This window comes from Diadema setosum, chromosome 6, assembly GCF_964275005.1.
Source record: "Diadema setosum chromosome 6, eeDiaSeto1, whole genome shotgun sequence".
Lineage (NCBI taxonomy): Eukaryota > Metazoa > Echinodermata > Echinoidea > Diadematoida > Diadematidae > Diadema > Diadema setosum.
In genome coordinates this window covers 13676875-13821053 of record NC_092690.1, presented here as the reverse complement: position 1 = coordinate 13821053, position 144179 = coordinate 13676875, and the positions used below count along the sequence as shown (strand labels likewise).

General features: G+C 38.6%; 2 protein-coding genes across 4 annotated transcripts; one reads left to right on the top strand and one right to left on the bottom strand.

Moving 5' to 3' along the window:
- Positions 1 to 49989: 49989 nt before the first annotated feature.
- LOC140229969 (uncharacterized) lies at positions 49990 to 69246 on the bottom strand. The gene is made up of 16 exons (XM_072310168.1): positions 69066 to 69246; positions 66724 to 66819; positions 65426 to 65613; positions 64345 to 64504; positions 63800 to 63890; positions 62851 to 62936; positions 61107 to 61271; positions 60223 to 60304; positions 57024 to 57181; positions 55918 to 56080; positions 54865 to 54945; positions 53667 to 53812; positions 52590 to 52707; positions 51440 to 51578; positions 50671 to 50803; positions 49990 to 50126 (listed from the first exon to the last, which is right to left on the bottom strand). Exons 1-16 carry the CDS (start codon positions 69185 to 69187, stop codon positions 50009 to 50011), a joined length of 2046 nt encoding a protein of 681 aa, XP_072166269.1. The 5' UTR covers positions 69188 to 69246; the 3' UTR covers positions 49990 to 50008.
- A 3975-nt stretch (positions 69247 to 73221) lies between these two features.
- Positions 73222 to 133567, top strand: LOC140229433 (uncharacterized). Of its 3 annotated transcripts, XM_072309683.1 has the most exons (9): positions 73222 to 73679; positions 79878 to 79948; positions 81029 to 81219; positions 83499 to 83691; positions 84566 to 84949; positions 85729 to 85875; positions 86546 to 87019; positions 90024 to 91896; positions 133432 to 133567. In XM_072309683.1, exons 1-8 carry the CDS (start codon positions 73526 to 73528, stop codon positions 91851 to 91853), a joined length of 3444 nt encoding a protein of 1147 aa, XP_072165784.1. In that variant the 5' UTR covers positions 73222 to 73525; the 3' UTR covers positions 91854 to 91896; positions 133432 to 133567. The 3 variants fall into 3 exon arrangements, with proteins under 3 accessions (XP_072165784.1, XP_072165785.1, XP_072165783.1); XM_072309684.1 differs by lacking the exon at positions 133432 to 133567 and having other exon boundaries at positions 81029 to 81186; positions 90024 to 92285; XM_072309682.1 differs by lacking the exon at positions 133432 to 133567 and having other exon boundaries at positions 90024 to 92285.
- The last annotated feature ends 10612 nt before the right edge of the window (positions 133568 to 144179 follow it).

Here is a 144179-nt window from a genome sequence, read left to right as displayed (position 1 = left end):
TGTCGAATCAATTATTGTCTACTGACATCATTACAAAGGAAACTGATTGGTTTATCACTTCACTATAACTTGCGAAATGCATGTGCATTGTGTGTAAATGTAACGAGGAATAGAAGCAGGCGTAAATATTCAACAATGTACATATTGAATGAAGCGCCTTTCAACAACAATTAACAACAACAACAACAACAGCTCAAACGACAACAGGAAACTTTAAGGTCACGTGGTCACTTCGATAACTTACTTGAGTTACTATAATGACTGTAACGACGACTGTAGACAAAGCAGGGGGTTCCACGATTAACTCCTGCGACAATAATTGTTCCTCATGAAATATCTGCTCGCTAAGCCAAACATAAATTCAACCAACAAAATATGACCCTAACCCTAATCCTTATCCTAATCCTCCCATCAAACTAAACCTAAAACCCTATCACAACCCTTACCCTAACCCTAAGTCCTTCGAGAAAATAAGACTTGAGCAATATTATGTCGCAGGTGTTGGTTCACCAAAGTAAGAATGTGGGTGACTGCCACCTCCCTGGTGATAGGACGCTCTTTTAAACGAATTGCTGACACATTCCAATAGTTTCAAGTTTCTATTGTTTTGGGGGTTTTCTAAGTCGAGTTTGCACTCATTATTTTCCTGATATATTAGTCTATTTTACGACAGCCTTTTTGGGAATAACTTTTCTCTTTTGATGACTATCATCACCCGAACTTGAGCTTATGACGTACCTTTGTCTATAAGCCAGTTCACAGTTACAATCTGAGCATGTGCAGATAAAGGTCATTGCAGACCTTCTCTTGAGTGGAGTGTCACTGAGATATTTTTAAAAAAAATGGATAGTCTTCATGAAGACATATATGTTATAAATATTCATGTATGAACCAGGTGCATAGTGGAATGTACAGGTGAATGTGTATTCTTTTCAACCAAATCAACAGTAGACATTCATGCAGCACTTGCATGTAAATTAAGTCGGCTGTGCTCAACTGCTCTTCTTAAAGATAATTCCATGTTTTGTAAAGTCTGTGGTTCATTAGGTCATTGCAGACTGGTGCTAACCGTGAACTGGCTTATTATATACACATTACATGCTCATAAATTACTTCATTTATGAGACCAAGAACGCTATAGGGAGACAGTTGTGTTTACTTATTACGTTTGCAACTACACTATTATCATATCTCATTTAATCGCATGCTTTACTGCTGACATTGATTATCTGTACATCGTCTTCCCATATAAAGCTGGATCCAGAGTTCTTAAAGGGGATGGGTAGTAACTGATCAGTGGGAATCAGTAGGAATGCTGGAGGATGATTGTTCCAATCCTTGTGGGATTCATTTAAGAGTACATTATCTATTGTTGTGTGAAAATTATTTGCTTCAGAATGGTCTCATATTCAAGTAATGGGCAGTTGAATGTTTCCAGGTTAGCGTGCCTGGTCAGTGACGGGGCATTAATTTGCACGTTACTTGAGTATGAGACTGTTCTGAAGCTAATAATTTTCACACAACAGTAGATATATAAGGTACTCCTAAATGAATCCCACAAGGATTGGAACAATCATCCCTCAGCATTCCCACTGATTCCCACTGATCGGTTACTAGCCATCCCCTTTAAACCTCAACATGAATCAACAAACAATAAAGGTTTATCATCTCATACCAGGCTTTCTCAGAGTCAGGCTAACCTCCACATCATAAATGTATCTCCCGTGATTATATAAAACGACATTCGGTGTTATGGCTTAAGATTATGTTGGGGTTTTTTTTTCAGACTTTGTTAAACGATAAAGTAGATATTTTCACTTTTTATTGGCTACAAGTAGATTTTTTTGTTTCGTTTTATATGGCCAAAAGGTGCAATCACCTATCAAGAGGAAATGACGCTGAAAAAGGAAAGAAAAAATGTTAACATTTCATCAAAATGTCAGCGACTTTTTCTTTTTCACAGAAACCAAACTCTTGCTCTTCTGCTTTTGAATGTCACCATCTACATAATGAGGAAATTCCAGGAAATCGGGAAAGACTGCTATGCATTATTCTTCTCTGTACACGCTAGTTAGCTTTTTAGTAGGTTCAGTACGTTGTCAATGATAACGATGATAGGTAATTGGGTCTTGATACAACACTTGAAGAGTTTGTTCGCAAAAACCGATAAGTCCATTTTTGAAGATTTTGAAGTACGGTCTCTGTCATAAAGTACAAAATAATACTTTTTAAACGATATATTGGTCACTACATATAAAGGTAGGCCTACATTTTTGAAGTTATGATCAAAAAAAGCAAAAATGTTCTTATTATTCTCTTAATATTTCTTGACCTTAACTCTAATCACAAATATCTCCATTTGGCAAATATGGACTTATCGGTTTTTGCGAACAAACTCTTCACTTTCTTTTTAATCATCTGTTTTCGTTATCTACTTTATCTTAATGTTGATTGGGTGTTTGAATGCATGTAGCTAATAGGTGTAGACCTGCAAGGTAGGCTGTTTAGTATTGTTGTTGCATTTTTAATGCGGAATCAAGTGTCGATTGTTATAACACGGACAAATACCGACGGTCAGGGAAAGATAATGTGAAGCGGTTTTGTGGTGTTCCGCGTGTGTTGTATAGACTGGTTGTATACAGCTTCATGTCCAAAATGAGTCGAAGCGTGCCAAATAATGCCAGGGGGAGCCAGGGCGACCCGGCCCAGACCGTGGTGCAACTAGGGCGGCAAGAGCTGGCGCGGTTCGGGGAGCGTTCGATCGGTCCTTTTCTGATGAGTGCTATACAACAGGGGCCGCGGAAGCGGGGGGGGGGGGGGGGGGCTGGGGGCTGCAGCCCCCCACACTTTTGGTTCGTCCCCTCCCCCCCCCCCCCCCCCAAAAAAAAAAAAAAAAAAAAAAAAACGAAAAAAAAAAAACGAAAAAAAAAAATCGAAAAAAAAATCACAACACTCATGAATTTCAATTCCCAAGGATTCCGCCCTTAGATTCTTCCCGTCTAAGCGGGTGGGGTCTTGACCTTGCCACCCCCCGTCCCCCCGGTCCCGCAGCCCCCCACACTGAAAAATGTTCCGCGGCCCCTGTACAAGGGTATACCTCAGCGGTCCACTTCACTAATTCGTGCAAAGCTTTATGGGCATTCATTAGAAAAAAAAAAAAGATGGGATGTAAGAACATACTATATGTTGTATTGCATTTGCTTTTTTAAATCGCTTTTCATTTTAATTCTTCTAAGACGAGATTATTTGTTGTCAATAATAACGTACTTGAAGAATAAATCACACGTCCCTTGTAAATACTGGACGCGAGTGGACAGTACTTTAACCTATAGGTCCTATACCGCTGAGGAATAGAGTTTTGTTAGCCTATACAAGTAGTTTATTCAACATTTGGTGTCAAATTGTTATTATCATTATAGCTTTTTTTTTAATAAAGAGTCAAATAAAGTACTGCTCTACTCGTAGACAAGATAAATTATTTGATGCATAATTCTATACGAGCTAAAAGTGACTGATACAGCGTTTGTTTTTGTTTTTCATTTGTAGGTATATTTCAGTGACAGGATTATAATACAAAAAAATCAAAGGATAGAGGAAAAAAAAATGTCACGTGTCAACATCTCCTTTCCCAACCCACTCATTATCTAAAACAGAATCAGGCACTACGTGAGAAATAAGACTGAATAACAAGAAAGACAAGATTAATCCTGTGTACTAATATAGTGGGCAATTAAAGGTAAAGGCCGAATCGGATGGAGGGTCAGTTGAAGCAAGAAAGACTAGACACACTGCAAAAAGTCCGGTGTTAAATATGAAACACCGAGCTGGTGTTAAATATCCGGTGCTCATCATGGTGTTAGATTAACAACTCCGGGTGTCATTTCAAAATATAAAATTGCTTTTTGAATAGTTTCTTAATTACCGTTCTTCATGTTGATTTTGAACTTCAACAAGACGATCCTATAATGATCCGATAAAATACTTGGTTAAAAAAAAAAGGTGTCAACACATTTACACCACAGTAACACCAGTTGGTGTGGTCTTTTATTGAATCTGGACAGGTGTTATACCATTGACATTAACACCAGTAATATCAAATCAACACCATGCGGTGTCATTGTTGAATTAACACCAGCGCAGTGTCAAAAATATCACCAGCTACAGTGTCAAATTAACACCACGAAGTGCCAGGTAAACACTTTTCAACACCATCACAACACACTTTCTACACCTGTGGATGTGGTCCTCTATTGACACTTGATCGGTGTTGGATTTAACACCCATGGTGTTAAATCTAACACCGATGTTTTTGCAGTTCTCCATCAACATGTTGACCAACGGCCTTGTCTTTGTTCTCTGAACATGCACACACACACAAACATCCACATCACAAACACACAAACACTGCGCCCTCTGACAATGGTAACAGGGAACATAAAGGAAAAGTCTTAGAAAAACAACAAGAAGCACCGTTGCCAACACGAAAGACCATGTCCACAAGTTTAATCCTTTCTTTTTTGGGGTTAATTCTACCCATTATCTCTAATAGGGCTACCTCATTAACAAAAATGTGTCTATTTCCGTACAAAATTCCTTGTTTTCCGCGCTCTATATAGAATCTCTCGATGTTTAAGTCTGAAAATCAGATTGTCATGATACACATCAAACTATTCTCCCCTAGTTTTTCATCAATTTTCGACGTCAAGACCGTTTACGTGTATGCTAATTACAGTGCTTGTGAAACACAAGAATGGGCGTGGTCGAGAATGGCTGAGTTAGATAGCCACCATGTCCTCGACAATCATGGTAACCATTACATTGAATCAATAATGTTACGCTATATTTACATCATTCCGTGGATACATGTCTATGATCTGGAGGTATTGATTATCATCATGTACAGCCCTGTTCCGTCCCGTCAAACATAGAAAGAGATGGAGAGAGAGAGAGAGAGAGAGAGGGAGAGAGAGAGAGAGAGAGAGAGAGGGAAGGGGGGGGGGGAGGGAGGGGGAGAAATGGAGGGAGAGAAAGGGGGTATAAGGGAAGAAGTATTATGTCATGCTCTATATACCTCTGTTTACGTCTTCCGGGTATGTGATGAAATGTTTGCATCTATTCAGTAATTTTATCTGGCGTAAATCTCGTCTTTTTCGTTTCATGAACATTAAAACTACGAAGACGACAACAGCAACAAAAGGCATATATAAAAGCCACATAACAAGCACAAGTCGGGCTAAACTGGACTTACTATACCGTACTGAATTGAACAGATGAAAATGAATTTAGTATAAGTGGAAATAAAGGTGATTGGAATTTAAGGCGTGTTTTCTTTTCATAGCGCTGCTAATTTGTTCTCATTGTAATTAATTCATGATTGATGTGCGTATCATTCAACACGTTCATGATAAGCAAAATAGGGCGGGGCTGGATCGGACCCACTCCGGATCCGTGCCTTCATGTAATCGCAGCACAGTGCTTAGTCTCCGTTCAATGCCTCGAACTGTGATGTGCACCAATGACATGGGAGTGATACAGGGTGCTGTATGCAAGGCAGGTGTAGCCGCATCCTTTTCACTGCTGGTTAAACTTAAAGGACAACTTCACCTTCATTAACATAAGGATTGAGAGAATGCAGCAATATTAGTAGAACACATCAGTGAAAGTTTAAGGAAAATTGGACAATCCGTTCAAAAGTTATGAATTTTAAAAATTTTTGTGTTGGAACCGCTGGATGAGGAGACTACTAAGATTCGTGATGTCATATGAGTACAACTGTATAAAGAAAATGTAAAGAAAATTCAACATATTATCGCTTTTTTCGCATAATAAAAGAGCACTTGACTTGCCTCTTTCTGAAGACAATGAGAATAATATTACCCATAACATATCTCAGTAACGAGTCAAGGAAATGTGCACTTTTTTCAAAAGATGAAATTTTGTGAAATTCTCTTTATTATTTTCCTTATATTGTTGTACGCATGTGACATCATACACTGCAGTAATCTTCTCATCCAGCCGTGACTGCACAAAAACTTCAAAAATTCATAATTTTTGAACGGACTGTCCGATTTTCCTCAAACTTTCAATTATGTTTTCTACTAATATTGCTATATTCTCTCAATCCTTATGTTAATGAAGGTGAACTTGTCCTTTAATTCTACCACTTCTTGATCTGTGGGGCCCTATACCAGGACCCCATTTCATAAAAAGATGTTAGGATAGCAATTCTTGCTGGAATGAAAACTTCCCATGCCAACAGCCAATAAAGAAAGAAGCTTTTAGATTCTTTTCATTATCATGACATTTGCCACCCCAGCAAAGAGTTGCTATCATATCAACTTTTAAAGAAATGGGGCCCTGGAGGTTATACTTTTGAGGAAAGAGAACGTTTCGCCTGGACAAAGAATGTATGTTTAATGGCAGATGGCGGTATAGCAAAGTGACGATTAATTTCACCGTTTGCTCTTCCAACTTTCGATTATCAAAAAAAAAAAAAAAAATGAAAGAAAAGAAAAGAAAAAAAAAACCCAAAACACCAAACCGAATACCCACCAAAACATGCGTGGCTGTTGATAGATCCAGTTAAATCAATTAAATCAAAGTGTTACTGTTTCGAAATCGAATGGGATTGCGATTACTCTTTCTCCTACAACTCATCACGAAACGCTTAGTCGTTGTTCTGTCGCGACCACAATCTACCTGACTCGACTGGCAGAAACGAAATGTGCTATTCTCTCTGGGCTCAATCCCTCTCAGTTCGACCACTAATACACCCAACACATAATAATACAACCCTACACAAAATGTTTATTTCATCTGGCAGTGAACGTCGTTTCACGCACGTCAGAGAAGCCAGTAATGCCTGAGAGCTTATACGGTAAGCTGAAGTTTCTCGAACTTTCCAAAGCATGGTACAAAAAAAGGCCTCAAATCTCTTTCTTTTCTCTTCCTTTGGTTCATGTCAGCGGCTGATTACCTCAAGAAAAAGAGAAAGGTTTTGTAAGCAAATTATTGGTGTCATATCGTGGCTTGATTGTTGATCTATTATTTGCTTCGCGAGCCGTCGATTCGTATCAATTGTGCTGAGCAGACATTTTTTTGGTACTATGTTTCAAACCCTCCCTTCACAAAGAAATACGCCAACTAGGACGCAATTATGACAGCAGAAAAATCTATAGAAGAGAAGCAGTATTACGACAGCTTTTGATGAGGAGAATGCATGTCTTGAAATCATATTCGGCTACTATACATTTTGTACTAAAGGTCCTGTTTACCATTGAGAACAGTGATTTAAAAAAAATCAAGATATGTGTAGGCCTGTTGTCCCACAAAACATCCTATCATATGAAATTGTCGCGACAAAACCTAAAATATAAGGAAATAATCATCTGCATTTTCTCAATAAACCGTAACTGTAGACGGTTTAGTCTGGAAACATTTTTATTATAACTATTGTTCATATTTGTGTATCTATTTCACAACGATTATACGGATTCAGATTTTTACAGTGGTTGTTTCTATCCCTAACTCACATATCAGAACTATTTTAAAGTACTAATGTTGGGTTTTTGCTAATTGTCTCATCCGCAAATGGTAAATTATGCCTTTAATAAACCGAATTTTCTCGAACTTTCCAAAGCATGGCAAAAAAGTCCTCCGAACTTGTGCTTTTCTTTCTCTTTCATCCAGGTTAACGGCTGATTACCTCAAGAAAAATAAATGTTTTGTAAGATAACTACTGCTTTCATATCGCGGCTTGATTGTTGAGCTATCATTTGCTTCGTGAGCCGTTGATTCGTATCAATTGTATCAATTTAAACCATCTAGGTTTCAATCCCTCGCTTCAAAAAGGACAGGTGACTGTACAGAACTAGAACGCACTTATGGCAGTAGAAAAAAAATTGTATAAAAGAGAAACAGTATTATATGACTGCTTTTTTATGATATCTTGTAGTCATATTCGGCTACTATTCATTTTGCACTATGATATATTATAATGTCTAACTGATGTATGGATTCTATCTGCCATTCCTGGTTCGACTTTGCCCTTTACCACCGACCTTCCCCTTTGTTTTGAAGCCGTGTTCAGAATTCCTATAATAAATAATTATACCCTTCATGATTAGACCTCGTCAAGATCCCAGTGTCGTCCAAAGTTGCCTCATTAAAGTCGCACAGCCAATTAGGAAAAGATCAGAAAAACAATTTGCTGATTGACGGAGGATGATATAGATCACTGAGGGCATATCATTATGATCATTTTTTTTTTTATCTGTTCAAGTTGATCTTTGAGTGTATTTTCCCCGAAAGAAGACTATTTATCATACAGCTTTGAGGGGTTTCGATGTGTTTTCGAAGTTGTTTTTACCGAGTCGGTGGACACATCAGAGATGACTATATAATATATTAATGACAGTACATTAGCAAGGAACAAACCTACTTCTATAGCCGCGTGTACACTCACCATGCATGCTCACACAAAGAAATCGTCACAAATCCGCATATGAAAGAAGCAGTTAAAGAAAATCTTCCTTTGGTCATTAAAGAAATGGTGTAGTTTTTGGTTGAGATGGAGGATTCAGATACCTTTTTGCGAGATAATCCGAAACCACTTAAAAATATCAAAGAGCATACAATTTTAGCAGGAATTTAAAGTTTATTCGACGAAAATCGGTTTTTGAAAGGCTGAGATATCCAAAAACGAAGTAAAACAATAGGGTAATACGGGTACCAAATATTGTTAGGACCACTTTGTTTTTGGATATTTCAGCCATTTCTAAATCAATTTTCATCAAATAAACTCTGAATTCCTCTTGGAATTGGATGCTCTTTTATATTTCATATGAGGTTTCTCATTACCTCACAAAGAATGTTGGAAACCTGAAGCCCCATCTCAACCAAAACTATATTAGGAGTTTCAAATCAGAATGGCAAAGCTATACACAAACAGAACAGCAAAAGTTTCGTGAGACTTAAACGAAAATAGCAAAGATTATTCACTTTTATGTAATCTTGATAAGATATGATATCGATCAAAGTCATTTCTACAAATTATGTCAGTAGTGATATCATAGGCTCAAAAGTCTCCCATTGGCTTTTCATTCATTCATTCATTCATTCATTCATTCATTCATTCATTCATTCATTTTCCCCATTTCCAACAGGAACCTTGTTCGGACAACCGTTAAAAAAGGAATTAATTGTTAAAGTTTCGGTGTCGCCATCGCTGGATGAGAAGACTACTACAGTTTCTGACGTCACTGCAGGACAGAGATACAAACATCGAGAATTATGCATCCTCTATTTCATTTTCAGTGAAAATGTGCATTCCCTCGGCTTGCAACTGACATATTTCTAAGGGTATGATATTATTCCCTTGCTTTCTTAAAGGGTATACCAAGTGCTCTTTCATAAAGGAGTTCACGGTTGCGATTTGCGCATGTGCAAAAGAAAGGTCAAATAAGAATGTTTGTGTATTTGCTTTTGACTTTCAAATGAAAAGAATCCTCAGGCAAATGAGGATTTGGAATGTTAAGTTGTGTGTTTCACCTTGTTAGAACGCACAGGTGAAAGTGATTCACAATAATGTTTAACAAAAGCTCACACGCATTTCATTGACATTGATTACAAAGGTGGCATGCTTCAACAAAAAATGCTCTGTCACAGGTCCTTTCCATGTTATTTGAAAGTCTGTGGTGTAGGGGTCAAATGAGACATGCGAGACATGCGCTAGCCATTAACTCCCTTATTATGCTATATAGAATGTAAAAACATTTTGAATTTTATTTACATTATGTCGTTGTCCATGCATGACGTCACAAAATGTTGTAGTCTCATTCGGTGATGGCGGCACCTAAACTTTAAAAATACACAACTTTTAACGGAATTATATCATCTTTTCCTCACACCAATTCACTGGCGTGTTCTACTAATATTGCTGTTTACATCAACGGCGTAAATCCGTACTGAGGAGTGGGGGGGGGGGGGGGGGATGGTCACCATCACCACGATCACAAGCCCATAACCGGACCGGCGCAGCCTTGGGGGGGGGGGGAAGCTTTGTGCCCCCTCCCCCCCCCCCCACACACACACACTTTACAGGGATCGGATGTCCCACTCTTTTGCAGAAATATAAAGTGGGAGGAGAATGGCAGCAAAAATATGAAGACTTTTTGTTCTTGTTGTTGCTTTTTTTTTGCTTGTCAGATGACTTCCGGCGGAAAATCAGTTTGTTTTTGAAATATCTGTGAGAGGGAGCGGAGCGACCGAACGGGGGGAGGGTGTGTATGGGGGGGGGGGTGTATCCCTCTCCCACACGAGGAAAATTTTGCATTTTAAGACCTGAAATTCAGCGATCTGGTGCACAGGTTTGGTGAAATTTTTGTGTGTTTTTTTTCTTAAAAAAACCCAATAGAAAATGAAATATTCACAATATATTATTGAATGACTAAATCGTGGTATTTCAGCTCTTGCTCCGCCTGTGCGACATCACTGCGAAGGCCTACTAAATAGTGGGGCCTATCACCGGCGTAGACAGGATTTGATCTTAGGGGGAGCGGTTATGAGATCGTGAGGGAGCGAAGCAAGCAAGGGGGGAGGGTATGGTAGGGGGGTTTCCCCCTCCCGCGGTGAAATCTTTTTACATTGAAAATTTTGACATTTTACTGTCCAAAAACTGCCGTTTGTAGCTATATTCTTCGCTTTGAAAACTAAGGGGGGGGGGGGCACACCGGCGCAACTGCTGTCAATCACTGGCAGCAAATCAGGAGAATGGCATAGCGATTAAATGCGAGCGAGCGGAGCGAGCGAGCTTGAAAATTTTGACATGATACTTTTACAGTCTAAAAACTGCCGTTTGTAGATCTACTTCTTCGCTTTGGGAATTAAGGGGTGCCGCACCGGGCGCCGCACCGGGCGCAACTGCTGTCAATCATTGGCAGCAACATCAGGAGAATGGTGTAGCGATTAAATGCGAGCGAGTTTGAAAATTTTGGCATTTTACAGTCCAAAAACTGCCGTTTGTGGCTGTATTTTTTTGCTTTGGAAATTAAGGGGGGCGCACCGGGTGCAACTGCTGGCAATTACTGGCAGCAACATCAAGAGAATGGCATAACAATTGAATGCGAGCGAGTGAAGCAAGCGAGCTTGAAAATCTTGGCATTTTACAGTCCCAAAACTGTCGTTTGTAGCTATATTCTTCGCCTGGGAAATTAAGGGGGGGGGGCGCACCGGGCACAACTGCTGGCAATTACTGGCAGCATGCAACATCAGGAGAATGGCATAACGATTGAATGCGAGCAAGCGAAGCGAGCGAGTTTGAAAATTTTGACATTTTACAGTCCCCAAAGTGCCGTTTGTGGCTGTATTTTTCGCTTTGGAAATTAAGGGGGGGGGGGCACACCGGGCCAACTGCCGGCAATTACTGGCAGCAACATCAGGGGAATGGCATAACGATTAAATGCGAGCGAGCGAAGCGAGTGAGCTTGAAAATTTTGACTTTTTACAGTCCCAAAACTGTCGTTTGTAGCTATATTTTTCGCTTTGGAAATTAAGGGGGGGGGGGGCGCACCGGGCACAAGTGCTGGCAATTACTGGCAGCATGCAACATCAGGAGAATGGCATAACGATTGAATGCGAGCAAGCGAAGCGAGCGAGTTTGAAAATTTTGACATTTTACAGTCCCCAAAGTGCCGTTTGTGGCTGTATTTTTCGCTTTGAAAATTAAGGGGGGGGGGGGCACACCGGGCCAACTGCCGGCAATTACTGGCAGCAACATCAGGGGAATGGCATAACGATTAAATGCGAGCGAGCGAAGCGAGCGAGCTTGAAAATTTTGACTTTTTTCAGTCCCAAAACTGTCGTTTGTAGCTATATTTTTCGCTTTGGAAATTAAGGGGGGGGGGGGGGGCGCACCGGGCACAAGTGCTGGCAATTACTGGCAGTATGCAACATCAGGAGAATGGCATAACGATTGAATGCGAGCAAGCGAAGCGAGCGAGTTTGAAAATTTTGACATTTTACAGTCCCCAAAGTGCCGTTTGTGGCTGTATTTTTTCGCTTTGGAAATTAAGGGGGGGGGGGGCACGCCGGGCCAACTGCCGGCAATTATTGGCAGCAACATCAGGAGAATGGCATAACGATTAAATGCGAGCGAGCGAAGCGAGTGAGCTTGAAAAGCTTGAAAATTTTGATATTTTACAGTCCCAAAAACTGTCCTTTGTGGCTGTATTATTTCGCTTTGGAAATCAAGGGGGGCGCACCAAGTGAAAACTGCTGGCAGTTACTGGCAGCAACATCAGGAGAATGGCATAATGATTAAATGCGAGTGAGCTTGAAAATTTTGACATTTTACAGTCCCCAAAACTGTCGTTTGTGGCTGTATTTTTTCGCTTTGGAAATTAAGGAGGCGCACCGGGCGAAAACTACTGGCAATTACTAGCAGCAACATCAGGAGAATGGCATGATTAAATGCGAGCGAGCGAAGCGAGCGAGCTTCAAAATTTTGACATTTTACAGTCCAAAAACTGCCGTTTGTAGCTATATTTTTTCGCTTGGGAAATTAAGGGGGGCGCATCGGGCGAAAACTGCTGGCAATTACTGGCTGCAACATCAGGAGAATGGTATAATGATTAAATGCGAGCGAGCAAAGCGAGCGAGCTTCAAAATTTTGACATTTTACAGTCCAAAAACTGTCGTTTGTAGCTATATATTTCGCTTTGGAAATTAAGGGGGCGCACCGGGCGCAACTGCTGTCAGTCACTGGCAGCAACATCAGGAGAATGCCATAGCGATTAAATGCGAGCGAGCGGAGCGAGCGAGCTTTAAAATTTTGACATTTTACACTCCAAAAACTGCCGTTTGTGGCTATATTTTTCGCTTTTGTTTGTCCCACTTTTATGGGGGAACCATTCCCCCTTCCTCCCCATCGACGCCTCTGCATATATGAGGGTGCTTTTGTTAAGTAAAAGATCTGCTGCACACTCTTTGATAAATTAGGGAAATATACGTCAATCTCAAAAGTGTACAAAGTCTATCGAAAGGGATCCTGTATAGCGGAGCTTTTGCATGTTTAAGATTGCAATACAACTATCTGGTGCATAGTTCTGGCGATATTTGGACAATTTTCCATTAAGAAGGTTCGAGATTTGTCCTCATCTCGGGAATTGCTTGGGGGATAAATGATTTGTCTGCCTAAACACTTCCGTAGGGGCGGGCAGATGCCCCTTTGCCCCCCCCCCCCCCTCCCCCCCCCCCCCTCCCCGAGATAGATTCGACGCCCCTGATCTTCCCTGGGTATGCCCATAGATGTATCCTGACTGAGTCACCAGTCACTGTCGTTTCTCATGAATGATTCAGGAAATGGAGGGGGTTCAATTATGGCGATATAGCTTTTTTTTATTGTTTGTTTGTTTGTTTGTTTTCGTACATATTTTGCAGATGGTCCCAAATTACTCGCGTCATAGCATGTTTACATGTAGGCCTATACTATGTGACGTTGTCAACGTCTGAGCCATACCTTACATTGTACAGTATCGTCGGCCTCATGCCAAAAGGGCACTAATAGTGTACAAAGTCTATGGTGTTAAGGTCCTTTTGGCATAAGGCCGACGGTTATGTCGATATTACTTTCTTCGCGAGCGAGCGAAGCGAGCGAGCGCTTGAGAAAAGTATGTATACATTTTCCTACAAGATAGAATACTGTTCAGCTCTGTTACCTGTCTGAAGGCCGGTGTACAAACGTCACGCAATATGTCAAAATTGATACAATCACATTTCTGCTTCCTCCATTTTTTTTTTCAAAATTCAGGGGGGGATGATTGTACAGGCCATCCCCCCTCCTCCATTTCAGGGGGGGGGGGATATATCCCCCCATCCCCCCGGGATTTACGCCCATGGTTTACATCCTCTCCATCAAAATGGATCTTGCTCATGAAGTTGTAGATCCATATTCTGTCAAATTATTAAAAGTTCAACAATGTTGACTTAGCAAAGGGGTTTGGTCATAGTTGCTGTTCTATCGACACAAAAAACAACAACAAAAAACGAAAAAGAAAAAGAAAACCCGCTTCATGACACTTTAATGTACAATTTATCGATTCATATGATCGTTCATATTATTCATAAACATTCATTTATCGTCTCATTCAATGTGCATGTGTGAGTTGTGACCTATGTTTCGCAACAAGCATCATTATTCATAATTCTTTTCTGATCTTCATGCATTTGACAACTGTTAATTTCTTTGTTTCCCTTACGATTCGTGCACAGAAAGACAGAAACCCATTCACTGTAGACTACAGATAAAATTAATAAACGTCACGTGATCAGAACTCAAAAGTTCCGCCATAACTTTCAGTCAACAACAACGTTTTGCTTCTTATTTGTTGGGAGCCCGTTGTGCTTCTCGCAGAACGTTTTACCCTTGAACCTGATGCTTAAGAAGAAGAAGAAGAAGAAAAAAAAAAAAAACATCCCACGGGTTGCTACGAACCCACGCAGACACAAAGGCACATACCTGTACACAAACGCGCGCTCACGCAAAACAGCGCCCGTCTCTTCCTGCAGTTTTGCATATTGGAGTTCGCGTAGAACTTGTGGACGACTATGGTTACAACCCTTTTACGTGTAATTAATGATGTATGTAGGTTGACACGCGACGCTCGCGTGTGTGCGCTCGTCCGATAACCTTTGAAGTGAGGTCATGAATGGTGTCGTTAACATCCTACTTCCGATCCGTTGTTTCGCTTTAATATGTTGTGATTTTTTTTCTTTTTTTTTTGTGTCAGTAAATCCTTGCAAAAGTAACAGGTTTGATCTCAACCTGTTGAAACAGATGTATTCGAATCCAATTAGCGTGGGACACCCTCTCTTCGTAGATACTAATTTTTCGACCTTCAAGTTCGTGTTTTTGGTTTTGGTTTTTTTGTTTTGTTTTGTTTTTTGGGGAAAACGTAAATAATTATCTTCCAGAATTTGCCTCCTCCAACGAGCTCGTTACTTTGACCGTCTAAAACTTTGCTGAAGCGAGAAGGTCTTGAAAAAAAAATCTATATCATACCCAAGATAACAGTAAAACTCTACCGCACTTTCAAATCGAGTTCAACTTAAACAGAAGAGTTAAAGAAGAAATATGAATCGGTAAAAGTTGGGCTGGACAAAACAATGAAAATTAGATGAAAATCGGATGAAAAAAGGAGGTTATAAAATCGTGAACTCTTGCTCATTGTCACGAGAAAGTTTTTAAACAGTCGATATGAATATGCAAATAGTGAATTTATGATGACCCTGTTGTCATCGATTGCTATATAATTTGTACATAGCATTTGAAATTTCCATTTTTTTTTTGTTCAAACGCAATTATATGCCCCAGTCTCAGTGATGACGCTATCACTTCATCTAACTTGCATGTACAACTTAAAACACACACACACACACACACACACACACAAAACACACACACAAGAAATAAAATATGCTCAAGATTTGTATTGTGTGTGTTCGATTGTAATGGGACGTCCATTTCTATATGTTGCGTTTTATACTCTGTTTCTTTGGAATCGACTCTGTTTCTTTGTAATCGACTAAAATGTGAAATGATGTTATACCCTAGTAAGATTCAAGGAAGTACGAAATAGGCTCCAATGATGTAAGGATGCATTTTTGAGTAAGGCGCTGCCATCTTTTATGTTTGTTTGTTTGTTTGCTTGTTTGCTTCGTTTTGCTAGGAAGCCGTGTAAGTGCTTGTTATTCACTGACGGTTTCACTGTAGAGTGCAGCTGAATTAATCGTTATATACGATACATTAAGCCAAAGCTTATATAGCTAGGGTCTTCAAAGGTTTTTACCCAAGCTAATCGCCTCCTACATACGTCAATCACATAGGCAAATATATTGCAACGTCTGGCTGATTAAGGTAACTCCTTGCTATAATAAGGCAGAATTTAAATGGATGGACAAAAAAAAAAAAACACGCAAGCAAACAAGCACAAGCACATAACAAAAGAACGAACGAAGAAAAGAACATTAGCAAACAAACACATCGTAAGAAAGTTTTGTGGTCTAAATTCACGGAATCGGTATCCGACGACGTTCAGGGTAGCCTAAAAGATATCAAGTTCCTAAAGATAATTAACAACACGACCAAAAAAAAAAAAAGAGAGAGAATAGTTGCGTATATGTAGATGTTGTTTGTAGATCATTGGTGTCCTAAATTCATGGAATCGGTATCCGACGACTTTCAGGGTAGCCTAAAAGATATCAAGTTCCTAAAATAAGCAACAACACGACAATACAAGAGAGAATAGTTACGTATAAATTATGTAGATGTTGTTTGTAGATCATTGGTGTCCCTACATGCTTGATATGCTCAGAAACCAGCCAACATCATTATTGTTTATCTCTAGCTCTAAAGCTGATTACACTGCAAAATCATCGGTGTTAGATTTAACACCATGGGTGTTAAATCTAACACCGATCAAGTGTCAATAGAGGACCACACCCACAGGTGAAGAAAGTATGTGGTGATGGTGTTGAAAAGTGTTCACCTGGCACTTCGTGTTAATTTGACACTGTATATAGCTGGTGATATTATTGACACAGCGCTGGCGTTAATTCAACAATGACACCGCATGGTGTTGATTTTTTTTTTTTTTTTATTTATGTACGCATGGTGTTGATTTGATATTGCTGGTGTTAATGTCAGTGGTATAGCACCCATCCAACTTCAATAGGAGACCACATCAACTGGTGTTACTGTGGTGTAAATGTGTTCATACTTCTTTTTTTTTCAAAAATCAAGTACTTTATCGGAAAATTCTTGATCGTCTTTTTGAACTTCAAAATCAGCAATAAGAACATTAAAGAAACTATTCATTATACGATTTGTTAATCTAACACCATAAATGAGCACCGGAATTTTAACACCAGCTCGGTGTTTCATATTAAACACCAGACTTTTTGCAGTATACAATGCATTTTGTATTTGAGAACTATTCGGAAAAGTTGAGCCCAAAGAGATTTTCTCAAGCTTGCTTGGACGACGTAGGCATGGCAAAGCTTCTTGAAGGAAGTAGGCATTAACTTCCATTATCTTGATAAATTGGCCTATTCATAATTCTTTCTTACATATACACTTCAGGCTGTATGTGGAACATACCCTCCCTGCATACCATACCAGCCCTCGAGTCTCTATACTGCAAAAAGTCCGGTGTTAAATATAAAACACCGAGCTGGTGTTAGATTTCCGACGTCACTTCAAAATATGAAATTGTTGTTTTTTTGTTTGTTTGTTTTTTTCTGAATAGTTACTTAGTTACTGTTCTGTTTTGTTGATTTTAAATTTCAACAAAACGATCAAGAACTTTCCGATATAAAGTACTTGATTTTTGAAAATAAGGTGTGAACACATTTACACCACAGTAACACCAGTCGGTGTGGTCTCCTATTGACACTGGTGTTATACCATTGACATTAACACCAGTAATGCCAAATCAACATCATGCGGTGTCATTGTTCAATTAACACCAGCGCGATGATAAGAGTATCACCTGCTTCAGTATTAACATCACGAAGTGCCAGGTGAACACTTTTCAACACTATCACAACATACTTTCTTCACCTGTGGGTGTGGTCCTCTATTGACACTTGATCGGTGTTAGATTTAACACCCATGGTGTTAGATCGAACACCGATGTTTTTGCAGCGTATATACCTATATACCGTCTCTACAACAATTCCTCTGGACTGTATATACACTATACTTTAAACTGACCACTTCTTCTTCTTTCTTTATGTTTTTTAATGCACATCTACATCAACTTCAGACTGCATGGATACATTATCACCGTATACTAGTATTGTATTGGCACTTCATTGTTCCGCGGAGGAAGATTGTAAATAAAAAGCGTTACGAACTGGATGAACCGGCCATGCACCGTGTATAAGAAGCTGGGTTATTTGTGCATAATTAATGATGGTCTCGTTTATAGGCCAATTTAGCCACGTAACAATACACTCACTTCAACTTCACACCATGTAGCTCCATGTTCACATGCACATAGTGAAGTGTTGCAGCAATTCAGCCGTCTGGCTGCAAATGCGATTCTTCTGAGAGTAGAATACTATTATTAGGATTTTAGATAAAATAATTCAAACAGATTAACATCTGATGGACGAAGTGGTAAGCAAACGTAACTTAAAACAGAGAAAGTTACGGAATTTGTTAAGTTGCAAAATGTTTTGACGGAATAGGGATATTGGTTGCGGGCAGACGATGCGAACTAGCCCAGGCGATGACGTCATCAACTCACAAATATCCCATTTGTTAGAAATAATCATGCATGTCTAAAGATAACTTACCCATTTCAACCTTTTCTCCCTAACCCCCCCCCCCCCCATGATACTCCGTTATCGCAAGTCAAAAAAAGAGTGCGCTGAGAACAGAAAAAAAAAAACAACAACTAGTGAAGATTTGTGTGCGAATCAATGGGAAATTTGGCTCAGGTGGTAGTGCGTCTGCCTCCAGATCCAAAGGACCCGGGTTCGATTCCCGAGTCTCTGAAATGTGTTATTATACCATGCCCTCTAGTAAGGGCAAAACACTCTGTCCCTCGGATAGGACATTAAAAAAGGGGATGTCCCGTGATGTGAGAGAGGCATATGCAACTCATGCGAGTAAAAGATCCCGCTTCATTCATTCATCCATCCAATAGACAACAAAGCAGGGTGCATAACCCGGTGAAGTGGTCCCGCCTCACATCAAAGTGCACCCCATGGACGACCAGCTATTGTGCAGCTGAATATATGGACTATTCAGCCATCTTCTCAGATGGATAAATGGAACAAACAAACAAACAAACAAATAAACAAACAAACAAACAAACAAACAAGGAAGGAACGTCAGGCTGAATGTCCCAGGGCAAATTACTTTACTGGTAAGCATTCATTGCTGGCAAAAAAAAAAAAAAAAAAAAATGTGATGAAAAGCATCTATTCGATTGGTTTTCCAGTCATTTTGCTCTATGCCTGCTGGGTAATATACGCTGTGAATCCAATTAACGCAAGAGCTCTATGTTCGACGAATATCATTAGTATCATAAACGACCAGTTCCGAAAAGAACCTTTTTTTTTTTTCTTTTAAATCAGCGTTATTAACCGTGCACTATCTAACTTCTGCTTGGTATATCAATACTCGTCAAACGAATTGACATGTTAAATTCTTTCCCTTTATCGAGAAGCTCGTTTCATTTTCATGTTTTAAATACGTTTGCCCATTAATCAGAACTTCAAGTTATTCTTACAGAAAGGCATTTCTGCAACCGGTATTGCAGCGGCAGCTAAGATTCCGGAACGTCTTTTTGTTCTTTTTGGAACGTCTTTTCCGGAACGTAGAATTTCATTTTACTACACATTACATTATCTCGATTATTTCATCGATATCGTCATATTGTTCATTCCATTTACACATGAAGACCTATCTAATTCAAGGGGTCCCTACACCATTTCGCTTGCTATTCTAAGATATACATGTTATTAATATAAGATATTATTTTCGGACCACTTCGCACAAACAGCTATAACGCGCAAATTTTGCGAGGAATTTTGCACAAAACGTTACATAAACTACCACCTGGGATCCATGCAGAGGGGGGTAGGTGGGGTCAGTTTGATCACGGGATGTCGTTAGTTACCCCCCTTGAGCCTGGTTGGCTGGTTCCAGGTTACTGCCGTTCCCCTCATAATAAGCATGATAAGTAGGACTAATTGAGTCGCGTGGCATGCATCAAACCGTCCCCACCAATCGCACCCCACCCCACCCCACCCCACCCCATGCCCATCGCTCCACTTGTAGTGCATTGCGTACACCTACCGGAAGTGACACCATTAACTGCCCTATCGATTGAAGGCATCAGCGGTCTTTCCTCGCCCTGTTTACAAAATTCTCTGCTATATAACACTCTACAGGGCACGTGTGACGCACGCGTGCTCATTATGAATTCAAACTCCTACAAAAACGAAAGGCAATCAACCATGTAAACCAAAATGGGAAGTTCGATTTTGTATACATTATAGTGTTAATGTCTGTTTTTATTTCTTCGATTTATCTCTTACATTTAGTCCACGTGACGCAAAAATTAACCTCGCTCAAAGTATCCGTACCTGTAACAGGTGAGACGGCATTCACAAAATAATCAAAGATGATACCTAAATCAACAACCACAATCATTAGTACGTCTCAAATCGACATGAACTTATATTTCACCCTTAAGTGCTTTGAATTCCAATTGATACAGTCCCCGGTATAGAAGGGGTTAAGTGTGTAAGGGAATGCTGCTATTCTTTCATTTTCAACATGGAGTGAAAATCAGTCAAGAATAATACAACGAGAACATCAACAAAACAGCATCTATACAAAGCGCGCTGATGATTGTTCATAAACGTAAACCTTTCGGAGCGCACGTAAGTGCCTTATATAGTCCACTCCAGAAAGGAGAAAGCAACCCTATTAACGGAGAACTGTGGATGATTTTCAGACATTTATTGAACAACTATATAGTGCAATTGTTTTTAATGTTGTTTTTTTAAAGCTTGACAGATTTACAAGTCCAGTGATTCAGTCTATCAATAGATATCTTGCAGGTCTCCATTAGTTCATTGTATTTAATTTCATTTCAACCTGTCGAAGGAGAATGAAACCCAGATATGGATGTGAATGGAGAATGCAGCAATATTAGTAGAACACATCAGCGAAGTTTGAGGAAAATCGGACGATGCGTTCAAAAGTTATGAACTTTTAACTTTTCCATGCAGCCATGACTGCATGGACGAGGAGACTTTACAACACTTTGTGACGTCACATAGGGCTAACGATGTAAAGAAAATATGACGAATATTCAACATATTTTCACCTTTCTAGCATAATGAACAAGCAATTTATTGACTTACCTCTTCGGAAGCAGGGGGAATCGTATTACCAGTCGAGGGAAGTCGAGGGAATGTGTTCTTTTCATAAGAAAAAAATTGCGAAGACAACGGAGAAGTTGAGGAACTCCACTAGCTGGTTGACCCAGAGCAGGTGGAGCAAGCATTTGTAATCATGCATTTGTAGTATATATAAGTCGAAATGCGAAAATCAATTTCCTTGAAAATACTCATTTACTCATACGCAATTGCAATCGCAGGGTGGTAAGTTATCTTAATTAGTGCGCTAATCGAATTGCTTCCTATATATTACGATATTGAGATGTGCCTGACGGCCTAGCATAATATTATTATACTGCACGGGCCAGAGCGTCGCTGGCGCAGCCCCGAATATAGAATATAAAATAGTGCTATTTATGTCACAGAAGAATCCATAATTTCAATAGTGGCTCGAAACAGTGCATAATAATTTTTCTTCCTTTTTATAACTCCTACAAATCTTCAAAAAAAAAATACATTAATTGTTGCGATAAAAGCGTTTACATATTGCAGCACAGACAATCAGTGTAACGCAAGGGGCGATAGACGTAATTTGCACAGTGGTCTGGGAGGCCGAATCCGATTGCACTTCATTTACGCTATATAGATGAAAAACAATTGACCAATATTGTGTGGTATAGTGCACTATAACTTGAATGACGACACGGTATACGGTATAGTACATTTTTCTCCATCAACATCAAAGCAATGTTATGTTTGGTCACAAAACGCCATTTCGACCAATTACTGGACAAGATTCCATCAATAAGGGATTACAGACACAGTGTCGTATTATTATATTTTCTTTTAACCATGTGCCCATGACTAAGGATTTTACGTTTTCATAAGTATTTGCAGGCATGTGCGAGGCGGACAGTGCGTATACACTGCATATCGTTTGTCGTGGACGCGAGATTTGGAATAAGGTGCGGTCAACACAGGGTCATTCTCTCGTTCAGATATGTGTAGCTTGGTGATGGGATTTTACGCTTTTCCCGTGTTCCTTTCTTATGTATAACTTGGTGATGGACGTTTTCGCTGTTCCCGTGTTCGTTGTATCTTATGCACTCCCAGGACAAAGCGTTCAAGTTCCTTGTCACCTCAGGGTCGATCCCTTTCGCAACACTGAGATGGAATTCACGTCTTCTTGGCGTAACCATGGCAACGGAGAAATAGCTCATGATTATTACTCCGAGATGTCATTCGAAGTATATTGAGTTTGCGGGTATTCTACCACGTATATAGCACATTGCCAAACCTAGATAGAACATTTTGAAGAAATTGGCGAAAATGACTGTGAATCTTAGCTAGGAGTCATTGTTCGGGAGATGCACACAATGAATGTAGACACTTGAAACACTTGCAGCAATGATGCAGACCACAAACGCTTGAAGGGCACATCATCCTGCGGAAATAGATGAAGACGGAAAACGTGCCAAAGCACTGACTTAAAAACTACTTCTCTTTGATATAAGTTGAGTGATGTGTCCTTTCAGTGAATGGATTCTCTGCGGACAAAGGCAATGCCTTTTGTTTCTACCCAGCCTTTATACAAGTCTTGACATCGGTCTACTTTCGACATTACTATTATAGTCCAACGTCTTTTTCGTAGTATGAAATAAGATACATCTGAAAATCGCAAATTCTCTTTGTCTTTTACTTCCTGTGGACCGATTAAAATTGCCAGAAAACGCTAACCCTTTTAATATTTCATATAAATAATTTACACATGCAAATGTTGGCTTGTATAGTGATATTTACATAATTGCTTCAAAAAATGTTGGCATGTGGTGATATTCAAATAATTGCTTCCAATTAATGTTGACATGTATATAGGGATATTTACATAATTGCTTCCTTGCAGACATTCCACTGCTCATCTCTCTCTTTACATCTCTCTCTTTCTATCTCTTCAGCTCTCACTATCACTACTCTAATGAAGTCAACGTCTTTGAGCAGTTATTTGCTCTATTAGCAATACCACAGTCATTAATGTCGATATCTGAATTTTGATTGTGTTTTCAAAATGGAATTGATTCGTATGTTTTCTCCTTAAATCCTCTTTTGCTCATTTCTCTTGCATCTTTCTCTTTATCTATTTACAGAGTGCACGCAGGTTTACTACATAATTTATTACTATTATTATGTGGTGATGTATAAACGCTATAGAAATGAGGTTTATTATCATTATCATTTATTTTGTTTTTATGCTTTGTGACAAGCATTCATATTGTAAAGGTGAACAAGTCATTTTAGGACATTTTAACCCAACCAGAAACCATCTCTCAATGACCATGGATTCGTTTGAGTTTGTTGTTTGTTTAGTATGACAGTGGCTTCGATGAGAGGGAGAGAGTGAGATAAAGAGAGAGAGAGAGAGAGAGAGAGAGAGAGAGAGAGGGGAGAAAGGGGATGGAGGGCATTGGGTTGATTGGTCAAGCTCTCGACTCTTAAATGGTAGGTCCTGGGTTCGAACCCTGCGCGATGCAAACATCTCTGGATAAGATAATGAAACCAGCTCTTGAACATCGTGACTGAGGGTTTTTATGAACTGGGCATGCACCCATGACAATGTTGGTGGGATACCGATGATGATAAAGACCCGTTGGATGGAGAGCAGTGAACGCTGCGGCTGACGAGAGGTATCCGGGTGGCTGAGACTAGGAGCCCGTTTCGTAACGATTGGTCGTAAGATTGATTTTACGATTAATGCGATTCACAGAGGTTACGCTCGATCTGCTCTTAAAAATGTGTTTTAAATCAAGCATAAATATCTTTATATAGACTTACGATAAGTATTGATCTTACGCTCGATTCACTGAATAACGCTCAATAAATCGAGCGTAAGATCAATCGTAACTCATTATGAAACAGGCCCCAGACCATGTATCATTATGATATTTTAACCATTTTTATCGGTGCGGGCTGTATGGTCATAATCAAAGCGAAGAGAATGTTTTTATCAGTTGATACTAGACAATGTGTCTTCTTGTTTTAATTGTCATCAGTGAATACTCAAAGATATCCAAAGATCAAAATCTACTTTTGCAGACTAAAGGAAGAGGACTCGAGCTGGTTTTCATTTCCGTGCTGTGGCGTTATTACGCGGTCCTGCAGTCCAGCAATCTTAACACTTCTTTATCCCAGCAAAGTGCGGAGCGATCTTCAAGTTCATCACCAGTGCGTGTGATGTTAATATACATTTGAGGACGGTGGGATCCCGTTGTCGTTTTAGTTTGATAGTCGAGATATTTGATGCATGTTCCTTGTTTTTCTTCTTCTTCTTCTTCTTCTTTGGTAATTCTTTATGGCGCGACGCTTTTTTTTTCTCTCTCTCATCTTGCGCAGACGGGCACACATTGCGATGTTATCGTGACACCGTGATTGAGTTCTTCAGTCATCAACACCTCACTTTCCCCCCAAAGTCTGTGGGGCAGGAAAGCCGAGGCGAGAAACCGATACAAATACCGACCCGGCAAGAGTGACAGACATCTCAAAAAAGGCAACTCATTTTGTTGTTGTTGTCGTCGTCGTTTTATTTTTCTGTTATGTCAATCCGATCACACCTTCCGGGTAGATTCTTCAGTTTCTTCTTTTTTTCCTGCCTCATCCGAAAGGTCACCATGGCAACCGGGAGATGACAATCAAATCCACCTCGCCCTTGACTCCTGGAAAGTAGAGCGGCAGTTTTCTTACACGGGCAGGGATAATGCCGATGGAAACAACGGTCTTTTAAGCCGTCTACCTCCGCGAATTATATTTCCTGTGTAGAAGGCATTACAAACCACCTGCAAGGGAGTAGCTCTATTTCGGAAAATAGACCTTCTTTACTAAATTGTCTGGTTAACTTTGAAAAAAAAAATAGTATGGAAATGCTACTAAAATGTTATAGGCCTACACCTTGCGGACGTAAACGTCGATATCCTTATAAGAGAAATGGATACTACTGAAGGAATATTAATTTGAAAATAGGGAGCGATGTTTTGAATGATATATTGGATAATGTACAGAATTTAGAAAAAGAAACCCACAATTTTGAATGATGAAGATTTCTGTGCAAGTCAATCGGCGGACTTAAACCACCATGAGTATGTATACTGTGAAGAAAAGATAACACCAAAGACCGGAAATTCGATATTGTCATCAGTGAATGGCAAATGCCGACTTGATAATGATGGGCCCATTTATAGATCTCCATCGACTATAATATATTATTTTGTTTATTTTTGAGGGAAAAATTGCAGTCACAAAGTGCTGGCTCGGAAATGAGAGATACCAGTCACATAGATACAATTTTATTTATTTGATGACGAACATCCATGCAGATAAAACAATACCTAAATACATGTTATTTAATGACTTATCTGTTTCGTTAAAGGTCACCGCTTAATAAAAGCATTGGTAGCTTTACTTAGATATTTGTTTTCTTTCAGTCGTCTTTTCCAAGGACCATTGTCGCGCGTTTATGAATGCTACTTTTTCGATAAGGCAATACACATCATTAGCGAGGTACAGGTATAGTGATTGTAACTTACTACTTGTACCAGGGGGGTGGGAATCCACCTCCCTGCTTGTACTTTAATAATAGTTATGATCTTAATGGACCGTGAGGCTTCAGAAGTGCATCCAATCCACTTAAAACGTGGCATTTTAAGACACACTCTCTAACAACATGATAATGGTAACGTAAGTGCGCTGTTCTGGGAAATTCCCGAGTAATCCCAAACGATAATGGCGACATTGACAATATTGAATCTCGACTCACAGCACTAAAGAGTTGTGTTGGTACATCCTGACCTCATGTTCAGTGTCCTCATTCCGCCCCCCCCCCCCACATCAAGAGTATTAAAACGTTGAAAAATTTGTCTAGATTTTGTAAGATAATTATGTTGAAGTTTGTCTAGAATCATTTTTAGTAGTGCCCAAACTGTGAGGTGTGCAAGTTGGCACAGTGTGCTCTATTTGTTGTTAAATCTTGCCGATATTATATTACATGTATTTATGTGTTGTGACTGCCAAAGATTTAATTTTTTCTTTTATTGTGTGTTTTATACTCATTGTATTTCTTCCATGCCCCGGGAGGGGCCGTTTTAAGAAATAAAATTCATTGTCATTGTCATTGTCATTGTCATTGTCATTGTCATTGTCATTGTCATTGTCATTGTCATTGTCATTGTCATCAATACGTCACAATCACCATACATCTCGGAAGCTGGCAAACCTTCTTTCTTTCGCAGACAACACAAAACATTGTGTGGCATAAACTGTACTTTTCCAAATGCCAAATAGGACTACATAGACATACATTCATATTAATTATTGCCTGATACATACTTCTCCAATTTTCAAAAGATGGGGCTACATACACCACATTCATATTAGTTATTTCTGATGATAAACAACTTCTGAAAGAGAAACCTCATTAATTCATAACTATTAATCTCTAATTCAGCATCTATAACATTCGGTGTTCTTGGAACATGACGTACATAAAGACCCTGCTTTAATCAAGGATGTTAAAAAGTTGCCTCCTTGCTTTTATACACCCTCGGCACACAAACTGTTTTGATGACATTTTTGCACTAAATGCATGCTTGTGTGCGGAGATTGTTATGTTAGATTTGAAATGATGCATGTAAAAGTAAGTTCGAGTTTGAAATTGAATTTGATTTATTCCACGCGCAAGCAACGTTGCAAATGCTTGTAAACGTGCGAGTGTATTCTGCGATGCCCCCTTTTTTCTAACATATTTTGCTGTCTTTTTATGTCTTTCTTTAGCCTGTTAGCTGGTCATCCACTGCGAAAAAGGGTCAAGAACAGAATGTGTCAGGTTTTCCTTCCGGGCAAACTTTACCGCTCAACGCTTGTCTGCAATGCAGGTAAACCCATCAAGCTTCCTCTACCTGTGAGCGCGAAAGGAACGTGTTAACCCTCTGCGCACCACATAAATTGTCTATAATATGTATTCGCGCGAAATTTCTGCATACTGGACTTATTGGCACCGAAAGGATTTAGCAACAAATCACATGAACGCTCTCCGACAAGAGATTCTAATCTAGAAGACAATGGCTTTCACTAACGACCGTCGGATGACCTGGCATTGTCTTACACGATCAACCTCAGACAAGTTTCTGCTTAAAGAGGAAGCACTTAAAATCACTATACGAGAGCACTCGTTGTATATCGCCTTTAGCTTGTTTAGTCAACACTGCAGCCGACTGAACGCTTCGGTCGTTGGTTATACCTTGGCAGGTGTGTATCATGGGCGCCGTCACGGCAAACGAAACACTATGCAAACAATACCTCTAATTGTTGACTTTTACTATTTCTTAAGGGAAATCTTGCGATATCGACGAATCTCTTGGCCTCGGCCTCTCTCTGTCTGATTGGAGAAGGTCAAATCTCCGTGAAACTTTATCAGCCTTTCGCTGAGACATCATCATGTTGATTGAGGTGTGATATTAAGGAAGGTTCTTACGAGGGTAGGCAAATTAAACGTCGAGGATAAACAACGTGGAAAGCAAAATTTCTTTCTGTCTGCCAATGCGCTATGTGGCATCTGTATAGCTTGTGACCATTGGATTTGGATTAATATTTGATTAGGTTGATAATAAGTGGGGGTGGAGTGGTAAATAGGGTAAGTATGCATGGCTGTTGTGTCTATCAGCATCACTCGTTCATCCAGGCATGCTAACAATAAAGATTCTTGAGGGGTTTGTTGGAAAACCGAGGCCACAAAATTTGCTAAGATAGAAATAACACAACTTCAAACGCAGCACTATCACAAACGTTAAATTCCTTTCACTCTGTATATTCTTCTTCTCATCTTTTTTTCCAGTCTCTCATATATTCTACATTTGCTTCTTCCTTGTATTCCTCTTCTTCCGTTTGTTCTCTTCCTTTCTGTCATTCCTCTCTTCTTTCTTGTTCTCTTTAGTGATTGTTGCTGATGATTTAATCAGTTGACATTTTTTCTTTGTTATGAATTCGTGGCATAACATGAAGGTAGGGTGACCAATTGTTAATTGGGCTGTGCGTCGTTACTTTAAACTTGACATTTACGAACAAACACGACACCTATTGAATATTCATCTTACTTTTATGCGTGAAGGCGATGTTGTTATAACATTACCAGATGGGAGTGCAAGCTTTACGAAGAATTGAAACGTAGATGGCGCCCTTTTCGTCAGCTCATCAACTTGAGCCGACAAGAGTTTAGGTTTGGCTACTCGTATGGCTGAACGTCCACAGCCTTGTCAAGCGTATTTTTGTTTAAGATTCAGTTTGTTTTATTTTTCCACCTGTACTAATTAAAAGAATATAATACATGCAGATTTCCAATAATTTAACTACGATGTGACAAAATAAGTGATAATTCAACTTACACATAACATGTGTAAGTTAAGTTATCATACATACATATAGGGCCTAAGAATATTATTATATGAAAGAAATTACGAGATAAACATTTACATAATAATATTGACATACAAGGGGAGGAGGGCGTTATCATTAAACAATGTGCTTGACTGGGATGCCAGAGAAGTGGTATTTGAACAGATGTACATACACATAGGCCTTGATTGTATTGCAAGATTTTTAGTTAATGCCAGACGAATACGTTAATGCTGAGGCAGTCGAAAAATTTTGAACATAATATCATATCCGAAAGCGAAGATTTTATGAAAATGGCACATAGAAGGAAGATGCGATTTTAAAAGGGCCCATTCGAAGGCTGAAGCATTTTGAGCGATGATTTAATATTCTAGAAGTGGCATCCCATGTAAGTTTTCAAAAGAATGATCGAGTAAGCCTATTTGTGTTATCTTGTTATTTATGTTTGGTTTTTGAATAAATTGACATTCATTCATTCATTCATTCATTCATTCAAATTGACATTCATTCATTTACGTGCCTTCTCATCAGTAACATAGTCAAGATCTAAATCATGCCGTGTTTTGAGGTTTGGTGATTTCCTAACAGTAGAGATCTCAACTCTGCAAAGTTTTGATTTTCTTTATCAATTTGATTTCACCACTCAATTGTTTATTCAACACTCAATGTTCATTCAGTTTCCTTGTCTTTTTTTCTTGTTTTAGTTTCGTTGGACTCTCACGTCTCTTCTTACTGTAAATTGGATGCAGCGGCCATTCAAGGGACATATTACACTTGTAAAAGATGGCCGTTATAGACGGCATGGGCTCAAAATATACCATAACACACTATTTATAGCAGACAATCACGCGCCTGTCTGTTTCCCATTCACAAAAGTCATGAAACCACTAATGGCTGTCTTAGTCACAAATTAAATAACTGTCATGAGTATCACTTTTGCCTTCAGTTTATAGTTTATTCTCGGTTGCCAATCTAGCTGACCCTCAAAAAGCTGTTATTGAAAGGAAAACCTCTGGCAGGAAAACACTATGAACAACGACAAGGATGATGTTTGTATTTCCGGAGGTCCGTTAATCCGAAACGAAAAAAGGTGCGAACTCAAAAAGCTTTGAGATAAGTAACCCTTTGTCATATTCGGATTAACGAACCTTCGGAGTAACGAACCTTATTTCATTTTCGGAATTGCGAACGTTCGGAATAACGAATGGTCGGAAAATCGCGCTGCAACCAGTCGATAGATTTTATAGGGGCTGAACCTGGAGTTTGTGACCGCTATATACAGTGAAAATTAACTGTCCATATACAGGAGAAGAACTAGGTGGCCGCCATATGCAAGGTCGCCAACATACAGTTTCTCGTCGAGGAATATAGAAGTAGGTAGGAGGCATCGACAGATTTGACTACTGCATGAAATGTCATCTGCGCCGATTTTATGAAATATTGGTCTCTGATAAGTTTTCTATATTAAAACTTTCATTCTAAAAAGAACTTCTACTTGCATATAATGATCGATGATAAGCCTGCATATAATGATCGATGATAAGCCTGTATATTCCAACTGCTTTGTTAATCTAAGACAATTATTTTACCTCTTCAAAACGATGGTTCTTGTGTCGAGTTATTTCAATTACAATATTGATTGACAAATCGTCGTTTATCATGGACACAATTATTATCTTTCCTACCCGGGCATGAATGTCCACGACTATTGTCATGACTGTTATTAAAAAAATTAATAATCAGTGTTCATTTACGTCGAAGAGAGCAATTATCAATCATTTAGAAAAAAACCCAAATTTGCTGTCTTTGATCTACTCTTAATTGGTCTTGGATATACATTTTCTTTCATATAATAACATAATTCAGGTTGTTGTTGTTGTTTTTTCAGAACTTAGCCAGATTTTATTTAAAGGATATGTCATTACATAAGTTTAATCGACTCATTCAGCCGACAGGAAAAACCTGCTCGTACTCTTAATAAAAGAAAAAGGTCAAGGAACCATCAAAACGGACACCAGACAAACCATTACCAAAATGTCATCTTCAGTGTAAAGCCGGAAGGAGGAAGAAAGTTGTTGTTGTTTTTTCTTTCAGTCTGATGAGGTTCATGAGGTTTATATGGATGCAACGACCCGGAAGTACTTCTAACTGCGCTGAGAGATGCTGCCGGGTAGCTGCTCTAACTCTTTCCAGTTATTCCTCAGCCGCCGCAGCATCTCTTAGACACCACCAACTTCCGTCAACTCGTGACCCCCCTTGACCACGAGGACGACCTCAAAACGGCGACGAGTGACCACCAGCCGAAGTCAATGACCTCACCGAGATAGCAGCTAACACCCGAAGGTGTTAACAAACGCAACACACGTGTTTAGCCATCCCTTGAAGTGATGAGCTCCGCGCTCCTCTGTTAACGTGTTATCTAATGTCAGAACGATTAGTTTTCGTCACACTAACTCGAACGACTCCTCATCAAATGAATCTCGAAATATCTCATAAAGTTTAAACATACTAATTGGAATTCACGATTTGTGAAAGTGATCGCTGTAGATGATACTTTTAATCAACCGCACCTTGCGAGCTATCCATTGTGAGATGATTGGACAGAAATATTATTAAGCACGTTGTTTTTTCTTCACAAATCATAGACGCAGACATACAATTCTCTCTTATTCTCAGCAGTGCTCAGAGAGCAGTTTCTTCACATAGGATATTACGTAAGATTAAGGCATGGTCTACATTTTGCATTATATAGCTCTTCAGAGTGAAACTACCATTCCACTATATGGTGTTGCAATTGATATCATTTGATCTGTAGATAGGGAAGCATATCTACTGAAAATCACATATGACTGGGCGTGGATCACACTATGCAATGACAAAAATGGTTGTGATAACAATTATATCAGTAAAGATAATGATTATATTAGTAATAATAATAGTGCATGTATTTAAATAATAATGACAATAGTCATAACAAAATAATAACGATAACAGTAGTAAGAATTGTAGCAATACAAACGTGTACTTTACTACTATACCACTAATGATTATAATGATACTAATACATGTAATTTTTACAATAAGAACAATAAAAGTTATGGGGTTTATTCAATGTGACGTTGTAATCATACATTTTTTTTTCTCTATACTTCAGCTACAACGATTACAACTATCACTATTTCCACCACGACTGCTGTCTTCATTGAAACATACTGCTCAATATGGATACATGACTGAATTCTAGAGCAGCTAAATACATTCTCTACACATAATTGCTGCTACATACTGCGCACTCAAAAATACAGACTTTGGACAGTTACATCATAATCATCTTCACATAGGTCGAATATGTAGGAGTCTGTCGGGTTAGTCAACATCCAAGAAAGCGTACTTCGTGCTTGTTTGTTTGTTTGTTTGTTTGTTTTTCAATTCAGACGTGTAGGCCTATTCGCGCCATGTGAAAAACCGATCATGCAACAAGTCTTTTACTCGTCTGTTTCTCCTGAGCTTACTATATTACTAGTGTACGGAAACTTATTATTTGAACCGATGGTAAGAGGACGACTTGTTGAAACTAAAAGTGTTTTGTTCAGAGCGGGAAGCAAGAAGGCGACCTGTTGAAACTTGCCGAGATACCTTACAAAAAGGCAAGGGGCGACTGGTTAAGAGAAAGATGCGCAAGTTGGCGAGAAAGGTGACTTTTCAAAACTCGCCGCACGAGGTGCCTTGTTTAAGATCAATTAGAGTCCATGAGTTTAACACTTCATTTACACCTTCTTGTCTTAAAGAATGCCCTGTGTCGCCCTTTCTCCTCACATTTATACGTCCGTTATCTGTTTTTCTCAAACCAGCTGTACACAGCGATATTAGAAGTAAACGAGTTCATCATGCCGTTCCATAGCTGTACTTTCCTCCCCTGAAACCCACGGTGTTTATTGAGTTAAAATCGAGAAATCAGCGTCAATTTCGAACAATTTACATATTCATGGCACAGCGCATGCAGGATCGCTTAGAACACCTAGCGTACATGAACTTGACCACAAAATAAGATTACCGTGTAAATTACTGCATTACTTCTTTCGCACTGTTAACTTGTACACACCCTAAGAAAACCATGCCAGGTAATGAGCACTCACCACTCACTGACCATTACACAAAGACACTGGCGCCCTCAATCGGTCGCTGTCTGCTCATTATCTCTGACGCGTGGAGGTACAATGTAATTTGCGCAATTTGCTGTGGTCATTATTGAATTTTTCCTCGACGTACACGATCGCCTATTCATTACTCGCCGCGGGACCCGCAGGTCGTCCTTTTGGGGGTAATGTTTGTTATTCGAAAGGTTCTTTATTCAGAAACACGCTAACTCCCTATTTAACTTAAAGGTTCGTTCGTACGAAAATGTAAAGTGGCTCGTTAATCCGAACATTGTGCCGAAGGTTCGCTCTTCCGACGTTTCGTTAATCCAAAAATGAAATAAGGTTAGTTATTCCGAAGGTTCGTTAATCGGAAGGATTGTTAGTCCGAAAATGAAATAAGGTTCGTTATTCCGGAGGTTCGTTAATCCTAAAATGACCTAAGTTTCGTTATTCCATGGGTTTATTATTTCGAAGATTCCTTAATCCGGAAACGAAGTAAGATTCGTTATTCCGAAGGTTCGTTGATATCCGAAAACGAAATAAGGTTCGTTATTCCGAAGGTTCATTCTATCCGAAAATTGAATAATCTGTGTTTTTTTCGCCTTCAGACTAACTTCTTATAATAATTGTTTCTACGCCATGCGTGGCTCATTCTGATCATGTGGAAGATGCGAAGGGCGTCATATGGAGGAGGGAGGGGAAAATACTTCTTTTTCCATGAATAACAATATACAGATCACGACTATTTATTATTCATTCAATCATTTATTCGATCTATAAACACATTATCAGATATTTCTAAGATTTTTTCCAGTTAGCCCAGAGAGATATAAAAGTCTTGATTTTATAAAATGCGTCGACAATTATTAAAAACTCAATTGGAGACATGGGAAATAATAGCCTTTTGAAAATTGTTAAACTGAAAAAAAAATATATAGAATTCTAGTAATGGCAAAAGGGCTGTGATGAAAGTTTTTTTTTTCTTTAAGATTAAACACCACCTTATAAAAAATAACAAAGAATATTGTAAATGACCATATGTAAGTCATCATACGTACTATTATCTTAAGGGGATACAGTCAACCAAAAGCTCTGACTTTTTGGACACATCATGATAAGAAATTGAATGGACTAATAAAAGACGCTTATTCAAGGGAAAGTGGAGGGCAAACAGGAGGTAAAGGAGGCAAATTACAACTTGGACTGGAAACGTCAAGAAATACACAGGACTTAGTTGCTTGGCTGCGTCCCATCGGACAACAGAATCCAAGGAAGGTTCGTGTGACCTCATCCGTGTTAGCACAGCAGCGCATATTTGTGCCAGCTGACATGACTGCACTGATTATCTTGTTGTAAATGATAACAAAAAGATACAACACTAAAAAACAGAGGGAAATGATTTCTGGGTTCGGATGGGTTAAGTCATATCTGTGCGCACATGCACCCTTCTGTTGCTAACGTTAAACCTCAACCTACCAATCGAGACCAATGCTGCAAAGGCTGACAAAAAAAAAAAAACTACAAAAGTCACTCCTGCCTCTGTCTCCCTATTCCTTATTCCCAGCAAAGATTCAGTTCTTGCTATCATGTTCCTCAGCAGCAAGCCTTATGGAAGTATGGTGGTGCTGACAAACATTAAAAATGCTGAAAATTTTTTAGTAATAATGATAATGGCGATGGTTATGATAATGGTAGTGACAATGATAATAATATCATTACTTTTAGATAAGAGTAATCATGTCAGTATTAATCAGAACAATCATGTCAAACGAATCATTATCAATATGATAATGATAATTGTACTTGTAATGATGATAACTATAACTGCAACAAAACCAATAATATTTGTCAATTTGATGATGTGAAAATCTTTGTATTTTAATGATATATATTGATATAGTGTTATATCAATATACATCCAAAGGTGCCTCATCAATGAAAATGTTAGTATAATTGTTCTCGCATGGGATCTGCCGCTTTCATACCCGGAACATTGCCATGTGCCGTTCTACATCACATTTCGTTCAAGCTGAACAACGTTTGTTAAAACTGTTGTTCAAGTTAAGTTACGTCATAGGCAAGATTCAAACATATCTTTGATTTAAAGAGGATTTCTAGACCATTATTAAAAGCTTTCTGAAACAAAAAGAATTAAATATTATAAGCAAAATAGGAAGAATCTGATCAAAATTGTGTAAAAATTAGGACAAGTTCACCATAAAAAAAAAAAAAAAAATTCTCAAACAGATTATGGGAAAATATGAATGTGTATACAATGATCTCATGATGCCAACACCTCATAATTTTTCATTAATCGTTTAAACAAGCAAGCATTCAAATTCTCTGTAAACATTATGACATGATGTCATTCCACTTTCTATAGTCAACATTTCCTTATCCAGCACGCCAACACTTTGATTGCATCAGTCAAGTATAGTAGTATTACAGTTTGTTGAAATGCCTATGAATATAATATCTCACTGCAGGTGGATTTAACCACATCAAAGTATACTAAAGATTTCCTCTAAACTTTTGTTCTGTTTGCTAAACTAATAAAAAAGGGACGAATTATTAAGGAACATGAGTTTTAAAGCAGAGATCTTCTCATGTCGATATTGCAAAGTACGCATGTGGACGAAATATCACTGCCGGTATTTGACAAAAGTAAATCACGTAGAAAGAGTTGGGGTGGGGGGTAGGGGGTATTTGCGGAACCCTCGGTTTCCTGTCCGTATTGATCAGTGGATTAATCTTACCTCACTGGTTTCACACTGTCCACACTGCGCATCGCTGCAAGACACGCCTGCTCTCATATTCACACTCCAATCACCCGTACTCTTGACTCTCTGCGTTATTTGTTATCGATTGACTTGATGCTATCGATTCAGGCTTGCGCGCGTGAATCGGTATTAGGTATTAGCGGGTTTTTGAAATGCCAAGATTTCTGACGACGGTGCGAGTGATTTCGAATGGATAGAGAGAGAGAGAGATGACTGCGTCGATAAATGGGAGAGCTTTCGTTTACAGTGCTCGTTAAGCAGAAGGAACGACCCGAATGCTGTCGCAGCTAATGACCACTGCCTCTAGATTCCGCTCAGAGCGAATCTTCCCGCCTAAAGTTCCCGCCTTAAAGGGATGGTACAGTTGTGGTTAAGATGGGGCTTCAGTTTTCCAACCTTTTTTTTTATGATGACTTTTTGAGAAAATGAGAAACCTTTTATGTAATATGGAAGAGCATATAATTCTAAAAGGAATTCAAACTTCATTTGATGAAAATTGGTTTTTGAAATGGCTGAGATATAGACCTACATAATACATAAAACACCTGATGCGATCCCAACGAAAGGTGGGGCACACCTTTTATTAGAATAGCTTTGTTTTACTGTTTTTTGATATCTCAACCATTTAAAAACTGATGTTCATCTAATAAAGACTGAATTACCCTCTTTAACATTTCATGAAGCGGTTTCTAAATAAGCCTATCTCACATGAACTTGAAGGCTGAACCCTCACCTCAACCAATACTATACTATCCCTTTAAAGGCAACCCTCGGCTGCCAGAATCCATTTTACATGGCATTTAACTTTACAAAATATAATCTTAGATATCAAAATTTAAATCTAACTTTATTGAATTCAATTTTAAATGTTAAAATTTGAACATCAAAATGTTAAATCTAGCTTGTTAGTAACGCGAGTGCAGCACGATTGTTTTTTTTTTTCTATAGCCCGACCCTCTTTTTTCTTAAATTTTGGTACAGACCTGTGTCAGACACACAACTCCAATTTCATGTTAACAGAGCATGAATAATTCTGAGTAAACTCCATGCATGTGAACAGTAACGTGGCAGAACTTTTACCGAAGTCGGATGTAAAATGAGAAAGTTATGGAAGTTTTGCATTGTTTGAAAAAAAATAGTGATCACACATCAGTCGTAACCAAAATTCAGATGACTTATTGATGACATCGTATACTATTGTATTGTCGGCAAAATGTTGTAGTGTATTCACAGGTTTGAGACTTAGGCCTATATTAAAAAAAACCCAACAACAACACAAAACCCAATTCTTGAATTACAGTCAATCTGTATATGCAAAGGAGTAAGTTCATGATGTCACCCCTCCCAACTTGCCATGGGTTATTGTTTGCACACTAATTTTGCAATATATCCAGTTTTTTTTAAATATATATATATATATATATATATATATTAAACGCAATATACGCCCGAGCCTCAAATCATATCTGAATATCACTATTCTGAAGTTATTCAGCTAGGAATAACTTTTATTTTTGTCAGTTTCTTCTACACAATCAATGGAAAAATTTTGAGCTGATGACATCATCAGCTCACTCATTTGCATATTGTCTATTCAAATACTGTTTATTGAAAATCGGCTAAAACTTTACAATTCCATAACTTCCCTAGTTTTTACTCGATTTTGATTAATATCTACTGTTCTGATTTTTTTAACATCTTTCTTTTTAGACTAACTTTCCACTGCCTCAGAATTGCCTTTCAACATTGATATGCATTATTTAAACTTTTTATCATGTATCATGAAACTGCTATAAGGTGTAGCATAATACACGTTACACGGACAGAACAAATCCACAGCATGCAATTTTATACGGAAATTCATTTTTCTGTCCGTTTCTCTTGAACCGCTCGTGTTTTCGCCCTCGCACACTCGCCGATGTACTTTTTCTCGCCGTGGTCGTACTGGGGGAAAAATCCCCCGCGAGTCCCTCTCTAATCAGGCACGCGGCCCACGGCGGCGTGAAGCACGCTGCTCAGTCGTATCAAAACAGACGAAGAAATCGTTATTCTGGATGACCCCCGTGTCACCGACTTGAATTTCAAAAATATCGATAGTGATGTCGCGAGAAAAGTGCGCGCGGGTAGTGGTACCCCGTTATCGAAAGTACATCAGACGACCAGGAGGTTCATTGTACGGCAGTAAATATCGTGCAGTTTCCGCGCGCACTCAGAGCACCATCTCGGCAATATTTCTATAGAAAAAGAAGAGATATAGGAAGAAAGAGAGAGAGGCGGCGGATGAGATGGGGGAGAGAGATGGGGGGAGAGAGAGAGAAACATATAAGGAGAGGGAGAAGGAGATGAAGGGAGAGACAGAAAGGGAGAAAGAAAGCAAAGCATTGTGGTTGAGATAACAAATGAAAATAATAACCCAAGGGAAATGTCGTTGGCAACAACAATAGTTGAATAAGCGAAACAGAATAGAACACGTCTTCTTCGCAAAAACTTGGGAAAAGAAAGAAACAAAACAAAACAAAATAAAACAAAACGAGAATGACATTTTAGCAGTACCTCCCTCTCTCTCTCTCTCCCTCTCTCACATGACTTGGCGTCCTACGATCACATTATCACGTGATCATGACGTCACCAGCATTATGACCTTCTTCGAAACGGTATAGTATTCAACTGTCCTTTTCGTTCATGCTGAAATATTTTCCAACTCCTGCCTATAAACATAATAATCCTATTATTTCAACACGCGTCTACATCAGTGTATAATATCATAGCTTAAAGGGTTGGTATAGCTTTGGTCGAGATGGGGATTTAGATTTTAACTTTTTTGCAAGATAATTAGACATATCAAAGAGCATACAATTCTAAGAGGAATTGAAAGTTCATCTGATTAAAATCGATTTTGAAATGACTGAGATATCCACAAACACAGAATTCCTAGTAAGAAAGTGGGACCCATCTTTTCATAGGACCACTTTGTTTCTCAGTATCTCAGCCATTCCAAAACCGATGTTCATCAGATAAACTTTTAATTCCTCTTATTATGGACAAGGAGGACCGTTCCATGTGGTGGATATTTCATTATGTAACTACCGGGGAATACACAGTCTAAGTGTGACTCAACAAGAAACCAATTAATTCTGAGTTAAATAGACACGAGATCCTGTTCAAACTGACTTTATGGAATACCTTTGCCTGCAAATCGCTGATCTTCTGAAAACACCGGAAAACTTTTAACATCCTAACAAAAATCAAATGCCGTATTTGATTAATATTTTGTTTGTTAATTGGCAAGAGAACCAGCGTCGGGACGAGTATGCATTATAAAATCTATTTTGGCGTCTGACCACGTTCACAAGTTCGATGAAGAGATCTCATTTTAAGTTAAAGAATATAAAATTATAGGAAGAATACCATTTTACTTAGTGAACCTGCTATCCATCATCTATAGATGAATAGGCATGTGGGAAATATATATGGTTATGCCAGGACATCATGGAACGTAAAAGAGTCTCGAATATTGCTCTTATCGTTAGGGCTGTGTGACGTCACATCAGCTCTCATTCGTGCGTATAGTACAGGATTAGTATGCCTGAGACATTTTAAGTGCTCGTGCAACAGATAGAAAGAGAATTGTCATGTGAATTAATTATTACACCATCGGCTCAACTTCTGCATTTTATACCATGATTTATAAACTCGAACTCTAGCCCGCCATTTCTCTCGTTCGGAAGAAATGGAAAGCTCTTGAATGTACACGCATTGCATGCTCCACGAATCACGGATATCGCATAACCATGGTAACGCTATGTGACGTCAGGAGAGAGAACCCCTGGTATGAGCATTCGACACAGAGATGGAAACAAAACTTCTGATTATTGTGAGGAGACACGGTAAGAATAAAGTGCGCACAAAAAGAGGGCGGGGGCTTGGCGCGGAGCTATGATCAGATAATTCCTCTACACCTTTCAGCTGGTAATTGCTGTTTTATGCCGTAGAGAGATAAGGGTGCGCGCTCGAGCCGTGTTTACCTTGAGCTGCGAAGCCCCCGAGTTCAGGGCGAGTTCATAGCTTCAGGCCCGCTGGAGTTTCGCTGGACTCACTGGAGCTTGCCGTCAACCAACCGGTCTTGTTCAGTCCACTGTCCATCGCGTTTTGTCCATTTTCTTTCAAGCTCTCGAATTTCATGTAAAATAGCATGGCTTTTTTGACCATGTTTATTAAGAATGATGTAAAATTGAAGAATACATACTCTGAATGAGACTTGATAGAAAACAATGAACTTCAAATGCAGCAGATTATGGGAATATATACAATCAATATATCAATACACATAGATCGATAGATACAGTAGATACAAAGAGAAAGGGGGGGGGGGGGTGAAACAAAACAACACGAAATCCATGATCTTACGAATACAGTGTACACTAGCAAAGCGTGGAGTATCATGGAATTTATACCCCAAAGAGAATTGCGTTAGTATCACGTGACCTGTGTTGCTCCTCTGCGGTGTGCCTGTCACGCTCTTGGCTTGTCACATGTCTTGGTGGCAAAATACAGTTAAACTCGCATAAGTCGATCTTCTCGGGACTGAGCAAAACACATCGACTTAGGCGAGTTTCGACTTGTACGTAAGTCGAAAAAAATCGACTTAAAGTTACACCACACGTACATATGTATAATGTACATGCGATGTTGTCTACTCTGGAGCCGAGAGCTGGAGCGGTGTGCCCGATATTTGCCCTTCGGCAAGACACTTTATCCACATTGATGCAGGCCAGGGCTCCACACTAACTTTTATTTTGGTGGCCCCAAAATGATTGATTTTTATTTTTTGGTGGCCCGAACAAAAAAAAAAAAAAAAAAAAAAAAGCAAAACTAAATCGGTCCTACGTTCGGTCCGACAGTTACCGTTATTTATTTCTGATTGTAAAAGCAATCATCCACCATTTACAAGTATTCTAACACCTTCCGGAGCCGAATGTTGCCGTTAATCATTTTCAAATGTAAAAACAAGCAACCGACATTCATTCTAGGATCTTACGGAGCTGAATATCATCCTTATTCATTTCCGAACGTGAAAGCAAACATCCGCTTTTTATTTCATCATCTAAATGAGCCGATTGATACCGTTAATCATTTCCAAATGTAAAAGAAACAATCTGTTACTTATTTTAGCATCGTACGGAGCAGAATATTACCGTTATTCGATCTCCAAATTCAAAAGCAAACACCCGACATTTATTTTATGATCGTAAGGAGCCGAATGTTACTGCTGTCCACTTCCGAAAGTGTAATGACATTTATTTTGGCATCTTCAGGAGTCGAATGTTACATGCTATTTACTTTCGAACGTAAAAGCAAACTTTTGGCAATTATTTCATCATCGTACTGAGTTGAATACCATAGTTATTCATTTCCGAACGCCAAAGCAAACATTCAACATTTATTTTAGCATCTTCCGGAGCTGAATGTTATTGCTATTTACTTTCGAACATAAAAGCAAACATAAGACATTCATTTTATCATCGGACGGAGTTGAATACTATTGTTATTCATTTCCGAACGTTAAAGCAAATATCAAACATTAACTTTACCATCAAACGCAGCTAAATGTTACTGTTATTCATTTCGAAATTTAAAAGCAAACATCCGACAGTTATTTAGCATCGTATGGAGAAGAATATTACTGCTATTCACTTCCGAACGTAAAAACAATCATCTGACATTTATTTTAGCATCTTCTGGAGCCGAATGTTATTGCTATTTACTTTCGAAAGTAAAAGAAAGTAAAACACCCGACATTCATCTCATCGTCGTACGAAGTTGATTATTATTGTTATTCATTTCCGAACGTCAAAGGGATAATTCGACATTTACTTTAGCATCTTCCGGAGCTGAATGTTAATGTTATTTACTTTCGAACGTAAAAGTAAACATCCGACATTTCTTTCATCATCGTACGAAGTTGATTATTATTGTTATTCATTTCCGAACATCAAAGGGATAATTCCACATTTACTTTAGCATCTTCCGGAGCTGAATGTAATTGTTATTTACTTTCGAACGTAAAAGTAAACATCCGGCATTTATTTTATCATCGTATGGAGTTGAATATCATTATTTTTCATAAAATTTATCCGAACGTCAAAGCAAACATTCGACATTTATTTCAGCATCTTCCGGATACTTTTTTTTTATCCTTATTCATTTCCGAACGCAAAATCAAATCTCTGACATTCCAAAAGTATAAGCAAACATCCGACATTTATTTTAGTATTATACGGAATCGAATATTACCGTTATTCATTTCCAAAATTAAAAGTGCAAACATCTGACATTTACTCAGCATCTTATGGAACCGATTGTTACCGCTTCATTTCCAAAACTGAAGGCAAACATTCGGCTTTTTTGGTGGCCCGGCGTGCGTTTTTGGTGACCCCGGTCGCAAATTAACCATTCGCGAAATCGTGATTCGATTCGCGAAAAGACTCCGTTAAATATAAGACATAGATCGCTATATACACTCGGCAGGGACTACGTCGTCCTTTCACCAGGTCTCGTTACAAAACCAAAATCTCGCGTGAGTTCTTGCGTTACCTATCGTTAATGTTAACGAAACATCGTTAATTTGCGCTAGGGATCGTTACTCATCGTTGCTACAAACGTTAATTTTCCCGATCGTTAGTTTGCGTTACTAACGATTCAGGTGAAACCGCTTGCGTTAATGAAACGTTAATGTTTATTTACGCAGTTTCTTTTGGTATATACTGTATGTAAACAAAAACTGGCGTCTCGTGATTTTGACAGTGATTTATTACACAATAAAATCTTATTCGACTTAGACACAGTGAATTCAATGGTTTTTCCGTGAAAGTGTTCTTGGAATTTCATCGACTTAAGCGAGTATTCGACTTAAAAAATTCGACTTATGAGTGAATTAATACACGTAAGTCAATGGGGAAAAATCGGGACTTTTTAAAATTATCGACTTGCGCGATTATTCGACATATGCGATGTCGACTTAGGCGAGTTTAACTGTACATACATTTTCACGTGCGATACATCCCTACGAGACAATCTACTCTGTAAACCATTAGCATATCCAGGCCAGTTTCTGCGCACATCGTAAACATTCTTTGCACACTTCGATGAGAGTGACTTATAGGCATAATTTATCATTTGCAGAATGATGAAACAAAAACCCAGCATTTTAGTGCTTCAAAACAGTTCTAAAATGTGAGTTAGGGATGGAAACAACCAATCCAAAACATTTGAACCAGTATACACAAAATGTGATCATATGATAAAAATGCATCCAGACTAAACCGTCTATGGTTTAAAATAGTGATATCTCCTTATATTCGAGGCTTTATTGCAAAATTTTTATATACGGTAGGATGTTTTGTGATACAACTGACCTACACATTTGCATCAAAAGTGATATCTAGAACATTTTTTTTTTTAATCTTTGCTCCCAAAGGTAAACAGGACCTTTAAAGGGAACCTTCAGGTGATTTCTAGATCTTTGCATCTGAACATCTATAAATTGTTTATAGGGCTTACTTTAATTGTTCAGAGTTTCAGAATTTATGAAGGTTGGGATGAGGAAGAAGAATGGTTTTAGAATTCGTAACAAATCATAATGAACGAGGATGATGACACAGCAGCTTCACATAAGAATGTATGATTGGGTGCTCAAGGAAGATGAACAAAAGAAAGCATGCATAGATTTTATTCAGATGAACTTGTTAGGCAAGTAGTGTTGTAATGGAATGGCGTTGCGACCTTACTGGAATATTGTGTTCCTCCTATGCGATCATCCCTGTTCAGTGTATTTTACTTTTTTTTTTTCAGAGTACTGGCGTATCTGCTCATTCAAGACATCGATCTTTGCGTCTTCTTCAGCACCTAGTAAATTATATCGGTGTTGTATTCTTCTTTTTTGATACACCAAACTGTCTCGTTATTTACGAGCTTAGTCGGAAGAAACGTAACAATTTCGGTTATCATTCTCTCAATCTATGAAGATGGATTCACACCCCCATCCCCGTTATCAATATGAAGTCAAATAAAATATCAAACGCAACATTACCGTTCAGTCCAGACCTCTCTCTTTCTTCAGGGAGGTATATTTTACACTTGACATCAATTGTTGAGGGCGTGGCCGGAAAGGTACATTTTGTACTTAAAAAAAAAAAAAAAATAATATTAGCTGGTATTTTGGTGAACACCCATGGTATTTCACTGGGAACATTGTTTATTCGCATTAAAGTAATGCAGAAAAAAAAAATGAATGTTATCGTAAAATGAAATTTCACACTTACATAATAACGTCAAAATATGCTATTTTTTGTTGCACAAAGTATATTCACAATTTTCATATTTTTTTATCATGGTATTTTTCAATTAAAAACTTGAAATGGAAATTTTACGTTTGGCATTTATACGATATTTTAGTGGTACAATGTACTAAAAATATATCACAAAATTTCGTTGGTGAAAATATTTCATTTCACACTTGAAATTAACACTAGAAATATGACAGTTTTTGGATAATTTTCAAAGATTTAATACTCTCAGCGGTTTAAGGTTTAAAAAAAAAAAACCATATCATAACATATTGCCTGATGTATGATATGGAGTGACACATTCACCAGTCTTTTTTAAGTATTAATTCTGCTTACAGATCGAATTAATGCGGTTTTGCAAAATGGGAGGGAAATGAATGGTTGTATAGTATTGTTTACTCTCGATTCCTGTCGATTTGCCGCTTACAGAGTGATTAATCCCTGTTCTCTGGCCTACTTTCACGTTCTCTGGTATATCGGCGTGTCTGGTACGTGGAGATACCAGCACACCATCGCACAATCGTTATCCTCTTGAGAGTGCGTAAGTGGTCCCATGTTTTCAGGTTGGCGTGCCTATTTTTAACTCGATGGGTGAGGTCATAACGAGGTCAATCCCATAAGTCTGTTTCGCTGCGATTGTCTGCCTATCTGACCTCGCGGCCGGATGCAATCGTCGCATTTACGTCATCAGACGTTCATTGTCAATTGCTTCCGATTATGAGTGGTTTCCGACCCCTTTTGATACCAGTGCTATATTTAACCTGTCTATTAGTAGTCCTGCCCCCTAAACAAGAACATAAAACAACTCCCCCCCGAATGTCCTAATTTTATCATTTTTTTTTTTTTTAACAAGCGGAGTACAATATCAATATCAATCTTCGCCTTTATCAAGAATGGGAGATCCATTCCTTCACTAAATGAAATTATGGTCAGATAGGCTTGGAGGGGTCCAGTGTTCTTCGAAGCTTTCCAAGTATTGGCATCAGCTCACAATGCGGAAACTTTATTCACCCGTGCCTGTGTTTGAAGTCTGTTTCCCACGACTAACCAGACGGTCCCAACACGCGAGTCTGGACCACTGAGCACCACTCCCAAACCTCCTCGCCGAACCGCCCGGTGCTCAGTTTTCCTCCGAGGGAACGTAAGAACTTTTATTTCTTTTTCCCCCTCTGTCTCTCGGTTATTTTCCTCGTTTTTTTTTTTTCCCAGTGGTCGTTTTCGCCAGTCGCGTGTCGATAATCCCACGCAGTGTAAACAAGCCGTGGATTTAAGAGATAAGAGTCGTAAGGTCTCACGACCTGAAACCGCGCCGTGCCACGGAGTACTTGTTTTGTTCTATTTACCTGCAACTGGTTTCACTCTGATGACGTCATACGAGCGATAGATCGAAAAAGCAGCCACTCCAAGTTCGCTACAGTTCTCTTCCTGTAAATTGCTCAACATAGTTTAGGTACATGTACCGACAAATGACTTTCGGATGGTGTCAATGACAAATCAGTCAAACTCGAATTAAGTATGAATTTATCTTAAAGTAACACGTCGATTAAAGGTCACAGTGTGTTGCATACACAGAAAGAAAGTCAATCGTCGCGTAAGTATTAATAAGCGATGAAGCCGTCGATGAAGAGGTACTTGAAAGTTAAAATGTTCCATATCTTTCTTGTTTAAAATCAGCTTATAAAGAAACTTTCACCGTTCTGTGTTCCAATTGGTTTCACATCATTTTTATCAAAAACAAAAACTCCAACATCAAAGAAATGTTTTACTGTTCTTTAAAGCAAAAGCACTGTGGCGGGTCACTCTGGAAGGGATATCATGTGTGTATTCTACTTTGACTCGGATTGACTGCAGTTGGTCTGTCATTTTGTATTAATTCCACCCACGATCTTTCATATATAAGTATCTTTAATTCTATCAATGTCTATAAGTGGTAAGGCTCTGGAAGATTATTTTAATCGAGTTTACCCTTTTTGTGAGACGCCTGCAGATCTCCATAGCATGGCCTTATCCAATGTCAGCCGGATGAGGGCGATATTTTCTCTATCCCTTCCTCATGTTTGGTATTGATCGCTTGGCTGATCATTGCTGATAGCGACTAAGTAAATGAAGCATTGAAATAAACTATGAAATGGATCAGTATTCATTTATATAACTAATTGTAGGTCCGCCACTGAACCAGCTGGTGTGTTGTCGGACATTGCAAAACAACAAGCGTGGATGATGTTGGTGAAGATAAAAAAAGGAGAAGAAAATACATGGGCCGCCTCAGGGATAATTATTACAATGTATGTGCAACGGAACGGGGTAACTGGTTTCAAGAAATAAGTATTCGGACGAAATCAGTTCATTTGATACGGATTACGGCTACGTCAGTCAAAACAGTATATTGCTAGAGTTACTGGGGAACTGCTGAGCCCTTTCTTTAGTTGACATAAAACCAGGGAGGTGAATGACAATGACGATGATACATTGTACTACTCTTCTACTGCTTCTGCTACTACTAATACTACTGCTACTACATGTACTAAACATTATGTAGGCCTACTATTAATACTGATATTACTAAGATAATAATAACAACACTATCAACATGTCAATTTAGTGTAACTTTGGTGGGTATTTGTATGTACTCATGGTATAATTTTACATCTACTGTACTTTTAAGAACGAATGAATTCTACTGTAGTCGCGCCAGAATAGATGTGAGCGATGAAGTAGAAATCCTGAGGCGCCAAAAGAGGGCGCCATTGTAAAATTGTGTCTGCGATGTCAGATGTGACTCGAAAATCTCTTTGCTTGAGACCATACAGAGGTATTTGCGCTGCTTGTCTGTACGTGTACTGTGACGTCTGTGAGACCCTTTTTGACGCTCGATAATATACCAGCACCACTTGTCCGATGACAGTGGCATTGATTTATGTTTCTTGTTATCATGTTCCTTGACTGTAAACTCACGAGGGGCATTTCATCAAGTGTTTTGTCAGATATATATATATATACAGTTAACGACAAAATTATTAATACCCCTGAGAAATTATTAGTTTTGAGCAGATTTCTTACAAGTGAAGGATGGAGTGATGGTGAATGGGTGTTCACTCTTGTACTCTTATTAATTTGTCCTAAATTGACAGTAATTCCCAGTTTCAACTCATTTGCATAACAATAGAAATGGAGATATAACACCCAGTCACCATCACTCCATCCTTCACTTGTAAGAAATCTGCTCAAAACTAAAAATTTCTCAGGGGTATGAATAATTTTGTTGTTAAAGGACAAGTTCATCTTCATTAACATAAGGATTGAGAGAATGTAGCAATATTAGTAGAACACATCATTGAAAGTTTGAGGAAAATCGGACATTCCGTTCAAAAGTTATGAATTTTTGAAGTTTTTGTGCAGTCACCGCTAGATGAGAAGACTACTGCAGTGTATGATGTCACATGCGTACAACAATATAAGGAAAATATAAAGAGAATTTCACAAAATTTCATCTTTTGAAAAAAGTACACATTCCCTTGACTAGTTACTGACTTTAGAAAGAGGCAAGTCAAGTGCTCTTTTATTATGCGAAAAAAGTGAAAATATGTCGAATTTTCTTTACATTTTCTTTATATTGTTGTACTCATATGACATCACGAGCCTTAGTAGTCTCCTCATCCAGTGGTTCCAACACAAAAATTTTAAAAATTCATAACTTTCGCATCGATTGTCCAATTTTCCTCAAACTTTCACTGATGTGTTCTACTAATATTGCTGCATTCTCTCAATCCTTATGTTTATGAAGGTGAACTTGTCCTTTAACTATATATATATATATATATATATATATATATATATAATTATTATATATATACATTATATATATTTTCCAACAAATTGACTCTCAGCCAATCAGATAAAAGGATATCAGTAGCTTTTAACAGTTTGTCAGAAAAAAAAATCTGCAAAATGCTTGATGAAATGCCCCCCTTGACAAAATTATTTGACAACTTTAACTATCAAAATCAAAAATGATAAAAATGGGTGTGATCCAGGAAGTGCACAAATGCAGACAAAGACATGACACAAACACACTGTTTTTTGATACAGCTGTAGTATTTATTCATTTCTATTCAAATAATACAAAGATATTATAAACTGGCATACTGCTTTATCAAATTAATATAATTTGGACACAACCAAAGAATAGCCTTCCTGTGTCTTTTTTTTCACAGTAGAAATTATAACTTTATAATTTAAACAAATGGCATCTATTGGTCCAACTGATATTAAATGACATGAGAGCGAGAGAAAAAAAAAATCCACAAAAAATTGTATAGCAAAACGGAATGGAGTCTCGTATATAATCATTGCTATCTTACCCCCAAATGAAGGCACCATGGCGTGTCAAAGGAAATGCTATCTCATTTGTTATAAGTGCTTTGGATGCCATGTTTCTTTGCTCTCCTGAATATTTGACTAACATCGTAATGTGTTTGTGGGTGTCATTGATATTACTTTCGTGATACCAACAAAACTTTCCAATGCCACCATTCTGTTCTTTTTTTAGTCCAATTCAATGAACCTATTCTATTTTGTTGGTATGATTGGATTCTGTATATTACAAACCTACTTGTTGTACATGATACTAGTGACTTAACATGGGAGCATTCAGTTGGTTTGACATACAATTTTTTTTCTTCTGAATGCTCTTTAGCTGCGGTCACACTACATAAAACTACACAGTTTGTGTCCGATAACTTCCAGAAGTTTGAGCAAGCGGTCACACTATCAACAAAACTACTCATAGTTTTAGTGATGCGAAACTACCAGATCTAAAAAAAAAGTTCCCCTCTGATTGAATACAAAGAATGCAACGCATAATGTAACGTGCAAAATAATGCACAATGTGCATAAACAACATGAATGGATATTATGTCACAATCTTTTGAAGTTTGGGCAACGTGGAGTCACACTACACAGAATTACACATAGTTTTTGCGAGAAGTGAGAAACTTCCCAGGTGCATGCAGGCAGTTTCACTGGTAAGTTATTGAAAATGTTTGTGGTCACAGTGCCCAAACTACGATAAGCAAAATTTCTGGTAGTGAAACTACGTGTAGTTTTGCGCAGTGTGACCGCACCTTCTGCGAGCTACTGAATGGTTTTGCGCACCATGACAAAGAGATGAAACAAAGAAACATTACATTTGACAGCCAGTTGGTTGTGTAATATACAAATGCTTCCAATTATCTTAAGCTACAGATCATACTCGTGCATACAAATGCATGTATTCTCATATTCAAACATAGCAAAATACATTTGTACATGTATATTCAATTGCAGTTTTATTTCATTGCATATTACAAAAAGAAAACAAAGTATTAGAAGAGCACTTATCACATCACAAATGAAACATGTGCATACCAGAAGAAAGTCTGCAGAGGCTAAGCAAAGTAGCATATAATGAGCTTTGTATTTACAATATACATTGTACCTGTATTCCAAAATTTCTAAGAAGCTGTGATGGATAAATCTTCAGAAAAAAAAACAAAAAAAAAAACTGTACAACTAGAGTAAGAATAATCTCTCAGAATTTTCTCAGAGCATATTTATTTGTTTTGTTTGGTGCTTTTGAACCACAGAATCCAAAAATAATTTTTTTTTTTTAAATCACAGGTGCATAACTGCACATTGTTCTGGGTAGGGGGTCAGTGAACTTTCTCATTGCATATAGAGATAGACAGGTACATGTCCAAAAAAAAAGAAAAAAAAAGATTATTCTCGTTATCATGGGCACATTCCTCACAAACCGATATCTACACTGCCCAGGAAGGGTTAAGGCAGGGTGACAGTTTTTGGAGAAACAGGACAGGTCTTTTCCTCAAAAAACAGAGCCTACATTTCATAGCATCTATGTGCATCTCACATGTACATTACATCAACACTTCTTCAGTTAAAACTTCCATACATGGAAACTTTAGTTTTGATTCTGCATATGAACAACATCAGTTCCAAGATGGCAAACAGTTCTGTGGTCTACATGTGGTTGGGTCACAAGCTAAACTCCCTGGGTAGGTAGCTGCGCAGAGACTCCAACCCAAAGCACCTTCTGATCTGGAGATTCTCCCTTCTGAAACCCCTAGCAAACGGGAGACTCCAACTTGATATGCTCGAAGCGCGCATTGTGAGTGCGAAGTTCCTTGCAGCCAGGGTCCAGGGCCTGCTTAAGGGCCCTGGAAGCTCTAGGATTCTAGATGCTCTCTCATGCTATCTAAGGCTTATCTTTCAACATACGATGATACTAAGTAAGAAATCATTTCAAGCGGGAGACACAGAGCCAGGGTGGGAGAAACTGAATCTCAAGCGGGAGAGTTGGAGTCTCTGGCTGCGGTCAGCAGTGGTCAACAAATCACTTGGCCAAATGTCTGAGCTGGGATGCGGCCATCGTCCACTTGTCCAGCCACTGCTGCATGCTGTGACCTTCGACCTTGAGCCACGGGGTCAGATGCTGCGATGGCTGGTCCCACCTTGGAATGTGGAGAAGAACAGAGAATTTTAGACTAATCACCACAGACAACCTCTCTGTGTAGACTGTCATTGCATTTTGAGTGGTGGGTTGTAAGAGGGTAAAAGAGAGATGCAAGGGAATGAGTGTAATTCGAATATTCATAAAGACAAATTCAGTGGTGGGTTTAGAAGGAAAAGTGGTTCCTACTTCTGTTGAGTACCGAGGCAGAAGTAGAAGTAAAAGAATAAATACAAGATGTGTGCTCAAATCAACTGAAATTTGCATTACCCTTTCTGTATCTTTTGTATAGTTGATCGATTGATAACTTGATGTGTGGCATTGGCACCGCCCCTCCCAAAACCAAAGTTTGTCCCCCCCCCCCCCCCCATCCCATCGCACCACCACCAGGGCCCTGTTTCATGAAACTTGTTATCAATAACAAGTTATGATAGTTATTATAAGCTACTGAAATACTTGAATCTGGTTGGCTGAGAGCAATTTGTCATAGATATGTGGCAGTTGTTACTGATGACAAGTTTTACAAAACGGGATCCAGGACTCACCAGGCCTCCATGTGCTCCCTGGCCTGCTCGCAGCGCCTGATGGCCGAGGAGGACTCTGTCAGTCTCTGCTGCAGCACAGGATGGAGCCGCCTCAGCTGCTCCTCGTCGTGGGCCCCAACTTCCTGGCACAGACCTGCAAAGGGGTCAGAGGTCAAAGGTCATAGAAGCTTCGTTGACCCTCTTCCCTTGGCTACTGTCAATTTTTGACGACATCATTGGCTACTTGTCATGTTATATTCTCTGATAGAGCTGAGAACGCTTCCATGACATTTGCTTCTGCGACAATTACTCCCATGAAATATCTGCATGCTAAGCCAAACATAAATTGTATCCTCCAACATAACCCTAACCCTAATCCTAATTTTCACATCAAAATAAACTTTAAACCCTATCACAACCCTAACCCTCTTTGGAGAAAATATGACCAGAGCAATTGTTGCGGGAGCAGGGAACATAAACATGCACTCTGTATGTGCCATATACAGGAAAACACAGAAGCTAATGGGATGGGGAGAAGACAGAAACTTAACCCGTTGAAGACGGTTTGATTTTGCTACAACATGCATTTCCCATAGACGCTTGCCGGAGTATACTTGGGACTCGTCCTCAACGGGTTAAGAGACGGTCTGAACAAATCTACTCAGGAACCAAATTGGACAGATCCCAGGTATCATCCATCAAGCAAGACATCTGCAATGTGCAGTGACGGAGTTGTGTAAGAACTTGGAGCAAATTGTTCATACTCTCAAATGAGTATACTGCATCTCACCTTGGATGTGCTTGATGATGTCCTTGCCAGATTGGTCATCGCCATAGCAGCCGATGACTCCTTGGGAGTCAATGATACCCTGGATGTCTGTCATCTCAGTCTTGAGATCAGTCAGGTATGGGAGCAGACATTCTGGAGCCTGTGGATTGAGTAGACATGGCCATCAGAATTTCTTTGTGATGGGCTAGTAGTAAGATAGACGCAAATCTTTGACTTTTCAGACATTATCAAATCTTTAACCTGTTGAAGACGAGTATACTCGGGCAGGTGTCTATGGGATATGCGTATCATAGCAAAATCAGCCCATCCTCAATGGGTTAATACAGTGCAAAAAAGGTAGCCACTCGATATTACAGAAAGTCCTCTATCAAAACTGAGTTTTGAATTCACAAGGATCGAAGTGTGTGCACTTTCACATCACGTTAAAGACGGCTGAAATACCGTAAGATAGAGTAAAATCAGACACAAACATTACGGCAAGCTTCGTCAAATTCAGACCTGATGTAAGGAGGTTATGGAATTTCATTTTACATTTTTATGACACAGCAGTAGTTTGCACGTCTCAAAATGACATACAGTACACACTAATCTTCAGGAAAATTCCTTCTATGACATGACATCAAACAGGAAAACTTGTGCCCTTTTCATCATAGTTTTGCTGTGCTGCAAATAATCTAGCAAAGAAGTCTGTCACGGGGAAAGGGTTTTGGTAGTTTACAAAATTTTTCAGCAAAATAAGTAAATTATTAAAGTATTCTTTCATACACAAGCTAGTGGGAGAATCGGCAGTTGATGACATCATCACTTTAAAATGTCCAGTTAAATAACTCTTATTTATCATTTCTAGCAGGATCACATACTTCAGTCAAGGTGATGAGAAGGATTTTGTAAAAATGAGCAGCTTGCCTTGGCATATAGGGTAGATTGAGGCAAAAGATGCTCGATTTATTTCATCTGTGTTTTATCTTGGTTCTTAACAATTTTTGAGCCTTTTTTCTCATGGTGTGTGTATGGAGGCGTGCAAGTCATACAAATTGCTGATGACAATATTTCCCTGAGTTTTGAATAATGCTATCATATTTGATAGGAACATATGTCCTATATTCTTTTCAAATGGGAACAGTTGGCAGGTATGAATGATGCCTCTCACCTTGTACATTGGGAAGCCCAATGCTGTCAGGGCTTCCTGCAGGACTCCGCCCCCTGCCGCCGCTGATTGGTCAGTCAGTCTGTTGATTGACAGCTGATACACTGGGACAGTCTCTTCACTGTGAATGAGACAAAGGACATGACCCTTACAGCCTGCAGTATAACCTTCCCCTTGAGAATTGAAGATACTTGGCACTAAAGAAGGCAATGCTAAATACATAGAAAAATGCATCTCTCCTTAGATCTCTCTTCTTGGTACTGTTAAGTATCTACTTGTCATGTTGGCATAATGTGCATCTGCCTCAGATAAAAATAACTAAATCAGCAGCCAATTAAAAGAGAAACACTAGGAGTAGCAGCAGCATCAAAACCAACTCCAACATCCACATCAATAACACTCACAGCAATAACAATACCACCACCACCACCACGATCACCAACATCAACACCACCACTACCACCATCACCTCTACCATCAATGCCTCCACCATCAACACCACCACTGCCATATAAACCACCACCAGCACCACCCCTATCATCAGCATCACCAACATCAACATCCACAACCAGCTCTACAATCAACACCACCACTACCATTGACACCAGCACCACCCATCACCGACATAAACACCACCATCATTACTATCAGCACCAACATTAACATCCACAAACACCTCTACGATCAACACCACCACTATCATCACCACTTCCATCAGCACCACCACCATCAACATCCACAACCATCTCTACAATCAACACCACCACTACCATTGACACCAGCACCACCCATCACCGACATAAACACCACCATCATTACTATCAGCACCAACATTAACATCCATAAACACCTCTACGATCAACACCACCACTATCATCACCACTTCCATCAGCACCACCACCAACATCCACAACCATCTCTACCATCAACACCACCACTACCATTAACACCACCACCAACACCACCAGCACCACCATCACCACCATCACCACTACCATCACCAACACCAACTGTGTCTATACTCTTTTACACTCCGTGCTGGCTGGCAGATGAAAAGACCTTCTGTGAATGGGTTCTCACCTAGAGAGAGCAGTAACTTGCAACAGGTGTAGCGGCAAACTGGCAAATTGTTCCACCTCCTTGCTCACACTGTTGTGCAGGTTGGCTGTCATGGCATCGGCTCCCGCCTTGTGAGAACACAGCTTGCTCTCCATGTACCTGCCCAGCTGGTGAAACACAGAGGCGAGATTTTGGAAGAGTTACCACAGAACGTTCTGAAGTCAGCAATCATCACCAAAAGGCATGTTTTTATGACCGATATTTATCACTACTGGTTACCGAGTGGTGGCACTAACAATTTTGTGCTGCAGTGTGGTATCACATGCAAGTATTAAAATGCAACAGCTAGTGGGATTACATTACAATAAAAATCAAGACAATCTCTTTTGATTCAGATAAGATTGAAATAAGCATGAAGTGTCATTAAATTTCACTCAAACATTTCAGTTTAATTTCTGCTCATATCAGCCATTTCTGACTCTGCATCATAAAAGCTGAAGGCACTCCAAGGCAGGAGTTGAAGATTGTCTGAAGGTTGAAGAATGTTCAAAGGTTTTAAAGAAGGCACGATTTTCATATTTCAGTTCTAAAATCAATGTGGTACCTGAAAAGAGAAATATCCCAACCTCTTGATATGACGCTATGATACACTGCATGGTATCACTGATACATAAGTGGCATGAGGGCAATATAACACCACTGTGAACAGGAGGCAATACACACAAACTTGCCATCCTTTACCATATTATGACACTGGTGATGTTTTATCAGCCCTTTATGTGCCTACAGACAATATCTGCACCACCAATTTTGCTTTATACAAATAGCATTTTTTTTTTCTTTCTAATCAACCTCATCATATCAGACCTGTGAAAACACTCAAAGGAATGACAAGGGTTTAAATTGTGAAGCCGAACACAGTAAAAGGGCTGCCAACATTCAGACAGTAAAGTCAGGAGATTCTTACACAAGCAATTAAGGAACTCCCTGTGCGTGTAACTAACTGCATCCCAATTGTCAGAAGTCATCCCAAATCAGGCAGGCTAGACTTTTACTCTTCCTTGTTGGCATACAAAGAGAGAAGTCTCTCTCCCCCTTTCCTCCCCCCCCCCCCCATCCACCTGCAGTAGCAGGCAGGCTTGGAAGCAGTAAAATACAGGAAACCAAAGTTTGATATCGGCGGATGGCGAGAGAGAGAGAGAGGGACCCTCTTTTATACCTCTTTCTGTTTCTCCTCCAGTTTCTTTGAGGCGTCCATATTCTGCCTGACGAGTACTCGAATAAGATTCTGCTTCTTATCCTGCAGGGAAACAAAAGAACAGAGACTAATGGTAACACATAACTTGCTTTTTCAGATGAAGCATTGGTGTATGGATGTATCAAAACCTACACAAAACGAAAGGCCACTGGAGGGCGAAAACAAAAGATTAAAATTCTGAATGACGCAAATAAGGTTAGGAAACTGCCTAGCTTCTTTTACCTTCTGGGGACCACCAAATTGAAATACTATTAATATTGTTTACAGGCACAGGCACATTCCCAATGGTAATAGCAGACTGTATTATTGCTTGTGACCAACTATGGGATATACCATATATTTTGCAAATTGGGACTTGTAAGACAATTTCACAGGTGGTTTGTTACACGATCGACAACCAGTGACGCAATGAGAAGCAAGAATTATTTCTTTCCAGGAGAAAAGTTTGAGATTTCCCACATCACAGGCTATATAAAGCACACTTGTATTTAGTATTCAGTTCAAAGGGTCCAGTTGACCAGAATTTAGTCTTTTGACAGTATGTCTTGTGGTTTGACTATAAACCATTTTAACGGATACACTATGCAACATAAAAACAAGATTTAGATTCCTTCCAAGCATGTTCTACGGACTTCATGAAACAAGTTTTGACTGTCACCTAATCACAACAGCCAGAAAAAATGAAACTGTGTCAAGAATCGTTTTATCCAAGAATGTTACACAAGGCCTGATCTGGACTTCTATTTGTGATTTGAAAGTCAGTTAATCAGAACATGAACCAAAAGAGCATTATAGCTCTATGTAACATATTCTTGTACAGTGCACTCCCATTATAACAAACACAGTTATAACAAAATTCTTGTTACAACGAAATAAAAAAACTTTATCCGCTCTATGTTTTTTTTTTTTTTTTTTGTTCATTTGTTCGCTTGTAACAAAATTTCGATAAAATGAAAGGAAACTGGCGGTCCCAAGGATTTTGTTATAACTGGAGTCCACTGTAGTTTGCCTTACACTCAGTCCCTTGAAGTCTTGAATCTTCTTGTACTTGGCATAGAGTATCTCCTTGGCCTGTCCCTTGGAGGCAGCCACCTCAGACAGGTCCTGCTTGAGGCTTCCCAAACACTGGAGGGCTGCCTTGGAGGAGGTCAGTTCCATCTCTGTGCTAAACAGTTTTCTGAGTAGGTAAATGAGACCATGTAATCATATGAGAGACAGGGATGGGTGGGTTCATGCACGAAGTGTGCAACTTTCCATGCAAGTTTTAATATCAACTCAACTCTATACAGGATCTATTGTAAAAGTAGAATGTTTCATGAAGCTCGCTTGAAAATAAAAAGCCCGCAAAGTTTTTCCTTGTTGTATTTCATGTTTTGATCCCGCGAAATTGAAAACACACCAAATTCATCATACCTGGCTGCGCACAGAAAATTACTGGCCTGAAAATTTCCACTTTTGCAGTACTTTGTAAGGTGCAACAGGATACCAAAACTGAAGTGAGCAAACATTAGTTGTATTCACACACAAAGTGTAGGTGACTCATCACTGCATTACCTTGATTATTAAAGGCACAAATATGAAGACAGGACAAAAATCTGGAAGATATGTGATTTGGCACAAAATCGGGAAATTAACATTTGCTAGAAAACTACAAGTTTGATATTATACCATACTCGCGTTGCAATGTGTTTGAAATCGAAACCTATAGATTTACAAGGTAAAAATAGTGTTTGAATGCCTAAAATTCTGCACAGTTGATTGCATTTAAACTTCCAATGCTGACCATCTCAAAACATTGTGTTGCTGTAGCTGGCTCTCTTAATGTTTATGGAGGAGAAATAAACTGAGACAGATTGTGACTCGCTACAACAAAAGGATCCACCAGCAGCTTTAAGATCCTCTTGTTGTGGCAGGTCACAATTATATTTCAGAGAAACACGTATGGGTACGGACAAATAAAAGACTGGAAAAACAATTACAATCAGACAGCTGATGTCCAGCTTTAGTAATGATGAGAGGTTGGAAATGAACCGTCAAAATTCAATACAGCAACAAAGAGGAGGGCCATTACCCTAAATGAGAGCTACCTTCATCCACAGATAATGATATCATCGTAATACCTTGCGAGGTCAAGTGCTCCGGGGTTACCGGCGAACATGGTGACCAGCTTGGCGTCCACCGATGCCGCCATCTTGGTTAGCTGTTTGTCTAGCCTCCAGGCCCTGTTGCGGCTTTTCTCCCCTTCCTTGAAGGTGTCGATGTGGGCCAGCTGCTTCTCCTTGAGGGGAGGAAATACAGTATGTCCAAAAAAAAAAAAAAAAATTACAATCAGATTTTCGCATTAATAACACCCAAAATGATTAAACTGTCTAATTGTTACTTCAGGGTCTCAAAATATAACATCTTAGCTCTATTTTGCAGAAAACCCCAACTGCAGCATATGATATATTCATTGCAAAATTGAATTTTTTATATGATATATTTCCCTTAATGAAAGTAAAAAAGAAAAAGATTCGCAAACCGTGGATAACTCCTTTTCATCTTCGGTGTATAAATAAGAAGCATAAATTATATAAGAAATTTTTATGTAATAGATCTTTGACAAATGAAAAGAAATATAAAGACTATAGGAATAAAGTAAATAATTTATTACGACACGCCAAGAAAAAATTTTATTGTAGTAAATTAAATGAAAATAGAAATAATGTGAATAAAACTTGGTCTGTTATAAATTCACTGCTTAATAAATCACCAAAGGAAATGCCTACATTTTTTCTAAGAAATGATGAAAAAATAACAGGTTCTCAAATGATTGCAAACAATTTTAATTCATATTTCACAAATATTTGTAATGAAACATTATTATCTTTATCAAAACCTAGTTCTGATATGCATTTTAAAGATTATCTCCAATGTGATTTTTTCCATTCTTTATTTTTTAACCCTACCACAGAGAGTGAACTCTTGGAAATTTGTAATGCTTTAAAAACAACGTATTCTTGTGGTTTTGACAATCTAAGTTGTAATATTTTGAAACAAATAATATTTTCCATTGTTAAACCTCTTGTTTATATATTTAATTTGTCTTTAAGTTCTGGTGATGTCCCAACAAAATTGAAAATTGCAAAAATTATTCCAATATACAAGAAAGATGACCCGCATTTATTACAAAACTATAGACCTATATCAGTTCTCCCTGTCATATCAAAACTACTTGAAAAGTGTATATATAACCGTCTGTATTCTTTTCTAATAAAATTTGATATACTTTCTAACTGTCAATATGGCTTCAGACGAAATCATTCAACCACTCATGCTGTTATAGATTTACAAGATAAGATTATTTCTGCTCTAACCCTTAACAAATATGCAATTGGAATATTTATGGATTTGTCAAAAGCTTTTGATGTTGTTGATCATACTATTCTTTTATATAAGTTAGAACATTATGGGGTACGTGGGACACCTTTACTCTGGTTTAAAAATTATTTGTCTGATAGATTTCAATATACATCATTTAAGAATTGTTCCTCAAATTATTCATTAATAACCTGTGGTGTTCCGCAAGGTTCTATTTTAGGTCCTTTATTGTTTTTGATTTATATTAATGATATTGTTCAAAGTTCTACTATGTTTAAGTATGTGATGTATGCTGATGATACTACTTTGTTTTACACTCATCCAACTTTGATTGATATTGAGATTAAAGTTAATCAGGAGTTAGATAAAGTTAGTAATTGGTTTAAAGTAAATAAATTAATTGTTAATCTTGTTAAGACAAATTATGTTATATTTCACCGTAATGTTTGTGATGATAATTACATTTTTGATGATGTGATATGTTCTATTGATTCTGTTCCTCTAAAGAAAGTTGATTCGGTAAATTTTCTTGGTGTTTATATTCAGAGTAATATGCATTGGGATGTACATATAACGAATGTAGCAAATAAGGTATCTAAATGTGTAGGTATATTATATAGATTGAAAAATATTCTTCCAGAGTTTGCACTTTTTTTGCTGTATAATACATTTATGCTTCCGTATCTTAATTATTGTGTATCTGTATGGGGCAAATATAATAAAACCAAGATAGAAGTTTTACATAAATTGCAGAAAAAAGCATTACGAATATGCTCTGGTAGTCATTATCTTGCTCATTCGGCTCCTCTTTTTCGTAAATTTAATACTTTGAATATATTTGATTTGTATACTTATAATACCGCTGTGTTGGGATTTTATTATTTCAAAGATATGTTACCTCATAATATTTCATGTATGTTTTCAACTAATAATGAAATTCACAAATACAATACACGAAATTGCAATAGATTTCATATGTGGGTAGTAAAAACAAATCTGGTTTCAAACTCCGTACGTCACCAATTTCCGTTAATCTGGTATTCAATTCCTAGAGATATTTGTTCACGCAATAGCCTGTCTTCATTTAAGAAATTTTTGAAAATATACCTTCTAGCAAATCACACATAGTCATAGTCAATTCATCATATCATTTGTCTTATGTTTTTGTTTTGTTTTGTTATGTTATGTTTTGTTGTATTTGTTGGTTTTCTGTCTATGTCTACACTTTGTACCTTCAAAATCAATTATTTTGTGCATAATCGTAAGGGAACTTACTTCACAAGGCCTTTTGGCTTTTCTCAAGTTCTCTTTTTTCATTTTCACTGTTATATGTAAATGATTGATTATCCTTTTGTGTATTGTAAAATCCAATACTGTTGTATTGTTTTATCCAAAAATGAGATGAATAAACGAATTGAATTGAATTGAATTTGGTTAAGCGGTCACAGAGAAATGTGGATTGTTGTACAGTATGTCATGAGTCTGATCCTTCTAAGTTGGAAGCAGATGACATAAACAAAAGGCTTCTATACATGTAATGGGAAATTCGTTTCTCAGTATCTGCGCATGGGTGGAAATGAGCTGTTTGGGGGAGGTCTGCGCTCTAAAAGTGCTTTTTCAGTTAAGCATGAATTGCAAACTTAGGTGGTTGGTGTACCACCATGACAACTCTGCCCTGCTCAGTTTTCTCTCATGTTTTTAGAATCCACTTTAAATTATCATAATTTACAGAAAAAATCCTTGGTCCCATATTTCATTTTGTATATCAATGGTTGCATGTATAAGTCTCCAAAATGTTCATTTTCATGTATGCTCCGGGTATTGGATGCTTGGTAAATTTACTGGATGTATGGACAGCTAGCCAATGGGCATCTCTCGCTAAATGCGTTGACACTGGCTACATGCACAAACTCTTGCTACAAGTGCCTGATTAGCATGTTTTCCCCCATTATCATTTACCTCAATCATTTGGTGGACACTCCTTAAGGGGCTGGAGCTTGGAGGGGCTTCCATGGAGAGTAGTCTTGCCTCATATTTGAACCTTGGGAGTAAAGAATGACAACTGGAGATGGTTGGGGGGGGGGGGTAATACTTCAGACCTTCACAAACACCACTAAAAAGAAGATCTGGACTTGTACTGTCTTTGCAGATCCAATCTACTTACCTATCACCTTAGATAAAAAAGTGTGGAGGGATAATGGTACCAATGCTCAACAGCAAACAAGGTATCATAATTGCAATAAAAAACTAAACAACTGAATCCCAGAAGGGATTTATCACAATGGGGGGGGGGGGGGGTGGGCATTGAGTTATTGTTATTATGTTATAGAGTTCAATCTCCTCTACATTACAGTGTCAATTTTGAATAAACTATATATGTATTTTCATTTTCACTAATTTAAACCACAAGAGCACTATTTTACCTCATATTTAGAACAATGCTTAAAAATTTACCCACTTTTGATTAAATAATCTTTTCATTTTATGAAAATTGATTGTTTCGTTTTTATTTACACTCAAATCTTAGAACACGATAGCGCCCTTTTGGTTCTCAGCTGACAATATATCCATGGACTGGTGCCATATTCTGAGAACAAGCAGGGGGCAACTAATAATACCTAAGCCAGGGCTCGACACTAACGGTGGCCCCGTGGCCACCAAAAATGCATGTCGGGCCACCAAAATTTCAGAAATGAAGAATTTGGTGGCCTGATCGGGCCACCAAAAAAGGTCGGATGTTTGCCTTTGGGTCACCAAAAATAAAAGTTAGTGTGGAGCCCTGCCTAAGCTTTTCAGGGAGATTGACTGTGTTTATCATGCTCTGACAGAGGCATGTGACCCACCTCAAATCCTCCGCATCCTTCTTGATGTCGATGCGGGAGGTTGCTTGTCTCAGGTCCCGACTGGTTTCCGCGGTGATGGTGGCAAGCGACTGCAAGACGTCTTGCGGCGAGTTCTCACCGATGACCTGCTCGATCTGTGTCCAGATTTTGTCCTTTGACCGTTGTCTGAATGGACGGGCGGAATATGAAAACTGGACTCAGCAAGTAAACTAGAAACCTCTCAGGGGCAGAAATCTGGTCTTATCTGCTCTTAGCTATGCACTACGCTATGCTATGAAATATCCTGCTAACAATTGTCAGAGCAAATTGTTAACAGCTGGGGGGGGGGGATGGGGAAGAGGGGTATATTTCCTTTAAACAAGGTAGCTAAATTGTGTGTGTGTGTGTGTGTGTGTGTGTGTGCATATATATTCCACATATCAATACTGGCTTTTGAGTTCACAAAAGTCAAATCCATGATTTGCAAAAGGGTCACACTAATGGTAAGGCTAAGTTTGAAAATGGTACACACATATAATTACATTTTTGCCTACATAGACAAGTCATTGTAAATTAAGTATTGGAAAGCTTAATTGCATCGTTGTTGTTGTTTTTGGAAGGGGGGGGGGGGTGAATGAATATTTAGAAGTACATATGATTAGGACCAAATCTCAGGGGTCAAAGCATCTGAATCATGTATGCAAGCATTTACATACTACTGGTTTTTGTCAACATCTACACATACCAAAACTTTATTTCACTGTCTAAAAATGGGACACTGTATATGCAAAATATTTCACGAATTTTGCGAGTCAGGTGCTGTTTTTGTGAATTTAAAGGCATGCAAAAATATTGACTCTGCCCCTGATACGAATGTGACAGGCACGTACATACACATTTCTCCGATCAGTAGTGTACTCTCATATTGCACAATTTAACCATTCCCAAAATCGGCGGGAAATCTCAAATTGCAAAAATTTAGACTCACTAAATATATGTGACCCGCTACAACAAAAGGATCCTAAAGTCGCTGAAGGGTGAGCCGAGAAAATCGAGTTTGAAGACAGATCACCAAAACCTGTCAAAACGTTTGGATTCTGTTTTAACATAATTTTGTAGTCTAATGTATCTTCTATCATCTGCTGAAATTTCGAAGCTAAATGATCAAAGGAAAGGCCTGAAAATGGCATTTTTCTGGGCTTGGCTCGCTCGTCAGCGACTTTAGGATCCTTTTGTTGTAGCGGGTCACATATGGCGTATTTAGTAGTTTGCTATAATTATGAATGGAATTGGATTTGGAATAAATCTATTTCTCATGCTTCACAGGAAATTACAATACATATCACTTTACAAAATAATAAAAAAAATCATCAACAAACAAATCGATACATAGAAACTAATTATGATAGTAGATTCTGACACTTTTCACAATACACACATCTTCCGAGGAACATATTTCCACACTATTACAATTGCATCTCTGATTTCAAATCACGTAACCGTCATGAAAAAAAGCAATATGGTTTAGCTCAGCATTTTATTTTCAAATAAAAGGCTTGTTTTAAAAATCATATTACATCATTAGTTTGTACATTCGGCGAAGTCCATATTTACCACATTATATATATTTATACCTCAGAGTTTTCCATGTGTAATTCAGTGCAATTTTGAATTATTGTAAAGTATAAACAGCAATTTAGTCTGTTGGCTGTGATGTTTTACTGTGTATGTTTTTATCAATAAACCCCTTCAATTCAATACTTACACTGCCTGCTGATCATGACTAAAGTCTCCTTGTAGAAGCTGTGTCAAAAAAGACTGGATTTCACCACAAGTCTCTCGCACAGTTTTCTGAAGAATAAACAAAGTGGGCACATCATGTATACTAAGAAATTTACAAATGCAGTGGTAGAAGAAGCAAAAGTTCTTACCAATTATTCATATTAAAGCTCCTCTCAGTGGGACTGCCGTACATGTGTTGAACACATCTTCTATCTTACACTGGATTCCATTTAAGCTTTGGTTACGATTATTCTGCAATATTATAAGCCATCATCCAAACTGGTTAACATTATGAAAAATGTGAAAGCTATGAATCCGAGGTCAAGTTAAATTTCTGCAGCTTTTGAGGCATCAAAGCAAAAATCTATACATTTCCTGTCATCTCGATTTCTTCAGAATCCAGTAAAAAAGATAAACATTCAAGGTATATCTGATTCTTCAATCAGCACAGGCCAAAATACTATGAATACTATAACCTTTGTGGCCTGGTTTGTCAATGTAACAGCCCTGTTTTTAGGTTTCCATCAAATATTGAGCGAAACAAATTGTAATGTAACCTCAAATCTATCTACTGCGTTTGGCGGAGAGGTTAGATTAACATGGTTTTGCTAAAAAAGCCACAAAGCCTCGCAAACTGACAAATAAAACTTTGCAAGTCATGTTGGTAAGTCTAAATACTGACCACCACAGTGTGAATAGAGATGTACACAGTTTGCAACCCAGATTTTACATGCTCACAATGTTATACATCACCAATGTAATTATATGAACAAAGTAACTTTTACAATACACATGTTTATGTACAAGTGTACGTGAAACACAAAATACAACAAATGCCCTGCATACTAGCATAGCTCTTGATTCACAGCAAGCATTTTACTAAAAGCTTGCGGTGTAAAGGATACAGTAATATAAATTATGAGGAATCTTACTGTACAAGCTGTCTCGAGAGTGGGTGATTCCGTTCTTTCCCCATGACTGGCCCCTTGTCTGCTGAAATATCTTGTGTTGGACTGAGATTCCCTAAACATGATACAGATGATGAAGGTATGAATGTGATATAAATCTTACTTGAAGAATACAATAAATCAAATCAATGGCAATATATCAAATCATGTCATTAATGTCAAATAATGACAATAAATCAAATCAATCAAATCAATACAAAAGAACAAAACAAAGACGGGCAGACAGTGACTGCTGAACAAGATCAATTTTGGCCAAAAATGTGTCCTTACTGACATTTCAAAATATTTAGCACATAGAAGAAAAATCACGTTTGTATAGATTTCATGGTTTATTCTCTTGACATTGATTTTGTACACTAAAAAAAAAAAAGAACAGAAAAATGATATCTTCAAAGATACATTGTGAGTTTTGCAACTGTTCCCTTGAGCATGATATCAGGCAAACTATTCCTGCAAAACTGCAAAATATTCAACATTTACAGTATTTGCATGCGTTTGTCTCCACTTACTTCCCGACTGACTGCAGTTGCTGGAGTTTGCCTTCAAGTCGACTTTGGTATTCTTTGTAGCGAGCCGCATCTGCTTTGCAGTTTTTGGAGTACTGGGACAACAGCGCCCTCTTTTGGTGAATGTTAGACAGCTGGTCCTGACTTGTTTGGCACTGTTTCTCTGTAATATGAATTACAGAGAAATTTACATTTGAATTTACATTCAAATGTAATATGAATCCCTAGACAGACATGATGCACAATCTTTCATGTCGATAAAACACAAAACAATTTGATTTATTTCAATGACAATGACCTTGATAAAGTTGGTTTCAATCATCGAGGTTGCTGTATTTTGTGTTTATACAACACCTTGTCTGTATGACATACCTTTAGCTTATGGGAAAGTTACACCCTACAGCTTTTTTTCCTTTTTTCTTTGTTTTTTGTTTTTTCAAAATTGAGCCATGGCATGATGTTTCAATCTGATGAAAAAGAGTATTTGATTGGTCCTGTAATCAAAGAGTTTGGAGTTCAATTAGCATTGGCACTGACAAGCAGTCTTTGCAATGTGATTATTCTACACACACCACTTTTTTACATTTGTAAAACCAACCATATGATTTTATCCTCCATTCAGTAGTTTCAAGACTGTTTATAACTGAGGATAACAACTTCTCTGATAAGCATGCTATTTGAGTATGTTCCAATTCAAAGGGAATTCTTGACAAATTTTCTCAAGTCACATATATACCAAGCTGCATGATATCAATGTTCTTCCATACCAATAATCATTTGATGCATTCTCTATCGCATGTACATGCAGTGCTGTATAAAAGAGAGTCTGGACAACTACTAATTTGGACGCCATGTCGTTACCGCGCATATTATGTGTTAGAGGGTTAGCGTGTACGCTCAGATGTAACAATATGTGACCAAGCCAAATGAGGTGTAGTTAACAATGGGCACTGCGTATGAGCGCACTTTGGAAACGACAAGGCTCAACGAATATCACAGGACCGGTCTTGACCAAACACAGGCTTCAAAACTCATGAGCTGAAAAGCGAGTTGGCCAGACTCTCTTTATATACGGCACTGATACCTGCTGACAAGAGCTCCCTCTGTAGACCTTCGATGAAGTGATCCAACTGACGAATGTCTGACTTGATCCCTGCCACTTGGGCTTGCAGTTCCCTCCGCTTCCTGATCAGGTCCTCCCTCTCTGCCGAAAACTTGGCGTCTCCTTGATACTTCACCTTGTAGCTGGTGCTCTTGGCCAAATGACCCTTCCTGTCAAGCTCATTGGTCAAGGAGCTGTCACATGACTTGTTTGGGTCAGTTTAATACTCACGATACAGGACTTGATCTTACATAACCAGAACAATCTTTAAACCTGAATGTCAGTAATACAGTCATTCTGGTAAGGCACGAATTGACTGATTGCTTTAGTCATTACAAACATGACGTCGACGTAGGGCAATTTGTCAATCAGTTGCAATACAAACATGACGTGTTTTTACTTACCTTTTGACAAAATTAGCTAGCATTTCTGCAAGTTAAATAATCATACTGACCTCTCATTTTGATTTGGAAGTATACTCAGTACCAGGTACTCAAACATAACAACACATAGGACTCAGTGAAAACCATCATTGCAACATTCAAAGCCAATTCATGTCAGATGACTGATATGCAGATCAAAAAAGAAAATAAAGAGTGAAAATATCAATATAACGGTAATGGATAAACCGAAGTCTGAGGTGAAAGCAACACTGTATACAACTGTTACATCATCCTCACTTTAAATCAACTTCATAATATATAGAGATGGCCTATTCCCTCTGGAAGAACTGTTTCATGAACTACAGGTAGATGAAGTATGAAAAATAGTAAATCAGAGCTTATAGGGGAGAAAGTGTGCATTGTTTGAAAATGAAGTGGAGATATAAACAGTCACTATAAATGCACTTGAAAGAAAAAAAATATGCAAAAGTACTGAAAAGTTACTTTAAGTTAAAGCTAAAGTTAAAATTCAAAAGTTCATTCTACTAATTTTCTAACAAGAATGAATGCAAAGGGTGAATACCAACATATCTATGATCTCTGTCCATTACCGATGACAGGCAGAAATACAAAGGGTGCATTGCATACTGTCAAACCAGAAACATTAAAGGCACGAAACCTTTATGAATTGGAGCCCCGGCCTTTTTCATGGCATGAAACATGAATTGCCACTGGCATTCCAAAACATTGTGTTGAAAAAAACAACAACTTTGGTGTGCATTCTACTCTTGTGCATCTTGACTTCTTGCAATGATCACAATGAAAGTTTCACGCACACAAAAATTTCTGGTTATACAGTTATCCTATCTCATATGATTCTTATAACTGAAAGGATACATCGCCAAGTTCCCTTTAACCTTGTGCACCATCTGTGTGGAGTAAACATGCTCCAAAACATACTGCCAAATGGGAAGCAAGTTACCTCGACAAATGCTGCAATACAAATAAACGGTAAAAAAGAAACATTGTGAATTAACATAAAGCGTCTCACTGCAGAAGAATGAGTACAGTTTGACCTCGATTATCTGGCCATGTCTGGATCGGCACTCATCCGGATAAGCGAATTGGCCGGATATGGGAGACACAATGTTAATGTATATAGCTGCCGTCCAAGCTGCCGTCCCAGTGCACTGGCAGCTAGGCAGGTAGCGTACCCTGCAACGGTGCTGTAATCTATGCTAGCCTGTGCAAAATGGTAGTCCCTTCTTCACAAAAATAAAGTATATTGTCTTTATGTGAAAATCATACATGCTTTAGGGCAATTCCGCAGTTAGTAACGTTACATTTGAACAAATTTAGATATTTGTTTTTACTACTAAATTACCATTTATTCACTTCAAGTCAAAATTATGTCAAAAACATGTTCATCCTTCCCTGGTTTATGATACAGAAAAGAATGAACACAATCCAAGAAATATTAGAATTGCTACAGCAACTTAAAGGGCTGGTTAGTAACGTTACGAAAAAAGGACATGACAAAAAAATCAATGTCTTGTAACAAAAAATGTGCAAAAATTCAAGTTACTTCAAACAAAGTGTTGCATTAATTTCAATTATTGCATCATGACAAATGTTCATGCAAATTTTTTTAGCAGTTCGACCAATAATTTTTTAGCTAGACCCCCAAAAGCATGGTTAGTAACGTTATGGTTAGTAACGTTACATTTGTCCGGAGTAATTCCGCAGGTCATTTCACCCTTTTGTAATTGACAAAATGTCACATAACTTCTGGAGTATTTAAATGTATTCATCTTTTACCCTTTAGCAAAACTTTGAGGAAAAAATTTCAAAGGAACCCACTGTAATTTGCATTTAAGTGAATTTCAGCGTCCCCAGTCCCACATGTACATTTTAAATGATGGTTTTAGATCTCACAAAATCAATAAATACGAAAAATAAAATCTACTGAATTTGAAAGACCCTAATGATTGGTGAACATCCATGGCATTAGTTGATACCTAGATTAAAGGGTAAGATAAAGAGGCACATTTCTTTTATCCATGTCATGTCCACCTAACTGCGGAATTGCCCTTTACCTCATTAGATATTGAGAAACCTATCATGCACATCTTATGAAATTAGTGAAATATATCCATGAAAAGATATTAAAGTCACTGGTTTTTCACAATATTTAGATAAAAAAAAAGTCCTTCACTGCGTGAATGCGTCCGGATAATAGAGATTTCCGGATAAAAGGAGGTTGGATAATCGAGGTCGAACTGTATTATGATCTTGACTTTACACTAATACCCACACACACACACACACACAAACACACACACATTGTACATGCAAACACATGCACAAATCTAAAACTGAGGACATCCCATGTCTGAGCAGTGATACACACTGCTACTTCTATCAAGGTAGTATTAATACTGTAAAAGTGGTTTCTTTCGCGGTGGTTTTATTTTCGCGCTTTTCGCGCTTTGAGGTTGAACCGCGAATTTAACATCATGCGAAAATGTTTTGAACTCGTCGCTTGTACAACACTATCATTACCGACCGCGAATTTAAACACACGAAAAAGTCCACACTGATGGAAACCGCGAAAGTTTCTGTACGCGAAAGAAACCACTTTTACAGTAGTCAAAGACTCAAAGGCTAATACATGGAATGAATCATACAAATGGCTCATTTACATGTACAGTTTACATCGTATATGGATAAAGACATGTAGCAGAAATTGGCTTGAGATATTCAGTGCATCAATGAAACAATAACAAAAAACAAATTGTGAACTTTGAATTGAAAATTGAAATGAATAGCCAGGTAATGTAGAAAGTTTTCATTATTGAATGGAAGTGGTCACATGTTTATAATATCCTTCCTGTGACTAATCAAATGAGATGGCGTCGTCACCTGATTGAGATTGCTATCAACACATTCTTTGTTCATCTCATACAATTTCTGATATATTATGGCTTTCTTGATTACAATTATTGTAGGCTATACTCTAGTCAGATGATACATTGTCTGTCCTTGGAAGTGAATGGTCCATGCTACATCTCTTCTTTCACAAGACTATGGACTTTGAATATAGCATGACGGTATACACTGAAGAGCAACATCATGACAATGGTGAAATTTACTCATTACACTGTGACTGTATGTACTCAAAGTGAAAAACTCACAACGTTGAGCACACATGAATCTGAGCAATCCGTTTGTTGACTTACTCTTCCAAGTCCCCTGCCGTTGGCATGGCGACATTGACAAACTTTCCCTGGGGAAGGCAGTGCATCTCCTTGCTGGCCCACTCGTGGAGAGCCGCGGCGACCTCACTTCTTTTGTCCGTCATCCTTTGGCTTTGGCTAGTAAAGATACCAACTGTACAACTTTGTGAGTCCCAGTCAAAATGCCTGTACAGACAAAGATTGTCAAATAAGTCCCACTACAGCTTCTGCAAAGCCCAAGAAAGGGCAGGTAGGATACCACAACTTGTCCACAAGTACAAAAAAAAAAAAAAAAAAAAAAAAAAAATGGAAAAAGAACATTGGCATTTTAGCCATTGGCATTTCATAAAACTAAATAGGCGAATAGAGTTTATACTTTCTCTCAATGCTGAATAAATGGCATTATTAGACTAGAGTGCTGAATTCAGTCCGGGAAATCTGTTCAAGGGGGGCTTTGTCTCACAAGGCACTCTCTCCCTTGGAAACCCGGGGCGCTGTTCAATTAACCAATACGTGTTGGGGTCGCTGGCGCTATTATCTCTCCCTCATGAGCACCTCTTGGGTACTCAAGAGGCCCCCTCCCCGCAGTGCTCATGAGGCCTCCTCTTCACTTCTCATCCATCTCATTTTTTTTTTTCTATAACAGTTAAATGGTCGCAAGTGCGCACTGTGATTTTTTTGTTACACACACATGTCCACTCTACATGATGAGAAAATCTAATGTTAGATATTTGTTTTTGACAAAAATCGAGTTTCAATCAAAACAAATGAATTGATTTTTTTTTCTTCTTCTCATCATGGAGAGTGGACATGTGTGTGTAACAAAAAAATCACAGTGTGAACTTGCGACCATTTAGGGTCTACAGGCTGTATATTAGCTACACGCAGCCGCTGTCGCGAAGCCACAGCGAAGCACAGCGGTCTGGTCAGGCTAGGGTCTATATCAGATGTGAGATGGATGAGAAGTGAAGAGGAGGCCTCATGAGCACTGCAGGGAGGGGGCCTCTTGAGTACCCCAGACTAACGAACAGAGGTGCTCATCCATAGGTAATTTTACATTAATTTAAGTCATTAGACATCTACAAAAAGTTCATGATGCATGAGGGGTAACCCCGTCGCGGGGCGCTGTACGTATTTGTCCGTATGAGGTTGCTGCTGCGGTTACATGAGGGGGAGAGTGCCGTGTGAATTGTGAGATGGAGCCCCCCTCATGAGCGGATTTCCCAGACTGAATTGCACTCAGTTATCGTGATTATCGTAGATTTAACTTTAGACATAGACTCGAACTTAAACTGCAACCAGCAGCCCCATACGCATAGCGTAATTACGCTATGCGTATGGGGCTGGTCGCAGTAAACTCGAACTCTACCTACAATGTATACCTGTCTCATCAGTCACGTCCTCTGATGTGCCCTGACTGATCCGAGGCTGAGCTGAGCACTGCAGCTAGCCTACATGTACGACGCCGGCGGTCCGGTAGTTCTGCGCTGTCTGATAGTATGATCCCTGTCGTAGACGATCGACCTAGCGCCTCACTGATACTGTACTGCACATTATTGTAGTCTATGATAGTGTTACTGGCACTGCCGTAATCTCTTGCTAGCTGATGGTAAACCAACTTGAGTGCCTAGATATTGAATTCCTCAGTGGGTAAGAATTGGCCAAACTGTTCAGTCTTGCAGAGATCAGCATGAAGTCGTCCCAACTCCAACTTTTCCCGTGGAATATCTTTACCTTGGACTCATAATATTTTTGAGTTCCGCGCGCTGTCAGTCATGTCGATCTTACGTCTGTCGAAAAGGTAGTGAGTTTGCTGCCCTCAACGTCTGATGGTGGTTGAAACAAGAGCAAAGAGATTTTCCCCAGCACACCCAGTGGGGAGGAGAAAAATCTCTTTGCTCTAGTTCAAATCTCTTTGAACTAGAGCCATTAGAGACCTTTAATAGCAAATATCTCCATTTGGCAAATATGGACTTATCGGTTTTTGCAAACAAACTCTTCATTTATAATTCATGTGAAAACAGAGTTATACAAGTGCATGTGTCCATTTTTACATTATTGAGAATTTTGAGATGAGAGCCGCTGAAAATAATGCTGAAAATAATATGCAAAAATGCAATGATATCCGAACAATTTTTTGTAATGTATCAACAATGCAATTCAATTGAATTTATTCACCATTCTTATTAAGTGCATAGTTTCATTAAAATAAGAAATATTTCATTTTTGTCTACTTGGCAAAACTTAATTTAAAAATTCGAAAATTCTCCTTTTCTTTTGTAATCATAATCTGACAAGTTTTCCATTAAACTGTATAGAAATCTTAAGTTCCGATAAATTCCTCTTTGACATAAAAATCAGTGAAAATTGGATGTATCCTCCTCATCAAATTGTTGTAGTCTTGCATGTCCTTTTGTAGGTGGAAGTAGTGTTGCAGTTTCAATGAATCATACTTACTTGTAACAAAAACTTCCTCATAATGATATAAGTATTTTAGTACAAACTAACCACCTGTAGGACCGTTATCATTATTTTAGAACGTTAACACTGGTAAAGGTCAAGACCGATTGAGAGCTGTAAAAAAAAAAAAAAAATGAGTACTTTAAAATTCAGGACTTGTGTTGTGAAGACCGAAATCTTACTTTATGTGACTCACAGAAAATAATATTGGAGTACCTCTTTCAGGGGCCGGAGCATCGCCTGCCAGTGCTCCTTGGCATAGCTATAGGGCCTAGCTAGATGTCCGCTCTGGGTATGTCCCCATCAGAGCTGCAAGCTTCCAAGCAGGCACAGGGCCCTTCCTTGAACCGCAACTTCTCTGTAAAGAAAGTTAGGGTCCATGCAGGGCGGTCGTATGGTTTTGGTTGAGACCTCCCTGGTCTCTAGTTACCATTTTATTTCTTTTCTCTCTCTCTCTCTTTTTTTTTTTAGATAGTGATAAACCTCTTATGAAAAATGAAAGAGCATGTAATTACAAAAGAGTTTCAACGTTTATTTCATGAAAATAATTGGTTTTGAAATGGCTGAGATATCCAAAACAGAGCAATCCTAAATCCCGAGTGTTTTATTTTGATTATCCGGCTTCCTACAGAAACAGCTAGTTACTATACCCCTGGGCCTATTGGCAGTACTTTCCCAAAGTTTGTGTTGGGGATACTAATGTCACTTGGGTATGTTGTACGCTGTTTTAGTCGGAATAATGAGCTCCGGATCTCCATGCAGTATTGGCCAAGTCATGCAGCAATGTGTAGTAATCAAAGAGCAAAGAAGCTATAGCTTGTAGCTTTTTGTCAGTAGTAATCGGGAAAAAAAAATGCTATAATCCGCGGCATTCCCATGAGTATACAGTTTTAAAATACTTTCTCATCATACAGCTCGGAGTTTAATTTCCACACCTATTTCTTGACGCGATTTGATTTTGTTTGCTTTGTCATTAAAATTTTATCGAAATTTTATTTTATTTCATTTCATTTCATACACTAAAAAAAAAAAATGAAATGGTAAATAAAATACTTTGTAAATTTTAAATTGGACACTCCTAAACCTTTGGTGTTTTAAAAACGTCATTTAAAATGTTGAATTTTGCACTCGAAATGTTGAACTACCACTTCAGAAATGGTATATGTATCATTTTCAAAAACGTTGAAGGACTGACAACATTCAAAATGCTGATTTATACCATTAATGTTTAAAGTGTAAACAAGCAAAATATAGCCGACATTATTCTAGCGTTTAGATTGCTCAGAAAGACGGCGTTCATCAAACGCACAAATGCATCTGTCTAATTTATTCTTCTGTGCATCCATAGAAAACTGACAGCTGTTTGAATAGTACAGCTGTTGGAACTCGGTCTCTTGAACCTCCTTTTGGTACGAAAAATACGTGAAAAGCTAAGAAATCGAGATTATCGCTCTGTTGTTGTTTTTATTCTTATCACTTTAAAAATAGCCTCGTGCAGTACTTGCCCGCAGATGGCGCACCACTTTTGACCTTTGACACTAGTTCCCTAACGACGGGCTGCCGCTGTATTTTGGTTCGTGCTTCGTTCACATGCGATTGTGCTCGAGCTCCAGCGGAGCTTGCTTGCGTGGGTTTCATATGGGAAGCATATCAGCATAGCAAGAGAATTAGAAGCCAATCGCATCAGAGTCGCGAGCAAAACAAGCTGTGCAAGCTATAGCGGTGAGCTGTGAAAGCTGTGTCTGTATCATCGACACCGACGAGTTGGCGTATCAAGAAGAATTTAACTTAAAGCTTGGGGGACAAGCTGATGTGAGGTTGAAAAGGATCGAATCTAGACCCTTATTATTGCATCAGCGGGTGGTGAACGAGTAAAGAAAGTGTTTTCGTGCCTAACTCACTGTAAACAAACAGGCAAGCTGACCCACACACACGTCTGATCGGGAGATCGACACAGCATCAGCAGTGACTGACGGCTAGTCCCCCGTTGCCAAACAAGTGCCATGGCTGTCCCATTTTCAAACACAAAGTTACGAGTTCCAAGAGGTTTCCAAAACCTCTTGGAAGGTTTAGCTCGTGAGGTCTTGAGAAACCAACCGGACAACATCTACGCCTTTGCAGCAATCTACTTTGATAACCTGCTGAAAATGCGAGAACGTAAGTTTAGAGGGTCTAACTGTTTAGCCTCAGCAGGCCTATTAAACGTTACTGACTGTTTTCGTTCCTTAATTTTAATCGTGGTTTTCATGGACGGTACCATTGACATTGCCATTGCAATTGTTGTGACTATTCAGTGTAGAATCTAGGCTAAATTAACTAAGTTTCAATAATATTAAATGTAACAGTCTAACAGTATTAAAAATAAATGTAAATTTAACAGTAACAGTGTAACATAAAAAATGTTACATTTGTGTGACTGTGTAGATATAGAACCCTCTCTAACTAGAAATTCTATCTACGAGTAAATTTTACAGTGTATGTCGTGTGTGTCAACCAGTAACTGACATCTCTGTCCTCTGGCTCTGTATTGACTTTAAAGCCGAATAAAGGGACTGTAGGTCCTACAGTAAAATTACTGGTTGAGGTGGGGATTCATGTTTTGAACATTCCTAAGTGAGATAATGAAAAGCCTCTTATGAAATGTGAAATAGCATGTAATTTTAAGAAGGATTCAACGTTTATTTGATGAAAATTGGTTTTCAAATGGCTGAGATATCCAAAAAAGTGCTAATGATATTAAAAGGCGACATGCTACAACTTTATTAGGATCTCTTTGTTTCACCTTGTTTTTGGATATCTCGGCCATTTCAAAACCGATTTTCATCGAATAGAGTCTAAACTTTTGATACCCCTTAGAACTGTATGCTCTTTGACATCTCATAGGCATAGAGTGGTTTCTGAATATCTCGCAAAACGTTAAAAGCTAAATCCTCACCTCGACCAGAACTGTGAAAAAGGCAGCCTATGTGTAAGATTAGAAAAAAATAATTGTCTAGGCCTACTAAACGTTGGGACGTTAGGTAGCTGGACCGGATAGCTGTCTTGACTAAACAAGCTACCATAGTTACGGGTAAACTCGGCCTAGCTTGAAAACTTGGCCACTTGTAATGCGCGTGCTGGGGGCCGAGTTTACCCGCTAGGCGAGTTTACCCATAACTACGGTAAATAAAAAAATTTGAGCACTGTTTGAAAGTTGCCTGTTCTTTAATTAACATGGCATGGGTGAACATCTCTGTGACCAGTCTGTCTCTAGAGAAATCTATCATTGGATTGGATTGGATTATTAAAATCTAGGACAGTTAGAATGAGTCTAACGTTAATGGCCAGTCCAAATGGTCATTACGATTAGCCCGTCTACATAAATTTGTGTCATTCAAAAGTTATTCTTATTATTATCTAGGGTAACTGCACCAGCGACCCAAGCGCCCTGCACTGGGGTTAGGTCTGTTAGATCTAGGGTAGCACACTAATCATAAGTTCACTCAGTCTGACATCACTGAGCTAGCTGAAATTGAATTTCAATCAGTTTATCTTGGAGCAAGTACTGCAAAATTGCATTTTCAATGTGCACTTGTAAATTCAGAGTATTGACATGTGAGTAAAATTTCAGGCAAATTGTAAGATATTTTAAGTACAATTGTAGGGCCTGATTGATAAACATTTGGGTGTCAATATGTTGGACACCCAACCATACTTCCTGCATCACCACTCTCTGAAAAAATCTGGATGAGAAACTAGGGTTTTGTTTTTTTTTTGTTTTTTTGTTTTTTTTTTGTTTTTTTTTTTGTTTTTTTTTTTTTACTTGGCCTTAGCTTGGTATTTTGATCCTTCAATAAGTTTTGATTTGATCCATGACTAATGAGAGGATTAAGACTAATTAGGAATGCCAGCTCAGTAGCAGTTGACTTTATGATAGATTATCCCAGTACAAGTGTAGATGTGTACAACTAGTGTGTGCACTGTAGACTAATTCCCATATTGATATTTTGTTCTCATAAGGTGTGCAGTTACAATTGTATGAACAGCAACCAGAGTGGTTTTCTGCAGACTGTCTACAACACTTTTGAGGATTTTCCTGGAAAGTCAAAAATTAATTGTTAGTTCCAAGGACATCACTACTGTGCATGCAATTGAAAAGAAGTGCTTCATGCTTCAAGAAATGAAATACCAGTATCATTCTTTTCATTCATGAGAAACCCAAACATTGCAGATAGGATACCCTACTACAGCTGTACAACATTTACATATGGTATTATGTGCTGATTAAATTAGTATTCCTGATGCACACTCTACACCTACTGTATACAAAGTACTTACAGGTTGGACTGTTACTGTACAGTAGCGACTGTGACATACTAAAGATGTTCTTCATTTGAATTTCATTCAACATCAGCATTGTTTTGATAACAAAACAAGTATTTATTAAAACAAAAATAAACAGCTGCATTCTTCTCACTTGTGCTGCTGAATCATATTTTTTAAAACATAATACAATAAAATATGCAAATCAGACCATTATTGTATGCAAAAGTGTTTTAGAATTCTGCATAAATCTCACATACGTAGTACAAAAATTAAAGTTATCTTGATCAACTTGATCAAACTACAACTGTAATCAATATAATCTGCTTCATTACACAAACTGCGCACTTGAGAATACAGCATTTCACCAAAACCTGGATGTGTACATCTACAGTATTTTTCTAGTAGATCTGGTAAAGATGATCAATATTTGTAATATGCTGCCACTTGAGGCTTGTATTCATAAGCGTGTCATGTGATGTAATTCATCAGTACTTACAGAAGGGAGCAACTCTTCGATAACATTGTTTTGTTTTGTTTTCTGTATGGGGCTGTAGATAAGCAGTTAGATGATTAACTAATCATTATACTGTAAAAGCTTTAATTAAAAAACGTGATCTAGAAACTATTTTTCCTTCAGTGTGACATCAAATCTTGTGACACACACCTCCTCAGGTGACTCACACCTCCTCAGGCTGAAAAAAAAATCCAAACTGTGGAAAACATTAATACACAGGGGTTTCAGATTTATCAGTCCTGACCTACATGTTGTAATTTATAACCTAGTGTACAGTACCATAATCACAACTCATCTCTGGTCAAGTGTTGGTATGACATTTTGAAATAGGCACAATGCCAAAGTAGGAACACAAACATGTAGAAAAATCAGCAGTAGAACATGGATCTAGACCAAATTATCTGATAGTTTGAATCTTAAATACAAAAGGTCAATATAAATTTCAGCAATTCCCATTTCACGACCCTTTGGTATTGATCTCCATATTGCAAAGAAAATCAGTTGATCTGTAAAAAAATCATGATTATCTTTTCACAGGAATCTTATAATACCATGCTGATTTTTTTATTTTTTTTTTGGTCATTAAAAAAAAATCTTATTTGATTAAAGTAAAATCCACATTTATTTCAAATATATTTTCTGTGTTCTTGAATGCTACTGCTGTACTGAAAGTAGTCAAGATCAATGCTTGGTATTTACATACTGTACATGTTGTATGTACAATGTACATGTACAATGTACATGATACATAGATGTTGTAGTAATGGATGAATTATGTGCACATTTGTTCTAAGTTCTTTGATCTACAGTAGGTACTGTAACTGTAAAAATTAGTTGAGGTTTTAACTTTGATACATGAATTGTAGGTCATATTTAAGTATATTACAAAATTACATTATAATTAAGAAATAACAGATTCAGACAATGTGAAATGGCTCAAATAGTTGGAAATTACTGAGGAATTTCTGTCAAATCTTCAAAGATGCTAAGTTTCCATAAAATGTTGTTTTGTGATGTTCCGCTCAAGTGCTCTGAGATCACATTTTTATAGATGTTGCCATTATTAAGAACATACTACACACCATTGAATTCACTGCCACACAATGTAGACTCTTAAGAAGGAATTCTATACCCTCAAACACAAATGGACTGTATCGATCATCTAAAACTAAACTTGTTGGAAGCCCATGTGAATTCGATCTGAGTATTTAGTATCATAACACTCACTTGTAATATCTAAGTTTTTTTTTTGTTTTTTTTTTCTTATTTTTTAGGCCTCTGAGGAAAAAAAAAAAAAACCACAGTTTCGGGTAGGGTCAACCTTTCTTTTAATAGCAAATGTGGGTGTTCAACAGAAAGATCACTTTCAGGTAATTTGGACCCAGCAGGATTTGTGTGTATACGGATCACCAACTTGCAAGGCCACTCTTCCATTTCTCCATGATTTGTTTACAATTATGTAACATGCGAATAACCATGTTCTACCTATTACATTGTTCCTGGAATCGAATTATTCATAAGCAAATTTGTAAGCTGTTAGGTATCAATAAAATATCAAACAATATTTAGTAGATCTAGGAATGCGAATTTATATGAAGTTCATACCATTATAAAGAATAGTAAATTTTTACCAAATTGAGGCTTGGAGTTACAGTTTACCTTTAAAGTGCCTCTAGAGGCAGTTGCAATACAGTTTATGTAGTTTAACTTAATGTTTCAAAGCATTTTCATCAGCATTCAGTGACCCAATATACATCGTTAACATGAATGTAAGTTAGCAAGTTGACTCGGGTGTTGTAATATGCCTCAGTCCAACAGAAATGTCATGGTGACACATTAAGGATTAAGGGGATGAGGAAATCTTTATCAATTGACAATATACTAGTAGATTCCAGACTTCTGTGCCAATCAGCAAAGAAAGTTAATGTGTATATAAATAAAAAAGAAAGTTAATGTGTGTGCTTGTTGGTGAACAAAGCACTGTAAGGATTATTTAGAGAGTTAACCACAAATTCTCGGCAGTCTGATCAAGCAATATTCTCTTGCCTGGTCTTGTTGCCTTGAATAAAAAGGAAATCTTTGCAACTGATTGACAAGTTGCCCTACATCGACGTAAATAAGCACTGAATTGATCAGTGTTTTAGTAGTAGCCATGATAAAAATCATGGGCGTACATACTCCTGCGCGAGTATGTACGCCCATGAGATTTTTATCATGGCTACTACTAAAACACTGATCAATTCAGTGCTTATTTACGTCGATGTAGGGCAACTTGTCAATCAGTTGCAATGAAAACATCTCGACGGAAGAATTTCATGAATTTGAATAAAAGGAAATCTGTTTCATTATGTTTATGTGAAAGAAAAAAAAAATGTTGCTCTTTCCAGAGTGCAAATTGAAGAAAAATCACTTTAGCCACATGATGCCAAGTTTTTATTGTTGTTGTTGTTGATTTCAGGTACTGATACTGTAAATGCAACATTTTTTAGAATGTGAGACTTTCCAAATCTTGTGACATTTCATTTTATAATTTTTATGAGGGATGGGAGCGCTGCAATGTGAAATTTTGTGCTTGCAGATAATTGACTCATAAATCAGATTTTGTTGCACTTCCTGCCTTGTTCAAAACTGTGCGGTATCGAGCTCTTCCCCTCTGCATCATTTGCCTTGTCTGACATGGATTAGCGTGAAATCCCATTCGTCTCAGATATAAGTCTCTCGGGGGAAAGGGTCACGGCTGATATTTTATCTTAATTCCTGACTCGCATGAAGAGTCATTAAAGCAATGTTTGATGCTGCTGTTGAATTAAGTGTGTAAATGATCCTGGTGGGCCATGTTATCGGGAAGTGCAAAATCTGAGAGAGTAGGCTAAAGAAATTGTGAGGAAACTCAGAAGTGGGAGATATCCTATTTGCTAGGTCCTATGTAAAATTATTACATCAGATTTAAAGCCCGGTAAGCTGCAGTGGATACAATGTATTTGATGTATAGATAGCCATTTCGGGATGACTGAAAGAAGGCACGTACAGCTCTGAAGTTCTGAATGTCATCTGGAGATTATTTTAAATAATGTAGTAGCCGCAATCTGCAAACTATTTGAGGGGGTTAAGAAAGAATACGATCCTAACTGTAATTGTAGAAATCATACTTGATCTACTAAAGACAATGATGGAAAACAAAACTTTTTGATGAAATAATAGCTTCATTCTCAGCTTCAGGCAATTTTTTTTTTTACATTGCATTCCCAAAATATCCTGTGAAGATATCTATTGCTTAAAAAGCTGTGAATCATTTTAGCTTTGCGTATAATGAAAATATTAAGGTTTCTTCAACAAAAGCAGACCTGCTGAAATCAAGAGGAACTTTCCCCTTAACTTGATACAGCCAAGGGTGTGTCAGTGATGGTTGACAATGTTGAATTCATATTACATATCCTATTTTCATGAGTGTAATTTTGTCGTATGTTTGAACAGATACAACCTTGAGTTGCACATTTGATAAAATTTGATTATCCTGTCTCTCTGCCACTGTACAGGGGATGGTATTGATCCTGCAGAGATTGGTGCTAAGCATGAAGACCGCTACTACAACAACAAAGCCTTCCAGGTAAGCAACAGTTCCCCCCACCCCCCATGAATGAAGGAGAATTAGCCTTGAAAATAAACAGTTTGAAAATCATTAACAAAATGCTAATCTCTCGAAGAACATACACCTGTATTAAAGAAAATCAACAGCAAACAATTTCAGTCGTTGCATGCCAGTAATAATTTGGCTTCCTGTTGGCACCTCAAAATAGCCTACCTCGGTCACGAGACCTCAGAATGGGTAGGGCTAAGAGCCTGGGATCAGGGCGACACATACACCACAGTGTCAAGAGCCTTGTTCAAGGTTTTTGTACTGTTTCTAGTTGTACCTACAGGTGTAAGGTATATTCTTTGTATTTCTTAGCAAGTTCCATTAGAGTTATCCACGTATGGTGCTCAAACAAACACTCGGCAAACTTGTACAATGATCTAATCATGGACATTTTAGTGCAGTATCAGAAAGTGAAGCTGCAGTGTAACAGTTTACTCTATTCTTGTGATGATATTGATAAAGAAAGAGATAAACAATCACATTCATATTGTTAGGATAATGACTAACAAGGACTACTACAACTACGACCGCTCACTAATGATCACAATATAGATAGTGTAATGTAAATGACATGATAACTTTTGTAATTCTCGTATCAAATGTTACAGGATTCGATACTAACTTTTTTTATGTGGTGGCCTGCTTGGGCCAGTAAAATCTTTGAATTTCAAATTTGGGTGGCCCAAGAGAAAGATGCAGTGGGCCCAAATGAAAGGAATGTAAAAATTCATTTTGAATTCTAGTTGCCCGATAACATTTTTAGTTTGGTGGCCCGGCATCAAGTTTTAGTGGCCTGGGCCTCCACCTGTGTTGATCCCTGCATCATTTCAAAGTATCTTTATTTACGAGAAGAAAGACTGACATGACTGCAGCGATAACAAAAATAATATTTTTTAATATCAATTATTTGAATTCCATTAATATCTCATGATATTCATTACAAAGTTAGTAGCATGCAGTATGATATTTAAGTGCATGTGAGCAGATGGGATGGAGAAACCCTTTAATTTCCCCCTCACTTTACCGCACACTGCCTTCTTTGTGTTTCAGAGTGGTAACATAGGAGATGTCAGTGACCCCCAGCAGCAAGAAGCCGCGGTCAAGATCCAGTCAGCCGTCAGAGGTCACCAGTCCAGGGAGGCATTAGAGGAGGAGACCAAACCCTCACCGGAAGATGCCGCCGTCAAAATCCAGTCCGTGTACCGCGGGTATGAGGCTCGCAAGCGTGTTCATGCATTGAAGTGCGTCTAACACACGTTTTCCGGTTTGAAGTTCTCCTTTAATACCTGCTCGTATATTGATCGCTGAAAGCATCCTGTGGCACAAAACTCTAAATGTGATTGCATGCCAAAATCATCTTTTCGTTGTTGTTATTGTCATCTTTGTTTTTGTTTTTTTCATTGTCCACTCAAAATTCACTATCAAGGCCTATTGTTTTATTGCTTTGGCCAGTCGACAAGTGATCATAGGAGTTTTGTGTTGCAGGATGCTGTATAAGATATTTTCAGGACTTCTTTTTGAAGTGATATTTTCATTGGTTGTAAAATGGAATTGGTCACCATTACGAAAATGTAAGCAATATTCAAGTTTTCTTTGCCAATATTACTGGTTTCTTATCTTCTCCCAGCAACATATGCATTAGAGGAAATGTTATTAACGTGATGAAGAACTGTAAGTACTGCAGGGATCGTTTTCTGTCATTCATCCACCGTAGGCCCAACCAGTACAAAAATACATATGTAGTCAAAAGTAAAACCAGAAAGTATAAATGGTGAATATAAAAGCTGAAATTAATCAGGAAGCTCGAATCAGGCAGGTCAGTTAAAGCAGAAAGGACAGGGTGTTGATATGACAACAAGTTTGCAGTCAGAAAGTCAGTGAGAAGATGAACGTTGTATAGTGCAGTACACGTACATGCCTCTGCCAGCTTGTTTGCATTGAAGCATACACTGTAAATATGCCTTTCCTGCATGGTGTTGATGTGTCACTTTAAGCTGTAGTTATAGTTTGCATTTTAAGTTTAGTTTGCTTTGAAGTTCAGTTTGGTTCGGCACAATTGTTTTGATGTTGCTTGCCCAAAGTTTGCATGCACCTAAGTAGTATTCAGTAGCACCCATCTTGCCTCCCCCTCCCTTACCCTTCTCCCCTCCCCTTCCCCTCTCCCCCTCCCCTTTCCCTCCCCTCCACCTCCCTTTCCCCTCCCTGCCTATCCCCTCCCCCTCCCTTCCCCTCCTCTCCCTTCCCTATCCCCTCCCTTCCCTTCCCCTCCCCTCCCCCTCCCTCCCCTCCCCTCCCTTCCCCTCTCCCTCCCTTCCCCCTCCCCTCCCCCTCTCCCTCCCCCTCTCCCTCCCCCTCTCCCTCCCTTCCCCCTCCCTTCCCCTCCCCCTCCCATTCCCTCCCTTCCCCTCCCCCTCCCTCCCCCTCCCTCCCCCTCCCTTCCCCTCCCCTCCCTTCCCCTCCCCCTCCCTTCCCCTCCCTTCCTTCCCCTCTCCCTCCCTTCCCCTCCCTTCCCCCTCCCCTCACCCTCCCTTCCCCTCCCCTCCCCCTCCCTTCCCTATCCCCTCCCCTCCCTTCCCTCCCCTCCCCCTTCCTTCCCCCTCCCTTCTCCCTCCCTTCCCTCTCCCTTTCCTCTCCCCTCCCTTTCCTCTCCCCTCCCCTCCCCTCCCCTCCCCTCCCTTGCCCCATCCCCTTTCCTGCCCTCCCCTTCCCCCCTTCCCCATGCTTTGGCTGACTGACACTCTGTTGCATTTGCACTGTAGAGGTTTGGTGTTCTCACTTTTGAGCACAGGTTTTGGGGACAACATGTGACACTAAGCCTACAGACCACAGAAAGTATATATGCGTGGGCAGGTTTCCCCCTGCGGCATCATAATATGGACCAGGGAAAAGCCATTTAATGCTCTATGGGGGCATTGCCTCAACATCTCTGAGGACATGACCTGAATAATTGCACAGTTGCCGCAACGGATCCATATCAATTTCCTGTAAAGTCACTCCCCTTAAGTTGCTGGAAGTGTTGCTACATGTACAATGTACCTTGATCTAAGAACCCCCCCCCCCAAAAAAAAAAAAAAATAAAAAAAATAAAAAAATGAATATATGATTTTCCCAAGATAATAATGCCACAGGGGAATAATGAAAAGTTGAATGACCACCATGTTTAAACAATATTCATGGCATTTATAGAAAGGCAAAACAACAGAAAAAATTGCTTACATGACATTATGAGTATTTAGCCATGTTTAATGAAATTGTTTGGCTTTACTAAAGCTTTATGAAGACACAAATGTACAAGAACCCACCTGTATTATTCTTTGTCAGTTTTTGCAACCAGCGATGCTTTTTTGAACATAGTACACTGTGAATCCATTGAAAACAATGCTAAACTCATTTTCTGTGAAGCAATCCTAATTGCTCATGTCTTTGTATGAACTATTGAACTACTTGAACTATTTGAGAACAAACAATACATGTACTTTGTGTTTTTTGACACTCTTCCCCCTCCCCTTCCTGACCTCAGGGAGAGTCAAGGAGAAGGTACAGGAGAGGCCGAAGGGGCAGCACAGCCGCCCTCGGAGCCACAAGAGGAAGAAGAAATAGACATTGACCTCACCGACCCAGAGGTGGAAAAGGCAGCGGTCAAAATTCAGTCCACATTCAAGGGCTTCAAGACGAGAAAAGACATGTCAGTGAAGAGTGCCAGTACCACACAAGTGAGTGATTTGTGATGAAGTGACAATACCAATGGGATTACTTCACCCTGTCTTGAGTGACATGCATGCATTTTTGTGAATGAGTCTGGATGTAAACCCATTGAATGTCTTTGAAAATGTGGCAAACAAGGGCCAAATTTTGTTTTAAAAAAATTGTGTTGTTATGCAGGGCTCAGCGCTAATGTTTTTCTCTAGTGGCCCATTCAGGCCATTAAATTCTCTGAATTTGAAATGTTGGTGCCCTGAAAAGAAATGTAGTTGCTCAAAGCAAAAGGAAATAGAGGGCTTGATATTTTTCAGGTAAAGGGTCATTTATCAGCTCTCCTAGAAAAGTTATCCAAATTTGACAATGAAACAGGAAAACTGTACTGCCCTACTTTGGCAAAAGGAAGCAAGTGACAAAAGTGACATTTCTTGTAAAAGAGCAAAATGTGTCTGTCATTTACACTGACGTCAATGGACTATCATGATGTCTTATCTAACATATCTCTTAGTAGGATGAGTGTCTCTGCATGAAATTTGGCCTGGAAGAAGAGCTCCTTATGTGAATTATGAAAACATCAATAACTCAAATTCGGATGGTATGTCACTTGCTTCCTTTTGCCAAAGTAGGGCAGTGTAGCTATTGGCAAAACAATTAAAGCAGTGCATTTGACATGTTGCATCATAAGCAAAGCTCTCTTTTCTCCTCACTTTCTGAAAATGCCTCCTTGTTACTGGTAATCCATACAACTCGCTACATATGGTAATGTGCCACAGGGATGGATCAATACTTTGCGTGCAAAATCCTCCACAGAGTGTGTTCTTTGGGGGTGCTTTGAGTTAGATGGCAATTCATGTCATTGTCATTCTAATTACTGCGTGTCCTGTCCAGGCGTCAGAACCTGCAGAACCGAGCCAAGCTGGAGAAGGTGGCGCAGAGGCTGCACCACAAGAAACAACGACAAAGCCAGAAGACACAGCACCGGAGGCACCGGCAGCGGCGCCAGCAGAGGCGTCGGAGTCTCAGGCCAAGGATGGCGAGGAGGAGGAGGTCGACATTGATCTCGAAGATCCCGAGGTGGAGAAGGCTGCCATAAAGATCCAGGCTGGCTTCAAGGGCATGATGGCACGAAAGAGCGCCAAGGACAAGAAAGAAGACGGCGAGGAGACGCCGGCAGCTCCTGCTGAGTCTGGGGAGGCGGCAGCACCAGAGGCCGAGGCAGCGCCGGAGGCGGAAGCAAAACCAGCTGAGGCTGAGACAACGGAGGCAGCCGAGGTATGTGTATTTAGGCCCAACTGCTTGTTCTTAGATAAATGTCCTAGGCAGAGATGCCACCTGTTACTTTTTTCTTTTTTTTTGCAAAACTTTTCTACAAATCCAGTCAAGGCTGAGACAAAGGGAAACAGCCAAGGTATGCGTAAGCCCAACTGCTTGTTGCTTAGCTACATGTCGTATGCAGAGATGATACTGACTGCTACTTTTAGTAGTATCGTAGACTGGTTTTTGCGGAACATACTACAGATTTCATGAAAAATACTCTTTTCGTAAATGTCTGGACTGTACATGTCTATTGCAAAAAAGGTGAAAATACTGTTCTGCCACAAAAAAAAAAAAAAAAAAAAAAAAAATGCAGTTTCAGCCCACAGAGTGGCACAATGCTGTGAACAAGTTTGGCATCCCTTCTTATGTACTTTGTGAGAAAGAAAGTGGTTTTCCAATTAACCAAAGAGTAAGTACAAGGATCAGATACCCACATATATTTCCACAAATATTATTTCGACAGGGGTTAGATTCATGCCCATTATTTATTTATTCTTTTTGTGTAATCATGGTACCCACTAAAACACTGAATAATTGGTGCTTGTCTACGTCAATGTAGGACAACTTGTCAATCAGTTGCAAGGGGTTAGATTTGCAGTGGAGAAATCCACGGTGACAGAATGAACAATATGTAGTATCCCTCGCAAAGTAACAAGTTTGGCCAGAAAATGTGGATATCTGAATGAGGGGTAAATGAGCTCATCTCAATGGTCTTACCTTTTGTTCTGTTTCAGGCCCCCAAGGCAGAGGAGGCTCAAGCAGAGGAGGCAGCTCCTGCCGCTGAAGAGACCAAGAAAGCTGAGGATGAGGAGGTCGTCGACATCGACTTAGATGACCCTGAGGTCAAGGATGCTGCTGTCAAGATTCAAGCTGGTTTCAAGGTGAGCATTACGATTCAAACTTTCATGCAACCATTGCTCAACGCGTTTCCCTGTGGAAAGCTACATGTAGAGTTTCTGTGCCAAGTCTGTGTTGCTTTCAGAATTTTCTACATCATGGCTTAGAGGTCATAACCTACCATAATTTGCAGATACTATTCATAAAGGGTCATATTGCAATATAAGCAGCGTACAAGCAGCATATGCACACTTTCAGACGTCTCTACCAACCCATACAAAAGTGAGACAGCTAATGAGGAAAAAAAAAAAAACCCACCATACCCTCAGTGCATAATATCTAAAGGTATTTCATTTCATTTCATTTATTAAGTTACCACACAAATCATACAGTGATGTGTTGACAACATCCATGACAATGTGAAGTAACACATAAATTATAAGTTATAAGTTCAGTATATATACAAATAGCTTTTACATGGCACAACATCAGTTGAAATTTGATTGTATTAATGACCAAAACGCTTCCTGCTTAAATCTTTCGTGGGGAAAAGCAGTGGAGTAATCCTGCTGCAGAAGAATACCTGTAATGCAAATGTAATCAACTTGTAATTAAAATACACTGTATCAGAAGGACAGGTGCAGTGCCTAACTAAGTTATCCAGGGATTTCCTCGTAAACTTACTGTGGTTTGCATCAAACTTGTTCTCCTCAGGGAATGATGGCTAGAAAACAAATGAAGGAGAGCAAATCAGAGGCAGGGTCTGTTGGCGGAGACCAGGCAGCACCCGCTGGTGACGCCACCCCAGCTCCTGGCGAAGCACCCACCGGAGAGGCAGAAGCCCCAGCTGCAACGGCAGAAGAGCCAAAGGCAGAGGAAGAGACGCCGCAGGCTGAGGGAGAGGCGCCGAAAGAGGCAGAGGCGGAACCAGCGGCGCCCGCTGCAGAGGCAGAGGCAGAGCCAGCCGCCCAGCAGGCTGAGGCTGATGCCCCACCAGCGGAGGGCTCGGACCAGGCACCAGCAGAGGAAGCCCCCAAGGCTGACGGGGATGCACCGACTGGTGAGGGAGAGGCACCAGCGGAAGAAGCACCAAAGGAAGATGCACCACAGGAGGAGGCACCAAAGGAAGAAGAGCCTAAGGCAGCGGAGCAGGCAGCAGAACAAACAGCAGAAGACACACAAGGACAGGTAAGCTAGACATTCTCAGTGTTCAAGTTTTTCCTCCTTGTCCAAGCAGTGGAATGCATGCTATCTGTACACCCCATTCTAAGATTTATGAAACCATATCACTTTACTATGAAACATTGTCAAAAGTTCTCATTTGTTGCCATACCAAAAAACAACATCATATGACCTAAAGTTACTGATCATGTGACCTTACTATAAAATTCTCTGAATAAAGCCACATTTACAATGATTACCTGATCACACACTACAATTGCAAGTACATCACACTGATGTACTGGTCATATGACAAAACAACAGAGGCATAGGTTCATTTTCCACATCCAGTGTGAAAGGCTATGAATTCCACATTAAGAATTGTACATCAATAATACACAGTTTTTGGACACAAACTTTGTTGAGATTATTGTACAAGTGCAATAACCTCACAAAGTCATACTTTTTGACATCTCTCGTGTGTGATACTGCACTTTGATTGAAAATTTTCATAACCAACAGAAACAGTTCAGCATAATGATTATGCTCCATGTTCAGAATATGTTTGGACCATGTTTCAGAATATTACACATTTTGATTTTGAGACGCTAGAAGCATTAATTCTATTTATATCTCGGATGCTAGGAGCATTCATTCTATTTATATTTCATCCAATGAAATATTCACACCTCTCCCTACAGGAAGCTGCGCAGTAAAGATAAATATATTGTACACTGAAAGGTAGGACATGATTCTCATTAATGAATGTCTTCACGATTTGCTGTGTGCTTCACGGAGTGAACTCGCATCACTACATCCCCTCTGACTTAACGCTCTATTCTCTCACAGCATAATAGTCAGTCAAGCACATATATTAAGATTGTGATATTGGATGCACTAACTTTCAGCTACCCTCCTCACTAAACCCATTAATTCTGGAAAATCTTACTTACCATGTGCTACGTAATCCCAAGCATCTCTGACTGTAAGGTTTAGAGTAGCAGTATCAGAGGCGGATCCAGGTAGGGATGCACCGGGCGTACGCCCCCTCTTTAATTTTTGTTAAATCAAGAAATAGAAAGAAAAAAAAAGGGGGGGGGGTGCGTGCACCCCCATTTAATTTTGTAAAGGTGCCCCCTCTTAACGGAATTCCTGGATCCACCCCTGAGTATTAAGCTGCCAAAGTATTTATGCACATTAAGAAAATTGGACAATGAAAAATTCTTGTGATGCAGACAATGAAAATTCCTTAGACTACCAACCCAGTTACTATCTCTGCTCATCATCATGCATATACTGTATACCCCAAATATTTTGCAAGGTTTTTGTTTTCGCAAATTTCGCGAGTCAGGTGCTATTCGCGAAATTAAAGACATGCGAAAATAATAACTGTAATCCTGATATGAATGTGACGCACAGGTATACATGTCTCTGTTCAGTACAGTACTCCACAATCGCGAATTTAACTGCTTGTGAAATCATTGGGAAGTCCTGATTCGCAAAAATGTTGACTTGCTAAATATATGGTATATACAGTATATGCATAGTTGCTGAAATCATCACCCATTGTCATAAAAAGCATTTTCATAACAAACAGGAAATTCTGTCACCTTTATTTTTTTAAGGAACTTTTTGTAAGTTGTACAATTGGCTATACATCTGGATATTTTAATTCTGAATTCTGACAGACACACAGAATCTACTTTTCTTCCAAGGAACAAGTAATCAAAGCAGAATTAAATAAAAATATATAGAGCCAAAGTCATTCACAAACTGTAACTTTTGTCTTGCCGTTGACTTTTCCAAATGAAGTCCAAGTTAGAAATAAAAGCGTTATACATAATAAAGTAATTCGGCATTATATACATTGCTTTAGACTTTGCATTCTTCCGTTATCTTTTTCACGGTGATTCAGAATAGGTCAACCAGTACAGTGCATGTTCAGTAAAAAAAAAGATAAAAAAAGATAAATTTATATACCAGATACCTGGTTGTATAGCTTTATACACTGAGCTGATTACTTCACAGTTTTGGCTAAGTATAAGATCTATGAGGCAGAACATGCATGTAATTTTTTTCTCCATCACTCTGTCGCCAGGGTAACAGTTGGGATTGATTTTTTTTTTTTTTTGTGGCAGTGCCCTCTCTTGGCCAAACTAAGCACAGAAGGCATAGATAGTCACAGACGGTCCTGAGCTCAGAATGATCTTTTAATGCAGTCAAACATCGCATACTTGTACATCCCTTGTGGACATTGTGCAACCAAACTGCACCTGCAACACTGCACATCACATTATCAATCATTGGATTCATGTCACATTCATATTACATTTTGAAATTTAGAAATGCTGATACTGTGTGAAACAGACCATCACAGTCAACCCAGCTGTGTTGTGTTGGGGCAGAAAAAAAGCTTATTCTGCTTGTGCCCTCATACGTTGCAGCAATAAAATTTCAGTCTGCAGTAAGTATTTAGCAGCAGTTAATCTGCATGGTAAAGCCGTATTGATTAATGAATGTCGTACCATAAACAATCTAAACATGAATGCATTCAACTCACAGCAGTATTTTCACAAAATATATTCGTATACCCTATTTTGCATTTCACCAATTATACCTTCATACCTATTCTTTCAGTTTATTACTATGCAAGATTACACAATTGATTCTCTGGTGTACAAGGTTTGCCCTCAATGTATTTTGCCGTCCATGTTCTATGTGCTCTTGTAGTGTAACTATACCTCATGTCTGTCCATTTTAGTGATGATTGTCTAAGTCCACCTCTGCACATTTATGTTATCCTATTTACATGTGGTTGCCTCATTCTTTTGTCATGATTAATGTCCTCAAGTATCTTCTTTTATCCCTTCACCTAAATATGTCTTATGTGTTATATGTGACCCCAATCCTTTGTTGTTGCCATTCTCCGTTGTCTGCCAATCTGTGCTATCTGTCTGCTGCTTGTCTGCACATCTTCTCAATATATCCTTCTATTCTGTTCCTTCCTATTGTTGCACACTTTTTCTGTCAGCCTTCTTTGTCTCCCAGCACTGTCTCTGCCCAAGAGGGCGCACCCTCGTCATCTGCGTCCCAAGCCCCCTCACGCTCGGCGCAGGATGTCAGTGCCCAATCGGATCCCAGATTACAGAGCGATGATTTGCACGAGGTGACAAGCGGTGCAAATGAAGAAACTCAGATTGAGGCAGCAAGAGTCAGCTCTGCATCGGCAGCACTTAAAAACAGCGTGGAAGCCCCACAGACTGGTCAAGAAGATGTTGAGCAAGCTGCAACCGATGATGCTATTTCAGTGAGTAAGGCAGATCTGGTCACACCCTCTGTCAGCAAGGTTTCGGAAAAAGGTGGACAAGGTGAGGCAGCAGCAGAAGAGAATGTTACTACAGATGGTCAAGGGGTGACAGAGACCACTGATGTCCAGGAGAGTAGGAGTGCATCGGATCAAAGGGATATTGCAGAGCCTATAGAGGTTCCTGCAGAGGAGGGTGTCAGGGAAACAGATCAACCTGTATCTGTAGAGCAGGAACCTGCAGATGTGGAAGGTGTCCAAGATGATTCAAGGTCTGCAGATCAAGGAATCGCAAACGATGATGAAAGCAGTAGAGATCAAGCGACAGAACAAGATGAGGGACACGTCGGGGATAATAAGAGTGGTACAGATCAAACTGACTCTGCAGATCAGGGAATGCCAGGTGTTGAAGGTGACAACGATAGTGCGAGTGGTACAGAACAAGGAATCCCGGACGTGGGGGATGCTAAGGAAGAGGAAAGTGCTGCAGATCAGCCCACCTCTTCAAATCATGGAATCTCAGAGGAGGCAGTTGTCAAAGATGACAATGATAGTGAAGAAATGCGCCAAGCGGCCACTCAGCCTTCTGAGGATAACCAGAGTGGGCATGGCCCCAGCGATGACTGCCTTTCGGCAGCAGATGAAGAAGTCAATCAGACTGCAGCCAAGGAGGAGAGAGATGCTGAAAAGAAGCCAAGTGCTAGTTCTGCTGGTGGTAGTGTCGTGGCATCCAAGCACAGCCTAGAGTCAGCTTCTGCCAAGAACGATGACGAAACGACATTGCTCAGGAAGGGTGAAAGTAGATTGAGCCAAGATGGCCCCGCACAGGGTGTAGATGCAGGGATGGAGGGGCAGAGAGGTGAGTCTGGTGGGGAGCCAGACCAGACAGGAAGCAGCTCGGAGTTGCCGAAGGAAGATGCTGCAACTGGAAATGTGAATGAAGAAGAGGTCACACCCGAGGAAGCAGTCTCCAATACAGAGAATGCATCCAGGAGAGAAGATGGCCAAGCAGTCAGCGACCCCAAAGTGGAAGAGGCTGAAGTCGTGGCTGAAGTCCAGGACCCCACGGGATCAAACATGGATCAGGAGGTGCCAACATCTGCACCAGGGGCAGAGACTGAGGAAGCTGCAGCTGATTTGGAGGATGCTCAGAGAGCATCACAGGAAGGATCTGACAGTCTGGGACAGGTCCAAGGAGATTGTGGGAGCCTGGACGAAAAGCAGGTGGGACGTCAAGAGAGTGCCACACAGGAGTTAGGACATCAAAGGGCTGCAGACTTAGTAACAAACAGTGTTCTAGATAAGGAAGAGAAATCGGAGGAGAATAATCATGAAGACACAAATGAAGAGTCAGGAAAAGATGTTAAAGAAGTGGAAGACGTCGATCAACAGAGTGAGGGCGTGACTGCAGTTTTGGAGGCTGCAGGGAAAAGCCAAGAGATCATTTCTGGAACTGATTCAACAGCTGAAACAGAAACATCTGCTGTAGTGGAGAGTCTAGCAGACAGCACAGAACATGCTGAAGGGAAGGAAGAGGCAGATGCAGAATCAGCATAGCCCAAGCACGTAGACATGTTTTTTTATAAGTCTCTTGTAGAAGGTAGGGCTTCCACTTTAGATTGCTGGGTTTGAGTTTTAATTTTGTTTTTTGCTTTTGTTTTGGTTCTGCTTTGGTTGTGAAGTTGATTTGCCTGTGTATTCAGTTCCACAACCAAAGCTAACATTGGCAAATCATCTTGTTTTATCTCTTTTAGTATTGTCAGCTTAATTAACAGTGCATTTCTTCCTGAACCTCGTTTGCATTCTTTTTATTTTTTTTAATCAAGTGACACATTATGCTCATAAGTAAGAAATTTTATGATTCTACAAAATGAAAAACAACAGAAATTTCCATATATTTTGGGGTGATAGAGACATACCCAACTAGACTGAGGTTCATTACAAATGACTAGTGAATAAAGTAATAAAGTTTAATATTCATGCGCATGACGAGACCTCTTTCATTGTGTTAATCTTTATGTTCTGTGTTATTCTGCTCTGTTGATTGATTCCTTTTAAAATGGTGTTTGAGCCTGAATTGGTTTGTGTGCTATGCTTCAGTCTAACCGCTCTGTTGTATTTTAACATTTTCCAAGTATTACTCTTATCTGCTTCTAGATAGAATACTTGCAGACCGTGCTCGGTGAAGAGTCCAGTTTTCACACTAATCAAACATAACCACTTGACTGTCAATCACTCAGTTAAGATGCAGCATTTTAATCTTACATGTGATTTCAAATATGATATTTTATGCACAATATTGACTCTTCAGTAGGGCAAGCATGCCTTCCATTTTTGCAGTCATGTGACTTGGGACATCTTTTATGTCTTCAAGCATTTCAATATTTCATGCATGTCTTGATTGACAGCTCATCGCTACTAGGCAGCAAAATCTTGTATCTCAAATATGTTCAGGAGAGTGAAACCCCCCCCCCCCCACAAAACCCACAAAACAAAACCTGGCATCCAAAGCACTGTAAGAAATGAAATTGTCTTTCCTTTGACATGCCATGGTGGATTCATTTTGGGGTTAAGACAACTAGGATTTGGACTGGACATCACTTAACTGATTTTTTGATGATTAATCCAAATAGTGATTTTCACCAAAATTTTAGATGCAAGGTTTTGCCATCCTAGCAAAGAAATGTCATTCCATTGTATCCTTCACCCAGTAAATTGAATGTTTGTTTGTTTCACACTGGTTTTCAGCACCATTTAAAGGGAATGTACAGTTCTGGTTGAGGTGAGGATTAAGCTTTTAACATTTTGCGAGATATTCAGAAACCACTCTATGAGATGTCAAAGAGCATGCAGTTCTAAGGGGAATCAAAAATTTGTTTGATGAAAATCGGTTTTGAAATGGCTGAGATATCCAAAAACAAGATGAAACAAAGAGATCCTAATAAAAGGTGTGGCCTGTTGCCTTTTATTATTAACATTTTTTGTTGTTGATATCTCAGCCATTTGAAAAGCAATTTTCATCAAAATAAACGTTGAATCCTTCTTAAAATTACATGCTCTTTCATATTTCGTATGAGGTTTCTCATTATCTCACTTAGGAATGTTATAAATCTGAATCCTCACCTCAACCAGTACTGTACAGTCCGTTTAACAACTAATCCATACACTATTTTTGCTACTTATTGCCAGATATTTTCAGTAATAACACACAAATAAGTGAACATAGATCTGTAATCTGTTACTAGAATAAGATGTGATGCTGTGGTTTTAAGTGAGTTTTCAATAAAATAAAAGTAGTATTGTCAGTGTATACCTATTCATGTTTACTGTATATTGATTCCCCAACTGCTAAAAGGGAAATACATATCGTCGCTAGGGCGACAAGACCTCGTATCTACAAAATGTCAAATGTTAGGAGAGCAAAAAAACATGGCGGCCAAAGCACTATAGCGAATGGGATAGCCTTTCCTTTGACATGCCGTGGTGGTTTCATTTTTGGAGTAAGACAGTTGGGATTTGGACAGGACATCACTTAACCCATTATTTGACTATTAATCAAAAAAAGTCATTTTCACCAAAATTGCAGATACAAGGTCTTGTCACCCCAGCGACGATATGTCACAAGCTGCAAATGCTAGCCTGTTGTTACAGGAATGATTTCCTGCCCCTTAAAAAGTCATTTTGAGGTCAGTCCCAACACAGCATCGAGTCTAACTCGATTAGCGGAGAACAGGCATGAATATTTCATTACAGTGGTTATTCATGTGCTTCTTTGTTGTGTATTTGCAACCACTTAAATGTTTTGTCAGTTAAAATGCATTGATGGATGGTGAGAAAGAGAGAGAGAGAGAGGGGGGGGGGGGGGACAGGAAGAGAAGAGTAGCAAAACAGCAGAATTTAATCTATTGTTTGGAGTTTATATTCTTAGTTGAAGTAAGCATGAATATGGGAAATGCTATTAAAATGTACTCTGCTTTGCTGATAGAAGCTAAGCTGCAGGAATGGCAAGAGATACAGCGTAGACATCATGCAACTTGAATAAGGTTTGAAGATGTGCTTCCTACTGCATGCACCTCACATCACATGAGTGTATGAGCAAGCAGAAAATATGATTCATGCTGTACAAATTCACTGGTGGATAGTAATCTGATTGATAACATTTCATATACATCTAATGCTCCTTTTATTTATTTATCCTTGCATGTAATGTCTTTTTTGGGCTTGCTTCCAAGAGTTATTATATTTTTATCGTTGCTCATGGATTTCCATGATATTGTGCCTATGCTGTATGATTGTTGAAAGCTCACTTCTTACAATGTTTTCCCCTTCAAAGGTTTTGTGTGCAAGCGGTCTGTTCTTAATTGCTTGCATCACTAGTTTCTTGTGTACTATATTTTGCATTTTTGTATTTTGTCTGTTGAGAATGAGAAGGGCGTTAAGTTGTCTTGAACACTATGGGTTTAGTGACAACTTAACGCCCTTATCATTCTCAATCGACAATTTACTCTGTGACAATTGTGACAATAGCAATGTGTCCCTTTAATGCCACATTTTCTGAACTGCTGATTTACGAAATGCATCTGAATTCATCATGTACCATAGCTCTTCTCTGCAGTGACAGTGCTCACGAATGTTAGATGATGTTGATAAATTGATCACATTACTGATCAAGTAACCTATTGCAAGAGAGGGGACGTTAACCCTTGAAGTATGCAGATGATGTCTGTATAACAATTACAAACAATACAAATCAGGAGACCCTGTCAAGCCATCATAGCTGAACCAGGAATTGATGGCCATATATCCCCTTTTGCAAATGTCCTAAATTTTTGCATGGTTAAAAAAAAATGATGCGTCCCAACATTGCGTAAGAAACCTTACAGTAATACATCTTATGAGTTTTTTCAAAAATGAATGAAAAACTAACCCCATGCCATTTGAGAATATTCTCCTCCATTTTTTAAATTTATTATTATTATTTTTTTTTACCGTTAGTAGTGGTGGGAATTTTTTCGTGTCCAAATAGATTGACTGGAAATGTAGTATTTCCCTCTCCATCATGAATAAGTCTCCAGTTTAATTCTGAGAAAAGTTCAGAATTACCTACCTCTACAATATACCATGCTTGTGAAAGAGATCTAATATTCAGGGTTGCAGAGAGAGGGACGTGCAAACTTTAACTACCTGAAAACTTAACTCCTTTAATTCTAATTACATAGTGCCCTTTAACTACCTAAAAACTTTATTCAGTTTAGTTCTAATTACATACATTGTAGTGCCCTTTTGCCTCAAGACTTGACTGGAATTGACAAGACTATTGACAGAGGGCTTGTACCTTTAAGTGAACTCCTTGTCCGGCGTTGACTTGGCCATTTATTGTCAACAGCGCTTCGCTCTTGACATCTGAAAGTTCATGGTGCAGCTATCACTTGAATTATTGAGAATGTGTTAGCGAGGGTGGCAGGTGGTAAGGTAATTTAGACGAGACCTGTTCACATGGAAATATTCATCCGGTGTAATAGCGATGATGCTCTGTTTACTTGAGGCGCCTTTATATCTACTATGCAAGAACTGGGTGAGCAGCAGAAACAGTATGTAAGTGAGTGAGTGTGTATGTGTTTAGGGGAAGGGAATGGAGACTATATGGGTTGGTATGTTTTTATATACATGTGTGTTATATATGTGTGTTTGAGAAAAAGGGAAAGAGAACAAGACAATGATCAAAGTAAAGAGATGAACATATTTTGGCGAAGAATCATGTTCTCGGAGACCACTAGATATATGTCACTACCCTATCTTGATTTGATAAAAGTTTAAAGGAGACCTCTGGATGATTTTCAGAATTTTACATTTGAACAATGATAAATTACTGATACTGAGTACAGAGTTTCAGAATTAATAGTGATTGAGATGAGGAATAAGAATATCTTAAGATTTATAACAAATTGCAATGAGCAAGGATGATGACATGGCAGCCTCGTAAGATTAATTGAGGCTCAAGGGAGCAGAACAAAAGAAGAAGGCATGCATAGATGCTACACAGGTGAACTTGTCAAGCAAGTGGTATTGTAGTGGAACTACACTGCTACATTTCTGAGATATGTGAGCCTCCAATGTCATTAACATTGTTTAGTGTAATTTGTTTAATATTCTTCAAAGTATTGGTTTCTCTGCTGAAGGACCACAATAAATTCCACAAATCTATACATGGAGCTGTCGATTTAGTTACTACATGATGTAAAATCATAAAATTGTTTGGAATCCCCCTTGTAGATAGCCACTTTGATCCAGTCCAAGAATGAGTTTTGCTTGAAAACACTTTACATTAACACTGGCCAGTCCTTTTGCTTACTGGTACTTAGTGTAGTGTAAAACATACCTTTATTGTGCTTAATGTGATTGCACAACAAGCTCAATTGGTGGTGGTGGTACTCATTTTTAAAATGTGATCAGGGGAGTTGATATGAAATGGGCCCATTTTTGCTTAAAGATAAAATAGAGTTTCAGGGAAGCCAACTTTGTGATCGTGAGCACTCTCTTGAATTTATTATGACACTAAATTATCGGCCTTTTTAAACGTTACCTGAAATTCATAATTGAACCTTTATAGAGCAATTAGCGATAGATTCTACACTAAAGATGCTGTCGGCCACTTCTTTGATTTCCAGCTTCTGCCTGAAGCGTCACTTAGGATACAAAATATGCACTGCATAGAGAAAGAAGTTGTTGTATATTTGCTTTAAAAAAAAAAAAATGTTTTTTCAAATTTTATGCCCTTGCCCTTTAAGAAACCTCCTCATGCTTGCAAAATACCTGCTAGCAAAAAATCAAACAAACAAAAGCCCAAGTTTCAAATGCTTTTAAAAAAGTTTTTGAATACTTTGAAAATTGTTGGTTGACTATTTACTAAAGCAACAGGTTAGTTCCTACATCTCTCCATGATTTTGACATTCTGTTTATCACTATTTGTAAGACACAAACAGTATGGTATATAACAAGAAAGATATACATTTAGATTTAAATTCCCAAGGTTAATCAGAAAGGAGAGTAGTGATTGTGGCCAAATCATATTTATATTTATTAATTTTTCTTGCCATTTATTACAGCAACTGTCTAACGGAATATATTAATACCATTGTGTTCATACTCATCCACGAGAAAGAGACTCATCACCTGAAGTGAATGTGTTACATTTTTGAATTACTTTGAATACCTGCAAGAGTTCTAAGTTAATGTGTGATCAAAACTCAGATACTGTTTTTTAAAGATTTCTCCCAATTTTTGGTAGTTGTATGACATCTTTATCCTGAACAACATTAAGTACACATATTTATTAATTTATTTATCTATCTATCTATCTATCTATCTATCTATCTACACTGTATCTATTTATATATTATTTATTTATTTATTTATTTATTTATTTATTTATTAATTTATTTATTTATTTATTTATTTATTTATTTATTTATTTATTTATCTATTTATTTATTTATTTATTTATTTATTTATTTATTTATTTATTTATTTATTTATTTATTTATTTATTTATTTATTTATTTATTTATTTATTTATTTATTTATTTATTTATTTATTTATTTATTTATTTATTTATTTATTTATTTATTTATTTATTTATTTATTTATTTATTTATTTATTTATTTATTTATTTATTTATTCATTTATTTATTTATTTATTTATTTATCATAGCTCATTTTCTCCAGACACATCATTTAAAGAGGAATTACCTGCAGTGATGATGAAAAAGGTCAAAATGATAGTAATAAGTAATGTCTTTATCAAATCCTTTTCATGATGAAGGCATATTAAAGGAGCATGCAAATTGTTAGGCAAGTAATAACAATGAAAGGCAGATCGGTCCTATGATATTAATACAAATAAATCAAAAGAACAGTATAAATGATTATTAGCGACAAAAAAGTTAACTTAAAGTGGGACATCAAAGTATGATAAACCCAGCAAGCAAGTTTAATATTCAAGGAGCAAAAAGCAGTGAAACAGCATCAGTTTAAACAGAGACAAGAAATGATATATAAACATCTGACTGTTTGAATATCAAAAACTACTGAAGCAGTGTGAAGAGCAAAAAAAGACCCCCCCAAAAAAAACAAAAACAAAAACAAAAACAAAAACAAAATGGCTATGCAAATTATGTGGTTGTGACCAATGTTTCTTTAGTATGCAAGTAAATAGTGAACAAAAGCCAAGAGTATACAAGTAAACAACAAAAACAAACTAGGTGCTGCATTCAACAATGAATTTGTCAAGAAATAGAGAACTGCATTTAAGGATCTGATCTTGAAATGCTCTAGCAAGTGTATGTTTGGTTGTGATACCACAGTGCATTGTTCCGTGTTAAATAGTTGTATGACTATTCCCTTGCCTTTCTGGATTATTCATTACCTCATTAATTCCTAATCATGATGCCGAGTCTCGTTACTATGATTTTTCTGCTGGTAGGCCTTACGAGCGTTATTTCTTTCTGAACAAAATTAATGCGATTTTCATAGCAAATTGGGAGTAATTAAGGCCTGATAAAGTCCTTGCTATTTTCGTTTGCATGGTTTTTGATGCGCGAGTGGCCGTGCAGCGGTTTCTATAGCAAATTTCCTTCGGTGATGTTAGTGGGACAAGCTACACATAGTGGACTGCTTTATGTCTGTGGGAACAGACTCTATTCGGTTGTAGAGTGCAGCTGTCTATGTTGAAGACAGGGCTGATTTATCTACCAAGGCATTCCACTGATGTATCGTTCCTCCTGAATGTTGTATAATGAAGTGATGCTCTAGAGGTATGCAGCTAATAATTTACTGGAGTATTTTACAGACAGTCACTCATACTTATCTTTTTTTTTTTCTGTGATGGAAAATATAGATTGTATGTTGGTACTTGTTGGCATTGAGGACTTACATTGACAAAATACTAAAATTCTAGGAGACATTTTGTGATGCTGAAGCTTAAAGATGCTGTAGAATTTCTTTTTGTGAGATTTTTAATGTAGATTTTGAACTTGTACAGTGGTAAAAGATATTTTGCTAAGTTACATACTGTATATACACATGTATGTGTAACATGACATCTGCAGTTAAAGTGCACTATTAAAGGGTGTGTACAGTTCTGGTCGAGGTGAGGATTTAGCTTATAACGTTTTGCGAGATATTCAGAAACCACTCTATGAGATGTCAAATAGCATGCAATTCTAAGGGGTATGAAAAGTTTATTTGATGAAAATCGGTTTGGAAACGGCTGAGATATCCAAAAACGAGGTGAACCAAAGAGATCCTAAAAAAAGGCGTGGCCTGTCGCCTTTTATTATTATCACTTTTTTTGATAACTCAACCATTTGAAAACCAATTCTCATCAAATAAACGTTGAATCCTTCTTAAAATTACATGTTCTTTCATATTTCATGAGAGGTTTCTCAGTATCTCACTTAGGAATGTTCAAAATATGAATCCCCACCTCAACCAGTACTGTACAGCCCCTTTAAGATAACCATAAAAAGAGCAAAATTAACATGTATGGATGAGAAACATCCAATGGATAATAATGGAAATTCTTTCCAAAAGGCCAAAAAATGGAGACCAATTTGTCATATTTCTCTACTTGACCACTTTTTATACAATAGTATTAATCACCAAGTAATGAAAATATCACCCAGTCACATGAAAAGAAAAAGTTCTATCACAGAAATTTGTATCAGTCAAGACATGAAAATTTGACTAAAAATTTGTGACCTAGGATATTCCTCATGCAACTTTTCTTTTTTGATTTTTTTTTTTAAATTATTTTCAAGTAGATTCTTGTTTTCTAAGGGGGGGGGGGAGGGGTCATTTGACAGTGGAGGGGGGGGGGATGGGAGAATGAGTTGAAAATTATGCATGAGGTAGACTGTGGAATGAGCTTTAATGTGATTAGCAGCAGAACTCACCCAGTAGTAAACTGAAGTAGTCTGTGCTACTAGTGCAGTGTCCTGTGTCTGGAAACACAGATCCAATGGAAGTATCTGCATTTTTCATATATTTTACAGTTTCTGAAGCTGGAAAGTTATTCTCGATCTATAATCAAATTGGACAGAAATGACGCAGATTATGTGTGTGTTTTTTTTAAATGGTAGTTGCAATTGATTCTGAAATATGTGTTCAATTTTGGCTTATTTCAGGAACTGCTGTGAAGATCAGTAGTTTGCAAACATGTAAAAGCTAGACATGAATCCACTAGTAAACAAAACGTAATTGCAATTTATTAAATACTAGTCCCAAAGCCTCATATCTGTGTTAGTGCATTGAAGCTTACATAGTGTGAACAAGTTCTTGAATGTCTGCTTATCCACATGATACACAAGGTATTTTTTTAGGGAATGTTCGAATGAAACATGTAGAATAAGGCTTGTGAGTTGCTTGAGATGATCTCAAGATACTGTTTCACTACCAACATCATTCGAGGACTTCGGTCTTGAGCTAACAGCGCTCTCAAAGTTGATAGGATTTACTCTGGCAAGGCATCGCTCATGTCACAGAAATGTGCAATGTTCAATGTCTGAAGAATGCAGACTAAGGCATTAGTAGGAGAATTGAAAGGCTTATGCACTTCTTTCCTAACTGTTGACCTGCTGCAGGGGTATGGGATTTATCAGGCAAAATTAGGGCCGTGTGATGAGAGCAACATGAAAAGGCAATATTGTCTCGTTACCGCTAATAAAATGTGAAAAAAATGTTTTGGAAAAAAATACTCGCTGTAACATAATTGCAGGCAAATGAGCATGCAGAATACTGGGGCAGTGTTGATCTGGAGCTTTGTGTGCACAACCTGTCATGCTCCAGCCACACTCATTAATCTGTCAGAATGTTTAATGGTTTTGGTACATATTGCTTCACTTTTTGTATGCTTTCATTGCCGATGGGTGCAGAAGACCTGATAGCACTGTACACACTGTCCAATGTCCCTGGCACCAAAAGGGTTAATGGATTAGTCTTCTCTCTTGTAAAAGGGGGGGGGGGGATATGTTGGACCTCTGTGGAAAATAGTTTGTACCTTTCTAGGCCTGAAAAGCCATACCTGTTCATACTACACATGGATTCAAAGGACAAAGCCTCCCCTATTTTTTTTTTTGTTCATTTAATGATGGAAAAAAAAAGATGGACAAAGGGTAGTTGATTTTTTTTTTTTTTTAAATTCCTGAAATTCTTCCGTCAAGATGTTTTCATTGCAACTGATTGACAAATTGCCCTACATCGACGTTGTGAGTTTGTTGTTAAAATGTCTCATTTGAAACCCCAAACTGCAGTTTTTGGTAGTTGTGTTGTCACTTGTCTAGAGACAAAAATTGTACTTTACAAAGAAAAACTTATATATTGATAGGATAAAATATTTAAATTGTAAAATATAAATTGCATACAATTGATACGAATGGGAACTTCTTACTAGATTAATTTGAGATGCCCATAGGTTGCCCGTAAACTCAAACTCAGAGTTGACTTGACTCACACTGTCACAGTTATGACGCTCGTATTATTACATTGACAAATACTGTAAAACATGATATTTTTGTGGCATGAAATTTTCACGAATGGGAGCCGATGGGTGTATTCGCAGCATGAAATTTTCCCAAGTTGCCTCTAACATTCAATGCATATAGTTTAGACAAGATCTTTAGAGTGCATTTTAATTTTGCAAAACTCGGCTCTCATAAAATTCGCGAAATTAAAATGCAGGCGAACATTCCTTGTTTTACAGTAGATTCTCCATTAAGATAGAAGGGCTCTCTTTATCACACCCGCTGGAGAAATATTCATAATGAATGAAACATCACTACTTGTGAATTCATTCCATGATGTTTCTTCTTGTTTCTGTATCACATGCATAATGCTACAGAGCTCATTCTGAGGTGACGCAACATTTTACATTTGCTCCTGTGACAATTGCTCCTGTCGTATTTTCTCCAAGGACTATGGGTTAGGATAAAGGTTGTGATAGGGTTTTAGGTTTAGTTTGATTTGAGGATTAGGATTAGGGTTTGATAAGGGTTGAGTTTGCGGTTAAAATTTATGTTTGACTCAGCGTGCAAGTATTTCATGGGAGCAATTTTTGCAGCAGCAAATGATGTAGACCCATTTTGTAAGCTACCATAGACTGATTTCTGTGTGTGACCGTTTCTCCTAGTGCTGTTCTTTTGGAGGAAAGACAAGTTAAATGGATTCGATGATTCTTCTGTGACATATTCCCTTCCAAGGAAAGAAGTTACCTCCACCAAGGAGGTTATGTTTTTGCTGGTGTGTGTTTGTTTGTCTGTCTGTTTGCAAAATAATTCAAATCTGTGAAAGGATTTAGATGAAATTTACAGGAAATGTACCGCAAATGATTAGATTTTGGTAGTGTTCCGGATCGCCGTCCTCATCCAGGAACTTTTGAAGAAAATTTGTTGAAGGATTCTTTATCATTGGCAAATGGAGCCTACATGCCAAGTGAAATCAAGCTGCAACTAGTGCAAGTATTTGAGATACGCATACGCACACTGGTGAGGGAGTGCTCTAGGCGCAACTGGAAACTAAGGTGGAAACGCTAGAAAGGATTCTTTATCACTGCGATATAGATACGGCCATTTTAATCATACTACTTATGTGGAAATGTGCTTCTTGGTGGAGGTCTGTGCCGAGTGCTTTTTTTAGCTAACAGTGTGATGACTTTCATGCACCGAGTTGTGCCACAAGTGATGCTGTAAATTCTGTTTACCAAAGTAGCTCTTTTGAAATGCAAAATATATGCCAATTTAGTTATTTGGCAATATGAGGTTTATTGAACTTCTTCCATGAGGTCGAGTCACACTGAATATATATGGGGAAAAAATGGCATTGTTATTCACTTTAACCGTGAGATGCTGGTTTGGGGATGATTGCTCTGCAATAAGCATAATATCCACTATTGATTTCTTTGAATGATTTTTGGCCCCCTTTGCCGGTGTGTACTCTGGGGGAGCCCGGTGGCGGTGACGCCTTGGGATCGATGATGAGCTACATGCTTGTCATACATACGTCTTTCCCTTCGCCTCGGGATGGTGGCAATAGAGGAGTGGGGCAGCGGCCTTCAGTACAGTGAAGGGATACTGGACGAGATTCCGAATCTAATTGCATCCGACAAATCATATCTGTCAGGCTTCTGGTACTACCATTCTCTCGTCAACACCACTCTGCAGATGGATTGCGCTTGAGATCAGTTTGTGGTAGATCCTGGTGGCTGGCTAATATGAATTTGTTGGTCTATGTATGTTTGTGCAGGGGACTTTCCTGCCTGAGCACTTTTAATGATGACCAAATGCGTAGGTCAGAATGATTGTAGAACTTAAAAAAAAAAAAGAAGAAGAAGAAGAAATAATAAGGCTAGTTTAGGAGATCATATTAAATGGCAGAGAGTGAGAGATAGGTTTAGATGTTTTACTACATGTATATTGTATGCCAAATCTCCTTCCCTCCCTCCCTGTCTCGCCGCTCCTCCCCCCCCCCCTCTTTCTCTATCTCTCTGCACTGACTTGCCCATGGGATCTCCTTTTCAAATTATGCCCCTATATAGGATTATTGCATTTACTGGATTGTGAACATGTATGTACATTGTAATACCCAAATACTGGCACTGAATTATGCCAGTAAGTGTAAGTCAGAGCAGTTGCGTGGTAATGCAGGGCCGCCAGAAACGGGTATTGTCAGGCTGCAGCGTAGAGATGTGTTATTTTCAGTGGCGGATCCAGGGAGGACCGCACCGGGCGCATGCCCCCCCCCCCTTATTTTTTGTTGAAACAAAAGAAAAAAAAAAGGGGGGAGGGTGCGTGTGCCCCCCTTTAATTTTGTAAATGCGCCCCCTCTTTACGGAATTCCTGGATCTGCCTCTGACTTTGGTTGCTAGACTCTGCCATACCAAAATGATAAACTTCCAGATGTGAAGAAGTGTGCAGGCCAGTTTGTCAAATGCTCTGCAAATTGCTCGAGTGGCCAGTTTTTGCCCATCTATATTTTCCTCTGTTCTCTTTTCTAGCCACCTTTCCCCGTCAACTCCCACCTCAAATGGACGTATTTTGTACATTGCACGTGTACACTGCACACTGTTCTTCTCCACTAACTGTATAGCAAGATATTTTCGCAACATGGGCTTTTCACAGATTGGAACATACCGGTACATCCTTTTTTTTTGTGGCATTGGATTTGAGTAAATTGTCACTGGCATTCAATGTATATAGTTTAGACAAGAACTTTTGTGTGCATCTAAGTTGTGTGAATCCTGGCTCTAAGTAAACTTTGTGAAATTAGAATACACGTTTACATTCCTCGTTTTGCAATATTACCTTTCTTCGTGGGAACACCGTTTTTATTGTTCAAATGCCCTTCCACGATTGACAGTTTCAAAGCTTTGCTTAAAACCCGGTCGTTTAAACACTAAAACACCTTGTGTGTTGTTGAACTTGGTTTGATTTACATATTTATTTTGTCTGGTAAATGTTTTCCTGCCAAGTCAGTTTGATTATGATTGCCTATACCTTGTAATGTATCATCATCATCATTGTCATCCACTTGGATAACCCTACAGTGCAGTTTGCTAATGTTAATTTCAAGATTGTTCGTAGACCAGTAAGCTCGCTCACAGCTGTGTCATGCAGAACGGCAGACAATTACTGATAGATACATGTATCTGTAAATACAGTATGAGTCTGGACACATGCTGTGCATTTGAAGATTCTGGAGACAGTCCATCAAACTTACAATAACCTTGCATCACATAACTGCACACTTGTGGTTATCTCTGTTGTCAGGCCATGCAGTCTCTGTAAATTACTTCTGCACATTAAGTTACCCTTGGCCAAGGATGTGAATGTAATGATAATGGCTGAGAGAAACATTTCCCCTCTCCCTGCGTTCTACTCTGTGCTCCACTGCCTAAAGTGATGCTGTCCTAAATGTTTAATTATCCCTCACATTCTACCAGCTGTTAATATGTCCCCAATGTTAGAGAGTAGCAATTAAGTATAATTATCATGCAGAAGAACAGAGGTGACACTTCAAGGGGAAAACATAGTAAAAAACAAAAACAAAACCTAGAGGCCACAAAAATCCAATGATGAACCAAAATTTAGGGCTGCATGACAATATGATTAAAAAATCCCTTGTGAATGATGGCCTTACGAACAAGAAATGGTGAAAGTAGCCAATGAAATTCGCAGATATTTCTTAGCTTTTGATGCCGGAGAATTAGAACACTGGGCAGCATGAGTTTCTCTCTATATCTAGCCCATGAAATTTTCAGTCACTGTATGGATTCACATTGAGTAGGGAAGTCTGGAGCACCGAGCAAAGCATCAGTGTGATATTTGTGCTAAAGAAAGAAAAGGAACATTTCAGATTTGGTATTTAAAGGACAAGTTCACCTTCATTAACATAAGGATTGAGAGAATGTAGCAATATGAGTGAAACACATCATTGAAAGTTTGAGGAAAATCGGACAATCTGTTCAAAAGTTATGAATTTTTGAGGTTTTTGTGCAGTCACCGCTGGATGAGAAGACTACTGCAGTGTATGATGTCACATGCGTACAACAATATAAGGAAAATGTAAAGAGAATTTCACAAAATTTCATCTTTTGAAAGAAGTACACATTCCCTTGACTCGTTACTGACATATGTTATGGGTAATATTATTCCCATTGCCTTTAGAAAGAGGCAATTCAAGTGCTCTTTTATTATGCGAAAAAGTGAAAATATGTTGAATTTTCTTTACATTTTCTTTATACTGTTGTACTCATATGACATCACGAGCCTCAGTAGTCTCCTCATCCAGCAGTTCCAACACAAAAGATTTAAAAATTCATAACTTTTGCATCAATTGTCCAATTTTCCTCAAACTTTCACTGATGTCTTCTACTAATATTGTTGCATTCTCTTAATCCTTATGCTAACAAAGGTGAACTTGTCCTTTAAAAAGCTAGTGAAGTTTTCATTCATAGTGAATGTAGTGAACAGTGTAACAATCTGCATCTATGGGAAGAGTGTATTTGTATCTGTGAAACAGTACAAACTAAAGTCAGCAAAACAATGGAAAATCACAAAGTTTACCAGACGATACATATAGCAGTTTGCCAGGAAACCACATCCTCTTCAAGTTTAAAAAAAAAAAAAAAGTTGACCGAGTAAGGGGCTGTGATTGGGCAAACTGTACGCTACAGAAATCACTGAAGTATTATGAAAAGTTGTCTCATTTTCATATTGTGGCCTCTGATACCAAATTTGATTCTAATGGTTACTGAATTTGATGTCCAGATGCAGGCATGCTAATTTTATTCTTATTGCAGGAAATTGCTCTTAATGTGCAGTGTACAACAGTGCCCTTAGACAGTTATCACAAAAAGGCAAAACAAAAACAAGAAAAGGACAAATTAATTTAAAGCTAATTGATATCCCTATCCCAGGGAAAAACATGATAAATTGTCAGCATGGGATAAAAAATGAATCGCTGAGTTGATTAAATATCATTCTGCTGTACTGAGCAGGACTCCCATGAAAAATGACTAATCGAGTTCATTGTACTTTGATATTGTTGCTACATGTTCATATTTGAATAACTATACAGGGGGAGAGAGATATGATAAGGAGGATAATTCAAACAGTATGTAAATAATTGCATTAAACATTTGTTCCACCTGAATTGAAAGAGTGCCTATCAATCGTTAGCCAGTGACAGCACTTTATGGCAATAAATCAGTCACATAAATTACAGAGAGCAGGACAAACAACTGCCGATCATCCAGGGGGAACCCTAGATGAAGGCCATACAAAGAGATACAGGGGAAGGGAACTAACACAAAGCGCAACATATTTCATCCCAGTTGTGATGGGTGCTTTGAACGTCCCGTATCGTATGCACGCAATTTCCAGCGGTGGTTTAGTGCCGTGCGTTCTTGTGTGTGCATTCACAAGTAAACGCATAGCGCCGCTACGTAGACACTTTACGTTTCTTTGCCGAGTTAACCCCTGTCAGTCTTTAGAAGCAGAAAGGCCAAACCTTTCATCTCGCTCTTGCTTTATCGATAATTTCATTTTGACATGCTCTCTGCTCTTCGCCTCTCAGATGACATTTTGTACCTCATTTATGATTAGTCTACACAAACATACTTTCTTAGATGTTTGCACTGCAGAGGTCCGTAGGCATGTTGTGAACATTTCCCCTTCCCTCCACATTCTCACACATTTCTTGAAATTCTTGCCACGTATCTTGCCTGCACGTAGACCTAGATTCATGTTCGTGCAGTCGCTTCCGGGAAATCTGACAGAGATTTGAAGTATGCCTATCTTTCAAGACTATGCAGTAGGGCCGAGGAAGTCGTGACATTTGGTGAGATGAAATAAATTCATCCATCTCATAGAGTTTTTTTGATTTAGGGTTTGTCAGAGGAAATTCCCTCTCTCCGGGATTTTCTCCCTCCCTCATACCAGGGGTGTCTCCTTTATACCCCTCATGGGCAGTGACACGCCCCCTCAGGCGCATCATATGAGTTGATCATCTTACACCTTTATTGTGACATGTGCATCCTGTTCGTGGTTGTTGTTTTTTATTAACTCTACAGTCCGTGAGGAGTGAAGGGGGACACATGGGGGTGGGAGGGATACAAGTCAGCAGGGGTTGATGCTCTTTCATTAATGGAACATCCACTTGAGTGCCGTAGCTGTGTGAGATGGTCAGGGCATTTAGCCTCTTTCTAGAGGGGGAAAACCGTGCTTACACATGGACAATGTGGCAGCAGTGGGGTGCTGTGTGATGTTTAAACTAGGCATATTTCGCATCTGAGGTGTAATTGCTTGCCGTACCTGTGAGCCATGTTTCATCGAGTGAATCCTATTTTTTTTTTTAACTCATAAAATTAATGGAAGAGACTTGACTTATTACATTATGAGTTTGTGCATTATTGTTATCCTCATTTTTTATGCTGATGATGATGATGATTTTTATATTATTACTGGCTCTATCATTGTTTTTCATGTTATATTATTACGATGATAATGATAATAATGAAGATAATGACATTTACAATGATTATCATAATAATTATTACAATTATATTATCATTATCATCATTTTCAGTGTGATCATTGTCATCATCACCACCATTATTACATGCATTACATTGCATCTTTAGAACCCTGACATTTTAATCATTCTGTTATTTCTGTATGGATACTAGAGGGAAAACACCACTATTATAATGTACTTATGACTCCAGAAAGGCATTGGCTACCAGCAATGTTTTAAATCGTTTCGCCATGTGAATTGGCAGATTGAGATGATGGTTTGGAGCTAATTCCATTATGCTGCTACAGCAAACATTCAATCACAGCTTTACTTCAGTTGTAAGGTTAATAATAAAAATGGGGATCTGCACTAGAGGTAGGACTTTATCTCGATAGACAAATTCAGTGTTACAACAAGTGTGGCTAAGATTGCTGTCATTTTACTGTAAACATCAATATTTTTGTCCAATTGTTGGAGCTGAACGACTCAAAAACATAGCGCGGGTTCTTGAATTTTTCGCTGCGTGTTTGATGCATACAATTCAACCTATTCAAAATTTGCAAAGATAATTGCAAAGATATTTTTTGCGGGCTTTAGAAATTGCGCTATCCAAAATTTGTGTAAAATACATGAAAATTAATGTACCACAAGTATTTCCATGTCTGCAGTCTATCCTGATGTGTCAGTATATATATTCATTGGTCTCTGATTTTGAATGTTTTTGTTGTTTTTTTTTTTGGTAAAAGTATCTACATCTCCCCTGATGAGAAACATACAAATGATGTAGACTTGCTGCTTTAACCATCATTTCTCAAATGAAATCAGATAGCCTTGATCGAATCATGCCATGAATAAATGACAAGTGAGCATTCATCTATTTGATGCTGAGAAGTATGGGGATGGTGGGGAGGGGGGGGGGGGAGGGAGAAGAGATTATCAGTTTTTTTGTTTTGTTTTGTTTTTGTTTTTTTCTGTCACACTTGATCTGTGAGGTAGGCTCTGTTTCATTTGCTCAAGGGCTGTCAAGGGATATGATGTTCTGGAACAGCGCTCCCAACACGCGTGCCAGACTCGCGCAATCGTCAAAATTAGTGAGACAGTGGCAGAGGTAATGCCAGGGCAAACGGACTGTATACCCCTTGATGAGGAGAGAAATGGGCAGGCAGCCCTGGGTTCTCCAATCCTTACAGGGATGTAAATGACTCCACATGGGTTGATGCATGGAGGTTAATAACTCCACATAACATGTAGTCTGATGTAGCTTCTGGCAGGCATGCATCAGCAGCTGATTTTATCTTGTAAATGCCTTTTTGGAGAAGTAAAGGGATGCTACAGTTAGAGTTGAGATGGGGCTTTAGTTACCCAACGTTTTTGAGGATGATTTTTTTTTGTTGAGATAATGAAAAACATCTTGAACTATGAAAGAGCATATCATTTTAAGAGGAATTCAAAGTTTATCTGGTGAAAATTGGTTTTGAAATGGCTGAGATATCCAAAACAAAGGCATCCTAATAAAAGATACATTGTAGGTCCCACCTTTTTATAGGATGGCTTTGTTTTACTTTATGTTTGGATATCTCAGTCATTTCAAAACCGATTTTCATCAAATAAACTTTGAATTCCTCTGAGAATTGTATGCTCTTCAACATTTCATAAAGTGGTTTCTTAGTATCTCACAAAAAGTTAAAAGCTAAATCCTCACCTCAACCAATACTATACCATCCCTTTCAAGTGGATTGGACGGATTGACTTTGACTCATTACAATTTGTGACTCTTACCTCTGACATTCCCTATGCTGTTATAATCTTAATATATAAGATTGTTATTAGCTCTATTTGAGTTTTACATGTATGTGCCCCATAGCTCACCATCCTATGAAATTGATTATGTATACTTTTGTGGGTTATTTTTTGCTGTAAAGGCAAAGCCATTCTATTAAACATCACACATCAGTTAAAATGATATTGCAACAAGACAACAAAATATGAGTAATGCATACTTTTGAAATCATTTTTCTTCATACATTATGTATATCAGTCACTTTAGCTTTAGGGATCATTTAGGCATAGTTTGAAAGATTAAATATGCAGTAAAACCAGAAAGCTTGGTTTGATTAAGCTTTTATTTGAATATGAACATGCCTGACATGTTGCAGAAGTGGTTTTGTAGCCGCTGCAATGCAGTCTTTACAATAACAGACAGCAGTGTGTTAATGCTTGGTACACTGGACACCTTTTAAGGAGTCCAACAAGATACTTATCAGAAATGTGAAGTCTAGGCACAATGTACGATGTGCATTTGGGATTCAACGATTTGATAGCAGACTCTTAGACACAGAGATAAAACTGCTGCAGTCACACAAGCTGTGTGTTAGTGGAAAGTGTCTATTCCTTCTGTATTCTTTTCAATGTTTGCCGACCATTATGGGAGTCCCAAATGTAAATAGGATCAGTGTAAGGAGCTCTAGCCTCATTTAGCCACTGAGTGGATTGTACGCCGAGTACATTAGAAATGACAACACACATTTGATGGTATTATATTTAAGAAAGAAATTCTATGAATATCAATATGACTGAACTCCCTGCCCCAACATACACTAATGAAAGTGTTGTTAAGGGAAGGTATTTGTTCTCTGTCAATAAACCAGAATGTAGCATTAGTTTAATAAAGACAGATTGTTGTTGAGATGTTGATTGTCACAAAATCTTGATTTGAATAGGAAACCGCACCAGTGAGTTCTGATATTTGCAGACCATACATAGAATGTTGACATTTAAAGTTTGAGGTCATTTGGGTCAAAGTTCAAGGGTCAAAAGTCAGGTAAAAATACTGACTTTCACTATATTCATCATCTTTTTGAAATGATTAAAAATTATCCTCATGAAACTTATTATGTACAGTACAATGTATTGCCAAGGTTTATTGGGGTTATGTTAGAGGCCAAGGGTGAAGGGTCAAAGGTGAAGACTATAAAGTCACAGGTCATATATGGTCATGATTGACATCAATTATCAAACAAAACTGTACCTTGACAGTGCACAGCAAGTGCAAACTTGGTTCAAATTTCCTAATGTGTTATTTTAATTTCTTTCAATTGCAGTTAGTAGGATCCTAGAATGGTGGGTATGAGAGGGTTTTTTCTTCTTCTTTTTTCCCCATCCAATTTGTTGAGGGAGAGATTTTGAAACACTCAAGCCATGTCATTGTGTAGGCTTTGGCAAGTTTCATTCACTGCGTGGTAATTTCATCTCAAGCAAATCACTGGGAACCAACGGCACTACATCTTGCTCGTGAGATATGTTTGTGTGACGTGCTTAGACTAGCGTAGCCTCTAATCATTCAGGAATATTGGGGGGGGGGGAGGGGGATGGTGTGCGCCTCTGAAATCGGCTGAAACCATGGATCTTAGGAGGAAGAGCATGCTCTGATCCTTTCAGATTATATGTCACAGGTTGAGAAGCAGAAGGATGGTGGCCCCGCATAAATTTGGTGCCATTAGCGCCTTTTTGCTTCCCCACCCGATGGTGCAAAATTGTCCACAGGCATCTCATTAGTATTAACAGTGTAGGAGGAGAAACGCTTGTTGGCAGCATTTAAGTGTGTGGGAAATGCACAGACTAGAATATTTCAGGGGAAATTTTGTGGGTATCATTTATGTATATATACAACACAGTTGTTAAGGTCATGATGCAATATTCAAAGCTGGAGTTGAATAGATCATTAGATGGAGAAAAAGAAATCAAAGAAAGCAGTTCAAATAAAAGCTTGTGTGGAGTTGCTAAAGGGATACACATTTATGTAGCAATTGTAAATATATGCAAAGTATGCTCACTTCTAAAGTGTCAGTGTTAAAGGGACTGTACAGTACTGGTTGTGGTGGGGATTCATGTTTTGAACATTCCTAAGTGAGATAATGAGAAACCTCTTATGAAATATGAAAGAGCATGTAATTTTAAGAAGGATTCAACGTTTATTCGATGAAAATTGGTTTTCAAATGGCTGAGATATCCAAAAAAATTATAATAATAAAAGGCGACAGTCCACGCCTTTTATTAGGATCTCTTTGTTTCACCTTGTTTTTGGATATCTCAACCATTTCAGAACTGATTTTCATCAAATAAATTTTTGATACCCCTTAGAATTGCATGCTCTTTGACATCTCATAGAGTGGTTTCTGAATATCTCGCAAAACGTAAAAAGCTAAATCCTCACCTCAACCAGAACTGTACACACCCTTTAAACACAGATTGTGGCCCTTTAAAAGGATAGTATAGTTCTGGTTGAGATGGGGATTCAGGTTTTAAATTTTTGAGAGATAATTAGAAACCACTTATAGTGAAATGTGAAGTATTAAAGAGCATGCAATTCTCAGAGGATTTAAAAGTCTAATTGACGAAAATTTGTTTTGAAATGGCTGAGATATCTAAAACAAAGCCATCCTCATAAAAGGTGGGTCCTACCTTTTACTAGGACCACTTTGTTTTACTTTGTTTTTGGATATCTAGGCCATTTTAAAACCGATTCTCAGCTAATAAATGTTTAATTCCTCTTAGAATGGTATGCTCTTTAATATTTCATATAAGTGCTTTCTAATTATCTTGCCAAAAAGTGAAAATTTGAATCTCTATCTTAACCAAAAGTATACCATACCTTTAATTGACAGGTTGGAGTTTTCCCACTTTGACATATTGGCTTACATGTCTCTTGGCAACACTTCAGATTGAATTCCATGAGGGTAATTCCATCACAGCGTTGTCACTCCATGTTGGGATGAACTGATGAATGTACTGGTGTTAATCCTTTCAGTGTTTGCTGAACTGCTGAACTCCGCATATCATTCATTCTCTCACTGACCGAGGATTCATTCAATATACTGGGTATGAAAAAGAGTGAGATGTATTTTCATCTTGTTTGACATGAGTGAGGAGAGATCCACCTTTTTGCTGTGCCATGTTTGTAAATAATATACTTTTTTTTCTTAAAAGGGTATGGGGGGGGGGGGTCGATGGGTGTTAAGGGTAAATATGCGCTTAAATCCATTACCCTAATTGGAGTAATGTGAGATTTGTTTGCTCCCCTGTCTTGCTGGATCTAAAATTCCTGTCCAGCCTCTCTCCCTTTCTCTCCCTTTCCCCTCTCCAACCCCCCCCCCCCACCCCTTTGCCTCGTTGCAAGTTTTGCCTATGTTACCATCCATCAGTACTGTATGCTGAGAGAGAGCTATTTTTGTGGACTGGTACAGTTGAGACAGGAACAGTTTTCTCTTCTTTTTCCTTTATTCTTCTCTCTCCCTCTCTCTTTCTCTTTCATGGTGGCTCTTAGTTATTCCATGAGTATGTTGAGAAGTATTTTCATAGTGAACTGCTTTTAAAGGTATGGTTTAGCTTTGGTTGAGATCGGGGATTAAGATATACCTTTTTTAAAGAGATAATTAGAAACCACTCAAGAAATATTAAAGAGCATACAATTCTCAAGAGGAATTAAAAGTTTATAGGATGAGAATCGGTTTTGAAATGGCTGAAATATAAAAGACATTTGAAGTAAAACAAAGTGACCTTAATAAAGACCCACCTTTTATTAGGATGTCTTTGGTTTTTGGATGTCTCATCCATTTCAAAACCAGTTTTCATCAGATAAACTTGATGAAGATGAATTCTTCTTAAAATGTAATGCTCTCTCATATTTCATAAGAGGTTTCTCATTATCTCACAGGAAAAAGTTGGAAACCTGAAGCCTCATCTCAACCAAAACTATACCATCCCTTTAACAGGAACGACGTCGCATCCCTCCCTGTCTCTCGCTCACTTTCATGATAGCTTTCATTTGTTCCGACTGTATGCTGAGAGCTATTTTAGTGAAACTGCTTGATACGGGAACAACTTTTTCATGGCATCTCTCTTTCTCTCCCTCATGGTATGTGTAGCTTTCATTCGTGCCGTCAGTTCTCTGAGAGCTATTATTTTAGTGGACTGCTTGAAAAAAGAATAGCTTTCTCATCACATGTCTTCCGTCTCTCTACAGCATTCATGCTGTCTTTGATGTTCATCCTTTCTGGTACATTATCCCTTGTGTGGTCTGCATTTGTGCAGGTGTACTTTTGCACTAAGAAGCCCTTTTCCCCTTCCCTATCGACCCCTCCGTCAGCCATGAGGCCATTTTCTGTGACATACAACTTACAATGCAAGTAGACGTACTATGTTTGCTTCCATTTAACTCTCCCCTTCTCTCTTTGCTCAGCATACTTTCTTTCCGTTCTCTTCTTCATTTCATTAAACCTCTCTTTTTCTTGCCGACCTCTTTGTCGATGTTGGGAGGGATTTCACACTGATGGAAGAATTTGATTGCTATCATTTCTATAATATGTTTAGAGTTGTGGAGAGTTTGGATGACGAAATTGTTGAACTTCGCTAACCGCAAACTGCAAAGGACAATGTGCACAACAGGTGTGGTGCAGTATCCATGTCTTTTCAGTCGAACATGGCTCTCTCAAAAATGCCTGCATGTTGGAGCACACGCCTACATGGATGTGTCGTAGCTAAAGTTGATGCAGTGCCAAGCTGAGTGTAACCTGAATCATGTTGTACTGGCCAGACCATTCAGGTTTTGCAAATTCAAGCATACACAGAATTCAGCAAGACAATATGAAAAAAAAAAAAAAAAAAAAAACAGAAAGAAGAAAGGCTCAGGACCAGGAATGGCCGGATGCAGTTTGAGAAACATTTGGGAGAAAATGTGATTTACCTCCCTCTGCTTTCAGACTTGCATAATGACATGATTAGCTTGGAACATGTTTCCATGTGTATGTATGTTTGCAGACAAGTTCCTTGGCAGTCTGAAAGACCTCTCCATCTCTGTTTCCCTTGTCCTTATTTCTCTCCTCCATTTCCTATATCTCCTTATCCTTCTTGGCTGTGCCATTTTATGCTCCTTTTTCTTTATCAGTGTATCATCATATGAATATGATTCATACTAGATAGATGTAATGCACTGACATTCAAAGACAAAGCACTTTTGAGTGCAGAAGCAAGTCTTGCCTTTCTCTTTGGCATGCTTTGGATGATGGCAGTATTGAACTGCTCTTGCAGTTTCAGCCCCCCCCCCCCCCCCCCCCGCCCCTCCGCCACAAATACAACAACGAAAGGTTTACTGTGTAATTGTCACTCCCGAGCCGCATTCAAGAAACATGAAGGGTAGCCCAGTTGAGTGTTGGATTACATTTTATTCATCACTTTGCCTGCATTATTGATTAATTGATTAAATTGCAAGATCATCAATCAGCGCCCTCATGGTATGTTGCAGAGTGGATGCTCTGTAGTTTGATATTGTTCTCAGTTGATGGAGGATCTGGTCATTTTCCTGATGCATCTTTCATTGCAAAACGGCAGACGGAGACAATGCTAACCAAAACCAAGCCATCTATTTTCTCCCTCCGAGATGTTGAATAATCAAGGGATCGGAAATGGAAGCCTTTTGCACCTGTACACCTGGATTGGGAGGACCTGTTTCAGAAGGAGTAGACCCTGTGGTGGTTGGTTGCACCTTTCTGTCTGTTTCCCTATCCCATGCTAGCTCTCACCGCATTTGGCCTTGATATGGAAGCTGGCGTCAAAACTAGGCCAGGGAAAACAATACCTCATCTTCTCTCGGCATGCATGGTACACAACGAGCTTGTTGTTTGCCGAAGAGGTCTGAAATGGGCAGACTAGCCCAATTCTGCCGCTCTACATACACGCTGAGCGGGAATACGCACAGGAGCTTAATCAAGTTGTGGCGGGCAAGACTCCGGCTGCTCATTTCATTACATCACGCATGCATCCCTTGGATCGCACTGGGTTGCCTCCATCTCTCCCAAAAAAATTCTGCTCTACTTTCATCTGACGCCACTCGGCAATTTCTAATATCAGAACCTGGAGCCCTCTGTGCCAACTTAGGTGGATTTAACTTGTCTTTCTCAGTTTGTGACAATTTAAGATGGTGAGTACTGGAAGATTCCTTTTTTTTTTTCCTCGCCTGTGCTCAAAACTTGCTTTTTGTGTGTCTGTTATATCACTTTAATAGTTAATATGAAGAAAAGATTGGTGAAATGAAATTATGTGCAGATTTTGGTATGTACTAAGTGTGTGAAAGACTAAAAATGAAATGTCAACATGTCAAAAGCTTTTACTTCCTAATATGTGCTCTGAGGAATTGGGTTTATCGTAGCTCAGCTTGAAAATGCCAGAAGTTCAAAGATGCGTTTAAAGATCTCCATTTAAAACATTGCTTTTTACGCTGCATTGTGAGAGAGTGTCCATTTATTGCCACCTGTTAAATTTGTGTTCCACAATTTGTGTTTGACAGATTTATTCATCCATGCAGTCACAATCGTGGAGGATTATGATAATTTGTGTCGTTCCTTTTCCATCATGAACCTAAAGCATGCATTATGCTATGTTTGTTGTCTGAAGAAATGGAAAGCGGAATGAAATTGGTAATCAATTCAAAAGCAGTAAAAATAGTTTTCAAGTAATCAGCAGGTGAGAATTAAGTTACTTCTATTTCCCTCCCACACCACAACACAAAAGTCATTTCAAGGTGCCAAGAGATATACTCCACTATATGAAGTGCTCCTCCAAATCCTCCAAATTGCCTTCCCTGAAGATGCCATTTGCAATCAGAATATCAGATCTTGGGTCATTTTGCCTTCTGTGCTGGCTCCCAGAAATGACCTTTCTTTTTTGTTTCTTTTCTATCCTGAATACTTCATGGCTTCCTGCAAGTCACCTATAGGAGACTCAAAATTGAATTTCCCAAACGCATCATAATGTTATTACCATGAATGGATTGCTGTGACATGTTTACTGCTGAAGTCATTACTACAAGCCACAATATTGACTTGATTTAACTGTGAACAGCCACCCAACCTACATATGCTGCCAACAATGGCTGTCTCCTTTAGTAGGAATTTTGCTGTTTTTCTCATTTTCACTAATATGAAAAAAACAACAACAAAAAACAGCAAAAATATAGGCATAAAAAAAACCCCAAATAGAACATATAGCATTAACTGATTCTCTTGTACGGTAATGTGATTGTATTCATAATATGTAATGAACTAATTTGATTTGCTGAAAGAGCGGAAATGTGAGGGTTCAGATGAAAGGATTTGAGAGGACAAGCATGGGAAGGAAATTGAGAGAAGAGAACCATGTTACATTGTATATGTCGTCAATATATTTTTGCACACTAATATACATGTATACTCTGTTTGTGCCCAGTACTGTAAAAGTAGATATTTTCGCGTGACTAGTTTTTCACGCTCGGCTGGGTAAGAAGAGTTTCGCATGTTTTTAATTTCACTGAATCAAGACATCAACTACTGAAGCATACAAATGTATGGCAAGCAGAAATATTCGTGCGTTTTTTGTTTTTTTGCGCTAGTTTCTGATTGTGAGAAAATTTCAACACCGTGGAAATTTCCACTTTTACAGTATGTACCTAATCATGTAGTAAACCTGTTTGTGGAAACTCTGACTTTAGATATTATGCACATTACTGGTGGTTGCTCTTAGATAATGATAATGATAATGAATAACATTTATATAGCGCTTAATACTGATGTTTCTAAGCGCATCAAATCGGGGAAAAATAATATATATAACGTAAAAACAAAATACAGCATTATGTACATATTATGATAACGACAGCAACAACAACAGCAAGATTAAGGTTGTGTAAACAGATGAGTTTTCAACAATGACTTAAACCTATCAACATTTTCAGCGTTACGAATATAAAAAGGGAGTTCATTCCAAAGAAGTGGGGAAATAACTGAAAAGGCCCTATCACCATAACGTGTACAGGTGCGGGGACCACGTGATAAGTGGAGAGCGGAGGAAGAACGAAGAGAACGGGTTGAAGTGGAGGAGCGGAAGGAAATTAGATCTTTAAGATAAGATGGGGCAAGATTATTACATATCTTGTAAACAATAAGGAGGATTTTAAAAGTGATACGTTGATGGATGGGGAGCCAGTGGAGGGATTGGAGAACTGGAGTAATGTGGTCAGATCTTTTTGTAAGGGTCACAAGCCTAGCAGCTGTATTTTGAATTCTTTGAAGTGGTGCAGTACTTGAAGCAGGGAGACCAACAAGAAGGGAATTGCAGTAGTCAAGATGAGAGGAAACAAATGCGTGAATGAGACGTTCTGTGGAAGACTGATCCAATAATTTACGTATTTTACCAATTTTACAAATACCCCAAGCAGCAGAACGACATGAATTCTTAATATGTTGTTGAAAGTTCAGATGCTTATCTACAATAACTCCGAGATCTCTGACGGACTGAGAGATGGGGATAGTACTATCTTCAAAGGAAAATTCTGTTAGAGAGCTACCCCGCCTGAACTGAGAATGAACATACAAAAATTCCGATTTAACACAATTCAATTTCAAATAATTATCGTGAGACCATTGCTTGATATCATCAACGCATCTACTAAGTTTGCAGAGTGCTTCGACTTGGGTATTTGGTTGTATGATTATGTAGATTTGAGTATCGTCGGCATACATAACATGTAAAATATCGTTATGAGAGTTGATTACTGAAGACAGAGGGGCTGTGTATAGAAGAAATAGTAAAGGACCAACCACAGACCCCTGGGGGACACCATGTCTAAGAGGGAACGACTGAGAAAATGCACCGTTCACAGTAACCATCTGGTGGCGATCGTGTAAGTAAGATGCAATCCATCTCAAGACTGTTCCCGTTAGACCAAAATTAGTCTCCAATCTGTTAAGGAGAATTTCATGATTGATAGTATCAAACGCAGCAGAATAATCTAAAAGCAGAAGAGCAACTTCATGGCCTTTGTCTACTGCTAAGAGGAGGTCATTGAGTACCTTCAATAAGGCGGTTTCGGTGGAGTGGAAGTGTCTGTAGGCAGACTGATTACTAGGAAACAACTGGTGTTCATCAAGATGATCTCTGAGTTGGCGAACAACCACTTTCTCAAGAACTTTACCAAGAAAAGACAGATTAGCAATAGGGCGAAAATTATTCAAATCATTACGGTCTAAACTGGGTTTCTTTAGAAAGGGCAATATGAGCGACCTTTTGAAGTGCTTAGGAACTACGCCTGATGACAACGAGAGATTCAGAATGTGAGTTATTGCAGGAAGAAATTCATCTAGACACTCTTTTAGTAGCCACGTGGGGAGAGGATCAAGAGAACAAGACTTGGACGGAAGAGAATTGATGAGACGTTTCATTTGTGACTCAGTGACTAAACCAAACTCAGAAAATACACACTCAGTGTTTAAATTTATGCGAGAGGAATTAGAGAGAGAGATTTCAGGAGACACCGGGAATGAAGATGCAATGGTACTAATCTTGTTGTCGAAAAACTCAGCAAACTGATTGGCAAGTGCAGGATTTGAAGTATGGTCAGGAAGAGAAGAATCTGGATGTGCAATTGTGAGTCTTTTGATGATGTTGAAAAGTTGTTTGGTGTCTGCAGCAGCAATCTCCTCTCTTAGGTGCCTTGACTTGGCGTCAGCAAGGTGGCTGTAGTAGGACTCACACTCTTGCCGATACAGCTCTCTGTCAATGCAAAGACCAGACTTGATCATGCGGCGCTCTGCACGGCGTCTACGCTTCTTAGCCTCCTTCACTTCTGTCGTGTACCAGGGATTATTTGGCCGCACTGTTACAGATCTAGTCTTGAGCGGAGCGTACTTATCAAGAAGTCTTGTTACATGAGAGTTAAGCAGCAGGACAGCCTCGGAGGGACACGCTGGCTCTCTGATCTGGAAAAGTGATGCAGCAATGTCATTTTTAAAGGAGCAGAGGTCCATAGACCGTAGATTTCTGGAGGTAGTCTGCTTCTTGGGGTTCACTGGGCCTTTGAGGTTGAGAGTGGTGATGATGGCGGAGTGGTCAGAGGGCAGAAATGTGACAAGATTAACATTCGATACAATGTTGTCAACTTTTCTGCTTAGAACTAGGTCTAATGTGTGTCCAGCTTTATGAGTTGCCTCTTTAACATGCTGTTGAAATCCTAGAGAGTTGATGGTGCTTAGAAAAGATACAGCCAAATTATCCGAGCAATCGTCAACATGTATGTTGTAATCCCCAAGCAGAATGGAACGATAGTCATCGATTGCCACTGATTCCAGAAGTGTAGGGAATTCTGACAGAAATAAGTTATTGGTTAAATTGTTCTTAGCAGAAGGAGGTGGTCTGTAGATGCCATATACTCTCAGAGCGGATGAATGAGAAAGGTTGATTGTGACATCAAGGAGTTCAAATGATGAGAACGTGAAAGTGTCATTTATGGAAATACGTGCAGATGAACGGACAAGCAAGCAGATGTAGATGCCATATACTCTCAGAGCGGATGAATGAGAAAGGTTGATTGTGACATCAAGGAGTTCAAATGATGAGAACGTGAAAGTGTCATTTATGGAAATACGTGCAGATGAACGGACAAGCAAGCAGATGCCGCCACCTCTGGAATTCGTTCGAGGGCGGTGTACAAAATCAAAGTTTGGAAGAGAGACCTTCAGATCCGCTATTATCAGATTGTCTCTTTGTGTACCAGTTAACCAAGTCTCAGTTATAACGAGAATATCGAGCTTGGCATTAACTACTAAATCACATATGTACGCAGACTTGTTGCTCAGGGAGCGAGCATTCCAAACACCAATACGAGTTACAGAGGATTTGTCACTTACTGTAGTTCTTGTCTGACGATCTGTTGAAACACGAGATGAAATATGTGGTTTGTGAGCTCTGCGACCACGATGCGTACGACGACGTCGTCTGATGCCGAGCTCACAGACCCTTTGCCAGACATCTTGGCGAAGAAATTGGTCGGTACCTATGTTAAAATCATTTAGTGCGCGAACATCATATCTTACACGATGGGGTGGATCAGAGTCATGATGCACACGTAGGCTTACATTGTCACGTTGGTGATGGTCTAGCTGAGTCGGGCCAGGATTCAGCTGTATGTCCCCACACAACAAGATAGAAAGCTGGAAACATGCATGGTGGTTACTGTAGTATGCAATTGGATGACCATGGTACTTCCACGAGTCATGTTTGGTGGTATTCACACACTTGAAGAGGTCCAGAGGCTGAATGAACTGATCCTCTGCGGATGAAATGAATGGTGACAGAACTACACAAAAGATGAAAAGCCACCTGCAAAACCCCTCCATTGATGATAGCTCAAGTACAAGAGTCAGTACACACTGAATACAAGAGTCTGTCTACACAGGAATTTGTGTCAGCTCACAAGAATGGATGAAAAGCTGCTTGGTGATCACCTCCATTGATGGTTGCTCGATCAAGTACAAGAGTCAGTACACACTGAATACAAGAGTCTGTCTACACAGGAATTTGTGTCCGCTCACAAGAATGGATGACAAGCTGCTTGGTAATCTCCTCCATTGATGGTTGCTCAAGAACAAGAGTCAGTACACACTGAATACAAGAGTCTGTCTACACAGGGATCAGTCTCCACTGAAGCAAAATATACAGAATGGGTACCTTTACCCATGTACAAAATGGTGGCACAGGGTAGCAAAATGACATTGAAATAAAGTATAAGGAAAATATAGCAAATCTAACACCAAGGATGCACCAAAATTGTCTAGGAGAACCCTGATGACAACAAAAATAAAGTGTTACATATTAGGTACCAAACAATCAACATAAAACACTTTGCAAAAGGAAATATTACAGAGCCCAATTTGAGTGGGGCTACCTAGACCAGGCGCACACCAAAAATGAGTTAATTGAAACTGAAAAGAACTGAACGCAGATGAAAAGTGAAATTAAAATGTTGAGTGTGCTTCTGTCATTGCCATCTTTATAAAGGCTATGAGTTTCCAACTAGTCATAACTCTTCAGTGCTGGGGGGAGGGTGGAGATCCAGAGTTCTCTTTCTTTATAAGGTTTTCAGTTAATTGTTGATTGTTGATTGACTACGACGGCTTGCACATAGGCGATATATTTTGAAGAATAATTCTATAGACAAGTTTGTCACCTGTGTTAGATTATTCAATGGCACTCAAGTGTGCTGGAATACTGTATATGCTGAATATTTTGCTAGGTTTTTATTTTCGTGAATTTTTCAAGTCGCGTGCTGTGCTTGAATTTGAGACACATGAAAATATCGACTCTGATGCCAATATACGTGCACGTATACATTTCTTCGTTTAATGCTGTACTGCATGATCACAAATTTAACCGCTCATGAAATCGTTGGGAAGTCCTGATTTGCAAAAATTTTGATACGCTAAATATATGGCGTATGCAGTATATTAAGTAATTGATAATCAGCATTGGAGGACAGTGAATCCTGAATGCTTTGTTTGAGCAAGGAGGTTCTAGAGAATGGAGTCACAACTGTCTTATTTCCTTTGCTAGATGTTCGAGGCCGCCCCTCAAAAATATTTGAAGCACGTGCCAAACAGGATCTGCAGCGCAGATACGAAGACAATAATCTTGTGTCTCATTGCATAATCACCAGCCACTTTCAAAGGAAGATATGTCTTTGTGATGATAATTACTTTTCGCTATCCCTTCTTATAAAAGATAGGTGGTACAGACACGAGGATGCGCGAATAGAAATTGAGCAGAAAATGCTGAAATAAAGATGAAAATTACTCGACTGGGCATACCCGGGCACTAATCTGATATATCTATCAATAAAGAATTATACTTGAAGATTATTCAATATCAGTTTCATTTGTGGAGATTACGCGGAAAAGTGATAAAACCGGCTTTCCAGGATGGTACAGTTTTAAACATTTTCACATGATACAGCTCTGATTTACACTTTTGATCAAATTTCTGGATGGAATTGACTTTTATTTTACATGCTTTATCATTAAGTGAAATTTCATTTCATTTAGTAAATAAATAAGCAAAATATGGCCAACATTATGATAACGTTCAAAATGAATCTTCTGATTACTCAGCAAGAAGGCGGCTTGGAACATCGACCATCAAAGGCACAAGTGCACCTGTGGAATTCTTTTGTACATCAATAGAAATCTGACAACTGTTTGACTAATTACAGCCAGTTGGAACTCCAATATATAAAACCTCCTTGGTTTGAGACTTGCCCTTACATCTAGCGCTTTTGGCAAATGGCATACCTTGTTTGTGCTATTCAAAAGGAAGGTACTGTAAAACCAGAAATATTTGTGGCATGAAATTTCCATGAATTGGAGCTGACAGCTTTATTTGTGACATGACTCTTGTGCAAATTGACACTGGCATTGAATGCATTGTGTACATAACAAAACACTTTTGTATACATTTTGCTTTTGTATATCTTGGCTCCTCGCAAAATGGACTATAATAGAAGTTTCATGCCTGCAGAAATGTCTGGTTTTACAGTAGCTTATAAACTCTCAAGGTTTTTTTTTTTTTTTCGGGGGGGGGGGGGGGGGACGGGGCCTAATCCATGCAATATTTTGCAGAAGCATGTAAACAAGATGGGGGAGGTGATTTTCTTTAGGAAATACTCATTTAGTTGTTTATGTTTTGTACGGCAAGGAATTATATGACTTTAAACTATTTTCCATAGAATTTTCATTCTAGAGAGATCTTAGGAAGTGTAACAAGTATTCTATAAAAAAGGCAAGTGGAAGTCATTGTTTAATTTTAAAGCAAATCCACATGGCAGGGTCCTCTAAAAATGGACGTGTGCCCTGATCCCATTACCATCAACAGATGAAATTGCATTGAAATTCGTTGTTGGTGCTTTTAAGAGGGCTTTATCCCTTCAGGAATTATGGTATCAATAATTACACATATGTAGAATTGATGCCAAGCTGAGTGATATTCATTAATTTATTGGAAGGGACGCAAGGGCGGCACAATTTTCTGCCTCATCTCGCGTTGCAAAGAGAGGGATTCTCAAAGATCAAGTGCGCGGAAAATTACCCCGCTGGGCTGTCTGCTCACAATCGTTACTGGTATGGAAGCAGCTTGTGTTGTTGTCTAATGACATGGATGTTGCCATCAAGAAATATTGACCCGGAGCAAATTCTTTGTGATGATTACTAATATTGTATTTTTTTTTTATGGGAAGTTACGCACCTGAGACCATAATCCATATTGGCCTATTCAGCATGGTTGAGGATTGGGTAACAGAAATACTTCATTAGCCCCAGATATTTTGAAATGCACAGTAAGGCAATGAGTTTATGAATTGTGTCACCATCTTGTGTTGCACAACAGTGTCTGTACTTTTATGCATTACAACATTTGGTGGTTTTTTTTTTGTGAGAATGAGCAGCGCTATGTCATAGTGATATATTGTTGAGTGTCTTTTGTCTTATACTCATTTAAGCATTAAACATTTTTTATAGGAAAATCCAGTGTTCAGCAACTCAAAACAAAATACTAAAAAGTGATTCCACTAGATTTTGTTCTGTAGGCATTTTTTGTTTTGTCCCACTAACAATCTCAGTAAGAGAGAGAGAGAGAGAAAAAAAGCCTTCGGTTTGTACCTTCAAAAATCACAGAACAAAATCAATTGCATGAGAGACAAAGATTATAACTTTCCATGCTTGCATTTCTTATAGCAAATACCAATGAAAAAAATAAAAATTGTCCAAATGTCTTACAAAGAAAAAAAAAAGTGGAAGAAGAATGTGAAGTGACAGATGAAATAACAGCAATGTACATTAGTGTGGCAGCTGTACATACAGGTAGTTCAAGAGTGGATTTTAGGATTTATGGCGTCTGCACAAAAAGTTTGCATTCTGACTTTGCTATTTAAAGAGTCTGAAATGTGTTTGTCCCTCACACTCGACAAACTGAACATGTGTGCATTCCTCTTGCCTTCCATGTACTTTGCTTGACAGACGGATAAGGCTGAGTCAACGCTCCTGGCTGATTTCTTTAGGATTTCTGAGGAAAATAAAGAAAATGCTCAAGACATGAGTTGGAATGTACAATGACTGCACAAGAGTTTATGGGTACTCTTTGGCCGAACTGTTTGACGCATGTAAAGTTATTTGTCATTCATGCTCGGCAAACTTGGATGTGTGTGCTTTCCGTTTCTATTTCACGTTTCAGGGTTGACAAAAGAAGTAAGCCTGAATCAACGTTCCTCGATGAAGAAATTATGGGGGAAAAGAGAGAAAACAAGGAACTTTAGATAAATGTGTGAGAACTTAATGTGGACTTCATCGGCTGCATAAGAATTTATTGTGTGGTTGTGCTCTCCAGTGAATCAGAAATTATTGTCAGAGTCGTGCTCAATGAACGGAACATGGGTGCTTTTTGTTCATTATGCTTAGTGCTTGACAAAGAGATGAGGCTCAATTGTCATGCACGACTGAGATCTCTGAAAATGAAAACAATTCAAAATTTACAAAAAGATGGGGGGGGGGGTATGGAGGGATAAGTGTGCACAAACACCAAATGGTGAATGCATTTCCTCATCCATGTAACTGCAACACAGATATTTCAGCTGAGTGTATGCCTTGCTCTTTGCTAGGTTTGTTGAGCTGTAAGTTATATCTAATCGAATTGAGTGGAATTGAATTTATTGTCCAATATGCTCACTTGTTAACAATTTTACAGCGTGTACACGTTATTTATAACATAGAATTGAATGACAAGTTTAGTAGGTTTCATGATTAAAACTAGACCTTTTTTTTAATCCTTGATCAGACTTCATTACAGTGCGTGTGCATTTTAATATTATTGCGTGTCTCGTTACCTTTGATCTCCAAATTGGGACAATGTTTCATCCCATGACTAAAACTGCCAAAGCTCTTCTTGTGGAACAGATCAGCACCAAGACTCTGTCCACTTTTACATTCGCACTCCTATGTGCATAAGACTTAGTGTCATGAACTGTAACAATAGTCATACATATTCTGGCAAGAACCACATACAGATAGTTTGGGTGAACTGGTTATTGTTTCCGTCAATCAGGAATATACAGTATGTGTAGGACATCCAAAATGAAAAGGTACAAACAGCTTTATGAACAGTCACTTGGTGTGATGGATGAGTTGCGGTAGAAAAATCACAGATGTTAGAAATTAAAAATGTCACTTTTTGTTCTTATTCTGCTCCTGTCATTTAAGATTAGATAGGAATGTGCCATTGACTTGTAATGAACAAATGACCTCCAAGTATAGTGTGCCAGTTGCATGCCTTCAAAGAGTGAGGTCGGAAAATTTAGTGTTGGATTTTTATGTGTGCCAGTGATGGCCTTTGTCCCCCCCCCCCCCCCCCACATTTCTCTTCCACAGCATCTCATGTGTATCACAGACTGCACATCAATTAGTTTTCTGGCATGGGGGGGGGGGGGGGGGACAGCCATGAAAGAGATGATGCGATTGATGGATGACATGGCGTCTTGATCTTCCACGCTGCCGTTTTCTTTGTGTTTGATTTCCTAGGAGCAACCCCAAGTTGTGTATGCCATTCACTGCTGGGTCCATTCTTCAAGTGTGCAAGAAGCCGTAGATAACTGTATTCCCACAAAACCTGTCCTATGATATTCCCCTGAAAGGCTCTTGGCCTAGTTCCATTATCTTTTGGGAGAGTGAAGACATGCAGGCAGAGATGAAAAGAAAATGACTGAATGTGGTATATTTCAATAAGTAGAATGAAGATTGCGATTCATTTGTTGCTAATTCGACCAAGCCTCAGTGCATTCCTTAGACGTGCTTTCAGGTTATCATTTCAATTCTTTGTGATGCAACTATCCGCCAGATATCGATATGTAGGTTAGGGGTTTATTGTGGTGTGTTCTAGATTTAGCAGACTGTTGATTTTGGTACAAGCCTCTGAATACTAAAAAACACCTGTTCCTTTTCTTCTTCTTTTTTCATTTGGTATTGTACTAAAATGTAGCTGAAACATACAACATACTCCAACTCTTCAAGTGATTTTGTGTGGCTGATCAATGTCTTGTTTTTCTTTTTAAACATTTGAGTCTATTCATTGTGATTGGTTAACAATCAAGAAATGTAGCTGATCATGTAAACCAGTATAACTTTAGGTCATTTTTTTGTTTTTTTTTTGTTTTTTTGTTTTGTGCTGAATATGTGCCACTGATCTGGATCAAATCTGTCCTTTCGGATTAGGTACTGCGCAAAATCAGTTGTGATTAAATGTCAGCGTGATTCAGCTCTTTCCATAATTCCTTGGGAGCAAAGCAGAGATAAATCAAGTTGAAATATAGACAGTGAGGGCTCTTAAAGTCACAGAAACCACTAAAGATTTAGGATGAATCTGGGCCACATTAGTGAAGGCAGTGCTCTTAAATAACAACCCCAAAAATCATGAGAAGTTTTGCAATGAATTATTCTGAGTAGCTGATTGATGTGTTTGTTGCAGGCTGATCTCCAGAGAACAAGTCTAAATTGTGCTAAAATGGATATTCGATGCTCTTGATTTTCGTAGTGCCTCAAAATCTTGTATTGGAGCTTTGTTTTCTTATATGGGTAGAATTGCACAAGATGTAGGTTGCAACTGAACTTTGCAAAGTAGGTTTCCAAATTGGCATTTCTTAACTGTTGATTTATGAGCTCTATACGAGGTTCCTGAGGTTTGCATTGAATAAAGATGTGGAAATCCAATTTCATTTGATTTCATCATTTCTCCTAACCTATTTAGGTAAACCATTTTCTTGTGCAGCATTGTAAATGCATCTGAGAGTTACTGAAGAGCCAATTGTATTTTGCGTGCACTAGGTTGACAAATGAGTGATTCTAAATTGTCACCCGATGTGTATATTACACATGTGCGATTTGTTATGGAATACTCAAAGTACATAATTATATTGCCCTGGTAAGTTGGTGTTTTTTTTTTTGTTTTTGTTTTTTATAATTCAAGCTGTTTGTGATTTAGAAGAAGTATCAAAGCACACTCTAACCATATTAGCTCTGCTCACATTTCAGATCCCTTGCCCTTTAATCTATAAAACCTTTCATCATTTAGAAAGAAGTATTTATACAAGTGATGTAAGACCTTTTGATGATACAAATCCAGGGATTTGTGTTTTCTTTTCTTTTCTTTGTCAGTTTTTTTTTTTTTTTACCCAGCAGCAAGTAAGTTCTCTTCCTGACAGGAAGTGAAATCCAGGGATGCTTTCATATTCCCCCAGATATGTACATGCGAATTTTATCATGAAAAGAGACAAAGTTATTTCATGTTTGCACCTGCAGTTGATACTTTCAGGAAATTTACAGGGCCTACAGGCAATTTGGGAATGCGCGAGACGTAGACAGGGACTACTATCAGCAGTAGATATGAACATTTTGTGTGTGGAGTAGTGTCCATCCTTGGTAAGATTGAAGGCCGACTTCAAATTACAATTGTATTACTTCAGCAGCCAATGCAAGGTTCACCGAGAAGAAGATAAAGACAGAAATATGAAGTAGGAAGAAGGGAGGCCGAGACATCAGATGGGTTTTTCTGGAGTAACCGAATTCTGTAAGTCTGAACATGCCACACCATACAGTGTGAAAGGTCATGGAAGCTTTGGATGAATGTATGCCTACACTGTAAGCTAGAGGTTTTGTTAAGCCAGTTTGAATTTACCTGTCTATACATATTTATAGAGAAAGACACACATACACTGTACACACACACACACACACAAACGTCAAACCTTTACATACTGTAAAGCAAGAAATGTTCACAAATTGGAGCTGACGGCCTTTTTCATTGTGTGAAATTTTCACAAGTTGCCACTGGCATTCAATGCATATATACTGTATATGCCATATATTTCGCGGTCTAAATTTTCGCGAATTGGGACTTCCTGACAATTTAGCAAGAGGTTAAATTCGCGATCGTGGAGGCCTGTACCGTATTGAACGGAGAAGCGTACACGCGTGCGTCACATTAACATCGGGATCAGAGTCAATATTTTCTGTAATGTCTTTAATTTCGTGAATAGCACCCGACTCGTGAAATTCGCGAAAATAAAAACCTCGCGAAATATTTGGCGTACACAGTAGTGCAGACGAGAATTTTTGCATGCATTTGATTTCGCGCATCTTAGCTCTTGCAAAATTAAGCTGCTTGCAAACATTTCTTGTGCTACAGTGTACTGGGGACTAAGCTTAACATTGAGGACGGGCTGATTTTGCTACAACATGCATTTCCCATAGACACTTGCCCGAGTATACTTGAGACTCGTCCTCAATGGGTTAACGGGTTAAAAAAAAAAAAACAGCTCCGTAGACCTACATTGTAGAATGCATCAAAATATTTAGGTCACCATGCATGGCAGAAAGCATGGAGAAAGTTAGACTCACATGTATGAGAGTGCACACAGTGCTGTAAGTGATGCTGTTTGCATGAGTTGTTTTCTATTGAAGGGTGATAAGTGTGATGTTGCACCCTTACATGGCTGTACACCCTTTTTACTGGGCAAGACACCTCGGTGCCAATTAGTCTCAGCATGCATTTCCATGCAGACTCCATATGATAAACTTGTTAATATCAGGAAAGTGATGTGTAGGATTCGAATACATATAGATATTTTTTAGTTTTTTTTTGGGGGGGGGGGGGCGGCAGAGGAGTTGGTTGTCTTTGTCAGAGAAACATGAATTAAGTCTGATTGAGAAAGGACTACTTGGAATATTGATGTGATGTTTCATCTACAGTAGAAGTTATGATAATCATGATGATGGTTAGTACAATATAAAGAAGTGCTCATAGTGCTTAAAAGAAGTGAAAATGGAAAATGATACAAATAGGGGACAGTGTATAACAAACAAGCAATATAGAATGCAATAACCTACTTATATGCAAAATAAAAAAACTCAAACAAATGAGATCTTTGATTCACTATAGATACCTCGTACATCAGTTGAAGTGAAATAGAAAGAGAGAGAAAAAGCGATGAAAAGAGGGAGACATAGAAAGGGAAGAACAGTTTGGGAAGGGATATAAGAGAAATCATAGGGACGTAGGCGTGACAGGAAGATTGATGTTCATGCTCATGTGAGAGGTTTATTTTCATTCAGCCAGATATTTTGACAGCAGTGTGTGTGTGTGTGTGCGGAGCTATGGTACACTTGCAGTGGGAAGAGGTGCCTTTAAAAAGTGCATGACCCTGCAGTGTGTGTGTATGTGTGAGTTTGTAGACATTCTCTTGTGACATATAGGGGATACAGGTGCTATTTTAGCCACATAGCGTTTAATGGAGGGTACTATATCTTCTTGAGTGAGCAGTTGTCTGACATGATAGTGATGCAGTGGACTCTACTTTAGCTGGACCTTGTTGGAGCTTTGAAATTGACAGTTTCCAAAAGTCTTCTCCCCAATACAAGGTATATGTTGAAATACTGCCATTAACATACAGTGATGTATGCTCAGTATGTTCAAACAGTTTCTAAAAATTATATTCATGAGGTATATCCTATAACAGAGTTCCCTGTAACAGAGGCCCACTGTACGGACAAGTGGTTTTGAGGCTGGTGAATTAGGCACGGCATCAGCCATGCTATTACCCTATAAGAAGATTTGATTAGCTTGTGGTCATGTCCTGTGTATGTGAGAGTTAGCCTCCCCCAATATTATAAAAACAGGTGAATAAACCAGCAAGTGAGCAGTACATGTCCAAGTGGAACCCAGAACTTGTAGACAAAATGAATAGACAGGCAAGAGTAAGGACATTGTAAAACAAGATTTCGCTTAATGCTCTGTCACCTTCTCTCTGAACACTTTGGGAAAGAGAGTGCGGCTCATGTTTGCCTTGCAGTACACATTTCAATTATTACTCTAAATACATTATCAATCATACTTCAACATGCCTTGCTCTTTACGTATGTGCATGCAGCAGTAGTTGTCAGATGATTGCATGGTGCTCTACATTCTGACAAACAGTCTGGCACAACTCTGTGGATTTCTGAAATACTGTGATATTGCTACTACAGATGACATTGTCTTGCTTATCCTTTGTGTCTAATTGTGCTTTTGTTTCCTCTTTTTTTTTCTCTCAAGAATGCAGAATAAATCCAACATTTATGAAATTGAATTCCCAGCACGTTCTCTTTAATTCATGTTAAATAGAATAGCGATGCTAACCTATTGAGGACAAGTTGATTTTGCTATAGCAAGCATTTGCCATACACACCTGCCCAAGTACGGTCGAATAGAAAAGCAACTTTAACCCATTGAGGATGAGCTGATTTTTGCTTTAACAGGCATTTCCATAGACACCTGCCCGAGTATACTCGGGACTAGTCTTCAGCAGGTTAATACACTCGGGATGTGTTCATGTTCATATGTCTAGAATGACTGTAAGGACAGTGACAGCATTCATCACCTAACAAGCCCCCCATTTCTCACAGGCACCGCAGTCGACACGGCCTGGTATCTAACCTGACAGCAATTGAGGCCGGTCCTGTTCAGGAGTGAATATCATGAAAGATTAATGCTGAATTCACAATGAGTTTCCAGGCGCTGCCCATGATACTTATGATACGGTGAAAGTGGATACTGACATGATATTTGGAAGATGTGATGAGTGTGGCCTTGTTTGCTCTCAGAAATTGGCAGCGCTGCCTTCCGTGGTCAAAAATCAATTTCCTTTGTGCTCTGCTCCCCAGCTCAAGACCATAGTATCAGTGAAAGAGTGTTGGCATGGATGATACCTACAGTAGGTAGTATAAATGTGTTGTGGTATAGGAAGTATTAAATGAAATAACAAAACCCTGCAAAGTCAACTCAAAAACCCAGCGGTGTAAGTTTGTGAGTTTCTTACTACAGTGTTGCAGTTGGCATTTGGATTATGTATCATATGTTACATATCCCACAAAAAGCAAAAAATAGTAAAACAGTGTGTGTGTGTTGTTGAGGTGGGGGGCTCAAGCTCTCTCTCCCTACAGTAACATAGTGATGAATACAGGAACAAATTTGGGTTGATAAAATTTGTTCTATGTCATCTAAAATGTCTATAGATATAAAGATAAACAATTGAGTTTGTTCATGTATCTCATATTGGAATTCTTACAATGTTGAGTTAGATTTGTCCATTGATTAACATAGAAATTCATTACTTCTAATTTACACTAACAGTTCATTGCAGTACAGAATTTTCCCGCAGTTTTCTCAGTATGAATAAATTGAGCTGAGGTGCATCATGTGTTTGCTATATTTTGAGGTACAGTTGTATCAAACTTATTTGAAGTAGAATTAACTCAAGTATCTTGTATTCAGTTGTTTTGATGTGAGTTGTTTTATCTGAAATTTGGATTATTTGTTTCTTTTTTGAGCTGTCTTATTCTTTGATTTAATATGTTGAGGAGCCATTTTCAGTTGTTCTAATTGAGCTGCCTAAACCTCATTTTAAAAATGAGCTGAATTGCTTCATTTGAATCACTTGTTTGAGTTGAGTTGTGTTGCTTTCATTTGGGATGAGTGAAGTTGCCTCGTTTTGAGTCAGGATGAACTGAGTTGCGTCATTTTTAGTCAGGCTGAGCTGAATTGCCTCATTTTGAGTCAGGATGAGCTGAGTTGCCTCATTTTGAGTCAGGCTGAGCTGAGTTACCTCATTTTGAGTCAGGCTGAGCTGAGTTGCCTCATTTTGAGTCGGGCTAAGCTGAGTTGCCTCATTTTGAGTCAGGATGAAATGAGTTGCCTAATTTTGAGTCAGGATGAGCTGAGTTGCCTTGTTCTGAGTCAGGATGAATTGAGCTGCCTGTATTCAGTCAGAATAAGCTGAGTTGCCTTGTTTTGAATCAGGCTGAGGTGGTCTGTATCTTGTTTTGAGTTAGGATGAGCTGAGTTGCCTTGTTGTGAGTTGGTAGAGATGAGCTGCAACTCAGCTTATCCACACTAAAAAATGAGGATAAGCTGAGTTGCCTCATTTTAACGTAGGGTGAGTTGATTCATCTCTATGAATAGCATTAAAATGAAGTTGAGTTGCCTTGGTTTTGAGTTGGATGGGATGGATTGCTGAGTTGAAATGCTGTACATTTTGAAAAAGGTTGTTGTAGTGATGACAGAGACACAAAAGCTTATTACATTTTAGGAGTACGCTCTCAATGCTGATGATGAGTTTTTGTCTGTTTGTCTTGCAGGCAAACCCCAAGGCAGACCAGACCCCCACAGCAGACCCTTCCAAGCCAGCTAGCCAGGAGGAGGAGGAGGTGGATATTGACCTAGGTGACCCTGACGTCCAAAGTGCGGCTCTGAAAATCCAGGCAGGATTCCGGGGCATCAAGGCAAGAAAGGAGGTCAAGAAGCCGAAGGACGACAAAGCCCCTGACTCTTAATCAAGGAAACCCCATATTCGCCCTTATTTTAGGATGTATACTATATGTACTAGACTGAGAGGAATCGTATATTTCAATGCCAGCAAGTGTAAGAATTGCCATGATCGAGAGTATACACGTATATCGTATGGATAGAGAATGATGCCTCACGTATAGAGGGTAATACTACATGTACATGTAACTCGATTTTACCCGTAGATCTGAATGACAGTTGGGGGCAGGCAAACGTTTTGATGTTACACACAACTTTGCATGTTCTCCAAGAACAATAGCTGATCAAAAACAACCATTTCCCATTTCCTCTCGTGGCGGCTTAATTATATGCAAATATATTTGCATACATTTGCATACATTAACCAGGTTCTAGCTTATAGGCTACTGCCATGAAGTCATTTCTAGGCAGACATGCTGGTACAATGTATTGGCAAACAATCCCCTTCCCCAACCTCATTCCAGCACCATGCACAATATAAAGTCTTTCTGTGGTAAGCTTTTGTAGTCTTTCCGAGAATAACCCCCATCAACTGTACAGGACTAGGATTTGTTACCAAAAAAATATCATAACAAGTACATTTATGGGAGTGTGTTTTATATATTTTACAAGAACTTGCTGAATTACTCAAAGGTATATCAGATCTAAGACATTGTTTACTGCTCTTATGTACTCTCTATATCACCGAAATTGCTCTTGTTAATTGAGCAAGATTATATAACCATGTTCTGGCTACATTCAATTCTATAACAGCTTACTGAGACTTCATATTAGCTAATTACACTTTAGAGAGTAGCGATTGTGTTCGCAGTTACATTCATAGACTAGTATCGATATAGCTGCTGTTTCTCCCTGGAAACATATCAGTTTTATAGTCCTTATTGGAATCAATTCCCTCAGCACCCTTTTGAAGCTGCCAGGAAATTCAAACCAGAGATGAGGATGGAGAAGTGTAAGGTGTTTAATCGTTCCAAGAAAGCCATTGAGTTATATTAGATTGTGACCCTGTGGGACTAGTTAGCACATGATGTGGCTCCCGCACTCTTCTTTGCTAATCTTTAGAAAAAGACATTTTTTATCTAGATGCCTCCAAAATGACTATAAAACGCTTAAGTCCCCCAATGCCCCTGAAAAGTAACTTTTGGTGTGACAAATATTTAGATAAATGAAAGCAAGGTGTCCACAGAATGCCCATGGAGGTTGTTCATTGTTGAAACCCTTTTTCATCATTTCCTTTAATGTTTTCACTGATCTATTACTGTACATTTCACTGCTGACATTTAAGGTTAAACGCATTTCAAGGGTGATGATTTTCACTCACCCCCACCCTCTCCATTCTACAACATTATGTGATGTGGGCATGGAGACATGCTAACCCCCAAATGAACCTTTGCTGCCACAAACCGACCCCCTCATGCATGTCCAATCATCCCTTTGCGCCATCTGCTCCTGTCGTTTGTGACGATGTTCTCTTCTGTCTCTGCGTCATCCCGTAGTCGTAGAATCATCAGTGGGAATCACATACCGCTACCGTCATGTCGCAAGACATTTGTGATGGAGTATGCGGTAATGATCAAAACGTCAAAAAGGAGTCGGTATACAAAATGAGGCAACTCCATCATCAAAAGCTCTTCGCGACAATTGCATCACAGCGATGGTGGGATGACTTGTCGGCAGTTTCTATAAATTGGATCAGGAGTTGTCGATCCGCTTTGTACACCTGCAGTCCCAGGGAAACGTGTGACTGAAGCAATAAGTAGACAATGTTTAGACAGTGCCTTGCTATCATTCCATGGTTGATCAAGAACCAGCATTCTTCTCTGTATAGAACTTTATACAAAGTTGTCATTGGTAGTTTTGTAAGTGAACTCTATGCACATTTTCATGGGATCTTGCAATTGTTTTTTTTTTTCAAAACCAAACAAAGAAAAAAAAATCATTGTACAAAAGACTTTCGATTGAATTGATTTACAGTAATTGCAGCCATCATAGCATTGATGTAAGTCCTTGAAATTGAAGGACCATTGTTACTGTTGGTGCAATTGCTGTATTTTGTTTCTGTAGTGAGGCTTTTATGCAAGTAAGCCCAGATTGATGTAAGATAGAGTCAAATGTGAATTGCTCAGTTGGTTACACATTGCTGCACTGTAAATGTCTAACAAAATCCAAGTGTTTTCTTGAAAGGCTTTGTCTTGTGCTACCAAGTGCAACGAGTGTGAATTTCCTTCATAACAAGTGTTTGATGTGCAGATGACATACACACATTAGAAATCAGTATCTCCTGTATGTATGTACGCATACTGTTTCAGGTTCACAATTTCCTGAAAGGGATGAATACACAAGCCACAGCAGGGCAGCTGATACGAATTCGCCTTGAGCAATCTTATCTGCTATCCTGTGTGAAAGCTGCACCGTGATGCTGTTCAAAATCAATGCAGACCAGCATTATAGATTCAGTGCAGTGTTTATGCTGTCTCTAGCTAGCAGGAATGTTTGTTTTTGCCATGCTGCCGTGAAGTGGATTTGAAGTGTCCCGGACGGGCTACCCATCTTTTTGCCTTTGACAATCTCTTACCCATCATATCGGATGCTCTTATCAACGGTATAATTGCAAGTGCTGCTATCACATACAATATCACTTGCTGCATTGACGAGAGCAGGCATAGATATACTTCTTCAATCTGTTAAACAGCGGTAGGAATCTGGAATACGTCCTTGCAGGTTGAATGGTCTAATACTGTAGATGGACTGATCCCTTAAATGCATTTGCTGTGGTCTTCAGATGGCGTGGTGAAATGTGAAGTGCTCCTCAAATGTAAAAGGGATACGTTCACACTGCTAGGAAGAAGACGGCATTGCATTCATCTGTACTGGCACAAAGCATCGTTTTGTATCCATAGCAAGTCTTTAGCTGGAATATAACATGTCAACATCATGTGTGAAATATGATAGACAACCATAGTGATAAGAGAAGACCACAGATTTAACTTTAGTTCTTTAGGTCATATTGATTTTGAAAAGTTATGATATCATGTGTTTAGATGACAAACAATCAGCAGTGTGGCTTTAACTAACAATACATCTATAAATGTCAGCAGTATTTGAGCAAAGTCATCCACAAAGTATAGATGGTTAATTTCAGAGCTTTACTTAAGAACATGGTCTATTGACCTGTTTGAGTAGATTTTGTGTATTGAAAAGATATGTTTAAACAGATGGTAACTGATTTTGATGAATCGTATACATACCTATGATATTGATGTATGAGTCTCCTTTTATGCTCTGAAATGGAATGATTGACATGGAAACTAAAGATTTTATATCTTTCTAAAGGTGTTCTGGAAACCAATGCATCAAGAGACTTTTTTAATCGTGTATAATCTTACAGAGAAAGTAAAATCTTTATGTGTAGATTAATACTTTTTTTTTTTTTGTTGGTAGGATTAGATACTTATTTAAGTTAACACTTTGTAGATTTTTTTTTACAGACTCTCATTGTAACTGGTTAGGATACAGTCAATTGAGAATTTAGCAGACAAGAATTATCTTTGCCACGATACAAATCTCCATCAAGGATACCTTGTCTGAACTACCCCCCTCCTTCCCCTCCCCCCTCTTTCCCCCTGCCTGACTGGCGAGACCTCCAAGATATCTGCTGTGCTACTCTATATCTGTATAATCTGCTTCTTACATATTCAAAAGCTTTGAATCATCGAGCAAGCGAGCCGTTCCATGTGTGTTAGTAGCTGTCGGTAAAAACAGGACACTAAGTCAAAGAAGCGACGGACTGGTATATGGTAGAGAGCTGTACCAGAAGCTGTGTTGTAGATACCAAGTGTTTTGTTGTAAATAGGATCTTATACCAGAGATTTGTATATCATTCTTCAGTTCAAGTATATTTTGTCGCTGTACTCTTTTTGTTTACTGTGTGGAGGAGTTGAAGGCAGTCCTAGATGTGATGAAACAAAGAAACAGACATCCAAACAAACCTGGCTGCTGTAGTGTATGTATGATGTTAGGAAGAATGGATGTGTGACGTTTAATGTCAGTCCACGTTTGTCACAGAGATTGAGGGTACTCAAAAATATCACTGTGATCTTTGCAGAAGTTGATAGGTAAATAATGGTATAGTTACCTCTGAATACAAATAGACAGAAGAATCTGTCTGTTCAGAGGAGTTCTGTAACTTTTTTTTTTTACTGTATAGGAGAGGGATTCCGTGAAGCCAGACATAGTCTCCGTGGAACAGATCCCCAATGATCGATACAGACCAATCTTTTGGTCTAGACTACACTGTACTACTTTTCAAGCTGTGAAATCAAGATACCTTCACACAACAGCTTAGTACAGAAGAACAGGCTTTCAGTGTTACAAATAGCATCATACATCATTTCATCATATCTAAAGCAGAAACAGACCAGGAACGTTTTTTGACTCCTTCAACTTCTTTCGGTATTTATCACTTGCTTTCATGGTCATGCACCAACATGTGCTCCGCCTGTTTTTAATTGCTTGTGAATAAAAGCAAAGTTCACTTTAAAATTTGGTATATGTTTAGTGCTAGTAATATTCGTGTAGTCTCTGTTGATCTGTATGTATGTGTGTGTGTGTGTGTGTGTGTGTGTGGGCGTGCGTGTGTGTGTGTGTGTGTGTGTGTGTGTGTGTCTTTCATGCCAGGTCTCACGAAACAAGTCCCATAGCTGTGAATTTACATGAAGTGTAAGCTAATAAAAAAAAGAGGAAATAATGAGAAAATATTTTGATATCTTTAGTCATAACTTCAGGAATAATTTTCTGGCTATTTTACAAGTGAGGTGTCATTGGATGTTTCATTTTGATTTATCTGATGATGGACCTACAGTGTACTTTAAAATGTTTAAAGGGACTGTACAGTACTGGTTGAGGTGATGATTCAGGTTTATTACATTTTTGGGTGAGATAATTAGAAACCTTTCATGAGATATGAAAGAGCATGTAATTTCAAGAAGGATTCAACGTTTATTTGATGAAAATTTGCCTTGAAATGGCCGAGATATCCAAAAAACGATCCTAATAAGATTGACGGGCCACAACTTTTATTAGGATCTCTTTGTTTTTCCTTGTTTTTAGATAGCTCAGTCATTTCAAAACCAATTTTTATCAAATAAACTTTTGATTCCCCTTAGAATTGTGTGCTCTTTAACATTTCATAGAGTGGTTTCTGAATATCTCGCAAAACGTTACAAGCTGAATCCTTACCTCAACCAGTACTGTACAGCCCCTTTAAAATTGGCACCTAACCCATTTTGCTGTCAAGCTCTTCAAAGTCTGGGAGTATGATACTGCGTGCAATGCAGATGGAAGCACACACACACGCGCACACACACACACACACACACGCACACACACACACACACACACACACACACACAAGCCAACAATTACACAGTGACGAAACCTTATGAAGTATATTTTACACTTGAGTCTTGTGCCACAAATATTAGTTGTACTGCTTTTGTGGGCATTAATACCGCACGTAAGCAAACTACTGGTGCTGTCAGAAATGGAAGTTGCTTGTTAGTCAGCCGTACGGGCTTAATCTGGACAAGGTTATCTTGAATTTCATAATTATGTTGTACAGCATTTTCAGCAATATTTTCTGTGACTTCCACACAAGCTTTTGCTGAAACAAAACAAAGAAAACTACACACGATTCAAGTCGGTAACAGCCACACTGTAGACTGACTGTGTATTAAAGTAAATTGCTCCGCCAGATATCACAAGCTAACATTCATATAGAGTGTAAAATTAGGAAAACGGAACTGCAGAAGTTTCATTTGAACTTGCCACAGGATTAGACAAATAGAAGTTCATAGTTTCTTGTGAACCCCCCCCCCAAAAAAAACAAACAAACAAGTGTCACTTGTCACAATGAAATAATTATGTATTTGCAAATCAATATTGGTGTTGCTACACACATCTCCTTTTGACCTGCTTACAAATGTGTACTAAAATACTTATTTTTTTTTTTTGTGTGTGTGTGAAATAAAAATAAAGCTAAATAATTATTCACATTGCAAAAAAAAAAAAAAAGAAGTACAGTGTACAGCCACCAAAAGTTGACAACTTATATCAGAAACAATTTATAATAACAAAACAGACTAAAAAAAGGTCCAAATCCAGACATACTTAATTTTCTTTTTTCTTGCAGGAGTTGACCGTTCATTATTGGTGAAATGAAAACATTCGCTGAGGAATTCGGACAAACAGACACAAAATCGGGTGGAAATTTGCATCGAGACAGAAACTTGTTTATAAATTCAAACCCGTCTCAAGGGTGCTTTTTTTTTTTAAATCATATGCACCCCCCCCCCCCCCATGGACACAGTTTATTCCATCGCAATCATGATATATCCCGTTTCACAGAACATAATCATAGAATGAACGTTCAATCATGACACACTACAACTTCAGGCAAACATACTTATACGGATAGAAATTGCAGATGTTATCCAACGCAATAATTTTCAGCATTTTAAAATAGCACCGCAGACGTGTAGGCATACACTCGTTTCAGTGACCAAATTTCCGTAAGACTTCTATTATTGTTTTACCACAGACCAAAATTGATCCACTAACTATTATTATTATTATTATTATTATTTATTCGACCAGGTAAAGAATATAGGATACATATCATTAACATTACAAACATGAAACAAAAACCAGAATGAACATGACAAAGGATACACTGTACTGTACACGTTACACAAAATGAAAATAAAATGAATGGAGACTACATGAGGGTCAGGGCACACAAAAGTAAATACATTTACTATTGCCCGTAGGCATGTGAACCAACACATGTTGCCCCTAAGAAACATTTAACAATCGTTAAAAAATTATCACTCAACCCCTGATCCCCACCCCTTAACTCCATAATCCTTATCAAACTTCAAAACATCAAAAAACACTATACAATTCCAATATTATCATCCAACCCTTGACTTCATTTATAAATATATTCATACAACTCTGATAATACAAGTGGTTCCTTTTTTTTTTTGTATTTATCTCCCCTTTTTTTTCCAAAGAGATGAATGTTCAATTTGACCTTTCTGAAACAATTAAATACCAAATCATGTGTGGTTAACCTGAAGATATACTGGTCTTGTTATTTCTGAGTTTCGATATCGAACAGTTTCAATATCAACAATTGATATTACTTCAGCTTCGACAACGGACTCGCTCAAAAGTATCGTAGTCTTGGGGGAAACCAATATGTACAAAGGCAATTTTGTGACATACACAACATGACTTCTACAAAATTCCAGAAGTAAATCTTCGATGGTATCTGTAAATTTTCTATATAGATAAGAGAGTCTTGAGCATTTGCTGATTGACGGCCAGCGAAGCAGGAAGAAATAAGCGCTGCAGATCAATTCCCTCGTGGCCATGATGGGAAGTAATCCTTCAGAAAGAATTATATCACGTTTAGCTACCTGTGTTTGATTTTTATGTTTTTTATGTACAAGTGTATATTGTCAGTAATAGAAAAAACATGAACACTGACTCCTTTCAGCAACAAAAACAACAACAACAACAACAACAACAACAATGACGATGATGATGATGATGATGATGGTGATGATAATGATAATGATAATGATAATAGCAAGAACAACAATAACAACAACAGTTATCACAACCCAAAAAAAAAAAATGACAATAGAAATAACAAGGGGAATCTAATAACAGCAGCGATAACAACTCGAATCCCCGTAGCACGCGAAAAAAACAAAACAAAAAAACAACCTGGTTAGACTTGATATCTACGTCATCGGACCACTTCGCTGCACTCGACCGCGTCTAATTCACACCGAAGCTCTGAAAACATACATGCAGCGCTTCTTGTTTATTGTGATCAGCCTTCTACTTCACACCTCAATATCTATATACATACATAAAGTGTTCGAAGTATTTTGATGAAATCGCAATTTCCTCCTTTTCATTCCAGTCTATATCTGTTTGCAAGATACTCTCCGTGTTCGCCATCCCTTCTCTTCTCCTCCCTTGTCTCCATGTATTCATTCGCTCTATATTACATTCAAGTTAATTCCATTTGAATCATATTTAATTACAAAATCACATTTTCCCGATACAATTACAAAACAAATCAATGCGATACGTATATACATAAACATACAGAATACGTTTATGTTCTCTTTTTGTCCCCCGTCTCCTACAACATATCTATGTGACCTAAAAATATCGTTTAACATTGTTACACGTTATTTTGATGACATTAATTGCTCAGCTCACGCGATCTACCAACAACAGACATCATGAACTTCCCCGGAGAAATTTTGATAGTTGCCTTTTTAATGTGCAATCCTAGTAATAAATATAATATACAAAAATTTTCTAAATACATTGCACCATCGATTTGATGCGTTTCCTGTGAAAGTAATTTACAAAGCAGTTAATAAAGAAAATAATTATTTACTTGTGTTCATTTGGAGGAAGCATCATTGCAGACAAAGAGAGAGAGAGAGAGGGGGGGGGGAGAGAGATGTACATGGCATTCCCTAAAAATAAAGCAAGATTCAAGTTTAAAGGGCCCCTGAAATCCGAATGCATGTTGATTTGTGTATACTTGGGAACGCCCACAAAAAAATCCTTCCAAACTTGTATGTTTCCTCGCCATGTCTTTTGTTAGTCACATTGATATCACAGAAACATGCAAGTTATGCTGAGTCGAGGGGAAGGTGCATTCCAATGTCTTTTGTTAAAAATTTCAGTACTTTAGCAATGATTGACAGATGAGGTCATCTGAGGAATATTGGTTGGTTTGGAAGGATTTTTTTTTTTTTTCGTGGGCGTTCCCAAGTAATTTGAAGAAAAATAGAAGAAAAAAATCGTTAAAAATATATGGAACGTTTCTATATATTCGTTACACCGCAAAAGTGATGTTGAGGGTATCATAAATCAACACAAATCAACTTGCATTTGGATTTCACGGGCCCTTTAAAGGAAAGCTACACAGCCCTACTTTGGCCAAAGGAAGCAAGTGACATACCATCCGAATTTGAGTTATTGATGTTTTCATAATTCACATAATGAGCTCTTCTTCCATGCCGAATTTCACGCAGAAACACTCATCCTACTAAGAGATATGTTAGATAAGACATCATGATAGTCCATTGACGTCAGTGTAAATGACAGACACATTTTCCTCTTTTACGAGAAATGTCACTTTTGTTACTTGCATCCTTTTGCCAAAGTAGGGCAGTACAGTACAACAATGATAAACAATTCGCAGTATGCGCGCATGCGCGTATATATGTATGTATATTTCATATAGTTATGTAATCAAACGTTTTGTTATTACACCGCATTCCGAGGCAAAGTTGAATTTGTTTAATAGCAACCAGTAATATTTATGACGTATACTATCATGATAACATTGGTCACTGGCGAGTGGTCTCGTAATAAGATATCTCAGAATCGCTTTGTTTTCTCATTTTGATCAGCGTAAAGTGGCGGTCCATTGATGGCGATTGTGACAAAATACATGCATAATGCATGTTTGGCCTCACCATGCACAATGAGCCTCAAGTTTCGTAGTAGTTGCAACCCGGCGCCGAGGCGAACAGCGTCACACTGACGTCACCTTTGGCGCGACTATTCACTTCGCAGACGCCCCCAACGATGTTGAACGACTCGCACCCCTGGTAGTGCTCGCACAACGATGCGCAGCGAACCGCGCTGTTTACTCGGATGCGATCAATCACGTGACCTTCAAGACATCTATTGGTAATGACATTCCCGCCAGCATCTTTCGACAAAGCGTACACCGCCGCCTTGTAGCGCTGGGACGAAAACCAAGACGGGGATATTATGGTTTGAGGGACTAGCGTAGAAGCAGGTGCGTTGGTTGTCGCCTTGGGAACTGCTCGTGCAAACACGCCCGCAAGAGAACACACGGATAAGAGAAGGAAAGTAAATATAAAAATGGTTGAACATGATATAATTCAAACCAAGCATCGTGAAGAACTCAACAACGGTGAAAAGATGTCACATTTCTTGTGAAGAAGGAATGGAGCTGGTAGGCTAATTATGACATAAATACACCCTGTATACATATATTATATATATTATCTATGCCTATACATCTTTCTATATAGCTGTTTCTATCATGTATACATACCAACTAATGTTGTCTAGCATGTCATTAGTTAAAACAACGAAAATAATTTAGATATTGCGTTTGCTCCAAATTAGCTAGCGCTAAAATTCATACTGAAGCAGATCTGAGATCGGAAGTATGAAGACATATCATAATTTTCTTTGCAGATATATCATAATAATCTTTGCAGATACTTTTTTTTTCAATGCTTTAACACTTCGTTACGCCTCACCGAAAGATAGCACCTCAAATTTTCTTTTCGAAGAGTCAGTACTAAGACAACAAAGATTACATTGGCGAAATTCTCACGATTTATCATCATACTTACAATCATCAACACCATCACCAATTTCAGCGTTACCATTGCTTATACACACATACACACACACACAC

What these genes read in the sequence shown, in the direction of transcription:
- LOC140229969 (XM_072310168.1), bottom strand. Translation starts at nt 69,187, where the DNA reads ATGACGGACAAAAGAAGTGAGGTCGCCGCGGCTCTCCACGAGTGGGCC. An exon ending in GTTAAAGGGAACTTGGCGAT is followed by an intron (nt 65,614 to 66,723) that starts GTATCCTTTCAG and finishes TGAGCTTGACAG; the next exon opens with GAAGGGTCATTTGGCCAAGA. An exon ending in GGAGCACTTGACCTCGCAAG is followed by an intron (nt 56,081 to 57,023) that starts GTATTACGATGA and finishes TTACCTACTCAG; the next exon opens with AAAACTGTTTAGCACAGAGA.
- LOC140229433 (XM_072309683.1), top strand. Translation starts at nt 73,526, where the DNA reads ATGGCTGTCCCATTTTCAAACACAAAGTTACGAGTTCCAAGAGGTTTC. An exon ending in ACAACAACAAAGCCTTCCAG is followed by an intron (nt 79,949 to 81,028) that starts GTAAGCAACAGT and finishes TTTGTGTTTCAG; the next exon opens with AGTGGTAACATAGGAGATGT. An exon ending in AAGCGTGTTCATGCATTGAA is followed by an intron (nt 81,220 to 83,498) that starts GTGCGTCTAACA and finishes TCCTGACCTCAG; the next exon opens with GGAGAGTCAAGGAGAAGGTA.